The sequence below is a fragment of the Amblyraja radiata genome, chromosome 3 (assembly GCF_010909765.2).
Source record: "Amblyraja radiata isolate CabotCenter1 chromosome 3, sAmbRad1.1.pri, whole genome shotgun sequence".
In the NCBI taxonomy this organism is placed as follows: Eukaryota; Metazoa; Chordata; class Chondrichthyes; order Rajiformes; family Rajidae; genus Amblyraja; species Amblyraja radiata.
Window position 1 is genome coordinate 118,657,582 of NC_045958.1, and position 122,483 is coordinate 118,780,064.

The window sequence follows — 122,483 nt, forward strand, 5'->3', positions numbered from 1 at the left end:
TCTGCCATGCATCTGCCCACTCACCCAACCTATCCAAGTCACCCTGCAGCCCCATTAGCATCCTCTTCGCAGCTGACTCTGCCACCCAGCTTTGTGTCATCCACAAACTTGGAGATGTCACGTTTAATTCCCTCGTCTAAATTGTTAACATATATTGTAAATAACTGGAGTCCCAGCACCGAGTCTTGCAACACCCCACTAGTCATCATAATTATAATTAGAATGCACCACCCACACTAAATAATAGAAAATAGTGATGAGTTGCAATATGTCTGGTTACTGGTAAGTATTACTCACAGTGATACTTGTCAAAGGATTTACGCAAGACCAAGTAAAGGATTCTGTAAATCAAGTTGTCTATTGTAGCAATGTTACAAAATGTTGAGATTTAAAAAATCAAGTCTGCAATTTATCCCATCAGATAAAGCATAAAAAGAAGTTTAATTTGACACCTAATTCACTTTCATATCTTCAGTATTAAAAAGGTTATGACCATTTTCATACTCGGAAATTAGCATCTTGTTCCCTATTGCTTTTCCATTGACTTAACACAAAAGTTGTGATCAAGGACAGTCAAAAGCCCATAACTTTATTAAAAATTAAGAGAACTGAATGAAATTTTCAGTTATTCTAGATTGAAGCATTCTGAAACAAATATGAAACACTCTTACTTTGATGACCTGAAATTAAAGCATATAATTAGTTAGTTACCTAATTGTAGCTAATTACAAAATTCAATGACTAGATCTAAACATCTATGCAGTTCTTAAGGAAAGGCTAACATTTTTAAATAGCCTAAGTGTCCAAATAACATTCACACAAGAATTCACAATATAACATGGTTTTTAAATCTGATTGTCATGAATTTATAGGCCAAATGGAAGGAATTTAGTGTTTAATTCCTGTAAATTAATGGGCATTTAAATCATCTTGCGGGTTGGTTTGGAACGTTGCGGTTGCAGTGAATTTAAACCCCATATTGGCAAGAAAAATACTGCCGGTTCGTATATTTACATAATTACATTTTCGCAAATTGAAATTTTGATTAAAGGCATGCTAAGAAGCAAGTTTATTTGAAAAAATAAACGGCATACCTTGCCTTGTCCCCTACGTGAGATCCATCCCGTTGTCGGCGTTGACGGCATTTGAAGATGATTTTAATTTTACTCCAACAATTAAATGATCCAGCACTAATTTTAATAAATTTGATAAAACTTAATAAAACGGCAGTAGAAGCGATTTTTCTTTAGCAACTAAACAGCCTGACAGAGATCGTTTTGAATAGGCTGCATAAAAATCGCATTTTAAACCCGCCCCCCTCTCAAAGGCGCCAAAGTCGCGCACACGGGCAATGGCAGAACTGCAGCGCCGCTGAAGGTAAGTTTTGTAACATACCTATCTATTGTATAAGAAGTAACTGTTGGTTGCCGAAGATAGACACAAAATGCTGGAGTAACTCAGCGGGTCAGGCGGCATCTCTGGAGAAAAGGGTCGAGACCCTTCTTCAGACTTGCTGCCACCATCTGGCAGGAGATAAAGAAGTCTGAAGTCCCACATCACTAGGTTCATAAACAGTTACTTTCCTACAACCAATGGACTATTTGGTGGCATACCAAACTTTTAAGAAATAAACTCTTGTAGTGGAGTCAGGGGATATGATAGCGGAGTCGGGGGATATGGGGAGAAGGCAGGAACGGGGTACTGATTGGGGATGATCAGCCATGATCACATTGAATGGTGGTGCTGGCTCGAAGGGCCGAATGGCCTACTGCTGCACCTATTGTCTATTGTGATTACAGCTATGTGCTGTGCCCAGGAAAGATTATCTGAGATGTTAAAGCCCAGGAATGGGAAGAAAAAAATTGTTTTCTCACACCCTGAGGGTTAATAAGTTGAGCAGAGTTTAGGTCAAGGAAGGAACTGCAGATAGACAAAATTGCTGGAGAAACTCAGCGGGTGCGGCAGCATCTATGGAGCGAAGGAAATAGGCAAAGTTTCGGCCCGAAACGTTACCTATTTCCTTCGCTCCATAGATGCTGCCGCACCCGCTGAGTTTCTCCAGCAATTTTGTCTACCTTCGATTTTCCAGCATCTGCAGTTCCTTCTTGAACAAGGAACTGCAGATGCTGGTTAAAACCGAAGATAGACACAAAATGCTGGAGTAACTCAGTGGAACAGGCAGCACCTCTGGAGAGAAGGAATGGGTGACGTTTCGGATCGAGACCCTTCTTCGGACTGTCTCGACCTGAAACATCACCCATTCCTTCCCTCCTGAGATGCCGCCTGTCCCACTGAGTTACTGCAGCATTTTGTGTCTATCTAGAGTTTTGGTCAATATGGTATAAAACATATTCCAGAACCTCATTGCAACTCATTTAAAATAATTGACACTGATTTCTGGTAAAAATAGGAATTTAACAACTAAAATTGTTTTAATATACTGAATTCTGAATGGAATGTTTCAAACAATATCTCTTATGGCCTCCGATGATGACAGAATAGGTTTTTTTTTAAACTTATAACTCTATCCTAATTCCTTCCAACATCTATATATATTACTAAATCTCTGTTCTTGACCGCTTTTGGCCTTCTGTGCCTCAATCAGTCTCTCATCAAGATGGAGCTCTGTCAATTAGTCTCTGTCACTCTGAGCTCTGAATGACACTGAACAAATTTCTTCACACCTGTGAGTAAGTACCCTTAGGTACACAAAATTGCTGGAGGAACTCAGCGGGTGCAGCAGCATCTATGGAGCGAAGGAAATAGGCGACGTTTCGGGCCGAAACCCTTCTGAAGAAGGGTTTCGGCCCGAAACGTCGCCTATTTCCTTCGCTCCATAGATGCTGCTGCACCCGCTGAGTTCCTCCAGCAATTTTGTGTACCTTCGATATTCCAGCATCTGCAGTTCCCTTTTGAACAGTAAGTACCCTTAATGTGGTTTGAAAATGAAAATATGGTTAGTTTGAAATAAAAAAGCACTGCCTGCAAATGGTTGTTTGGGGGGTTTGGGTTGAAGTAAAAAGACACTCTCTCTCTCCCCTCCGCTCTCTCCCCACATCTCTCTCTCTCCCTATCTCTCTCCCCCCCTGTCTCTCTCCCTTTCTCTCTCCCCACATCTCTCCCCATCCCCACATCTCTCCCCATCCCCCTTCTCCTCTCCCCCCTCCTCTCCTCTCCCCCCCTCTCCTCTCCTCCCCCCCTCTCCTCTCCTCCCCCCCCTCTCCTCTCCTCCCCCCCATTTGCTCTCCCCCCCCTCCTCTCCTCCCCCCCCTCTCTTCCCCACCCTCTCCTCCCCCCCTCTCCTCCCCTCCCCCTCCCCCACCCTCTCCTCCCCCCCTCTCCCCCCCCCCTCCCCCCCTCTCTTCCCCACCCTCTCCTCCCCCCTCTCCTCCCCTCCCCCTACTCCCCCCTCTCCTCTCCCCCCCTCCCCCCTCCATCCCCTCCCCCACCCTCCCTCCCCTAAACCCCCCTCCCTCCCTCCCCCTCCCTGCTCCCCCCTCTCCCCTCACCACTCCCCCCTCTCCCTGCCCCCTCTCATCTCTCCCCCTCCCCTCCTCCCCTCCATCCTCTCCCCCACCTTCCCTCCCTAAATCCCCTCCCCTCCACACCACCTACCCTCTTCCCTACACCCTCCCCCCTCCCTGCTCCCCACCTCTCCCCCTCACCCTCTCTCAGCGCCCCCTCTCTCCCCCTCACTCTCACCCTCTCTCTCCTCCCCACCTTTCCCCCGTCACCCACCCTTCCTCTTCTCCACCCCCTCTCCCTCTTGCCCCTCTCTCTGTGTTTCTGTCTCTCTCTCTGTCTCTGCCCCTTTTCTCTCTGCCCTCACTCTCTACCCCTGCCCCCCCCTCTCTAGATGTGACTGCAAGTTGGGGGCTATGCGTCAGTAGATAGGGTGGTTATGGGGTAAAAGGAGCAAATTAATAATATTAATATAATATCAAGGGGGGTAATTAGCGGGGGGGGGGGTGATAGTTAGTGTGTGTGATGCTGCATGCCGCCTCCCCCCCCCCCACAACCGCACGTTGGGGGAACAGACCCAACGGGTCTGCACTTGGTCTAGTTATTAATATAAATATACAAAAGAAAACTGTGCAAAGCACAATACATGATTAATCTTGGTCTATGCATTTAGTGTTGTTGATTTAGTCATGGTAGTGTTAGCCTGTCTGCTTAGCACCTAGCACCGTGGCCACTTATCTGGCTTGTTGGGGGTGTTTTCTCACACCCTGTTGCATGAAGATTTTCCCCTCTGGTTCAGCCCCTCAATGTTCAGTAGCAGAATGACCATAAATTGTGTTCCTCCCCCCACAGACCCTTTGCATTGGCAATAAGCTTCAGTGTGACCCTCAGCACGTACTCCAGCAGCCAGTCAGCAGAATTCCTTCATGGGCATCTGACAAGACTGGAAGACCACTAGGTTTTGGTGCAGACCAAAAGGGCGGATTTCACTAAGTTGAACATTTTTCCAGCAGCATTTGATGCTCATCTCTGAGAGTGTCCTTAGGAACAGACAGTAAATCTGAGAGGCCTCTGTTAGGCAGCTGCGCAGAATTAACCACGAGGAAGACCTTTCTAAGGAAGGGCCTCGAACCGAAACGTCACCCATTCCTTCTCTCCAGGGATGCTGCCTGTCCCGCTGAGTTACTCCAGCTTTTTGTGTCTATCTTTGGTTTAAACCAGCATCTGCAGTTCCCACCTGCACCTTTCCACCCTTCTCCTGAACCTCTTTGAAAATCGTAGAAACAAAGAACTGCAGCTGATGGTTAAAAATAAAGACACAAAGTGCTGAAATAACTCAGTCTGTTAGGCAGCATCCCTCCCTATAGAACACGGATAGGTGACACCCCTCCCCACTGCCCACCTAGACTCACACCTATTTCTCTCATCCCCTCCACCAATAAACCATCAGTTTAGTTTAGAGATACAGGCGGGAAACTGCCTTCATAATTCACAACTCCTCAATCCTATTTTCTTCTCTGGCCTTTGTCCAACCATCTGTCTATCAACCCGCCCACCCCCCCCTCGTCTGTATTCACTTCTTACCTGCCATAATTTGTCCTGCCCCTCCTCTCTTCTACCTTCCCCCTCCCTCCCACCCACAATCAGTCTGAAGAAGGGTCCCGACCCAAAATGTCACCACTCCATGCACTCACGGGACGCTGCCTGACCCGCTGAGTTACTCCAGCAAGTATGTGTCCTCTTTGCACACCCAGTCTGCAATGGGATGGGGTTCTCTCCACTGCCCCGACGTCAATGTACATCAGGAGTGCATTCTGACCACACAATGGAAGGGTCTGACCAGGAGGGCTCCTCTCATGCGTAGGAAGGAACTGTAGATGCTGGTTTCAAAGTCAAAGGCAATTATATTCGTCACATGCACCTGAAGGCGCAGTGAAATGAAATGGTTTACAGCGAAGATAGACACAAAATATCTGAAGAAGTGATTTGACCCAAACAAATCACCCATTCCTTCTCTCCAGAGGCTCCTCTGATTGCCAGCCAAGCATGGCCTTGGAGCTTGCTGGTCCTTCCAACTATTCCATTCTTTATATGCTTCCTTCACTTATGTAAAACATTATGAAAATCTCCTCATTGGAAATTGTATTTAGATTTCCAGCATTTACAGAAAGAAAAGGCCCTGCTGATGATTGACATGTTACAGAACCTGTTCTGCTGCTCTCAGCAAACAGTTCAAACCAAAGATCTTTAGATCTTTGGTTCAAACAAAGAAAGTTGTAAGGGGGGGGAGGGGAATTCAATTCTGTGATCTCACCTGGAAATCTGTCATAATTAAACATATCACACAATTCTCAGATGTTTTTTTTTGTAATGACTTGTGGTCCGAACTAAATGACTGCATCAAAAAATTTAAAATACAAATTCTGAAAACAACAAACTGCAGCGAAATCCCAGAAATCTCTAAGCAATCCCGGGAGGTTGAGAATCTGTTGCCACAAGTGGAGCTGGATGGGGGAGGGCAAGTCGGTTCATTTAATTACAAAAACACTAAGTGCTGGAATAATTTGGCAAGTAAGGCTGCATCTCTGGGGAACGTGGATAGACTTCTTCTTGCGTATGGCGTGCACAGCCTAAAGTTGTAGGACAACTTATTCTATTTGATCTTATTTGATTGTGCACACCAAAGATCATAGAGCGGAGCAAGATAGACCACTCCTGCAAAATCCATTTCAGTAAAACCAACCCGACTTCAGTCATGCCTCTCTCAGTGTAATCAGCGTCGCGGGGGAACAGTTTGTGTGTTTTTAAATGTTTTTTAAATTTTCCTTTTAATGGCTCATGTCCTGAGTTTGAATTGATTTTTGTATTAAACTTGCTGTAATCAGCGTTGCAGCGGAACCGTTTGTGTGTTTTTAAATGTTTTTAATATAATATACTAGACTAAGTGGGACCCGTTGGGTCCCAGCATCACACAGGAGGGCTGGTCATCCAACGCAATATTCCACCTCCCCACCAATTCTAATATTGGTGGCCAGTTGGGGGGGGGAGGGGCTTTCTGGAGCGCTAGTATGGGTGTTGTGGGCTGAAGGGACTGGTTTCCAGAGGGCTAATATGCAAATTGTGCGCCAAATGGATTCTTGGGCTGGCGTCTCAGTCAATCAAGCCTGTTGTGCTGGCAACTCACTCACTCACGGCTGGTGGGCTGGTAGTTGACTCACGGCTAATCCTTGAAATTCTATTTCAAGCAGGGTATAAGGCCACCAAATTCAAGTGCAGTTTCTTACCAATTCTAGCGGGGTGCAAGGCCACCAAATTCAAGTGCAGTTTCATACCATTTGAAGTACGGTGCAAAGCCACTAAAGACAGCGAGTCGTGACCTCTCCCTCCTCCATCTTGCAGAGACTGAGCCACATCCACATTTCCGGGTTCTATAACCCCTCCCTCCCTCCCCCCCCCCCCCCACCGGAAAAGGTGTGGCTTTCATGGAGTGATTGACAGTGGAGAGATTCTCAACATTTAAAAAAAAACTAATAACACTTTTATTTTTCATTGATGGGAAGAATTCTCTGCATCTGCTCAGCGGAGGGGGACTGAGTAAGATGGCCAAAAATCACAGCCGTAAGTGGTAGCGTTTTATCTAAAATCAATATACAGTGCAAACAGGAAGTAAGTGCATTTACAGTAGTGCCTTTTAACTTCAAGCCACACCCAAGCCACCATTTTCAGTAAGTAGTGCCTTTCAACTTCAAGTCAAAGCTCCCAAGCCACCATTTGCAGTAATTAGTGCCTTTCAACTTCAAGCCAAAGCAACCAAGCCACCATTCGCAGTAATAGTGCCTTTCAACTTCAAGCCAAAGCTCCCAAGCCTCCATTTGCAGTAAGTAGTGCCTTTCAACCTCATGCCACCATTTGCAGTAAGTAATGCCTTTCAACTTCAAGCCATTGCACCCAAGCCACCATTTGCAGTAAGTACTGCCTTTCAACTGCAAGCCAAAGCACCCAAACCACCATTTGCAGTAAGTAGTGCCTTTCAACTTCATGCTACCATTTGCAGTAAGTAGTGCCTTTCAACTTCAAGCCAATGCACCCACGCTCCCCATTTGCAGTAAGTAGTGACTTTCAACTTCAAGTCAAAGCTCCCAAGCCATCATTTGCAGTAAGTAGTGCCTTTCAACTTCAAGTCAAAGCTCCCAAGCCACCATTTGCAGTAAGTAGTGCCTTTCAACTTCAAGCCAAAGCTCCCAAGCCACCATTTGCAGTAAGTAGTGCCTTTCAACTTCATGCCACCATTTGCAGTAAGTAGTGCCTTTCAATTTCAAGACACACCCAAGCCAAGCCAACCAGGGGAGGGGAGGGGGGGCGCTTTCTAGAGTGCTAGTATGAACCATTTTAGAACCAAAATACATTTTGTTTGCAAGCTTTAGAACCAATAGACACTTTTTGCAAGCTTTAGAACCAATAGACATTTTTTGCAAGCTTTAGAACCAATAGACATTTTTTTGCAAGCTTTAGAACCAATAGACATTTTTTGCAAGCTTGTGAACCAATAGACATTTTTTTGCAAGCTTTAGAACCAATAGACATTTTTTTGCAAGCTTTAGAACCAATAGACATTTTTTTTGCAAGCTTTAGAACCAATGGACATTTTTTTTGCAAGCTTTAGAACCAATGGACATTTTTTTGCAAGCTTTAGAACCAATAGACATTTTTTTGCAAGCTTTAGAACCAATAGACATTTTTTTGCAAGCTTTAGAACCAATAGACATTTTTTTGCAAGCTTTAGAACCAATAGATATTTTTTGCAAGCTTTAGAACCAATAGAGACACCTTTTGCAAGCTTTAGAACCAATAGACAGTTTTCTGCAAGCTTTAGAACCAATAGACATTTTTTTGCAAACTTTAGAACCAATAGACATTTTTTGCAAGCATTAGAACCAATAGAGACACCTTTTGCAAGCTTTAGAACCAATAGACACATTCTGCAAGCATTTTAGAACCACTAAGGGCACTTACATTTGAGTACACATGTGTTCAGTGTTATTCACAGCTCAGAGAAACGTGACCCTCTGCCTTCCTCCATCCTGAAGAGACTGTGTGGCACACCACTTCCTGGTTTTATAGTCCCTCCCCCCTGCCGCCAGCGGGGGCAGCAGAGAGAATGGGGAATTTTGTAAAAACATTAATATCTCTGTCATTTTAAATCGACGGGAAAAATCCTCGGCACACATGCAGCAGAGGGGGGCTCTGAGCAAGGTGGCCAGAAATGACGGCCGTAGGTGGTGGCGTTCTCGCGGAAATCGCAGCACAGATGGCCAAAACCGGTCAAGAACAGACTTTTAGTAATATAGATAGATATAAACACATATATATTCGTTATATATATATATGTGAAACATTGGTCAGAAGTGAAGAACGTTAACAGCACAGTCGGTTAGCTTTCTGACTGAAGCAAAGACCAAGACGTCGTAGCAATCCCGATAAAACGAATTATACGCTCACGAAGATATACGCTCTTTGTTTTATTCGCTAAACTATACCACTCGCTTTGACGAATGCTATGAATGTATCCATCCAGCACGATCTTTCAGTTCATTAGTTTATGCATTTAATTTAGGTCTCGGCTCCAATACAATACTTACTGCCTATTATGCCTCCTGGCATGTAGGGCAGCAACGAAGGTCCTCCACTTCTGTTCCATCACGCCCAGTAGTGTTGAATCCTTCAGTTGCTGTTTCCGTAACAAATTTGTTTTACAAGACAGGGTTGTTAGCCCTGTGCTCAACCTCCAATCTGGAGGAACACTGGATCGCTCTTCGTCTTGCCTCTACCATTCGACCTGTCCAGCATGGGAGACCCTAACAGGAGACGAATCTCCCACTGGCATAGCTCTAGGGGTCACTGAGACACACAAGCTCCCCGACCACGACAAGGTTGCAATCCAAAAAAATCTAGAAAACGTTACACATAATAAAAGGGTCGCTCAGAATTGTCACAAATTATCAGCATCGCCTCGCCTGTCGAGCACAATAGTAGCAATTCCAAGGAAGATTAGGTAAAATCATATCGTCTGCAATTACAGTAAAAAGAATGACAATTATTGGTAACTTTATTATGTTTACTCGGCATTGGGCCCCCTCTTTCCGCAGGCATACATTATCAGAAGTATAAAGTGGTTCAATAAATGCAACAAGCGTTTTATTTTACAGGATGCAAGATGCTTAACATTCTTGCGCGATTAAATAATATATTTTCAATTGCATTTAGCATTTATCTTGTCAACGTTGCGTTAAAACAATCATACGTTGACGTTTCTTTTATGGCTAATCCCAATTCCTGAAATTAACATATTTATCTCTCCAACCCAACACGCGTTATTGATTGGAAATATAATATTGATATATTTCTGAATGATTGTATACATTTGTTTCTGGGTCAAAACTAAACTATGTACCCTCCTGCCCGTTTGCAGATTGTATTAACGGTACTGATTTGTCGTAAAATTAGTTGCATAATAAAACGCATGGATGTGGCGTTTGGATTGGATCCTCGTTCTAATGAATAGTTCGATGCGAACAAGTGTATGATGGATATTACCGAACATTCACCCACATAAACAACTAATGGATAATTTCACTTGCACCACGAAATCCGAGGAATTAACCTATTTTATCTTGTACATCGCAGGTGAATTATGGAATATTTCCCGTTTTCTAAGGGATTATGGGCAGGTGACAACACGTTTCTGCATCACCACTTCACTGACATATTAACAAGTGCGCACATTACACGGGAGGTCACGATCAAATATGCCTGCAGGTCAAAGCAAAGAACCTGAAGAAAGACTGGTTGGGTCGCCTACATTGGTGATTCGAGCAGTACGCTCCGCTAGGAGATGTGGACGCCGCCATGACAGAAGCCGGTTACGGAAATGGCGCTGAAGCTTATCCATCAGCTACTACGGCTTTCTCGCGGAGCGGACCATCTTGTTCCGCTCCATGATCTTTGGTGCACACCAGGTTGATTGCATTCGTCGAAACAGGGCAGACCGCGTGAAGGTTGCAATCTCCCACCCCTGTGGATAGACAACGTTTCGGGATGGGACTCTTCTCTCTGAAGAATATGAATAGGTAACATTTTGGGACAAGACAATAGACACAAAAAGCTGGAGTAACTCAGTGGGACAGGCAGCATCTATAGAGAGAAGGAGTGGGTGACCCTTTAGTCCAGTTAGAGATCTAGACAATGATGTTGAGAGATAAAGAACAATGTGTAGTGGCCTGGACAAGGTCAGGAAAAGGTTAGACGCCAGGCAGGTTCAGAAGTCCTTTAATGAAGCAAAGCAAAAATCCAGAACACCCCCGAGCAGGAACCGGGAAACCCCGTGGGCAGACAACCGTCCCTGTCGCTCAAGAGCCGAGGGGGATAATCCAAGGAGTGGCCTAATCTCCAGGAAATGCCACAGGACCCCCCCCCCCCCCCAAGAACCGGAGGCACGAAACGGACAGGAGGGTGCACTCGGCGGCCAGCCCAGGTGCGCACCATGCCCGGCAACTGACCAACAGGTGCAGGGAACGAACTAGCCACTGGAGGAGGTACCCACAACGGAGGGCGCCCGCGTGTGCGAGGCCGCACTACCAGCACCTGCCGATCAATGTCAACCCGAAACGTCACCCATTCGTTCTGAATAGAGATGCTGCTTATCCCGCTGAGTTACTCCAGCATTTTCTGTCTATCTTCGATGTAAACCTGCATCTGCAGTTCCTTCCACACCAAGTAATCATAGTTTTGTGTGCAAATCATGAATATCTGGTACAACGAGTCAATCTGAAGCCAACGGTTCTTTTCCAGAAACCTTACACTTGTACACTGGTTAAAGTTCTATTACATCTGCACCGACCAGTGATCTCCATACACTAATACGATCCTAACACTAACACCAAGGACAACTTCACATTTATACCAAGCCAACTAGCCTTCAAACCTGTACATCTTTGGAAGGTGGGAGGATACCGGAGCTTCCCGGAGAAAACCTACGGGGAAAATGTACAAACTCCGCACAGGCAGCACCCACAGTCAGGACCGAACGTGGGTCTCTGCATTTATCAATTTAGTGCTGGGGATGAGGGCATCAAGTATTGGAGAATCCTGGTTAGTTCAGCACATGACAGAGAGGTTTAAGACGATGCCAGTGTTCAAATTCATTAAAGGAACTGGTGGAACAGATAGGGACCATGTGTTCCCAGTGGCGAAGGGTGACAAACAGGTGATTGGCAGCTGAATTTGTAGTCACAGGAAGATCCGACTGAGGAGTTAACAAACTGCTGTATGAGAAAGACGATAGAGTGCTGAGTGATGCTCTACCTAGAGTTTTTCAGCGTACTAGGTCCAGCTCCAGACAATTTCTGCTTGGTTCAATATCCTTAACAAGTTGAACCGAACAGTTAATTAACATGACTTAAAACTGTTTTCAGTACAGTAGAAGGCAGGTTTTTGATATTGAAAGGTGCAATACGTACAGTTGTTAAAGCCCTGTCCCACGGTACGAGTTCATTCCAAGAGCTCTCCCGAGTTTAAAAAAAAAATCAAACTCGTGGTAAGCACGGAGAATGAATGTAGCGGGTACGTCGGAGCTTGGGGACGTCACTTAGCGCTAATGGCAGATACTCGGGAAGACTCGCTAACGGCAGGTAAGCGCAGGAAGACTCGTAAAGATTTTTCAACATGATGAAAAATGTCAACAAGAGCCCCGAGTACCGACGAGTGGCCATTACCGTAAATCTCCGAGTTCGAATCAGGGCAAACTCGGGAGAACTCTTAGAATGAACTCGTACCGTGGGACAGGGCTTTTACCTGGATATAGGCAAATGGAAACTATCACAACAGGGCACAAATTTCCATTAACCTCTTTTAAAATGAATGAATGAATAAATAAGTTTATTGTCCAAGTATTCACATACAAGGAATTTGCCTTGGTGCTCCGCCCGCGTGACATCATGACAGCGAGTTAGGAATGACATAAAACATTAATGATTAAACATGTGAATTAAATAAAATACCAGAGCAAAAGGGTGCTACAGATTTTTGGTTATTGAGTAGAGCTGCTACTCGTGGATAAATGCTGATTTTATGTCAGGGTGAGAGGGGTCAGAGATGATCTTGCCCGCTCGCTTCCTGGCCCTTGCAGTGTACAGCTCATCAATGGAGGGAAGGTTGCAGCCAATAACCTTCTAAGCTGATTGGATGATTAGCTGCAGCCTCCAGATGTCGTGCTTGGTAGCTGAGCCAAACCAGACCATGATGGAGAAGGTGAGGACAGACCCTACGATGGCCGTGTAGAATTGGACTGTGGCAGATTGTGCTTCCTCAGCTGCCGCAGGAAGTACATCCTCTGTTGTGCCTTTTCGACTGTGGAGTCGGTGGTGGCAAATATACAATGTACAAGCTGATAGTTGGCTTAAGTCAATATGATTTATTTCACCAAATCTGGTATTAAAACTGAGCATCTGATAAAGCAAGTAAATAAAAGAAAACATTTGGAATAAACAATATGTTTAATATGAAATTCAGAGCACAGCATCCATAGCACCTGCCCAAGGTTCAATCCCAGGCCGACCAGGAAGTTGATTCCAGTCTCTCACTTGTCCTCCACTTCCCCTTCAGCAATTTCACTCTCTCCCATCCTCTCCTGTACCTCATCCACTTTTTTTTTTTAAAGCACTTGCCATAAAACATTCTGCATACTTCTGCAGATTGTTTAAGTATCCTATCTTTACTCAAGACTATCTACTATGGCTCAATTTTGAATATTATTGGCGATAGAGCACAAAGGTGGATATGCAAAACAGATTAATTAAATACAACAGGATGCAGTTAGTGAAATACAGGATCTTTGGTTTCAACATTCAATTCTTGGTGATAAAATGGACTTATGACTGTTCGTTATAATGATTTCAGATTTTGAACATTATTTCAGTTCTTCCAGCTACCTATGTATGCCCTTCAGGTAGCCCTGGCATTCCCTCTCTCTTTATCCCTCCCCACCCAAGGCGCACTAGCTTCTCGTTTTCAATGGCCTGTTTCCTTTATCATTGTTGCTTTTTTGTATATCTTTCATTCATTGTGCTTTATCTCTTGTTTCCCTTATCCCTAACCAGTTTGAAGAAGGGTCTCAACCCGAAACGTCGCCCATCTCCAGAGATGCTGCCTGTCCCGTTGAGTAACTCCAGCTTTTTGTGTCTATCTTCGGTTTAAACCAGCATCTGCACTTTCTTCCTACACAGAATTATAGGTGTGGGTTTCAGAATTTCCAGAACCAACCCATGTTTAAACAAACACTGCAAACGTAAATGGTTGAGACCACTCAATCAAAGCCATGATAAAGAATTCTTTGTTACTTTATTCGTGCACATTATATACAAGCAAGAGATTCATAAAAAGTGTTCACTAAAACCTGTTACAAATATAAAAAAGTATACATACATATACAAATAGAATACACGGGAGCTAAAAACTAAATTAAGTTTAAAAATGCTTATTACTTTTTGTTCTCGTAGGGAGCACAATAAGGATGAGAATTTGTAATTATGAAAAATAAAACAGATGTCAGATTATACAGTAAAAACAACAAATATGCTAGATATATTCAGTATGTCAGGCAGCATCTGTGGAGAGGGAAGATATCAGGTTTTCAAACAAGTAGTCTTTTCTATCAGCAGCCAAAACCTATGCTGGAGTTCTGGAGATAGTTAACTTTTCACAAATGCTCTTTCCCTCCACAGATGCTGCTGAGGAATTCCAGTGTACAATGCTAGTTTTGCAGATTTCCAGCATCTGTGGATTTTTGCTTTGCAACTTGATCATCTTGAAGCAATAGAAAAAGATCATATAAGACTTGTTCTGCATGTTCCTTAGAAGTTATCATTCCAGTTCATGACTTTATCATATTCTTGAATTCTCTGTTTGATATGGGAGAGTTTGTTTTTCAAATATTCACAACGTTCTTTTTTCTCCAGGAATGTGGGATCCTGCACAGAACAATAATAGTAGCAATGTTACAAAATTTTGAGATTTTTAAAATCAAGTCTGCAATTTATCCCACCAGATAAAGCAAAAAAATAAGTTTAATTTGACACCTAATTCACTTTCATATCTCAAGTATTTAAAAAGTTATGGCCATTTTCATTATCGGAAATGAGCATCTTGTTCCCTATTGATTTTCTATGGACATAACAAAAAAGCTGTGATCGTGAACAGTCAAAAGCCCATAACTTTCTTAAAAATTAAGAGAACTGAATGAAATTTTCAGTTATCATAGATTGAAGCATTCTGAAACAAATATAAAATAATCTTACTTGGATGACCTGAAATTAAAGCATATAATTAGTTAGTTACCTAATTGTAGCTAATTTCAGACTTCAATTACTAGATCTAAACATCTATCCATTTCTTAATAAATGATTAACATTTTAAATAGCCTAAATGTCCAAATAATATTCACAAATAATTCACAATAAAACATGATTTTTAAATCTCATTTACATTAATTTATAGACCAAATGGAAGGAATTTAGTGTTCAATTGCTGTAAATTAAAGTCCATTTAAATCAGCTTTCCAGTGGGTCCCTGTGGAACGCGCTGGTTTAGAACGTTCACATTGCGGTAGATTTGTGCCCCCAAATGCCGAGAAAAATACTGCGGGATATAATGGGCCCAAAATGAGCTACTCGCAATATTAAACTTTGTATAAAGGGATCTTTAGAAGCCCTTTTTAATGTAAAAATATACAGCTTACCTTCAGTTGTCTGCTTTATGAGACCCTGCGGTTGCTGGTGGTCGCGGGTTTAGAGATTGATTTTTAAACTACTATAACTATTATTCAAGGCCTTTAAAACTAATAATAGCTTTTGCGACGGGGTCTTTCAGCGATTTTTCGTTAATATTTTACAAGGCTGAACATCTTCGATTGGAACAGCCTAGAGAAAATCGCGTTTTAAACCCGCCCCCTCTAAACGGCACCAAAATCGCGCACACCCGCAGCGACAGATTTTCAGCGACGCTTCAGGTAGGCTTTGCAACATACCTAATAATAGTCATATCATCCGGTGTCTTAAGGTTAATATTTACACCTGTCTAGCTGTGAAAGATTTTCCACCAAAAAACCTCCCGTTAGCTGCCACCCCCATAGTTAGGCATGGTCCTTTACCCGAGTTAGCCTTCTTGTCATCATTATTCCAGTTTCTCAGCCTCCAAGTTCACAATTATAAGCATACATAATGGACGGGTAGGAAAAGCTCACCTGGCCCAGGTATCAAAACCTTATTCAAATCCAAGTGTTAATAATCTAAGAGAGGCATAAAGATCAAAATGCACACCTCATTACCTCTGTAATTGGTGGACCACAATGACCATGTTAGCGGGTCCTGCATCTTTTGACATTTCTACCAGGTTGAGCCTGATCCTATCGACAGTGTAACGTGTTGCAGTCAAAATAATGAGAATATTCACTTCTGACGGAGACTGATGTATGGTGATAATACTCATCTGTAGCATTAGTTACTTTCTTGCAGTTAAACATGCAGTAGTGTAGAACTAGCAGAAATTTGCTAAAATTCTCGCAATACCTATTTTTGTGGAATCAAAACCATTATCCAGGACATAAAGCATAGTGCAGATCCCACCATCATCATGGATGCATCTCAACATGGCCTGATCAATTTATATTTCAATTTACCACCTTAGCAACAGATAATTTATTTTTAAAATGTTAACAGTTTTACTCACATTTTTCTTCTTCTGATACTCATGGAAAACTTTTGTGATCCTGTCATACTCCTAATGGTTAGAAAAGAGAGATGTTTCATTAGATTGTAATTAATAATGTCTGGTTGTCTGAATATCAAACAGAAGTTGGTAATGGAACGAATAAGTTATTTTCTTACCCCACTCACAAAATTATTTAATAAAAAGATAAAACCCAGTGAATGTTGCCTGTTATTAACTTTGAAGAACCTATATAGATGCAAGCTGTGTTTTACAATTGGGGCAGAGGGATAAAGGCAAGCAACGCCAAAGCACCCTCATATCTTGGATGGAATCAGATCTCTCCAGGTGTCCTCTCAATCAGAGACACAAGATGGAGGAAACAACACAGCAAGGGTTCACCAAGATTTGCATTGGTTCCGCTAGCAGGAAAGCTTATAATGGGACTCTTCTGCTTAGACTGGGACATCTGTCTGCTGAATTGATACCAGACTAATATCTAATGCAGACTAGTGCAAACCCATTTAAATGTTACAAAAAAAAAGTTAACAAATCATTAAAAGGCAAAGACAAACAAAGTATGATGAGTTGGTTGATGGAGAATAACATGGAAAATGTACAATTATCTTCTTTGAAAGAGAGGACAAAAGCAAAACCATTAGATTGTAAAACAAGGAAATCTTGTGGTTCTCGTATAGGAAAAAAGCTAACGTAGAGTGCAATAAGTGATTGGGAAGGCGAATGCAATGTTGTTTTTTATTGTAGTACAAAGTACGGAGGCAATTATTTAACTTCACAGGGCACTGGTGAGATATTCAAGGAAGGATGGGCTTGCACTGCAAATAGTTCACTTGCTTGATTTCTGGGTTGAAGGGACTTGCGTATGAAGAAACGATTGAGCAGGCAGTGCCGACAGACAGCAGTTTAGAAGAATGAAAGGTGATCATGTTGAAAGATAAGATTCTGAGGCTGACCAGCAGGCTAGATGCCAACAGGATGCTTTTCCCAGTGGAGGTATCTAGAACAAGGAGCCACCCACAATGGAGTTCATCATGAGTTTATTCATCTCTCCTCCAGCAAGTTGTGAAGATGGAGTCAAGGTGTTCAGGGTGTGAGTGGGAAGGAGGCTGAGGCAAAGGTGAATGGGCCATGATACTTCTGAATGGAGGCACAGCCATGTAGAGCCATCTGGTTGTGTTTCTTATCTTATTTTCTTTTAGCTGCTTAACATCCTAGGTAGCTGGTTTCCCTGCCTACACGTAGCGCCTCTCTGCCTTGCGTCTTGCTGATCATGCTGGGAGGTGGGTTCCAAGTAGAAGACTGCACCTTGGGCTCCAAGACTGCAACAGACTCCAAGGAAAGGAATTCCAGCTGCCCGTACCTTGCTCACCACACCCCACTGGTCAAAACCTCCTAAACTGAAAAGTAATCCATTTATTCCCTCCCCCTTTCTGTCAATTAACCAATCTTCCATCCATGGAAGTATGTTACGCTAATTAATGTGGTCTCACTTTCATACCTTCATACGGAGATACGAATTGAGAAGAAAAATAGGAAAAAGGAGAGTACACAGATCGTTGAAGAACATCTAAACTAATCTTGGATTCCATGCATATTTATGAAGATCTCACGCAGTGTATAAGTTGTTAAAGTGGAGAATTATGCACAGCAGAATTAATACCTTTAATCTAGATGACACCACCACTGTTAGTCAAAACTTAGCGAGTTTTTTTTAATGTTTGGGAAGGAATTGCAGATGCTGATTTATACTGAAGATAAACACTAAAAGCTGGAGTAACTCGGTGGATCAGGCAGCAACTCTGAACAAAAGGAATAGGTGCCGTTTCAGGTCGGAACCCTTCTTCTGAAATTAAACATGCAGGTTCAGCAGGCAGTGAAGAAAGCTAATGGCATCTTGGCCTTCATAACGAGAGGATTTGAGTATAGGAGTAAAGAGGTCCTTCTGCAATTGTACAGGACCTTGGCGAGACCACATCTGGATTGAGTATTGTGTGCATTTTTGGTATCCTAATTTGAGGAAGGACATCTTGCTATTGAGGCAGTGCAGCTGAGGTTCACGAGGTTAATCCCCGGGAATGTCATACGAGGAAAGATTGGAAAGACTGGGCTTGTATTCACTGGAATTTAGGATGAGTGGGAATCTGATAGAAACATATAAAATTATAAAAGGACTGGACAAGCTAGATGCAGGAAAAATGTTCCCAATGATGGGGGAGTCCAGAACCAGGGGTCACAGTCTAAGAATAACGGGGAGGCCATTTAAAACTGAGATGAGAACAAACCTTTTCACCCAGAGAGATGTGAATTTGTGGAATTCTCTGCCACAGAAGGCAGTAGAGGCCACTTCACTGGATGACTTTAAAAGGGACTTAGATAGAGCTCTAGCGGAATCAAGGGATAAGGGGAGAAGGCAGGCACGGTTTACTGATTGTGGATGATCAGCCATGATCACAATGAATGGCGGGGCTGGCTCAAAGGGCCAAATGGCCTCCTCCTGCACCTATTTTCTATGTTTCAGACTGAAAGAGATTTGCCTGACCTGCAGAGTATTTTTTTAAGGTACACAAAAATGCTGGAGAAACTCAGCGGGTGCAGCAGCATCTATGGAGCGAAGGAAATAGGCTTGTATTATTTTTTTAAGTTGATTTTTAAGAAAGGTTAGGAACAAACACAAACTTTGCTGTTGGATAAACTGGTACAATCCTATAATGAAAGGAATATCAAATGATAGTGGCAAAAAAAAAAAAAAAAGCTTTTTAATGGTTGAAGTTCACACAATGTGTTAAAAAAGGATAAATGATCAATTCATTCCTCTAGGTCTTCCAAAAAAGTGCCGGCAACTTCTAGACCATGTGTGATCCTCATGGGTGAATCAGTCAGAAAACGTGTTTATGCATATGTGACAGAGACAGAGAGGGCAGGGGGCAGAGAATCACAGTTCAATTTTCCACAAAGGCTGGAGACATAGAAGCCAATTATAACATTCCATTAGCAACTTAACTGCAAATATAAGTTAATGTCTCAAAAATCTGAAAGTAATTGAAAAATGAGTATGTTGGGAAAATGAGGCTTTTTCCCCCCCAATACATACAAGCATTGTACAAAGACTTACCGTGAGCATAAGTATGTAAGCTAGCAACAAGAAAAAAAAAACATGAATCATAATCCCAAGAAAACACAGCCCCACCAAGGATAGTGAGGCCACTAAAGGTCTATTTTCCGCTTGGTGCCATAAATAAAATGCTGTAGATGTTAAATGTAGGTTCAGGAACAAAAGCTGACCAAAGCAGCAAAAGGGATGCTTCTATACTCATGTGAGCAAGCAAACTGGCCTTATCTGAAAGTGGCGCTGCAAAACATCGTGTGGATTGTCACAGTGTTGCCTTCCTGAACCAATCAGCATCACACTTGAATACTACTTTTTCTTGAAAACAAATCACTTTTTTGGTATATTACTTTTTTTCTACAACCATACGTGTATGTGGAACAATCAATTCCCTTGCATTTTAATTTGCTGTCATTAAGCTCGTAGTTAAATGCTAGATAGTAAACTGGGATCCATATAGATTTAACGAGATGCACCAACCTGTTGGGACCCTGCATGCTGAGGAAGTCTGCTCATCATGGCATCCATCTCATTGAACTTTTTCAGAACCATTTGCACTTCTCCATGAAGTTCTTTGTATTCTGCATGTTGATCGTTAAATACAGCTTTGTAACGTTCTCGTTCTTCAGGTGTTCTGATAGAAGGATACTTACTAAAACAAAAAGTTTTTTCTTTATTTAAATTCATGCAACTCAGTGCCCCGTCTAGTTTATTTTAAAAATGATGCCAATGTTTGAGTATATAGCTCATACATATCGGCAATCAAGTAAGTACACCATTTGTATTTGCACATGCATCGGCTATCAGCATGCTATCAGCCTGCTAATATTTATAGTCTAATCCATCTGTCAACAGATTTATACGTTGGTTAGACCATATGAGGAATACTGCTTTGTGTTACTATACGAGGGAAGGATAGTCCAGGATTATATGCAGAAATGTACCCCAGGTTGCTGGGATGGAGCATATCAATTATGAGGAGAGACGGGATAGATAATAGGTGCAGGAGTAGGCCATTCGACCCTTCAAGCCAGCACCACCATTCAATGTGATCATGGCTGATCGTCCACAATCAGTACCCCGTTCCTGCCTTCTCCCCATATCCCCCGACTCTGCTATCTTTAAGAGCCCTATCTAGCTCTCTCTTGAATGTATCCAGAGAACCGGCCTCCACCGCCCTCTGAGGCAGAGAATTCCACAGACTCACAACTCTGTGTGGAAAAAGTGTTTCCTCATCTTTGTTCTAAATGGCTTACCCCTTATTCTTAAACTGTGGTCCCTGGTTCTGGGCTCCCCCTGTAGCTGGTGTTTGTTTTCGTTGGGACAAAGGAGGCTGGGGGGGGGCAGGGAACTGACATGGGTTTGCAAAATTAAGGGATATAGATGGGAGAAATGTCTTCCCTGTAGCAGGTTTATCCAAATCAGATGACATAAATTCAGGATAAGGGGAAAGAGGTTTAGGGGAGATTGAAGGAAGATGATTTTTTTTACCCAAAGGATGGGTGAAATCTGGAACACACAGCTGGAATGCGAGTAGGTACTCACACAATATTTATGTCTAAAAGAGAAAGCTAAATTGCTGTGGATCGTGGTCATAAATTGAATGATTATAGTTGGGTACTTCATGTAGTAGAGACAAGTGATCAAAGAGCCCATTTCTGCACTGGGCGACACTAACATAAACACCAAGGTACACTGCCTCTATCTGACTATAAAACACTCTTCTTAATTGAACACTTCTATGCCCAATGCAACAGTGCGTCAAGAAAGAAAGTCTGCAAGAACTGGGGAAATTACCTTTAGAAAGGAGATGAGGAGAAATATCTTTTAGTTAGAGGGAGTTGAATCTGTGGAATTCATTGCAACAGAAGGCTGTGGAGGAAAAGTCAATGGATATCTTATAAGGCGAAGATTGACCAATTCTTGATTAGTATAGGTGTCGGAGGTTATGGGGAGTATGGTTATGGTTAAGAATGGGGTTGACGAAATATACGAAATAAAAAATACGAAAGAAAAATACGAAATAAAAAAATATCAAGTTGGTATATCCCTTTCTGCTCGGTCTTCATAATGGAGCTTTTGTTTCCTTTTCTCTCTTTTCTTTTCTATGGCCTATTTCTTACCTTTTTTCCCTAACTCTTTGCTTAACAGGTCTTTCTTTTTGATCACATTTTTACAATATCACAACTCTCTCACTTTCTTTACTTTTCTCTCTTTTTAAAGCTTAAAAAATGAAGTGGTACAATAAATGTAATAAGATATATTTGGCTTGTATTATTGTAATGCACAGTACTTCTAATAAATAAAATTATATCAAAAAAAAGAATCGGGTTGAGAGGGAAAGATAGATCAGCCATGATTGAATGTTGGGAGTAGACTTGATGGGCTGAATGGTCTAATTTTGTTCCTATCACTTATGAATTACTGGAAAACAATTTATGAACTTCATCAAGGCAAATCATGGCAAATTATCAAGCTGAATATTAGGAAGAAATGACCTAAAGAGTAAGATAACAGTGTCCATGTATTGATGGATGTTATCTAACAGACTTCAGAAGAGTCTCAGGTAGATTTCACACAAAAGATTGTAAAGAAAATGTGAATATGTGGAGCTTGATAGTCAGGTAATTGAATTGTTGACAAGACTATTAGAAGCTAGGATATTCAATGAGTATAGTCTTTTTGGTCATAGAAACATAGAAAATAGGTGCAGGAGGCCATTCGGCCCTTCGAGCCAGCACCGCCATTCATTGTGATCATGGCTGATCATCCCCTATCAATAACCCGTGCCTGCCTTTTCCCCATATCCTTTGACTCCACTAGCCCCTAGAGCTCTATCTAACTCTCTCTTAAATCCATCCAGTGACTTGGCCTCCACTGCCCTCTGTGGCAGGGAATTCCATAAATTCACAACTGTCTGGTTGAAAAAGTTTCTCACCTCAGTCTTAAAAGACCTCCCCTTTATTCTAAGACTGTGGCCACTGGTTCTGGACTCAACCAACATTGGGAACATTTTTCCTGCATCTAGCTTGTCCAGTCCTTTTATAATTTTATATGTTTCTATAAGATCCCCCCTCACTCTTCTAAACTCCAGTGAATACAAGCCAAAAACAAGCGAATACAAGCCTCCAGTGAAAACAAGCCAGTGGTCACCTGCACTAATGAAATCAAATGGATTCTGTTTGCCTATATTAACATGGAATGATTGGCCTTTGTTCAATCTATGCTCGTGCTAGAAAGACTGGCTTAAGGATCACATGCGAAGACATGAAGCAAAAAAATCAGACCAGAGACATAGGTTTTATGGACAAGCTCTATGTAATTCACCAGAATGAGGTGGGAAGAAAGAAGAAAAACTAGGAATCAAACATATGGGCTGGAGATCAAGGACCAATACTCAGCTAATCAACTGGTACCAGTCTTGTGCATCAGGGCAAGGGAACATACACATTTTAAAATCACCAGGTGTTTTACAATTTAATCGCTAGGCTATGTAAAAAACTCCCTTTACACAGCATTAAAAATGACAGAAAAAAATAAATGTATTAATAAGCTTGATCAATTCATCAGTTGGAAGAACTCAGCGGGACAGGCAGCATCTCCGGAGAGAAGGAATGGGTGATGTTTCAGGTCGATATCCTTCTTCAGACTGGTTAGGGATAAGGGAAACAAGACGGTGAAATAGAGGGTTAAAGAACAATGAATGAAAGATATGCAAAAATGTAACGATGGTAAAGGAAACAAGTTGTTGTAGGGTGAAAATGAGAAGCTAGTGCAACTTGGTTGGGGGAGGGATAGAGAGAATTCTCATTTTCACTGTACAAACATCTTACAATGGCCTGTTTTCGTTATCATAGTTACTTTTTTGCATATCTTTCATTCATTGTTCTTTATCTCTCCACATCACCGTCTATATCTCTCGTTTCCCTTATCCCTAACCAGTCTGAAGGGTCTCGACCTGAGATGTCACCCATTCCTTCTCTCCACAGATGCTGCCTGTTACTACAGGTTTTTGTGTCTATCTTCGGTTTAAACCAGCATCTGCAGTTCTTTCTTACACATCAGTTGGAAGAACTATTTCAGATCATTGTAAGCAAGGGAAACTAATGTTTCAGCGAACTGCAAATAAACAATGACAACATTTTGGTAACATGCGGCGACACAGCGGTAAAGTTGTTGCCTTACAACGCTTGCAGCACCGGACACCCCGGGTTCGATCCAGTCTAGGGGTGCTGTCTGTATGGAGTGTATGTGTAAATTGGTGTGTGTAGGATAGCGTTAATGTGCGGGGATCACTGGTCGGTGTGGACTCAGTGGGTCGAAGGGCCTGTTTCCGCGCTGTATCTCTAAACTAAACTAATGCACTTCCCAGACATGGAAATGCAGATGCTGGTTTACAAAAAAAAGACAAAGTCTGAAGAACGGTTCTGCCCCAAAATGCCACCTATCCATGTTCTGCAGGTATTCTGCCAGACCCAATGAGTTACTCGTCTTTGTCTTTTTTTATACTCAACTGTATTAGTTAGGCAAATCTTTATCAACGAAATCTGATATAACATAACGGATCTTACAAGAATTGGAAACAAGCATGCTATTGAAATTATACAGCTTTTAATGTAATGTTGTGCAAAAGCTCCTGATCAATTCCAAATGATCTTCAGTATTAAGTCAGATTCTGTTTTGTACAATTTTCATGGACAACCTAATAATGAACATTTTGGAATTCACACTAGAATAATCACACCAAAGTACTCAAAAAAGAAACAACCCCACGGAATATCTCCTGATAGGAGACAACTCCTTCAAAAGGGGAGTGATGGACAACAGTTGAAAATAATGAGCAATTTTAGCAGGAGGAGAAAGGGTAGAAATAAGAAAAGCTTTGTTGACAATTAACATGGGGCAACAACGGTTATTTGATATAACCATTTAAAAATCACTGCATTTCCTTGATCTGTCTGGCAAAATGGTTAAGAAACTGTGTGAAGCAATAGCTATCAACACAAATTGTGGTATCCCTACACAAACTCCTGGAATAAAAACCCAATCTCTGTGAAATTGGGAAACACAACCCTATTGACTCACACACTCCTCAGAGACAGTATGTAATCCCTGTTGGCAGGCAGGCAGCCTTGCTTAGACATGTACTACGGACTGAAAGTTGAATCTTACAAAACCTGTACTCACGCTAAGTAGTCAGCCATAACAAGTGGTTTTGGAATGTGACCCGCAGGAATGTATCCACTACGTACCGCTGGTTTCATTTCAACTGGCTGCAATTCTTTGCGGCTTGCGTCAGTTACTACAGACCTCGCATTAGATCGCAACGCCTGCTAAAATTAAAACATAATACAATTCGTAAGAACACAGGAATTTAATGAATTGAATAAATCATTGCCCACTGAATGTTCCTCAAGTTTCAGAAATACATCTTCCTCTAAGATTTATAAAGGATACAAACGATACAAAGGACATTTATTATCACATACACCAATTGGTGTAGTGACTTGCCATTGCAGCACACAAATAAAGATAAGACACAACATTAAAGAATTTAACAATAAACATAAAAACATCCCCCCACAATGGTTCCCACTGTGGGGGAAGGCAGCAAAAGTCCAGTCCTGTCCCCTGTTCACCCATAGTCAGGCCTATTGGGGCCTCCGCAGTCGCCGCTACAGCAGCCCGATGCTTCAGGCCCTCTCGCCGGATGATGGAGCTCTGGCGTCGGGTGAACACTCTTAGCGGCTCGGAATGTCTGGAGCGGCCGCTTCCTCCCCGGAGACCGCGGCTCCCGAAGTCCACGGGTCGCGCTGGTCGGAGCTCCGACACTGGTGACCTCGGCTTGAGATCCCAGGCTCCGCGGTGTTTAAAGCTCAGCGCCGCCCGCGGCCACAGCTCTTCGTATGTTGGAGTCGGCGGTCTCAGCACTCCGGAGCCCATCGCACGGCGACCCGGGTAAGGCATCGCCAGGCGACCCGGGTAAGGCATCGCCCGCTCCGTGATGGTGCTTCAGCGCTCCGCTGCCGCTGAAGCTGAAGTCCTGGCCGGTCCCGGCAGGAAAACACCGCTCCAGTCTGTTGGTAGGCCGCAAGGAAGGGGCGAAAACACGGTTCGGAGAAAAGCCGCATCTCCGACCAGGTAGGGACTGAGAAATATAGTTTCCCCCTTCCCCCCCCCACATAAAAGACTAGAAGACCTCCAAAACAAACACTTTTAAATACCTTAAATTTTAAAAAAGGGTGAAAGGACTAACAGCTGCTGGCAGGGCAGCCATACTCGACGGCACCCCCTTGGCGTTGAGTAAACTGCAGAGTGAGTTAACTGAGCTACTTTTGATGTCATATTTGATCACATGCAACATCAACAAGCCTGAGAAAAATGGATGATATTGAAGGGGAAACCTTCCCAATGGCTTGTATCACGCTACCATGGAAAGGGATGACCAAATCTAAGTCCAACATTTATTCCCTCCACAACTACTTTGCCAAGATGTAACAAAATAAAGACACAAGAATAAGACACAACGTATGGAAGGTTGGCAGGTTGTTCTGGAAGACTGGGATCCAGGGAGAGCTAGCTAATTGGATATAGTATTGGCTTGATGGTAGGAAGCAGGGGGTAATGGTGAAACTTTGTCTTTTCCACTGGAGGCCCATATTTAGAGGTCTGTTCTATGTCTATTGCTGTTTGTCACCCATACTCATCATGTGGATGAGAATGTACAAGGCATGGTCGGAACATTTACAGATGGCATTAAAATCCAGTGCCCTCCATAATGTTTGTGACAAAGACCCATCATAGAAACATAGAAAATAGGTGCAGGAGTAGGCCATTCGGCCCTTCGAGCCTGCACCGCCATTCAATATGATCATGGCTGATCATCCAACTCAGTATCCTGTACCTGCACTCTCTCCATACCCCCTGATCCCTTTAGCCACAAGGGCCACATCTAACTCCCTCTTAAATATAGCCAATGAACTGGCCTCAACTACCTTCTGTGGCAGGGAGTTCCAGAGATTCACCACTCTCTGTGTGAAAAATGTTTTTCTCATCTCGGTCCTAAAGGATTTCCCCTTTATCCTTAAACTGTGACCCCTTGTCCTGGACTTCCCCAACATCGGGAACAATCTTCCTGCATCTAGCCTGTCCAACCCCTTAAGAATTTTGTAGGTTTCTATAAGATCATTTATTTATTTGCCTCTGTACTCCACAATTTGAGATTGGGTTCAGATCTGGTGAAAAAAATCACATGTGGTTAAAGTGCACATTGTCAGATTTTAATAAAGGCCATTTTTATACATTTTGGTTTCACCATGTAGAAATTACAGCAGTGCTTATACATAGTCCCCCCATTTCAGGGTACCATAATGTTTGAAACAGCAATATCATGTAAATGAAAGTAGTCACGTTCAGTATTTTGCTGCATATCCTTTGCATGCAATGACTGCTTGAAGTCTGCGATTCATGGACATCACCAGTTGCTGAGTGTCTTCTCTGGTGATGCTCTGCCAGGCCTGTATTGCTGCCATCTTCAGCTTATGCTTGTTTTGGGGGCTAGTCCCCTTCAGTTTTCTCTTCAGCATATAAAAGACATGCTCAATTGGGTTCAGATCAGGTGATTGACTTGGCCACTCAAGAATGGACCATTTTTTAGCTTTGAAAAACTCCTTTGTTGCTTTAGCAGTGTGTTTGGGATCATTGTCTTGCTGTGGAATTAGCCACCAGCCAATAGGTTTTGAGGCATTTGTTTGAACTTAAGATAGAATGTGTCCATACACTTCAGAATTCATTATGCTACTACCATCAGCAGTTACATCATCAATGAAGATAAGTGAGCCAGTACCTTCAGCAGCCATACATGCCCAGGCCATAACACCCCCAATACGGTGTTTCACAGATGAGGTGGTTATGCTTTGGATCTTGGGCAGTTCCTTCTCTCCTCCATACTTTGCTCTTGCCATCACTCTGATACAAGTTAATCTTCGTCTCATCTGTCCATAAGGCCTTTTTCCAGAACTGTGATTGTTCTTTTAAGTACTTCTTGGCAAACTGTAACCTGCCGCTATTTTTGCAGCTAGCCAATGGTTTGCATCTTGCAGTGTAGCCTCTGTATTTCTGTTCATGAAGTCTTCTGCAGACAGTGGTCATTGACAAATCCACACCTGAAGAGTGTTTCTGATCTGTCGGACAGGTATTTGGGGATTTTTCTTTATTATAGAGAGAATTCTTCTGTCGTCAGCTGTGGAGGTCTTCCTTGGCCTGCCAGTCCCTTTGTGATTAGTAAGCTCCCAAGTGCTCTCTTTCTTAATGACGTTCCAAACAGTTGATTTTGGTAAGCCTAAGGTTTGGCTGATGTCTCTAACAGTTTTATTCTTGTTTCTCAGTCTCACAATAGCTTATTTGACTTTCCTGACACAACGTTTGGTCCTCATGCTGATAAAAAGCAATAAAAGTTTCCAAATGTGATGCAAAGACTGGGGGAAAGTAGGTGCTGAGAGCTCTCTTATATACCTGCATTAAAGAGGCATTTAAACACACCTGAGCAATTGCAAACACCTGTGAAACCATGTGTCCCAAGCATTATGGTGCTCTGAAATGTGGGGACTATGTATAAACACAGCTGTAATTTCTACATGGCGAAACCAAAATGTCTAAAAATACCCTTTAATAAAATCTGACAAGTGCACTTTAACCATTTTTTTTCTATTACAAATATCAAATTGTGGAGTACAGAGGCAAATAAATAAATGATGGGTCTTTGTCCCAAACATTATGGAGGGCACTGAAGGTGGTATCATAGACAGTGGAAATGGGTATCAAGAATTACAGTGGGATCATGATCAGCTGGGCAAGTGGGCTGCAGAAGGGTAAATGGAATTTAATTCAGATAAGTGCTCGGTGTGGCATTTTGGGAAGAGTGTACATCAAGGCATACAGGTATAAAGACCGCCAGGTAGCGTGGCACAAGGTTTGCCGGGCAGGTACAATATTATCATAATTGGACAGATACATGGACAGGAAAGGTTCAGACGGATATGGATCAAACGCAGGCACATAAAACTAACTTAGATGGTGAAATCTTGATCCGGACGGACAAGTATGTCAAATAACATGTTTCCATGTTGTACGACTCTACGCTTTCATCAACAATACCCGGTATGATACTTTATTTATCAAAATGTACCTTGGTACAGTTAAATTCATTTTTGTATACTGTTCAGTACAAGTATCAGTATACAGAAGCATTTGGGTACATATTAGATAAGCATCCCAGATACAGTACAAGTGTACAGCAGTAGTACACTGAGACAGTATACAGTCGCCAGTTTGGTGCCATTTTCAAGTCCCATTTGTTGTAAGTGCAGGGTTCTTGATCTGACAATGAAAACGCCGTTGCAGGGTTGGCCTGGCTAAGCGTAGCTGTGGTGTCCTCCGCATCCGCTCCACCGCTGTTGGCCGCATCCAGTCCACGTGCTCAGCCTCTTGGAGCGGTTCCTGGTCTAGCCGAGCCCCAGGCTGCTGCAGGGCCTCCAGCGGTCTACTCCCCCATCGAGGCCGTGCTCTCCCTCCCGCAGCCAGTCTGCTTACCAGCCCTCCAGGTGGGTTTCCGTGGGTCCTCGATCTGCAGCAGGTGAACCGGTCCTTCCGGGATGGGTTGCAGTCCACAGCACGGGTCCTCCATCCATGGCGGGCAAGCTGGACCTTCTATGCCCGCTAACACCTCCATCATGGTCTGGTTTGGCTCAGCCACCAAGCATGACACTTGGAGGCTGCAGCGAATCATCCGATCAGCAGAGAAGGTTATTGGCTGCAACCTTCCCTCCATTGATGAACTGTACACTGCAAGGGCCAGGAAGCGAGCGGGCAAGATCATCTCTGACCCCTCTCAAAACCGGCCACAAACTCTTTGAATCACTTCCCTCTGGAAGGCGACTCCGGGCTGTCAAAGCTGCCACAGCCAGATATAAAAACAGTTTTTATCCCCGAGTAGTTGCTCTACTCAACAGCCAAAAATCTGTAGCCTCCCTTTGATCTGGTATTTAGTTGGTTCACATGCTTGATCAATGGTGTTTTATCATTAATGTCTTATTATTATTAATGTTTAGTGTTTTCTGAGTCATTCATAACTGTCACTGTATGTCATGCGTTACTTGTGGGCGGAGCACCAAGGCAAATTCCTTGTATGTGAATACTTGGTCAATAAACTTACTTACTTAATACCTCCAAACCCACTAACCTCCTCCCAATATACCGTTTACATGGAATTTGCACCTCCACCTGTGATCATGTGGGATTTTCAAGGGTTACATAGATGCATAGACAATAGGTGCAGGAATAGCCCATTCGGCCCTTCCAGCCAGCACCACCATTCAATGTGATCATGACTGATCATCCCCAATCAGTACACCGTTCCTGCCTTCTCACCATATCCCTTGATTCCACTAGCCCTAAGAGCTCTATCTAACTCTCTTTTGAATGCATCCAGTGAATCGGCCTCCACTGCCTTCTGAGGCAGAGAATTCCACAAATTCACAACTCTTTGTGTGAAAAGGTTTTTCCTCAGCTCAGTTCTAAATGGCCTACCCCTTATTCTTAAACTGTAACCCCTGGTTCTGGACTCACCCAATATCAGGAACATGTTTCCTACATCTAGCGTGCCCAATCCTCTTAATAATTTTATGTTCCTATACGATTCCCTATCATCCATCTAAATTCCAGCGAATACAAGCCGAGCCGCTCCATTCTTTCACTGATTTCTTCCCACATTCGGAAAATAAAATATTAGTTTCCTACATATTACCTCTCCATGTAAGCAAATTACTCAAATTAATAAGCATGTGAACCTGAAGGGACTAATACGATTGATCTCCTAGGAGCCGACATGGATCCAAATGGTGTCCTTCTGTGACAAGGAAGCAATTTACCCCTCATATTAACCATATTGCACAGAACTTTGAAGATACATTTCCAAATCACCACTTTTGCATGAAATCATGAAATGCTAAATCCAGAAACAAATAAAAATCTTCATCACTGAGGCTGCAGTGGTTCAATTAACAATTGTTCACCACTTTTTGAACAATTAAAGAAAAACTTTAAATGATCTTTCTAATTGTGATCGTACCCCTAGAATGATTGTAAAAAAAAATGCTTTAGTTTGACATATTTGCACCACAGATTTAAGTTGTGTCTGTTTCACTAGCTAACAAAACACTGTGGGTATTCAGAAATAAAAGAGACATTTAAAATGAAATCGATGACTTTAAAAACATCATTCCTACCGTTTCTGTTGATGTGCCAGCTACTGTACTTCTCAGCTGGAAAAAAATGTAAAAGAAAATGAACACCAACTGGATACAAGCTGAAACATTTACATAGTCTGCCTGACTCGCTGAGTATTTCCATTATTTTGTGGGTTTTTTTTAATCCACGTGATTCAAACATTAGGGACACAGACTGAAACCAAAATAGAGCATTGCATGGAATTTAATAAATTCTCAGAATTCTCTACCACAGAAAGGTGTTGAAGCCAAATTATTAAATTACTCTATAAGGCATTAAATCTATCACACGAGGCCAAAGGAATCAAGGGATCTGGAGAGAAAGCAAGAATGGGGGACTTTATTTGGCTGGTGGCCATGCTGAATGGTGGACCAGGCTCCATGCACTAAATAGTCTACCTCTATATTATTTTACATGGTAGGGAAAAAAAAATATATACATATATATATATATATATAAAATAATAGCAAAGCAAAGCGCCACAATTAGTTGATTTTGGCCAAGTCAACTGAAGAAGAAAATATGCACAATTTTCCCACGCTGTCTAATCACTCCTACCCCCTCTGGATATGCTGACCCAAGTTTTAGAATTATTTTGGTTCCTCATAATTCACAATAGATCACTCCTCTGTTGAATGAAATAGCAAATATTAAACTAAACAGGAAGAGTAATGGATTATTTTGTGTGCATGGCTCAACTAAATTTTTTGTGGTTGAAACCAACATGCATGAACAGGCTCGCCAGGATATTAGTCAAGTGGGCGCTAATTTAAACCTTCAAACTAGAATCGCTCTCAATACTTGTTCCAATTTTGATTCTAGAAGGGGAGAGTGGTGGGGATGGTTAGGTCTACGCCAATTCCAGTGTGCGTAAAGGCATATTGAATAATTTTATTCCCCCCCCCCAATATCAACTTTATCTACACCTCTCAATTTTCCACACCTCCTTCACATTGCCCTTCAACCTCCTTTGCTCAAAAGGAAAACAAACCCAGTCTCTTCATTACTGAAATGTCTCATCCCAGGCAACTTTCTGGTGAATATTCTTTGCGCCTCCTCCTGTGCAATCATGCTTGACCAGAACTGCAGATACGTGGACATTCAAACCAAATGATTAATAATATTATTCTGTTCCTTCCCCAAAATATGTCATATGAGGAAAGATTGAAAAGACTGGGCTTGTATTCACTGGAGTTTAGAAGGATGAGGGGGATTCTTATAAAAACATATAAAATCATAAAAGGACTGGACAAGCTAGATGCAGGAAAAATGTTCCCAATGTTGGGCGAGTCCAAAACCAGGGGCCACAGTCTAAGAATAAAGGGGAGGTCATTTAAGACTGAGGTGAGAAAAAAACTTTTTCACCCAGAGAGTTGTGAATTTATGTAATTCCCTGCCACAGAGGGCAGTGGAGGCCAAGTCACTGGATGGATTTAAGGGAGTTAGATAGAGCTCTAGGGGCTAGTGGAGTCAAGGGATATGGGGAGAAGGCAGGCACGGGTTATTGATAGGGGACGATCAGCCATGATCACAATGAATGGCGGTGCTGGCTCGAAGGGCCGAATGGCCTCCTCCTGCACCTATTTTCTATGTTTCTATGTTCCTAAAATAACAACATTTTCTATGAAGAACAAAGAAAGACACACACATTCATTATAAAGATGCATCAGTTTAACAGAAAGATTATTACCTCAAATTCTGCATAGTTATCTCTTTTCCTTTTTGACTCGTGCCTCCAAAGCTTTAGACATACAATGGCACTGATAAGATAGAGGAACATGGTAGCAAATAGAAAGATGACTGCAGCTATTTGTCCGCCTTCTACACGGCAAAATGTAGAATTCAGTGGGGTGTTGAAGAGAGGATAATAGCACAGACCACCACGGTTCATGTCATTCAAATACACTATTGCAGCGGCCAGATAGAGGATAAAAAGAACAATATTCATGGCAAATTCAGTCAATGGCCACCAGTTGGAATCAAGTAAGATGGTGCGATAGTACATGGACATGCCCAGTACAAGTAATATAATGGTGATGACCCACGCCAAGCCAGCAACAACAATAACAAAAGGAGTTTTTGGTCCATCATAGTAGTATCCTCCCTGTAAACTGTTGGCAGCATGACTGTATGGACGAGAGTAACCAAACATATTGTACCATTCATTGTCTTTATGTATGTAGGCACAAACACAAGCAAATACACCTGCTCCAAACAGCAATTGTATTGCCCCCAAGATCCTCAGTAAGCCAGCCCATGATTTCATGTAGGAGTATTTCAAATTGTACACCTCTACCCGCTCGTTGTAGCTTTGCACAGTGCGGGTATGACGATCTAATGAATCATAGGGATCTCGAGGAAGCATAGATTCAACTTCTTTCCGAGAGTTGTAGCTACCCCCAGAGCCTCCATATGGATCCTTGTAAGAACTCTCACCCGATTTCGGCCCTTCTTCTTTGAATTCTTCTTGAGCAGAAGGTGTAGGGGAGGCAGGCGGTGAGCACTCCACTCCATTATTGTCATTGTAAGGATCCATATTCAACTGCTGATTGTCATTTTTACCTTTGAACAAGTTTTTCACAGAATCTGGGACAAAACGTCTAACTGGTTTCAACTCCAGAGCAGTCACCGGTTCATCACCTTCATCCAAATAAAATTCAGAACCCACAGGTGGATGCAGAGGTAGAGGTGGAGGTGGCAGTGGGTCTGCACTCACTGCTAAATTGCAGTCTTTCAGACTTTTGCTGCCAGATGAGGTAAGAGATGGTTGCAACAGCTGATTTTCTATAGGGACCTCATCATATTGCGACACTCTTTCTTGATTCCTCCGAGTTTCATGGGAAGGTCTGGATTTCGGCCCTGAAGACATCAGTACGATTTTCCTCTGCGACTTAAAAATACAGTACATTTTAATTTACAAATCCATTAGTTTAACAACCACACTCTGAGCTCTGAGTTGTGAGTGTCCCATTCTGTTCCAAACCAGTGGCTGCTGCATTTTGATATTCACAAGTCTTATGCCTCTTTCTCCCCCCGACACTGTTCTGTGTGGTCACTCATTCTCCCCACACTTAATTTCAGCTTATGCGAAAAGTCTATTGATCGATCCAATCTGCTGCACGTGTTGCCTGCCCGCCACTCATGTCTCCACTGACCGATATCAGCTCCTCCAGCCCAGCCAACGACAAATTTTCAACCTCAATATAATCCCATTATGGTCTCACCATTCGAAACATAGAAAATAGGTGCAGGAGTAGGCCTTTCTGCCCTTCGAGCCAGAACCACCATTCAATATGATCATGGCTGATCATCCAAAATCAGCACCCCTTTCTGGCCTTTCCCCCCCCCCCCCCCTATCCCGTAACACTGAGAGCTATTATCCATGAGAGTAACTTCCTTCAGTTCAACAACCACATTCTGATCTATATTTTTGAATCTCCCATTCAAACAAACAACAGTAGCTGCATGTTCAAATTCACAAGCCTCGTGCCTATTTCTCCCCCAATCACTTCCACTTCACCGTCCCACTCTCTCCTCCGAGCTATAACAAGCATAGTAGTTCAACCAGTGGTTCAAAACAGAGACGGGAAGTTTCTTTACGTCTTCAACTTTTGTGTTAGTTGTGTAAACAGTCATTTCAATTTTTGGTTCAGTATTTTAACACTTGGAACATGTTCGTGCAAGTGAGATTGGAAAAAATATAAAAAACTTCATACAGCAGACGAAATGCTAATTAGCTATAAATAAGCAGTGCTTGAGATTTTTGTTCTAAACCATGTTTCAAAAAGTAAGGACTTTTAACTAGCATCCCTTTGAGGTGGAGTAAACAATTTACTGATCCAGTGACATCGCAGGAATGAAATCTGGCATTTGAATGGAGAATAACATTATTTATTTCTTTTGCACTTTGTGTTAAGACACAAGACTGAAGAAGGGTCTCAACCCGAAACGCCACCCATTCCTTCTATCCAGAGATACTGCCTTTTCCGCTGAGTTACACCAGCTTTTTGTGTGTGTCTTCGGTTTAAACCAGCATCTGCAGTTCCTTCCTCCGCACTTCGTATTAATATAGGTTATAAACAACAATGAAGATGACAACAACAGGATTGGTTAAACATTAGGCTATAACGTTCAGAAACTTGTGGAATGTCCCAGATTTCCAAATGTGCAGGGAGTATCTCTGCCCGAGTCACTTCTGCTCAGATTTGTGGAGCTGAAATCAAGTTGTATGATATCCTAGAAAACCGTTACACAAAGGAAATCATGTTGTTATGAATGAAGAACACAAGAGCAGGATGAGATCAAATGGCTGTCATTCCCTTTCTGCCATTCAATAAGATCCTGGCTGATTAAAACAAAAATAAACCACTTTCCTGCAATAACTTCACCCCTCTTCATTCACTTAATAGGTAAAACGACTAAACTATTTAATAACTAGTCCTCTGCGTACAAGATTTGAAAATTTCATTCTGGAAGAAGAAAATTCCTCTGAAGGATCTCGACCTGAAATGTCACCTATTCCCTTTCTCCAAAGATGACAGGCAGTGATGAAAGCTAATGGCACTTTGGCCTTCATAACGCGAGGATTTGAGTTTAGGAATAAAGAGGTCCTTCTGCAGTTGTACAGGGCCCTGGTGAGACCACATCTGGAGTATTGTTGTGTAATAGGACCCATACACAGGAGTAATAACTCAGAGTCTTTATTGTAACACAAGCGGAGGAAACATTACATGCTATCGTCTTCATGGTCAGCATCTAGTCTGACAGTGAGAAAGTGACATGCTATATTAATAGTCCAGGGTAGGGTTGAAGATCTGGATTGGACTACATATGGAATGTGCAGCATGCATAATATGTGTGGTGATAGATATAGGCAAAAGATATAAAGGCAGACTAATATGGTTAATGTACAAGTATTGTGTGCAGTTTTGGTCTCCTAATTTGAGGAAGGACAGCTTCCTTCCTCAAATTAGCTTCCTAATTTGAGGCAGTGCAGCGTAGGTTGACAAGGTTAATCCCCGGGATGGCGGGAATGTCAAATTAGGAAAGATTGGAAAGACTGGGCTTGTATTCACTGGAATTTAGGATGAGAGGGGATCTTACAGAAACGTATAAAATTATAAAGGGACTGGACAAGCTAGATGCAGGAAAAATGTTCCCAATGATGGAGGAGTCCAGAACCAGGGGCCACTGTCTAAGAATAAAGGAGAGGTCATTTAAAACTGAGATGAGAAAAAACTTTTTCATCCAGTGAGTTGTGAGTTTGTGGAATTCTCTGCCACAGAAGGCAGTAGAGGCCAATTAACTGAATACATTTAAAAGAGAGTTAGATAGTTCAAGGGGCTAGCGGAATCAAGGGGTGTGGGGAGAAGGCAGGAACGGGTTACTGATTGTGGATGATCATCCATGATCACAATGAATGGCGGTGCAGGCTAGAAGGGCCAAATGGCCTCCCCCTGCACCTATTTTCTTTGTTTCTATGACGCCTGACCCTCTGAGTGACGCCAGCTTTTTGTGTCTGTCTAAGGTTTAGACCAGCATCTGCAGTTCCTCCCTAAATAATAATAATACATTTTATTTATGGGTGCCTTTCAAGAGTCTCAAGGACACCTTACAAAAATTTAGCACTCCTTACATCTCTTCATTGACCAGCATTGACCGGTGGTTAAAACACACCACATTGATCCTGTCAAGCCCAGTAAGAATTTTGATCTAATTTTCAATGAGATCATTCAAAATTCTTACAAGACTTGTTTAGGATTGATGTGGAACTGTTTGCCTTGGCTGTGAGTCAAAGTCTCAAAATAATGTTCACTTTCAACGTTATCACATTCAATCAATGCAATCAGAGCATAGACCCAAAATGAAAATCAAAAGAATTACACAGGTGTTAGAAATGCAAAATGTGAACATAAAAAAGTCACTTGATATTTTAGATAACTTGGTCTGCATTGAAAGCAGCTGGAATCCCACAACATCCGTACATGTGAAACCCCAGAGTAGCAGGATTATAAGTTAACAAAGTTGTGGAAGTAAAAGGCGCTGCCTGAGGCCGGTGGAGCAACTCCATAGAGGTGCGGCTCTGTCTACAGGCAATGCTGTGTCGGCCCTGGCCCCCCAACCCCACATACCCTCCCGCCCGGTACAAACAACACTCACTGCCCTCACCTTCACGGGGTTTGACCGCCGAGAAGACCCTTCTGTTGCAGCGACGGCTCCTCACCTGCCCGCTCGCTCGCTCCCTCCCTCCCTCCTTCCTTCCCTGCCCACAAAGATGGCGGACACTCCCACCCCGTCCCCCTCCCCCTCGCCGTCACATGACGCCCTGACGTCACACCAATACCTGTCCAGGTGTGCAGCCGCTCACCTGTGTGCAGCACATAGAAACATAGAAACATAGAAACTAGGTGCAGGAGTAGGCCATTCGGCCCTTCGAGCCTGCACCGCCATTCAATATGATCATGGCTGATCATCCTAAAGCACCTTTAGGGTTGACTAAGCCACAGGAACACACACACACACACACACACACTAAATTCCAACAGAAAATGCTGGGGAAGCAAAATGTAATTCCAAGAAATGCCGCCAAATTCTTTTAAATTCTTTTAAATTCTTTTAAAATACCTATTTATTTTTTACTAATAAGTGTACATATGTGTTAATGGTTGTCGTGTTTGTATTTTTTTTAACCGGAGATGTAATGGAATTTCGTTGCACTGTATTGTGCAATGACAATAAACGTATTCATTCATTCATTCATTCATTCACAGTCCTCCAGTGCATGACAAAACTTCTAACTGGACATGATCCATCCTTTGTAAACGTTTTTCTAATTCCGTGCATCGCCTAAATTTGTAAACTCACTCTTTAGCCAGATTCTACTATAACTTCATTTATAAATGTTGTGTAGATGACAACACTGTGGTGGAGAGGATCCTACTCTTGGGTTGTAAGCTACCCAAGCAGAATATGAGGTTCTGTTCCTCCAGTTTGTGTGTGGCCTCACTCTGACAAGCCTTTGGTTGTTCTCGCCCATGTAAAGGAGGTCAGTCAAGGACTTTCTTTACCCTCTCTTCTCCCATTGAGCAGAAGATACAATATTATCAAAGCACCTACCACCAGATTCAGGAACAGCTTCGTTCTAACTGTCTTCAGACTATTCAACAGTCTACGCATAAGCTAGGGTGTAGTTCCGATCTTCCGACCAACCTCATTGCAGATCTTGGATTTTCCCTCTGTAACTATAATGCTGTAACACTATAATCTAAAACTAAAAACATTTCACACATAGTAACAATAAAAACAATCCAGTATACTGTTTCATCAGGGACTGGATTGTTTTTATTGTTATTATGTGTGAAATGTTTTAAGTTTCCTGTGCGATGCTCCGGTATTCCCTGGGAAACGTCTTCTCATTTTGCACTGTTGCTTTGCAAGATGACAATAAAGGTTGATTGATTGATTGATTGATCTGCACTCTTGAAATGTTGCTCTTTATACTGCCTGTTGTACTTGTGTATGACTCGATTGTACTTTGGAAGAGCGTGATTTGACTGCCTAGTATGCAAACAAAGCTTTTCACTAAATCTCATAGTATGTGACAATAAAACAATACCAATACCATTCAACATGGAAGCTGGTGGGATGTAAGGTTTGGAACAGGGCAAGACTATTCTTGCTCTGCCCAAGCAGAAAGGGGACGAGAGCAATACATCAAGGATGAAGGAGTAGACCCAAGTCAACTAAAGTAAATACTGTTTCACATATCACACGAGACGAATGACATAGCTTGGGCCCATGTGAATGCCCACGGCAAACTCTGATCTGGACAAATTGAGTGGATTGAATTGTTGATGTGCTGGGTCCATTGCAGGTCATCAGAGGTGTTAAAAGCTAGGAATTTGAAGCTGCAAACACTCTCCACTGCTGACCCACTAATGAAAACTGCTGAATGGTTTCCCTGCATCCTCTTTCAGAAGTCAACAATCAGTTTATTTGTCTCATGACGTTATGAGTGAGGCTGTTGTGGTATCAATCAACCAGGTGCTCTATCCCTTTCCTGTAAGTTGACTCATCACCACCCAAGATTTGGCAAACCAGTGGTGTTGTCCACGAATTTGCGGATGGCTGGAGTTCTGCGTAGCCACATTGTCATGTGTGTAAAGAGAGTGGAGCAGGGGGCTAAGCACGTAGCTTTGAGGTGCACCTGTGTTGGCAGTTAGAGGAGAAGACATTCGTACCAATCCACATTGTTTGAGGTCTGCCATTGAGGAAGTCAAAGACCCAGTCACAAAGAGAGTTGTAGAGGCGCAAGTCTTGGACTTTAGTGATGAGTTTGGAGGTAACAATAGTGTTGAACGTCGAGCTGTAGTCAATCAACATATGAAGTTTTAATTTCATTGTGTGGTGTGGATTTCTCCTTTTCAACATCAGTTACTATTTGGTGCCATCTACAGTGGTTCTCTAATACAAATACAATATTGATCTCAGCGAGCAGGCTGAGCGGGCAATCACTTTGTATAATTCTATGGGTCAACAAGCCATTTAATTAAAAGGCAGAGATTTTTTTTTAAACAAATTTTATAAATATTTTACACAGTATGATTTCAGATCAGAAGCATATGTACAAGATTAGGGTAGAAGAGGAAACATAAATAATTTCTGAAAATAATAAAATGAGGCTAATAAAAACTAAGTTGTACTTGCACTTACTTCTTTCTCGATAGGAATGGTTCATAAATTATTCGTTCTCATTGTCGATTTCTTCCATTTCTTCTGTAACGTGCTCCTTCAAGCAGACCAAGGCATCACTGATTTGTGGGTAGCATTTCGTTGTGTATTTGCTGTCAGAGTTTCTCCACGATAACACGTAACACTGATAATTTCACCATTACTTAGTGCAAATTCTGAGCCATTGTAGCGGGGCTCAAGGCGAATACATATTTAAACCCTCAAAGCTTATTTTTGCATCAGGTCTGCACAAATTAGTATCTGTTATCATCATTAAAAATATATTCTTGAGACAAAAAGTCTAAAAAGTGCATTGTTGTGAGACACTGAATATTGCTGCAAGTTCTGCAACAGCTGTGCGTTGAGTACTGAGGGATACAATTCACTGTACTTTCAAAAGGTTGCTGGATGATTCCAGGAAAAACATTTATCCTGCACTTGCAGTGGCATTTATTTTGTTTTTCCAAGGCATTTGTTTCCTTCAAATTCAAAAATATTGTTAGAATGAAGACTCTCATATGGGAAGCTTCATTTCATAATTATGATTTTAATGGTGATAATTTTGTATGAAGCATGCATATCAAATTAAAGTCCTGATATTTGAATTGAATTGAATTGAATCCTTTATTTGTCATTCAGACCTTTCGGTCTGAACGAAATGCTGTTCAATAGAGTCTCATCCGGAAAAACAATGACCATCCCTTTGTCTCCACTGATGCTGCATGACACTCTGGTTTCTTCTCGCAGCTATTATTTGTTGCTCCAGAATACAGTAGTTGTAGTCTCTTTGTTTCTCCATATCAACTCACATGCTGCTTCACTCATCAAACACAGAATTATTATAAATTGTCACAGCTGGTGCAGCCACTGCCTCACCATTCCAGCAACACAGGTTCAATCCTAACATCTGGTGTTCAATGTGTAGAGTTTGCACATTATCCCAGAGTCCAAAAAAACAAACAATCTGCTGGAGGAACTCAGTAGATCAGGCAGTATCTGTGGAGGGAAATGGACAGATGACTTTTAGGGACATGACCCTTCTTCAAAATGATTTTCTTAGACCTCCAGTTTCATCCTGCACACTGGTTAGCAGGTGAATTAACCACTGTAAATTTTACATAGGTGAATGGAACCTGATGGGAGTTGCTGGGAATGTAGAGAGAATAAGTTGCAGGGAGATATGGGGAAGGGTAAATCTGCATTTTTAATTGGTCAACATTGAAACTAAAACTTAAATATAGGTGCTTGAGATAGTCAGCACAAAGACATTTCACAGGCCAATTTCACTTATTAACATTTTTTGAAATGAACTTCATCAAAGCCTTGCACCTTCCCACTAAATCAATTTCAAATATATTTTGTAATTTAAATCGAAGAAACCAGCACAATATATTTTTGTAAAAATCCTGCAACAAATCTCTCTCTCAAAGGATCTCTCAAATAAGAAATGTAAAATACCATACCATTTTCTCTCCCGTTACATTTTGCTGAGGAAAAGGGAAATGCTGCATATCCTTGGCAGGTTAAGCAACATCTATGAAGAGAAAAATGGCTTTACTGTTTCAAGTCTTTAATCATCAAGGACATTTTAAAAATGAAAAGAAATTTCAGATTGTAGAGGAAATGGGGAGCCTTTCGAAGGTCAAGTACAAAATGGTAAACACACAGATTTACAGTTGAAAATGAATACAGCCAAATATGTTGTGGTACATTTTGTTAGGAAGAATGTTGAAAGACAACACAAATAGGTGGTCGAAGTTTGAAGGGGTGCAGAAACAGCAACAGGGAGATAGCAAGAGAGTTGCATGCAGAAGGTAGCAGAGAGGGTTGAAGAGGGTTATTAAACCTTTCTAAATCACTTGTTAGGGCTATAATGGAATATCATGTCAGAATCAATAAACAATTAAGGAAGGATGTGAAGGTGAAGAGATTTGGTCCAGGGTCGAGATCTGGTCCATGGTTTCAGGGGTGTGGGGTTTCAACTGATTATAGTAACGGCAATTCTTCTTTGAGCAGAGAAGATTAAACGGACATTTAGCAGAGCTATTGAAAATCGTGAATAAATGAAACACAATTTCTGCTGGTAGATCCGCTGATTCAAGTTTGAAACTCAACACTCAAGATGTACTGTCAATTATCATATGTACCAAAAACAGAACAACAAAATTCTTTCTTGCAGCAGCATATCAGGCCTCTAAACACAGTAAATTGGCAAAATCAACATAAACAATAAAATTGGCAAAATAAACAAAAACGTTCCATAAATTGAAACACCCAATATTAGTGCAAAGAAAGCCCAGTCCCTAGTTTGTAGGGTTTATGTGCCTGATGTTTGTTGGGAAAAAGCTGTTCCTGAACCTGGAGGTCAGTTTTCAGACTGTTATACCTTCTCCCCAATGGCAGGAGGGAAATGAGAGCATGACCAGGATGGGGTGGGTCCTTGCCTGCCTTTTTGAGACATCACCTCCTATAGATCCCTTCCATGGTAGGGAGGTCAGTGCCCAGGCAGTGTCCACCACTTTTTGCGATATTTTTTATTCCTGGGCATTTGAGTTGCTGAACCAGTTTGTGATGCTACCAGTTACCATGCTCTCTACTGTACACCCGCAGAAGTTCAAGAGAGTAATTGTTGACATACCGAATCTCCTCAGGAAGTAAAGGCACTGATGGGCTTTCTGCACCACTGACCCGCTGATGAAGACCGGTTCATGGATCCTCTTCAAAAGTCAACAATCAATTGGTTTACTGACGTTGAGAGCAAGGTTGTGGTTCTGGCACCATTAAATTAGATGATCAATCTCCCTCCTATAATCATACTCATCATTACCAATTATGCATCCCTCAATGCTGGTGTAGTTGGCGACTTTAAAGATGGAGTACGAACTGCGTCTGTATACATTCATGGGTATAGAAATGTTGGAAAGAGAACAGCCAGGTGAACTGACTTCCCAAGGTGAGGGTGAGGGATTGAGCGATAATGGTGGAACAGCAGAGGTCGAGGGTGATTATCCTTTGGAGCTGCAGAACACATGGTGGTGGTTTGAAAGTGTCTTCTTCAAACGAGCTTCAAAATTCCAGATTTGCAAATGTCTTAAACATGTGTGGGGAGTTGTGAATAAACAGCAAAAGCAGTTCAAGTCCAACAACTCATCAACGAGCAACTAACTGTCCTCACCATGTCTGCAAATCCAGTAGTTTATTGGCTAACTTCCAATTTCATCCTCAATCCTTTCTATCCAGAATTATGTTGAATGATGTTGACTTACCTTCCAGCTCAGAATTTACTGGCTTGTTTTAAACGAACACTTCGTGATGTTTTAAACTCTTCGCTGAAGTAAACTTTCAGGAACATCTTTGTCTATCATTTTCTGAATCATTTATTCTTGTGCAATACATACAGAACAAGATTCGATGTAATCAACAACTTAGTTCTCTTTTATCACTACTTACATTGGGAAGAGATCCTAGATTGGTATTTGAAGATATTTACAATATGTAATATTACTAAATATAGTACTCTGTTAAAAAGTAGATGCAGTTGATCAAAATATCATTTGTAACAACTATATTCCAGTGAAATATTGGACTATTTAGATATTGAGTGTTTTCTTTGGCATCCTTTTATGAAGATGTTGCCAGGACTCGAGGGTGTGAGCTATAGGGAGAGGTTGAATAGGCTGGGTCTCTATTCCATGGAGCGTAGGAGCATGAGGGGAGATCTTACAGAGGTGTACAAAATCATGAGAGGAATAGATCGGGTAGATGCACAGTCTTTTACCCAGAGTAGGGAAATCAAGGACCAAATTTGGTTCAAGGTGAAGGGGAAAAGATTTAATAGGAATCCGAGGGGTAACTTTTTCCACACAGTGGGTGTATGGAACAAGCTGCCAGAGGAGGTAGTTGAGGCTGGCACTATCGCAACGTTTACGAAACAGTTGGACAGGTAGATGGATAGGACAGATTTGGAGGGTTAAGGACCAAGCGCAGGCAAGTGGGACTAGTGTAGCTGGGACTTTGTTGGCTGGTGTGGTCAAAGGGCCTGTTTCCACACTGTATCACTCCATGACTCTATTAGAAGTATTATAAATAATCTTACAAATTGAAAAACAATAAATCAAGCATTACTGTGATCATTAAAAGATGTAACATAATTTTAATATGGAATAACCTACCGTGTCCTGCATGTCTCAGTGAATTCTACAACTAAATAATGTCGATCTATTCATCTGTCACATGAATAATTCATTTATTAGGCTCAGATTGCTGTACAAGGACTTTATGACTCATTTTTTTAACCAAAGGCAATGTCAAATATAAATATAAATATAAATTTATAATTTGCTCCAATAACTTCATTTTCGTCTCTAAACTCTCGGAAAAAAATGATTACATTTTCAACCCAGGGCACTTTTTATATAAACAAGCTCAATAAAAGCAACAAAAAATACTCATGACATTGACAAAAAGAATTATGGCATAAATGTACAACAGATCGATTCCTTTGGTACAATCAGTGAAGTTAACTTGTTCTAATAGATCTACCAAGAGACTGTAAAGTTTCAGTTAAAGTTAGTGAGCTAAGGGGAAATTAAATCACTTTTGATGGTTCCAGAGTTTTAGATGTTTCGTGTAAACATTATTTTATGCTTAAATAATTTCAAATACTCCTTTTAGCTGCTCTGGTTCCAGCTAAACCTAAATTTGCAAAAAAATGCATTAGATCCATTATTTAACAGCATTTCAATAATCAAAAATAAATATCAATCTACCCGTAAGTTAGAACAGAAAAGCATTTCCGCATTAGTCACTATCATATTCCTCAATTATGAATTCCTCTTCTTCTAGAAAGACTTGTGTTATAGTAGGTTGAGGTTGGCTGCTTGGCAAGTCTCCTCCAGCAGACTGGCCGACTGTACTGGCCGAAGATGATGTCCGAGTCCCTGTTACCGACTCATCAGATGTCGTTAATAGCCGAGGCCGGGAACAGTCTTCTTCCTCAATGTCATGTTCAATAACACCAGGTTCCCTATCAGTTAAAGCTTCCAATGTTAGCCTGAAAAAGTCAAACAGTTGACAACATTATAGAGGATGTCCAAAACCAAATTAGAGCACCATTTATCAGCTGTGAAACTTATCATTTATCAGCAACTAACTGGAAGATTTGAACCAACCCAACTACATTAATGCTCCTATTCCTTTCTTTCTTGCCAAACATTACAATGAATGTCCGTTGCCGGACCAGCAGGTCCAGGAACAGCTTCTTCCCTGCGGCTGTTACATTACTTAACTCTGTACCTCGGTGATTGCCAGTCACCCCCCCCCCCCGGACACTCCTTCCCCCAGAAAAATTGCACTACTACGACTGTATGTACGTATATATATTTATTGCTCATATTCTATGTTCGCTCTTCTAGGGAGATGCTAACTGCATTTCGTTGTCTCTGTACTGTACACTGCACAATGACAATAAAGTTTGAATCTGAATCTGAATGCAATAATCACTACTTTTTCTGCACCTCACTTTAGGTTTGAGTTATCCACTATGAATCATTCATATGGGTTGAAGGTGTTCAACTCCAAGATATAATCTTACAAACAGATTTGATCATGGAGAGCAACTCCTGAGTCTTACTCACAAATCTCCTTTGCAGCAAGATGTTTGAAACATCCTTCATATAAATAGAACAGACACATTATGAAAGGCATTACTATGGTGTAAAGATTAGAGTGTATCTTTCGGCCAAATTTAATTATTGCTAAACAAACCGATATCAGTAAGAGCTCCACTAATTTCCTATAGAGGGATATAGATCATGTACAGGCAGATGAGATCAGTTTAACTTGGCATCATGTTCGGCATAAGCATTGTGGGCCGAAGGGCCTGTTCCTATGATGTACAATAGACAATAGGTGCAGGTGAGAATATCCTAGTTAATAATAAATTCTAGTGTAAAATATTTTATTAAGTAAATAATTAGCTTGACTTTTTTGGGTTCTGAATAAGCTGAAGTTGCAAAGCTGTGGGAATCAAGAAGTTGGAGGCCAGCATTCAAGCTGCTCTGATAGTGCTTCCTGTTATGCCCAAGCAAAAGACAATTGACAATAGTGAGAGAGGAGGCGTTTCCTGGGGACTCGGTAGTTTCTGTAAACAGAAACCTTCTGGCCGTTCTGATATTGATGATTACATTGTTAAGACGGAATTGCAAATGTTGGGCTTTTGACTAAGTTCCTGTTGCTTTGAAGTTTGTGATCAGCAGTTTGTGATCGATATAACCACAAGATGACAAGTATTGTATTTGTGACAAGTATACTTTGAATGGGTACAGCCTGTGATTGATTTGTATTAAACGTTATTGCTGCAACTCTGTATAAACATATGACTAAGTTTCCAAAATACTATAAAAGATGCTGTATGTCTTCGTTCATTAGAGTGTTAGCTCAGGGAGAGTTAAGTGTCTATTGCATACATGACTCTGTATCCCTGACACTCACGCTGGCTGATGATCAGTAAAGCTTGTGTTGGTTTACCTGACCTATTGTGAGTTGGTTGTTATAAGAAATGAACCTTAACACAGGAGTAGGCCAATCGGCCCTTCAAGCCAGCACCGCCATTCAATGTGATCATGGCTGATCATCCGCACTCAGTACCCCATTCCTGCCTTCTGCCCATATCCCCTGACTCCGCTATATTTAAGAGCCCTATCTTGCTCTCTCTTGAAAGTATCCAGAGAACCGGCCTCCACCGCCCTCTGAGGCAGAGAATTCCACAGACTCACAACCATCTGTGAGAAAAAGTGTTTCCTCGTCTCCGTTCAAAATGGCTTACCCCTTATTCTTAAACTGTGGCCCCTGGTTCTGGACTCCCCCACCATCGGAACACGTTTCCTGCCTCTAGCGTGTCCAAACCCCTAATAATCTTATATGTTTCAATGAGATTCCCTCTCATCCTTCTAAACTCCAGAGTATACAAGCCCAGCCGCTCCATTCTTTCAGCAAATGACAGTCCCGCCTTCCCGGGAATTAACCTTGTAAACCTACGCTGCACTCCCTCAATAGCAAGAATGTCCTTCCTCAAATTAGGGGACCAAAACTGCACACAATACTCCAGGTGTGGTCTCACTAGGGCCCTGTACAACTGTGGTAAGAAAGATCGAAGGGCATCAGTGATAAGTGGAGAAACCAAAGTTGCCTTGGAAGAGTCCCAATGAGATTCACCAAGCTAATTCCCGGGATGAGAGTAATTGTCCTGCCAAGCGAGGGTCTGTATTATTTTAAGTTGAGAAAATTGAGGGGGTAATCATATTGAAACAAATAGGATTTTAAGGATGGGGGGGTGGGGAAGGAGGGAAGAGAGAGAGAGAGAGAAATGACAGGGTACATGTTTACACTGATGGGTGCAGGGAGCGTGAGAAAGTGGGCCTCCACGTCAATGCCAAGAAGACGGAGTTCAACGTTGGTGACCATGAGCTTCTCAAGACCAGTGGCAGTGCATCTCTCAAGAAAGTGGAGGATCTCAAGTACAAGTGGGAGCTCGGATAGATAGATAGATAAACTTTATTAATCCCCTTATTCAGGGGAAATTCTGATGTCCTTGCAGCACACTAATAAAAATACAACACAGCATTCATAAAGAAATTCAACACCAAAACATCCCCCCACAGTGATTCCCACTGTGGGGGAAGGCACAAAATCCAGTCCCCATCCTCTTGTCCACCCATAGTCGGGCCTATTGAGGCCTCCACAGTCGCCGCCACGGCGCCCGATGTTCTCGCCGGGTGATGGTACTCCGGCGTCGGGAGAACCCCCAGCGGCTTGGGGTGCCAGGAACGGCCGCCTTCCCACCGGAGCCTGCGGCTTCCAAGCCAACAGACCACGCCAGACGGAGCTCCGCACACTGGTGATCTCGGCGAGATGTAAGTTCAACGTCGCAGCTGGCCGCTCCGCAGAACCGCGGCTCCACGATGTTTTCCTCGGCAGTACCAAGCATACTGGAGTCCCAGCGCGGCGACCCAGGAAAGGCATCGCCCGCTCCACGACAGCGCTCCAGCGCTGCACTGCCGCCAAAGCCGATGTTCTGCTCCGCCACCAAAGCCGATGTTCTGGCCAGGTCCCCTCAGGGAAACGTCGCTCCAGGACCCGCTGGTAGGCCGCGAGGACAGGTCGAAGATGCTGCTCGGAGGAAGGCAACCCCTCCGACCAGGTAGGGACTTAGAAAAGCAGTTTCCCCCTTCCCCCCCACCACCCCCCACACACAAAAGATTTAGACCCCCTGACTGTACACTTAACAAACTAAAAATAATAAAAAAGAAGGGGAAAAAACGGGCAGCTGCAGGACAGGCAGCCGTTCAGGACAGCGCCTCCTCCGAAGTATGTGACGAAGGATGCAGAGCTTGGAGAATGACATCAAGCCCTCAATAGCATGGGGAAAATCTGGACATCTTGTATGTCTAAGGATCTCAAACTGAGATTCTTCCATAGCAACTGTAGAGACCATATTATTGTGCGGGTGTGAGGCATGGACTCTCACTCAAGCACTGTCCAAGTCTCTCGATGGTACCGACAACCGAATGCTCAGAAAATATCAAAATGTCAGTTGGAGGAACCACATCACCAACGCCCAGCTCTACGGGGAGATTCCACCTCTGACCAAGAAGATGAGGTGGAGAAGGATGAGGCTCGCTGGTCACTGCCAGCGTCACACAGAAATGTCAGCAAACAAGGTCGTGCTGTAGGAACCCTCCCATGGAAGACGTGACCCAGGACAGCCAAGCTAGACGATGCTGAAGACGTTGATGGAAGACGCATGCCTAGAGACAAAAGAGGAGCTTGCCAGCTGCATGGAGGCAGAGATGTGTGGTGCGTCCGTCACCGTGCCCGTTGGAAACCAGCACCACTGCGTCGCTAATGTTTTCACCGATTTAATAATAATAAATAACTGATGGGTGAATCTTGAGCAAGGGGACAATTACGACTTTGAAATTCAGGGAACTGAAAGTTATGGGATTCCGGCACAGACAAGAACTTGAGGCCTGTGAAAGCTATGATCATATTGAACAGTGGAGCAGACACAAAGAGTCAGACGGACTACTCATGATTTTCTTCGGTTCTTCTCTAATTTTATATTGTTAACACAACTTAAAGAAAAGTTCACATTAAACCAGCAATTGTAAAGAATAAAAAGAACATAATTTCCAGGTTGGCTCAAGGATTCCTCCCATTGTCAAGAATGAAAACTAAGTTGGTATAATTTAAAATCTGAATTTTCAAATTTGTAATGCATGCTTAATAACTCTCTCCCTCATGCACAAACACACAGTTGATGCCAATCAAAGATTTCTTACGGAAGTAGAATATGAATTAGCAACAACAGCAGCAGCTTTTATGTGCAAAACAAAATCACACATTGACATTGGGGGAAAACCATATGTACATGGAAGGGGGAAGATGCTGTGCCAGAGACTAGAGACTAGGAGAATGGAGCCAATGATGTCCAGGCAAGGAACAAGGCTGGTAGGAGAGGGAACTGTGGTCTGGCCCTCATTGTCGGCTGCGGGATGCACCCTGGGAACAAAGGGCAGGTGAGCAGAGCGACGTATTTTTCAAGGAGATGGCTGGAGTCCATAAACAGCCTGTGACTTGCCTGGTACACGAGTGTGGAATTTGAACATTGCGCCAAAACATGGTGCCCCCTGCATGCGGTTTAGTAGATTATTCCTGTACACTTGCTAATCGGGGATCGGGGTTATGGCGATACTCTACTGCACTGTTTGTAAGGAAAATAATTTCACTGTGTTAACAATTAACATATGTGACAATAAAAAGCACTATTGACATACCTGGTAGTGCACCGCTTGAAAGGAAACCTTCCCACATCTTGGATAAAATTGATTTGTGCTGTACATAAACATAAATTAGAATATATTGTAGATGTAGCTCAGATGAAAATGCAACTTTAAGAACTTTGTTACGCTTGGAATGATTTTGATTTCTTTTCACGACATATAAATCTTGTATTTTTCTAGCATTCTGTATATATTCTATAGGTCACTGTGTAGGAATTGGACAGCAATGTCCTGCTGTTGGATGCCGAAACAACAACCATGCAAGCTTGAGCAATTCATTTAGAGAGAGGCAAGGATGTTTCTGCAGGCAGCTTGCCAACACAATGCAAGTCAGGTTTCGCTCACCACAATGCAAGTCTAATTGCTGCAACTCCCTGTCTTGCTCAATCTTTGTGACACCTGTGAAGTTGAGATGAACACATACAGAGGGGCTAAAATTAAAGGTTTCCAAACTTAACAATCCAATACCTAGTAAGGTATTCACAGTGAACTGGTTTGTTTTGTCAAGTTTGTGAAAGCGGGAGGGTTAATTTTACTCTTGAGTGTCAACGTGCACGAGACATAATCAATACTTGCAACATGCAGCAGTTAATACTTAAACCATTACACACAATAGGTTTTCTATTGGGGAACATTCATCACAATGTTATTTGACCCATTCCATACCTTTAGAGATGGCAGAGACACAAGGCAGTAAATTGTGCAGTTTTACGCTTCTATTTTTGCAAACTCAATGCACAGCTAATTAACTGCAGGATCTACTAAATGTACTTAAAATATTCTGAAGTGCATGCAAGTTTCAACTTGATTATCCCTCTCAATATAATCTTGGGGAGAGCAATACCATCCAAAATATACACATGCTCCTGCTTCTGAACTTTTGCTTAGCAAATCGCTGGTTCGGATGAAAAACACACATATACACTAATTGTTTTGCAATTTGTCTAGGTACTACAGATTGTTCCACTGATCTCCTACTGTCACATGATATGATAACGCTGGAACTAAAACCCACTCCTTCCATAATATTCTCCATCTTACCTTGATTTCTCATGGGGTTTGTCAGCAGAGCAAGGTATGGCAATAACTCAGTCTGAAGGCATAGTGGGCCTAAACAAAAATTTGAAAAAAAACCTCTGGCTGCGAGACAATTTTCCCTATACTGAAACAACAAAGAAAAGAATTTTGGGTTTTAATTATCATTACCGTTTGTATATGATTATATGTAACATAACCAAGAATCCATTAAAGGGACTTTTCAGTAATGTTATTTGCAACATCCAAGGCTCTCAATTACATTAACATCCTATACAATTAATCTACGGCCTCCGTCAAAGGATAAAACAAATATAAAGGAGAGACAAATATGACAACATTTTTTGTTCACAAAGAATAGTGAAAGACCTGGATAATGGATGTGGAGAGGATGTTTTCACTACTGGGAAAGCCGAGGAGCAGAGGTTAGAGCCACAGAATTAAAGGACGTTCCTTTAGGAGATGAAGAGGATTTTCTTTAGTGAGAGGGTGGTGAATCCATGGAATTCATTGCCACGAGAGACTGTGAAGGCCAATTGAATGAATATTTTTGCAGAGATAGAAAGATTCTTGATTAGTACGGGTGTCAGGGGTGATGTGGAGAAGGCAGGAGAATGAGGTTAAGAGGGAGGGAGGGATAGATCAGCCACGATTGAATGGCGGAGTAGACCTGATGGCCTGATTCTGCTCCATGATATGAACAAATGCAAATGTTGTGGCCCAAGGAAAGATGTGGGAAACATGTTACTTCGTATAGGAGCATAACATCGCAACCTAAACCGGCAGCATTATTGACTCAATCCATTTTAGCAGTTATACTTTCTTTAATCTATTGCTAGTCTGTACTGGTGTTATTCCCATGCGAAATAACCCGGCTGATCATAATTTGGTTAAATTGCAACCAGAATGCTAGCTGAATTTGTCAGCAAAACAAATGTTGCCCATACCTTTTTACTTATTGACAGCCACTGTGGTTTGTGTAAAGGCTTGAAACCAGCTCCTCCTTTACAATTAGCCCGAGCTCGAGCTGTGTTAGCATGAATCAGCCCTCGTGTAGCCACAGATCCACTATATTTCCACATAGTCGAACGATGCTAAGAATGGATACACAAGTTGTTTATTAAAGCTTACAAAAGGATTCACATTGAACAAGCCTAATTATCACAACATTTGTGTACAGATGTGAATGCCATAGGCTGTCCAGCCCAAAGAGTTTGAATTCCAAAGTAATCACATCTTTCCAAATGTGCGGGCTTCGGAAAAGGACAAAATACTTAGTTGAAACGTTTAAGAAGGAACTGCAGATGCTGGAAAATCGAAGGTAGACAAAGATGCTGGAGAAACTCAGCGGGTGTAGGCAGCATCTATGGAGCGAAGGAAATAGGCGATGTTTCGGGTAGAGACGCTTCCTCAGACTGATGTGGGGGGGGGGGGGGAAGAAGAAAGGAAGAGGCAGAGACAGTGGGCTGTGGGAGAGCTGGGAAGGGGAGAGGAAAGAAGGAGAAAGCAGAGACTACCAAAAATTGGAGAAGGTTTGTTGGGTTTAGGATAATTTTCTGATTTTTTAAAATCCGATACCAAAATTTCAGGATCACAATCCTGTAGACATAATCAGCCATATGATAGTCATAGAGCTGTACAGCAAAGAAACAATCCCTTCAGCCCACCTCTTCCATATCAACCCAGTTGACACAGGGCAAGTCCCAATTGCCTGCATTTGGACCATTGCTTTCTCAGTCCTTCCTATTCATATATTTGTCTTTTGAAAGTCATAATTATATCTTCTTCCATAATTTCTTCTGGCAGTTCATTCTACATAGGGACTCAGAGGCAACATCGTTACTATGAGTAACAAAGTTGCCTCTGAGAACCTCTTAAATATCTCACCACTTACCCGAGTCCTACGCCCAACCCTGGGGAAAAAAAAAACTGAAAGTTTATTTTGTCCGTGCCCCTCATGATCTTGTACATCTCAATCAGGTCAATATTCAGCCTCCTACATCCAAAGAAAAAGTCCCAGCCTACCTTACCGTTCCTTACATCTCAAGCCCGCAAACTCAGGTAACATCCTAGTGAATCTCTTCCATAGCCTTTTCAATCTAATTATCCTTTCTATAGCTGTGTGAGCAGAGCCTCATACAGTACTCTAAGTGTGGTCCCACCAATCAATGACTTGTACAGTTGTATCACGATGGCCTGACTTTTGTTCTCAATATCCTTCCCAATGAAGACAAGAACTTCAAATGACTTCTTGACAACATGGTTCACCTGACTCGCCACTTTATGGAACCATGCACTTGTACTCCCAGATCTCTCTGTTCTGCAACATTCTCTCGGTGTTTACCATTTACTGTGCAAGTCCTGGCATGGCTTGACATACCAAAGCACCCAAACTTGTCAGAGATGTTTTCAAACAGCAGAACAGGCCTGAAGAGCCATCATTGATTAGATTGTAATCTCAATTCGACATTCCTGCCGACATGTGATATCCTTTCATCTTCTTGTTTATCAGGAACGTTTCTATGTTATCCATTAAAATATTCAAAGACTGTTTCCATTGTCCTTCGAGGAAGTGAGCTCCAAAAAGTTAAGTCTCAGAAAAAAAAATTCTGCATCACTACATTAAATTTAAACAGTGACCCATGGAACTAAATTCTCCCAAAAGAGGAAATATCATCCCAAAGTCCATACTGTCAAGTTCCTACTGAAAATGGAAAGCAAACTACAAATACTGGAAAACAGAAACAGAAGGAGAAAATGCTGGCATTACTCTACAGATCGAGTTCCATCTGTTGAAAGAGAAACAGAGGCAATGTTTCAGGTCCAAAAGAGATGCTGCCTGTCCCGCTGAGTTACTTCAGCATTTTGTGTCTATCTTTGTTCCTCTTTCCCCATATAGTTTTTTTGTTTAGTTCAGAGATACGGTTCGGAAAGCGGCCCTTCGGTTCACCGGGTCCGCAACAACCAGTGATCCTCGCACATTAACACTATCCTACACCCACTAGGGACAATTTTTACATTTACCAAGTCAATTAACCTACAAACCTGTACATCTTTGGAATGTGGGAGGAAACCGAACTCGGAGAAAACCCACGGGGAGAATGTACAAACTCTGTACACACAGCATACGTAATCAGGATGGAACCCGGGTCTCCGGCGCTGCATTGGCTGTGAGGCAGCAACTCTACCGCTGTGCCACCGTGGCCTTGAGTGTTTTCAGTCTTTTTTGCTTTTTTCAGAATCTTGAGTTTCTCTTAACTTGCCCCTCTCTCTCTCTCTCTCTCTCTCTCTCTCTCTCCTTTCACAAATAGTGAATTAAGATCCTATGCAATTAAGTTAAGGTCTCCGGTAAAGGATAAAACAGATACAAAGGTTAGACAAATATGACAACACAGAAACATAGAAAATATAGAAACATAGAAAATAGGTACAGGAGTAGGCCATTCAGCCCTTCGAGCCAGCACTGTCATTCAATATATTCATGGCCGATCATCCAAAATCAGTACCCCGTTCCAGCTTTTTCCCCATATCCCTTGATCCCCTTAGCCCTAAGAGCTAATTTCCTGCTTATCCATTATAATATCCAAGAGCCTCTTAAGTGCTCCTATTATATCTGCCTCCATCACTCCCTGGAAATGTGTTCCAGGAACCCATCACTTTGTGTAAAACACGTGCCCCGAACATCTACATTAAACTTTGCCCTGTCAGCTTAAAAAAATGCCCTTTGGCCTTTGACATTTCAGAAAGGGGCTGACTGTCCACCCTATCTATGCCCATAATAATTTTATATACTTCTATCAGGTTTCCCCTTAGTCTCTGATGCACCAGAGAAAATAATCCTTGTCCATTTCCCTTTTAAATGTGACTAGACTAAGTGGGACCCGTTGAGTCCCAGTCACACGGGAGACCTGGTCCCCCAACGCAACCCATTTTCCAATGCAATATTCTACCATGGTGTGGTGTGGGGGTGTGGTGTGGGGGCAGGAGGAGTGGTATGAGGGAGGGGGGTACAACGTTTGTAGATCACAAAGAATAGTGAATGGCTTGGATAGAGTGGATGTGGAGAGGATGTTTCCACTAGTGGGAGAGTCTACGACTAGAGGTCATAGCCTCAGAATTAAAGGACGTTCCTTCAGGAAGGTGGCAAATCTGTGGAATTCTTTGCCACAGTAGGTTGTGGAGGCCAAGTCAATGGATATTTTTAAAGCAGAGATAGATAAGATTCTTGATTAGTACAGGTGTCATAGGTTATGAGAAGAAGGCAGGAGAATGGGGTTAGGAGGGAGAGATAGATCAGCCATGATTGAATAACGGAGTAGACTTGATGGGGCGAATGGCCTCATTCCGCTCCTATTACTTATGACCTTCGTCTCTCTGCTAAATTCCAGTGGATACAAGCCTTGACTGCCCACTCATAACTCTTAAGAATACCTGTCCATTTTTATTCTAGCTGATATATTATGACTGAAATATTCACCATGCAAATATGGAGTAGATTATGAATTTCAATTAGTCAAAATCCCAAAATAAATAAACAAGCCCGAATTGTAGTTTTCAATGGAACCTGTAAGGAAACCCATTTGAAGTTAAGGTACTAAATGAGATAAGTACCTTAGAATTGTTTCCACTTGTCTGCATTCCAGGGACTATCTTTAAAGTGTCAATGTATGTGAAGGGAATGACTTCAGAGGTACATTATTTGTGAAAGTCATGTGACAAACTATATTTGTTTCGTGAAGGAGAATAGGCAAGCAAAAATTCTGTAATACGTACATTGCGCAAATGATAAAATTATGCGATTTAAAAAAATTCTACTATTATAATATAATGCTCTAGGATTGATATTGTCTCAAAAGTAGGATTTGGAAAAGTACATTTTAAGTATTGGAACTTTAGAGCAAAGTGTATTCAAAAACAGATTGGTTAAGAAAAAAAAATATTTGAGAAATGGCCATGATAACAAATCCCTTCAAGTCTACTCCGTTCAGGCTTCCCCAAAGACTGAAATCAGTGGGAAGGAACTGCAGATGCTGGTTTACACCAAAGATAGACACAAAATGCTGGAGTAACTCAGCGGGATTGGCAGCATCTCTGGATAGTAGGAATGGATGGACATCCTGGTCGAGACCCTTTTTCAGACTGAGTCAGGGCAGAGGGAGACACAGAGAGGAAGTGTAAGGCAATAAAGGCATTCAATTCAATTCAAAAGTGTAAGGTGTGAAAAATGAGACATCAAAGGGGATGAGGCTTAAGGAAAATGTAGAATAGATCATTGTTAGCTAGGAGAAGCTGACAACAAAGCACAAACAATTTAATCAGGGGGACAGTCAGACTGCTTGGCGAACTAGGAAGGGGGAGGGATGGATAGAGAGAGGGGGGTAAAAGCAAGGGTTACTTGAAGTTAGAGAAGTCAATATTCATACTGCTAGGGTGTGTTCTAATTCTAATTCTGAAATCAGTAAGCAATGAATTAACCTGGAAAATAACATGCGGCCGAAGATCATATGAATCTTTGTTCAGACTTTTGATAATCTGGAAGCACATTTCTTTCATTATAAAGGGCAAGAAATGAATGAGCAAACCAACTCCCCCACCCATCACAGTCAAGGAAGCAATTCAAAGTGATTCACAGCCAATAAAAGTATCTTTGAGGTGAGTCACAGTAGCAATGAAAGCAGCACAATGTCCATCAGTTACACAAGGAATCACAATGGCCTAGCTCATGAATGTTTGTTACTTACATTCCAATCTACTGTTAAGAAGTCTGCATCACTTAGGTAATCACTAGCTCGCACAATGTCGTCTATGTCACCAAAGAAATCAAGATAATTTTGGTGAAGATATAGATTGAACATCTCCACAGACATGTGTGAATTTTCAATCACCTCCTGAAATACAAATAAGACATAAAAATGTTACTCTTCCTAATATCTTGTTCACTTATGCTTAATCATGTCCGTGTAGCAATATTGCTCTGACATGGCCAGCAATCATAAACTTCCTTACGGGTACACAAAAATGCTGGAGAAACTCAACTTCCTTACACTGTCCCTTGTTCTGAATGTCACCACGAAGATTATTCTTACCTCAGGATTGACTAGAAGTGGATCCCTCTCATGCTCAGCTAAATGGATCGGTAATGGATTCAACTGCAAGTCATTGGGCGGCTCTCCTTAAAAAACAAAATGGCCATTATTTAAGGCTGGTCAATTTAAATTTACACATTAGACTGAAAAATCAATGTCATCGCCAAGCACTGAATAAGTTACAAATCTACAATAACTTAATTTGTGTGGTGGCATTAAATATGTTTAATCATTCTTAAGTCAGTTTAATTTCATGCGATTGTCACGGTTTCTTTCTGCCAGAGAAGGGAAAATGAGGGTGGGGCAGATCGGCCATGACCATGATAAGTGGTGAGACAGCCTCGAGGAGTTTATGGGTCTATTCCTGATCCTATTTTCTTATATTGTTATATTACTTCTTTAGTTCAATATCAAATCGTAATTATTATTTGTTATCAATTCAGACACCTTCCTGCAATAAAATGCAAGCTTAATTGAAAATGTTTAGGGGAAATAATCTCTGATATTCTCCAACACCACCATCTGGTGGTAAAAATGAAGTAATGTAAATCAAAGTCAAAGGCTTCAAAGGTCTGTTTATTGTCACGTATACCAATTAAGGTTCAATGAAACCCGATTACCATACAGCCATACTAAAAAAAGCAACACGTCACACATCTGCATAAAAGTTAACATAAACATCCACCACAGCAGATTTCCCACATTCCTCACTCTGATGGAAGGCAATAAAGTTGAATCTTCTTCTCTTTATTCTCCCGCAGTCGGGGCAGTCGAACCATCCACATTGTTAATACATTTAACAGGTTAATACGAAGTTAATAAAAAATAAAGTTGTGGATAATAGATAGGTCTTCAATGCATGTCTGCAAGACATGTTGGGAAGTGTTAACATGGGGGGGGGGGTAAGAATACAGATGGTTCGCTCGAAAAATCAATGCCTTGCATCAGCATTCTTAAAAGCAACTTGCAGATTCTGCGACTTCCTCAACAGATTATGGTTTGGGAATATAACATTTGCATTTATGTTGAAAAGGATTTCAAATACAGTTGTTCAAAACTTGAACTTACTTTTGCAATACATAATTCTACCCAGAGCTCGAAACAGAAAGAGAGATTGGTCTTTGCCGCCAATGGCAGGTAGCCCACTTCCCTTTTCATGTGTCTTTGAAGAATTTCCTTTACATTTTCCTCTCGAAGATGTGCCTGTTCTTATTGAAGACTTTCCTTTACTGTTTAACAAATGAATCTCATCCGACGTGCTGCCTGAGTTGTCAAAAAGAAATGTTTTGTGCATGTGGGCATTTATATAATTACAGATTATACCACAGAGTAAATCAGAAAATAATTTTGTGCACCAAAACTAATAACAGCAGGGGATTATCTCAATAAAAAAATATTTTATCTGTAGTATGTTTCACATTTTAGGAAAATTTTCAATGAGAAAGACTAAGTCATCACTGGAATTCTATACAGTATCAATCATATTATTCTGAAATCCTATTATAAATTCAATCTTTCGCCATTCCTCTCAAAATCAGTCATCCACTTTTGGTATGTTGCATAGATACCATGTGTAGTTTGGTGTCTCAATCAAGACGACAATCTTCAAAGGTGAATTTTAATCATGAATATTGGTATGACTCTTGTCTGTAGTGAGTTATAGCTCATAATGATCCTGTTTTCATCCAATTGTAGAGTTATCATCTAATTGTAGTTACATTTTCAGCTGGTGCCACTGTGAAGAACAGACTACCTCCCATATTACTTAGCTCATACAGGTTAGGGAGATTGTGACACCAAACCCTCAGAGAAAACGGAGACATTCCTAACATTTACAAATGCTAACCCTTGATTTATCATCAAACCAAAATACATATCAATCTATTTATTTATATAACTTTTGTGGACAAATTTCTTTGCTGATATTTACAATGGAAATTCCCCAATAAAGGTGTAATTACAATCCCTGCCTTGGTGTAGAAATAAATTACCCTTCTCTTGCAGGTTTTAGTTGCCTGCGTCCCACTATTTTCCAACCAATTCTACTTTGCTTTTCAAATCGCATTATATGTTGGCATTTAACTATATGCAAGATTAAATAAAATGTCACATATAAATAAAGATATAATGTGCGAAATAATCCAATGATCCTTACTTTCGACCCAAAAGGTTGCCTATTTCCTTCATTTCGACCCAAAAGGTTGCCTATTTCCTTCATTTCGATCCGAAACGTTGTCTATTTCCTTCGTTTCGACCCGAAACGTTGCCTATTTCCTTCGTTTCGACCCGAAACTTTGATAATTTCCTACGTTTCGACCCGAACCATTGCCTATTTCCTTCGCATGATAGATGCTGCCGCACCCGCTGTGTTTCTCCAGCATTTTTGCCTACCTTCGATTTTCCAGCATCTGCAGTTCCTTCTTAAACATCCTTACTTTCTCTCTCAGTTTCACCCCAAGACTACTTTTAGTCTTACCTTCCCATGGGAAAATGACAATGATATATTTTCATATTTCACATGTAATTAAAAGGTTTAGGTTCATTATATATTTAATTGTTTACAATGTGCCGGGTTCCAACGACACAGCAAAAATGACCATTGTCACACATTTAGTTACCAAACGCAAAATATTAATTGGTGTGAAAATAACTTTATAATCAAGAAGTATTAACAATTTAAATTTTCCTTCCACTTTTTAATTACCTTTCACTGAAGTAAATTGAAGACTGTTTATTGCACTTCTGATGTCTCCTGCGCTGCCCGTACAGAGCATCTCCAATACACTCTTGTCAGGAACAATAGACTTGCCAGCATTCTGCACATCAAGATAATTTAAAATAACAATTTTTTCTGAACGTAAAGAGTAACCCTCCCCCTCTGTCCATCCCTCCAAAGAGCTGGCTGATTAATATCACTGATCATGTAACAGATGCATATTAGCATTTTGAAAAAAAAAAAAAGATTTTGTAAGCATGTTCAAATATTAATGGGTGATGTTAATCTACATATAGATTGGGCAAACCAAATTGGTAGCAGCACTGAGGAGGAGCATTTCCTCGAATGTATACGGGATGGTTTTTTAAACCAATATGTAGAAGAACCGACTAGAGGACAGGCCATCCTAGACTAGGTATTGTAACGAGGAAGGATTAGTTAGCGATCTTGTTATGCAAAGCCCCTTGGGCAACAGTGACCATAATATGGTGGAATTCTGCATTAGGATGGAGAGTGACATGGTTAATTCAGAGTCCAGGGTCCTGAACTTAAAGAAAGGAGACGTTGAAGGTATGAGACAGGAATTGGCTAGGATACCCGGGCAAATTATACTTAAAGCGTTGACAGTGGAGATGCATTGGTAAAGATTTAAAGACCGCATGGATGAACTCCAAAAATTGTTCATCCCTTTCTGGCGAAAAAATAAAACAGGGGAAGGCGGCTCAACCATGGCTAATGAGGGAAATCAAGGATAGTGTGAAATCCAAGGAAAAGGCAGATAAATTGGCCAGAGGAAGCAGCAAACCGGAGGACTGGGAGAAAGTTAGAACTCAACAGAGGAGGATAAAGGGGTTAATTAAGAGGGGGGGGGGGGGGGGGAAAAGAGCATGAACGAATTCTTGTGGGGAATATAAAAACAGACTCTAAAAGCTTCTTGAGATATGTAAAAAAGAAAAGATTAGTGAAGACAATCTTTAATTAGAGACAGGTGAATTTATAATGGGAAACAAAGAAATGGCAGAACAGTTAAAGGTAGACAAAAGTGCTGGAGAAACACAGCGGGTGCAGCAGCATCTAGCAAATGGGCAACGTTTCGGGCCGAAACCCTTCTTCAGACTGACCTACCTTTGATTTATCTACCTTCGATTTTCCAGCATCTGTAGTTCCTTCTTAAACACTTTGGCAGAACAGTTAAAGAAGTACTTTGAAACATATAAGATTGTTAAAGGCTTGGACACGCTAGAGGCAGGAAACATGTTCCCGATGTTGGGGGAGTCCAGAACCAGGGGCCACAGTTTAAGAATAAGGAGTAAACCATTTAGAACGGAGACGAAGAAACACTTTTTCTCACTGAGAGTTGTGAGTCTGTGGAATTCTCTGCCTCAGAGGGCGGTGGAGGCAGGTTCTCTGGATGCTTTCAAGAGAGAGCTAGATAGGGCTCTTAAGGATAGCGGAGTCAGGGGATATGGGGAGAAGGCAGGAACGGGGTACTGTTTGGAGATGATCAGCCATGATCTAATTGAATGGCGGTGCTGGCTCGAAGGGCCGAATGGCCTACTTCTGCACCTATTGTCTATTGTCCTCACTAAGGAAGCCACAAATAATCTCCCAGAAATACTAAGGGACTGAGGATCTAGTGGGAGGGAGGAACTGAAGGGAATCCACATTAGTCAGGAAATTGCATTAGGTAAACTGTTGGGACTGAAGGCAGATAAATCCCCAGGGCCTGATGGTCTGCATCCCAGAGTACTCAAGGTTTCTAGGTTTCAAAGTCAGCTTATTGTCACATGTACCAATTAAGGTACAGTGAAATTTGAGCAGCCCTAGAAATCATGGATGAATTGGTGATCATTTTCCAATGTTCTCTCAACTCTGGATCAGTTCCTGTGCACTGCAGGGTAGCCAATGTAACTCCACTTTTTAAGAAAGGAGAGAAGAAAGAAAACGGGGAATTATAGACTAGTTAGCCTTACATCGGTAGTGGGGAAAATGCTTGAGTTGATTGTTAAAGATGTTATAGCAGCGCATTTGGAAAGCAGTGAAAGGATCGGTCAAATTCAGCATGAATTTATGAAGGGGAAATCATAGAAACATAGAAAATAGGTGCAGGAGTAGGCCATTCGGCCCTTCGAGCCTGCACCACCATTCAATATGATCATGGCTGATCATCCAACTCAGTATCCTGTACCTTCTCTCCATACCCCCTGATCCCTTTAGCCACAAGGGCCACATCTAACTCTCTCTTAAGTATAGCCAATGAACTGGCCTCAACTACTTTCCGTGGCAGAGAATTCCACAGATTCACCACTCCCTGTGTGAATTTTTTTTCCCCCATCTTGGTCCTAAAAGACTACCTTATCCTTATCCTTAAACTGTGACCCCTTGTTCTGGACTTCCTCAACATCGGGAACAATCTTCCTGCATCTAGCCTGTCCAACCCCTTAAGAATTTTGTACGTTTCTATAAGATCCCCCCTCAATCTTCTAAATTCTAACGAGTACAAGCCGAGTCTATCCAGTCTTTCTTCATATGAAAGTCCTGACATCTCAGGAATCAGTCTGGTGAACCTTCTCTGTACTCCCTCTATGGCAAGAATGTATTTCCTCAGATTAGAAGACCAAAACTGTATGCAATACTCCAGGTGTGGTCTCACCAAGGCCCTGTACAACTGCAGTAGAACCTCCCTGCTCCTATACTCAAATCCTTTTGCTATGAATGCTAGCATACCATTCGCTTTCTTCACTGCCTGCTGCACCTGCATGCCTACTTTCAATGACTGGTGTACCATGACACCCAGGTCTCGTTGCATCTCCCCTTTTCCTAATCGGCCACCATTCGGATAATAGTCTGCTTTCCTGTTCTTGCCACCAAAGTGGATAACCTCACATTTATCCACATTATACTGTATCTGCCATGCATTTGCCCACTCACCCAACCTATCCAAGTCACCTTGCAGCCTCCTAGTATCCTCCTCACAGCTAACACTGCCCCCCAGCTTCGTGTCATCCGCAAACTTGGAGATGTTGCATTCAATTCCCTCGTCCAAATCATTAATATATAGTTTAAATAGCTGGGGTCCCAGCACTGAGCCTTGCGGTACCCCACTAGTCACTGCCTGCCATTCTGAAAAGGACCCGTTTACCCCTACTCTTTGCTTCCTGTCTGCCAGCCAGTTCTCTATCCACATCAATACTGAACCCCCAATACCGTGTGCTTTAAGTTTGCATACTAATCTCTTATGTGGGACCTTGTCGAAAGCCTTCTGAAAGTCCAGATATAACACATCAACTGGTTCTCCCTTATCCACTCTACTAGTTACATCGTCAAAAAATTCTATAAGATTATAGGATGCTTTCACAAAAAATTTGAGTCTTCAGTCGTTTCAACCAATTTTGTTTGTGTGTTTCAATTTGATTGTACAATTCATAATGTTTCTCCACAGTTCATCTGCTTACCATTTATGGTCAAATCCAGCGCATCAAGTATGGCCTCAATTTTGCACTGCAAATTGTAAGCATGATTTCTATTCTGGCCATATATTTAAACTCAAATTACTAAGTGAATAACAAAGAGCTTGAATTTTTTAAGAACTTCATTCTTAAAGGGAGGTAACTGGACAAACATCCAATAAAAAGACGAAAAATATTGGAACATCTTGGACATAGTTAACCCAAATCTCTCCTGCAAGGAATTGTGGAATGATATCTCCATGGAAAGAATAATCAGCAGTGAACTGGTCATCTCAGTGGGCAAAATCCTAGAAACAAGGAACTGCAGTGACTGGTTTACACAAAAGGGCACAAAGTGCTGGAGTAACTCATCAGGTCAGGAGACATTTCTGGAGAACAAGGATAAGTGACGTTTCAGGTTGAGACCCTTCTTCAGAATGGGGAAGGCCTGGACCCTTGCAGTATGAAGAAGAGTCCCGACCCATGAATGTCACCTCTCTATGTTCTCCAGATATGCTGTCTGACCCGCTGAGTTACTCCAGCACTTTGTTTTTTGGGCAAAAACTTAGCTGCATTCAAATTCCACCTCATCATGCCAAATGATTCCTATTTTGTTGATGAGTTAGAGAATACAAAGGAGATTTAATGATATTTTCAAAAGAAATTATTATTTCCAATAATAATGATCCTTTATTCTATTTGGTCAAGTTATTTTAGAACCACACTTGTTCCTAAGTGACAGCAGCCTATACATAGGGCACCTGTCCTCTGCTCCTGATGTTTACCCAATGAAGTGTACATTAGATGTTGTGTGAAGTCTGCGATGCTGCCTCTGGTCTGCTGACAACTGCTCCCGTATTTAACATAAACAAGTGACATTTTGGCAATTGCCAGAATACTTCTGATAGTCAACAACATATTCGAAAACTCTGGCAAAAACAAAAGCTGAAAAAACATAACCATTTGTATTAAACAAGGATTTACCTTGCTAGCCTCTTGAGCAGATACTCTACTTAGAACTTTCAACATACTCGTGGGAGCCACCGGATTAAAACTGTCAAATAAGAAAAAATAATTAATATAAAATACAGGTTAAAGCAAAATAATTTGGAAATCAATTTACTATTAGCTTTCATGAAGGAAAGTGATTAAAATGTATTAAATAAAATAAAATCAGAGTTTGCTTATCAGATGCCAGTAATTTATAAGGATGTACAACCTTCATAATAAATCCCTGCTGGAGATAAGTTACCTCAACTCCATCAAGTGAGGTGATCTTATTTTGTAAAGTATTGCTTTTTCATGGGGGAGGAATAATAGATAATTTAAGATGTGTTGCCTGTGATCTCTAATCAGTATCCCATGCGTTAAGCGCATCTATTTTGACATGGTTGAAGACAGAATCAGAGCAGGTTGTATGTTCTTTGTTGATGATACCCATTGGCAATACCGGCTGTCAAGACCGCACATGAATAATTGTCTTTCTGGATAAATTCTTGAAGGATTACCGACAGAGATAAACATTAGAAATTTTCATTGACTTCGTAATATGATTTATCCTCAATCAATATAAAAATGATAACTCTTCTATGGCTATGGAGGAGCCAATGGACTAAGTCCAATGATTTGAGAATTAAGGGACAGAAGTTTAGGGGTAACATGAGGGGGAACTTCTTTACTCAGAGAGTGGTAGCTGTGTGGAATGAGCTTCCAGTGGAAGTGGTGGAGGCAGGTTCGATTTTATCATTTAAAAATATATTGGATAGGTATATGGACGGGAAAGGAATGGAGGGTTATGGTCTCAGTGCTGGTAGATGGGACTAGGGGAGAATAAATGTTCGGCACGGATTAGAAGGGCCGAGATGGCCTGTTTCCGTGCTGTAAATTGTTATATGGTTATATGTTATATGGTTAAGTCATCAAGCAAATTCAAGGCCAAAACTGTTCTGCTCAGTCAGTTCATTTTAACCAATGGTATAGTTGGGACAATTAATTCCTGTCACTATTGAACAGAATGTAAATAATTCTAGTTTTAAAACTGTCAGCATTTTGCAGGGTCATAGGAAATTGAAAATGAAAAGATTAGACGTGTTTATAAATCCAGACATCTTTTAAACTCCAAAATACAATATTTATATAAGCCAAAATCAAAAACAACAAACACATTTACGATGACCAACTCTCAAGAATTAGTACTTGCCTAATATTAAAGATACCCAATTCCTTTTGGATGTCATTTGGGAAGAGCAAGCGTTGATTGCTGTCTCCACAAACGTTATTAGATATTATGAACACCAATGGACATCTTGCTGTCTGAATAAAATTCCTGATAAAAAAAAGTGCTTAAGTTTGCTTGATATAATTTAATCCAATTCCTCAGTGTTAAAAATATACTCCAAATAGTTGTAAAGCAGGATCAGTTCTGCTATACTGACACAGACATAAAGAGTTGCACAGCCACTCCTGTGCTATAATTAAATAGTTATTTCAAACACAACTCAAATCTTTAAGCCTATTGTCATCCATTTAAATCGATGCAAACTGTACGCACGGTTGTTGGTTAAGCCTATAAAATGTATGTTGAGATTCACTACGGTTAAGGCTACATAAACCAAGCATTGGCTTTTCAGCTTTATTTTAACCATTTACACTTCAGCTGGAAGGCTTTCTTTTGATCGGGATAGCAACTGATTCAGAGAAGTTGTAAATGATAATCAGATTGTTAGCAATAATGTGGTCTACCAACTTAATACATTGTACTGTGTGAATAGCCTTAGCTTGCCCAATTCTTTATAACATTTTCTCAAAATAAGCAGTTGGTCACTCAATGACATGCGATGAAAGTCCTTTATGCACTGGGTAATGTAGCTTTGGGATTCTTTACTATGGAGGATCAGTCACTGAGTCTAGTCATGACAGGGAATCAATGGATATTGAGGTCTTGCTGGAAAGAAACACAAAAGGAAAAGATCAGCCATTATCCAACAGAATGGCGAAGCAACCACCTTCTGCTTCTATTTCTTATTTCCCAGTGACTCCAATATCTGTTCACAGAAAATACAAATAATGTCTAATGTATGCTGTTGAGCTACAAGGTCCAGTGGTACCCACTTGGATAGCTTGTGGTGCCAAATTAAGCAACAGTCCTTACACCACTAGTGCAGCGGTAATGGAACAGAGGATCAAAAGGTTCCCTCTAACTCTGCATTAAGTCTGTACATACCTCTTTATAAAGTTTTCATTCATATTTTGGCACCCACCTTTCTCCGTATCCTCTTCTACAGTCTTAATAATAATTTAAAGGCAGAACCAACAGTAATTTTTGTTCCGCCTTATGGCTATTTATATTTAAATAGCCTCATCTATCATTTTTTTAAATTTAAATGTGATTTTGCCATTTCAGCTCTACCCATTCCTAGATTAGCTAATTCCTTGCACAAGGTAAAGCTATGCAAATAGCTATGAATAAGCATGCAAATCAGTGACTTTGTGGCCTGTACATTTGGCTGGTTTTGCTCCAGTAGCTAAGGATATCCATCTAAATTGGTTGGCAGCATGCCGTTTAATTCCATTTAGCTTGCTCTGTTCCAACTTGCACCTTTTCACTGTCATTTATGATCTGTTACCTGCTAGGAAATGGGTATTGTTAACTTAATTGTCCTCTTTTAAATTGTCATGCCACCAAGTTCAGATCATCAAAGAGAGCAGTTTACATACAGTCCGCAGGTTCAAACATGCCACAAGCCTAATGAAACTAAAGGCCAAATCTCAAAGTGTTATATGCCTTGAGTAAAATTAGTGAGGCATTGTTGAATGTCAGCACTGAACAATAGATGCAGCTGAATGCTGAGAGTCATCAAGAGATCAAGATTTTGAGAGTTAATAAAGGGGAACTACAAAGAGTGAATGGATTGTGGAACGGGTACAGAGAATACATTTACAGAAAGGCTTGAACACAAGAGACTGATTGTTCCGCAGAAGTCTTCAAAGAGCCTAGTGAAAACTGTTGTACTTTCTTATGATAGCTTCACAGCCACTGTTTATGTGTGATTAAGCCACCAACGCAAATTGGCCATTGCTATGAAACATCGCCTATCCGTGATCTCCAGAGATCCTGCCTGACTCACTGTTATTCCAGCACTTTGTGTCCTACATGGTAAACCAGCATCTGTAGTTCCTTGTGTAGGAAGGACATTCAGATGCTGGTTTAAAGCAAAGGCAGACACAAAATGCTGGAGAAACTCAGCGGAACAGGCAGCATCTCTGGAGAGAAGAAATAGGTGACGTTTCAGGTCGAGACCCTTCTTCAGACTGATATATAAATGGCTACCTGGTAATCAAAAAACAATGATAGTTTTTCTGTGATTCATAATTATTTGAGTAATCTTACCGTAAAATGTCATGCAAACAGGAGGGTTCTCTATAAAACTGATTAGGGATATCCTATGGGGCAAGAACAAGAGTTATTAATGACACTACATATAATGTTTTATCTAAAAGTACAGAAAGTTATCATGCACATTATAAAGCTTGAATAACCTCAGTAATATTTTAAAATTCATCAATATTTGAAAGAATATTCTTTGTAACTTTGAAGAAACCTTTTATTTTGTACGATTCCAAAAGCTGAGCAACAAACAATTAATAGACCATCTGAGACATCTGAACGTTTCTGCAGATGTACATCAGGTACAAACTATCTCAAAGATTTTACATCAGTTGTGTGAATTGCTCTAACAGTTATTTTTTTTCTTGCAAGGAAACAATTAAGAAGTTTTTTGAAATTCTACTCACTTCTACAAGAATCAGTTTCTTGTCTGTCTCCATAGTATCTCCCACCATCTGGAGTTTTTTATACTTGTTGGCTCGCAGTAAAAATTCTTGAAATAGAACAGACTGCGGCTTGCTCACATACGCCTGAAAGCTTGAGTCTGAAGTCAATCAAACAATATATTTACATAGATTGGGGAAAACTGAATTCATGTTCTCTTCAAAGATAAAATTGAGATTATGTAAAGGATGCCAATCAGTGGAGAGCCTTATAGAAAATAGACAATAGGTGCAGGAGTAGGCCATTCGGCCCTTCTAGCCAGTACCGCCATTCAATGTGATCATGCCTGATCATCCCCAATCAGTACCCCTTTCCTGCCTTCTCCCTATATCCCTTGACTCCGCTATTTTTAAGAGCCCTATCTTGCTCTCTCTTGAAAGCATCCAGAGAACCTGCCTCCACCGCCCTCTGAGGCAGAGAATTCCACAGACTCACCACTCTCTGTGAGGAAAAAGTGATTCCTCGTCTCCGTTCTAAATGGCTTACTCCTTATTCACAAACTGTGGCCCCTGGTTCAGGACTCCCCCAACATCGGGAACATGTTTCCTGCCTCTAGTGTGTCCATACCCTTAACAATCTTATATGTTTCATTGAGATCCCCTCTCATCCTTCTAAACTCCAGAGTGCACAATCTGCTCCTTGTCTGAACTCCAGAGTGCACAAGCTGCTCCATGTCTGAAATCTTTATGCTGGGTGAGTGATAAAGTGATACTATGCTACATATTACTGATTCTTTTCCAACTCCAAGAACTGAATAAGGAAGTCTTTTGGAGGAAGGCTAAACAAAAAGGTTGAAGTGGTTGAGAAGCAAATGGTAATATTGGATGAACTGGTTAGCAATTATAATCATCTTTATCATTTCCGAGGAGTTCAAAAGCACAACCTCAGTAAATCCTTATTTTTGTTTTGAAAAAGGGGGCAAATAAACGTTTTTTTGGGGGGGGGGGGGGGATTTGATATCAAACATTTATGATTTCCTTGTGGGTCACAGGAGCCCAATAAGTCCCTATTAAAAATGATTACTGTTTCACAAATATCCAAGCGCATACGCACATATATCAAGTGTGGAGCTACATGCCAAGAGAAAATGTTTTTTAAACAAGCTGTAATTTGGAGATGGAGATGAACAATGCACTGACAGAATATGTTCTTTTTTGCAATTACACACTTGATTATAGATAGATCTTTTTTTTTTTAGATTCTCTAAACGACAATGTACATCAAAATCTTCCACCAATCTCATTGTTAGCTTAAATCTATTGTGGCTACCAGCTGCCATGAGAACAGGTCTTGATGTGATAATACTATTTGCACAGTAGTGGCAAGGTCTACAATATAGTTTAAATAACTTCACAATCCACTAAAATCTGCTCTTACCAGTATTATAGGAGTCGTCAAATTCATCACGATTTTTAAATTTATTCTGTGATAATGGATTTACCCATTCGTGTAGTTGAATTCCCAGTTCCTTTACAAGAACCTGTATTGTAGCAGTCTTGCCGGTGCCTGCAGCACCCGTTAGCAGCAGGATGGAGCCATCCTTTTAGATAAAATGTAAACATATTCAATTAAGATTCATTTAGAAAACCACAAATGCTACTAAAGTTTAAAACACTCTGCTACTATAAGGAGAATTGCTTTATGTTTGATGTTTCAATGCTGATTGGAGGATGGCACAGCGGCAAAGCAGTCAGCGCTGCTGCCGCATAATTCTGCAAGATAGATTCAATCCTATCCTCAGGTAATGTCTATGTAGAGTTTAAACATTTCCACTGTGTCTGCATTAGTTTTCCCCGGTGATCCTGTTTCTTTGCAGCAGATTAATTGGCTACTGTAAATTGCTCTTGATATAAGAGAGTGGCAGGAGAATGGATAGGAGGGAAGTTGAAAAAAGAGAAGGGGAGAGGGGGGGAGGGGAGGGAGAAAAGGATAAAATAAATAAGCAACGAAAATGGGGCTGGTGGGAATTCTCTGAAAGCCAGCATGGACTTGACGAACCTAATGGCCCACTTCTATGTCGTAATAAAATATGACAGAGGACACTAATTGGTTGGAAGATAAGAGTTGGAACAGAGGCCTTGCTTTCTAATTGGCGGATGGTGCAATGTGCTGATCACATGGACGTACACAGGGTCCTCAACTTTTCGTATATTAATTAATTAGATGAGGGAAATCCCTTTGATATCCATTTTTACAGATGATGTGTAATTAAGAGGCATGGAACAGTGTATGGATAGGAGAAGCAAATAATAAAGGGATGTGCAGGTAATTCTGCTATAACATGTTTCCATAACGCTAATTGAATATGTTAACTGAGTGGGCAGTAACTGAGTGGGTCAAGAAGCATCTCTGAAAAACATGGATAGGTGATTGTTCGGGATCAGAATCTGAAGAAGGTTCCCAACCCGAAACTGTCCGTATTCTCCAGAGATGCTGGCTAACCCACTGAGTCACTCCAGCATTCAGTGTCCTCTTTTGTAAACCAGCATCTGCATTTCCTTATTTCTACTATTTTTATTAAGCAGGATGAATTGGTTATAACACAATTTTGATCGGGAACAATGAGAATCACTTCAGTTAGTATAGAAATTAACAAGCAAACAAAAAGCTGTCATGGGTAAAAAAAATGTGGGAAAAAAGAGACTGGTTTCATGTAACGATTTTATCTTAAAAATATGCATCTGTTACTTTTACCATGGGTGGCCATTTGAAATTGACAAGCAATCGTTACCAGTTTAGTTTGAAATATAGCATGGAAACAGGCATAATCGTCTCACTGAGTCCATGCCAACCATCGATCACACATTCGCTTTAGCTCTATAATATCCCATTTTCATATCCTTTCCCTACACGCCGAGGGCTATTTACTTACAGGCCAATTAACTTACAAACCTGCACATCTTTGGGGCGAGTCGGTCACCCAGTGTCACAGGGAAAATATGCAAACTCCACATATGACAGCACCCGAGGTCAGGATCAAACCTGCGTCGCTGATGCTGTGAAGCAGCAGCTCGACCAGATGCACCACTGAGCCACCCACAATGCACATTTGCACAAAGATACTCTATTAAACAATAAACATGCACCCTTTGCATTTTTAGCTTGAATAACAAAAATAAACTAATGGCAATTTAAAAGAGCTTTGTTTATGAAAATCCTGCAGGAAAAATAACTTTGCTATGGCAAAACTTTCTAGTCCGACCTCCCTTTTCCCCCATTGACAATTGTTTTCCATAATGTGATTTAATATAACACAAAATTTCTGCAGAACACAACTATCATGTTACAGACGAACTACCTGGAATTGATTAGTCAAAATGATGTCATATGGCAATCAACATCCAGATAAAGGCGGGAGACCAGGTCTGCAAAAGCAAAGGGGTTTAGATATACACTGAAGACAGTGAAGAGAGAAATAAATAATCAGAAATGGATATTGGCTTTTATTTCAACAACTTGAGATTAAAAAAAAAAAGAAGCAATGCAACAGCACAAATTCATGGATACTAGATTTCACTTTAGAAATTGAATCTCAGGAAGAAGTTGGAAAGGTGACTTCTGAGTTCACCAGGTATTCAGCCGACTTGATTTGTATTCCCCGAGTTTAGAAGGTTGATAGGTAACATAATCAATGTAGTTGAAATTATAGTATGGTTTACAAAAATGGGTACTAAGAAACAAGAATCAGCTGCAATGTTTCCAATTGTCAAGCAGCTTGTTATCTCACTGCTAAAACACATTCAACAAAGATAGCCAGCCAGGGAAACACAGGGGGATTACATCTCCTACAGAGCACCATAATTATACCTACTGACTACATTTAAAAACATGTTATTTTGTGTAAGTTCAGAAGTAAAAGAACAGTTGAAATTGATTGGTTGGAATCTGGTTGGCGAAAATATAGATCTGTATAGGGTGGTTGTCAAACGGGGAACTTAACCATGTGAAATTGTAAAGTCGTGGGGAATTGAAGTACAGATAATATTTTTGGACAATAAATAGGAGTCAATTTTTACTTGGCAAGGTTTCACAAACATCGAAAGCAATAATAGTGGAGATAAATTGGATAATCCTACATTCAATCATGCCAGATAATTGCACTTCTGAAAATGATACAAGACATATTAGGCACATAACTGGTGAGTAATTTTTTCCACCCATTGTATTGTACTGGGGAAATTACAGTTATTGGGAAAAATTGCAGCAATTCCTGTCATTAATTCTGTTTACTATGCTCTTTAAATAAGATTCTGAGTAAATTCACTTTGTTTGATATGCAATAGACCAGTGGCCTCCAAACCTTTCAGCATGAGGGCCATGTTATATAGTGGGAACATTTTTGCATGCCGTAGGAAAAAATAAAGAAATGTCAGTTTTGCTGTACGGACTCGATCTTGGAGGAAATATTCCAATTCCGATGCACAAACGGGGGTAGTGGATAGACAAGGTAGCCGATGGCGTCCGCGAGCTTGGAATGGACTTTTGGTCTCTCGTGTTCTCTCTGAATCTGAGATAGAGATGGCGAGAAAGCGAAGGGAAGAGTCGGGGCTCAAGCATAAGAAAGTGGGAACTGGTTGGAAACTGGCAGTGAGGGAGATGAAGCATTAAAGCGGTGAACAGAGCAGGAAGCAGCACCAAAACAGACATGATGTACCTGAGAGAGAGGTGAGGGAAGGGTCAGGCGGCGACTGAAACAAGTAATTATCTATGTATTCTACTGGGAGAGTGACAGAGCCTGAACACAACGGGCTCCCACCTGGCACCGGGAATCCGGTTTGAAGCCATTCTTCCAAAAATCCGTTCCGAAGAAAACAAATCTGTTGTGTGGAGAGCAAACGCTGCAAACATGCTACAAATTCTCTGAGTCGCTAGACTTTAGGACCCGGGGTAGCTCAGAGCTTGCTGTGGGCCGGATAAAATCTCGTGGCGGGCTGGATGTGTCCAGCGGGCCACAGTTTGGAGACCCCTCCACAGACTATAAAGGTTCAAAGGTATTTTATTGTCACGTGTACCAATTAAGGTACAGTGAAATTCGAATAAGCCTGCTATACACCTCCATTGCCTCCAAATCACCAGCTGATCATGTTGTCACCAGACACTGAAATGATTGAAAGAGAAATACTGAATTCAATGCTGGGGAAATCACCTCGTTCTTTTCTGAACAGTAATGAGAAATTCCACAACTCAAGATAGAAATTCAGCGCAGATGATTTCCTCAAGATTTACATGACATGACTTCTAGCTCAGAGGAAAGTTGTTATTGTTGTGTCAGAAAACTGAGACATGATAATGAAAAGACAAAGGGTAATGAGATAAGGAGAGAAGAGGCATGAAATGTAAAGGTAGAGGAAGGAATATCCTGAACCTATTCTAGCATTAACATCATGATAAAATGAAACCAAAATGAAAGTAGTGACTCACTTGCTGATGACATCTCCTTGTTGTATGGGCCTTAAGCCAATTATCAACCTCTTCAATTTTCTTTTTGTGAACTGCAAGTTCACTCTGAAGAAGGAAGAATCAGAAAAACATAGAAAACCATCATGCTTCATTTTCATGGTTAGACCTGTAGTTTTTTTCAGTAACGTATATGATATAAAGTTTGAATTAGAAATAATTAAGCAAATCCCTTTTGAACATTTGAAATTTTATGGCAAATGTAATTAACATGAGAAAGAAACAATACTGTAGTGGTGCGTAGTGGTTAGGCCACTCTTGCTATGCGAACCATCGGCAGCCGGGGATAGGGTCACGGGGTATGGGGGTGTGCCCTATTATATAAGAACCGATCTTCCCTCTCTCTTCCTTTCTTTTCATGAGAGTGTCCTGCCACTTCAGCAGGAGCTCAGCTCGAGCCCACGAGGCAACAGCCTCTCAGCAGCAACAATGACTATTATGTTAGAGTGCTAAACGTGCATGTATAATCTTACGTACAACGCCTGAATAAAGAAATAATTTATTCACGACGTTTGTGCCTCTACAATACCTGTATTTCAAAATCGTTTGTGGTGGATAAAATTAAAGTTAATACTAACTAAATTTTAATAAATAAAATCGAGTTAGTCAATACTGTGAATTACTACCATATTTGGTGAAAATATATGTATTGACGGCACATTATGTGTTTATCTCTCACTTTCTCATTTAAAGTCATAGTGATACAGTGTGGAAACAGGCCCTTCGGCCCTACTTGCCCAACAATGTCCAAGCTACACTAGTCCCACTTGATGCGCTTGGTCCATATCCCTCCAAACCCATCCTATCCATTAACCTGTCTAACCGTTTCTTAAACAATGGGGTAGTCCCAGCCTAAACTACCTCTTCAGGCAGCTTGTTCCATACACCTACCACCCTTTGCATGAAAAAGTTACCCTCGGATTCCTATGGAATCTTTTCCCCTTCACCTTGAACCCATGTCCTCTGGTCCTCGATTCCCCTACTCTGTGCATCTAGCCGATCTATTCCTCTTATGATTTGGCATTAATTCACTTGCCTTGTTACAATACATTCAGAGAAACAGTCTTCAATTTTCAGTTTACTATTGTTCTACGCACTATATTTAATAGTAGGTATAGTCTTGTTTGTATCTACTGCTTTTTCCTCACAGATTATAGCTATCATTACTCATTTTGCAAATCTCCCCTGTCACTTTGTCCTTAATCCCAAATTCTCAAAATTTCTTCAGAACCTTCCCCTCAACTATTAGATTAAAGCTTTATGCAATGGACAAGATCAATTTGCTTTATTCCTTATGATGATGTGATAACATGATGAGATTTTCAAATGTATTATCTAGAACAGTGCCTGACTGTCTACCATTGAAATGTCAATCAGGTACCTTTCAGAAATTAGGCAGTTACATAAAATGTAAATGACAGATAAGGATCATAATTCTCAAGAAATTAGGATCTCAATGTTACAATGCATGTCTTCTTGGGTTACATAACTATCTTTAGACTTAAATAGTGAAAACAAAGAGCTAATCTTGCAGATATTTGTTTGGTAAATGAAAAATCTGGTACCATTTACCCAAGAGAACATCAAGAGCGTATTTAATGAAGGAAAGCCTTCACAGGGGTCATAATACAAAGTTTGAATCAGAGCAACATAAGGACATATCACATCAAATGACTAAGACTGTCGATCAGATGTTAAGCTTTGATAAAAGAGAAAGAACAGCAGACAAATAGAGCATTTTAGGTAAGGTGTTCTAAATATATCAGTCTTGATAGCTGAAGGCAAGACAGATAAATGTTTGCATCCAGGGATGCTCAAGGATACAAAATTAGGAAAACCAGACTTTTCCGTGTATTGCAGAACTGGAAGAGGTTACACAAATTAGAACCAATGAAGCCTTAAATGGATCTGAAAGTAAAATGCTACATAGCTGGAACTAGTGTGTCTCTGCATTACAGCATTTTGGGAAACGGAAATTCACCCTTAAAGAATCCACAAATCACCACCAAAAAATCTGAGATGTGGAATAAAAATTCACTTTTATGGAATTCATGTGGGAAAATATAAATAAATAAGCACCAAATGTATTTAGAGAATTGACCTAATTTATCAAGGACAACACTTGCAGGGTTTGCTTTGGAGACTGACGAGGCAACTTCTTCCGATGATACCGGTAGAATTATTGCAGGCTGCCGGTTTGCAGAGGGAACCACTTGTGAGATTTGCTTTGGAAACTGATAAGGCAATCTCATCTATTGATAATCTATTCAACGATATTTTATCGAATTAATTAAAACAACAAATTCCCTTGTCTGTACACTGCGCACTCATGGGGACGAGAAAAAGTTTCCGTAGGAATGTATTTCAACTTAAAATATGGGATTCAATGCGGGGAAAAAAAATGGTTTACATTAAGAGAAACTGCCATATGGGTGGCTTTCTAAGAAACTAACCTAACCATAATACAGGTTACACTCTAATGAAAGTCATAAAAGTGCAGGAATGATGAGACCAAGACTAGAGGTATGTGAGGACATGTTTTTAAAATATCTTAAATTTATGTTGGGTGAAAGGAGGGAGGACAGTAAAGTAAGGAGCATACTGCAATAGTAAATAAAGCTTAGACCCATATGTATAGCCACAGAACGACTTTTTTCTAAGTAGGAATCATAGACAGAAAGAATGGAAATTTGTTTTCAAATCTATGGATGTGGACCACAACAGATGATGAAATGTATTACATATTATGCTCTTACCTGTGACTGAGGTCTATATTCATCCACCCAGGAATCACTATGATTTGAAGGCGAGTTTTGCCGATGGCGACCCAAAATCTGGTCTGTATAAGCTCCCCGAATTCTTTTATGACTCCTTGTGCTGTTCAAGTTCTTGGGCTGAAAAGTCTTTTCTCGTTTTGTACAAAGTATTTTCTGGTTCTCACCACTTGACTTTGAATAACCAGACAGTTCACTGTCTAAAACTATTGGTAAAGTAGATTTGCTGATACAATCAAAAGATGGATTCACCCACTCCGTCACCTGAAAAATCAATTTAACACAATGTTTTTTATCACATGCCAACCTGAAGGAATTCTCCAATAAGACTTTTGTCATCATTCCATTATTTTGTATAAATCTTAAATATATCATGCAAAAGTATCCAGCTTGTAATAAATTAGATACAGCAGTCTTATACCCTTAAATTGGAAGCACTTGCAAGCTGAGTGACTTATTTCTACTTGATGTTGCACCCTGGCATCCCTCTTCTCTCCTCTCTTATCAGGCAAAAGGCATAGAAGTGTGAAAACGGACACCTCCAGATTCAGGGACAGTTTTGTCCCAGCTGGTATCAGGCAACTGAATCATCCTACCACAACCAGAGAGCAGTGCTGAACTACTATCTACCTTATTGATGACCATCGGACTATCCTTGCTCAGACTTTGCTAGCTTTACCTTGCACTAAACGTCATTTCCTTGTCATGTATCTATACACTGTAAATGGCTCGATTGTAATCATGTTTTGTCTTTGTGCTCACTGGTTAGCATGCAACAAAAGCTTTTCACTGTACCTTGGTACACGTGACAATAAACTAAACTAAAGTACAACCTTAGCACGAGATTTATTTTCTGCATACCAAAATCTTTCTGATAACGTAAAACAGCAAGTTGTGTGACCGCACAAATGAGAGACAAAATAATATCTTGTATTGTGAATCAGGTACTGTATCTAAGACACGATGCAAAAAACGTAGTCTCAAAATATTGGTGCAAAATACTTTTACCTTAGCAGAAACAACCTTTCTGCTGAGAGAAGATTTTGACATCATCAACTCTGCCGGTAGTCATAAGTGGGTTATGGTCTGCACCTTCAACAATAAAGTCACTTTGAAAGTTCTGCTTTAAGAAAGAAAGAAGATGCCAATTTAGTTTCATATGCAGCTTTAAAATTCATCATTAAGTTCAACAAATACAGGTCATGATTCTGTTTCAGTACTCTCATTTACATTTCTTCTGAAACCCAGTTTTTGGATTCATCCTAACACCATGAACTGACAAAGTCCCTCATGGTAGTCTGATCCAAAAGATTAAGATACAGTCTTTGTTGGTTGGATTCAAAATTGGCATGGCTATATTAAAGAAAGGGCAGTGGTGGACAGGCGTTCTTCTGACTGGACTTTGGTGACCTGAAAAGTAGTGCTGGGACCTCCATTGTTTGTGATGTTTGACTTAGATAAAAATGTCGAAGAGCTGATATGTACATTTGCAGACAACACAAAATTGGCGGAAATTTGGATAGTGAGGAAGGTTGTTAAAGGATACAGCAGAAGATAGAACTGTTGAAGATATGGGTAGAGAAATAACAGATACAATTTAATTCAAACAAGAATGACGATTGCACTTTGTGAGGTCAAGTGCAAGGGGAAAATATACAATGTCAGGACCTTACGAGCATTGATGTACAGAGAGACCTTGTGGTGTAAGACAATGGCGCCCTGAAAGTGGCACCAGGTGCCGATCAGATAGTAAAGGTGTACGATATAGCCTTAATAGATTGGGACAATGAGTAGAAATGTAGGGAAGTTGTGCAGTTGTACAAAACTTCAGTAAAACCATATTTGAAGTGTACAGCTCTGGAAGGTTGTGGAAGTTGAGAGAAGGTGTAGAAGAGCTACACCAGCATGTTGCCTGGAGTAAAACATGTGTTGCATCTGGAGAGGTTGACAAACTTGGATTGTCTTCTCTGCAGTGTCAAAAGCTGAGTGGGTGACCAGATAGAAGTATAATATTATGGAATGCATGCTTAGGATATGCAAGTCTTTTTACAAAGGTGCAAATTTAAATATTAGAGGGCATCGCTTTAAAGTGAGACAGGAAAGGTTTAATGGTGATGCACAAGACAATTGTTTATCTCCCACAGAAAGTTGTACGTGCCAGGCAGCTGGGATTAGTTTAGTTTAGCATCATGGTTGGCGCAGACCTTGTGGAATGAAGGGCCGGTGGTTCCTGTGCTATTCTACTCTCAATTAAAACCCATTTTTACTTTGCACAATTATTCTTATTATATTCTAATTTCTTTGACAATAGGACAATCATTCTCAGAGTCAGCAATTGTTTTCTTTTCACATCATTTATTTCCATTGAAGTGACTAATTTTATTAATTTGCAGAACTAACACGCTCTAAAAAGTAGCTTTATGGACATGTTGCAAAAAATGCATTCTCAAAATATTGCTGTAAAACCGTTACCACAGCAGAAACAACCTTTCTACTTAGAAAAGATCTTGACATTATGAACTGTCAACAGAAGAAATTAGAAAAAAAGCATTAGAAATCAAACATGTTTTAAATTGCAGAGATGGGCAAGAACAAAGGGAGTGTCAGTGAGGGAGCCCAGGTGAAGAGAGAATGAATGACACAAATCAGTAAGAGTGCTGGCTGGGAGCCGGTTGGGATGAATGAATGCTCATTGCAGATGATTTATATGGAGGAATGTAGATAGAGGAAGATGTATGAAAACTGAGGGAAGATGGAAAAATAAATCAAAGGCAATGATGACACTCTAAAATTCAAACCCCAGGAGATGCAGGACATCTGAAATAAGAAAAGTAAAGTGCTAGAAATGACAGATCAGGCCTCATCATCAGAAAACAAAACGGAGTTGGTGTTTGAAGTCAATGGGCCTTCATCAGAACTGCCCAATTCGGAAGGGCCAGTTGGATGAAACTATCGATTCAATAACAGGTTGTCATATACGAGATAGACACAAAATGCTGGAGTAACTCAGCGGTACAGACAAGCAGCATCACTGGAGAGAAGGAATGAGTAACGTTTCTAATCGAGACCTTCTTCACACTGAGAGTCAGGGGAAAGGAGATGCTGATTCTCGGGTTTCTTGGAACAAGTTAGAGGACCAAAGACAGAGAAAAGTCGAAGATAAGAAAAAAAGCTGGAGTAACTCTACGGGACCGCCAGCATTCTTCAACCCGAAACGTCACCCATTCCTTCTCTCCACAGATGCTGTACGTCTGTCCCGCTGAGTTACTCCAGCATTTCGTGACTAGCTGAAGAAGGGTTTCGGCCCGAAACGTCGCCTATTTCCTTCGCTCCATAGATGCTGCTGCATCCGCTGAGTTTCTCCAGCATTTTTGTGTATTTCGTGACTATCTTCGGTTTAAACCAGCATCTGTAGTTTCTTCCTGCACAGAGAAAACTCTCTGGTTTTATTTGAGATTTCCAACGGCTGCAATTAGGCGGGGTTTTTTTTGCTTTTCGATTGCTGCGGATAATTTAACATCACAGGTGTGGGTGCAAATAAACTGCAGGGAGACGGTGAGAGGGCGGAGCTGGGTCTAGACTTGGCGCTGGTGGTGGCGGAGAGGGCACAGAGTCCTGCAACGACTCGAGCAACATCCATACACACCTGAGCATCCGCCAGACGCCGCCCCCAGAGACACAACCCCGGCTCCAGTCCCGGCTCCAACCCCGGCTCCAGTCCCGGCTCCAACCCCGGCTCCAGTCCCGGCTCCAGTCCCGGCTCCGGCTCCAGTCCCGGCCCCGGTTTAACACAAAACAACACACCCCCCTCGACAGGGTCCTCCCTTACCCCCGGCGCCTGCTCACAATCCGTCTTTTAGCTGCCCAGGAGTTAGCCTCCGAGTTTTGCCCGTGGTTATTCAGCGACCATATCAGCGGGAGCGAGGCCGTTGTTTCCCGATAGAACGAAGGTCAAGTGGATGGGAGTGAAGATTGTCGGGGGGTAGGATGTTTTGATGAGTTGGAGTGGTCAGGCGGGCCGGGCCGGGCCGTGACGTAGAGGGAGTGGAGACCGGGAGTGAGTGAGGGCCCCGGGACCTGCAGCTCGTGTCGACGACATGGAGAATCGTCCGAATGTTCTGCTGACAGGTGGGAGCGCCGCCCCCCCCATTATAATCATCCCCCCCATATCACCCCCATCATCCCCCCCATCATAATCATCCCCATCATCCCCCCCATCTCCACCCCATCACCCCCCCCATCTCCACCCCATCACCAACCCCCCATCATCCCTCCCCCCTCACCCCCCCATCATCCCCCCCCATTATAATCATCCCCCCATATCATTCCCCACCATCATAATCATCCCCACCATCATCCCCCCTATCACCCCCCCATCTCCCCCCCACCAACCCCCCATCATGCCTCCCCCCTCACCCTCCCCAATCATCCCCCCCATTATAATCATCCCCCATCATAATCATTCCCCATCGCCCCCCCCATCATCCCCCCTATATAATCATGCCCCCATATCACCCCCCCCCCCCACATCTCAACCCCATCAACCCCCCCCCTCATCACACCCCCCATCAGCCTCCCCCTCACCTCCCCATCATCCTCCTCCCCACCCCCCCCATAATTCGCACCCCCCATCATCCCCGCCCATCATCCCCTCCCATCATCCCCCTCCCCATCATCCCTATCGCCCCCATCACCCCCCCCCCCCCCCCCCCCCCCCAATCATCCCCCCCGTACTTTAGTCATGGAGTGTGGGAACAGGCCCTTCGGCCCAACGTGCCCACACCGGACAACATTTCCCAGCTACACTAGTCCCACTTGCCTGCGCTTGGTCCATATCCCTCCAAATGATGGGATAGTCCCAGCCTCAACTACCTCCTCTGGCAGCTTGTTCCACACACCCACTACCCTCTGTGTGAAAAAAGTTACCCCTCAGATTCCTGTTAACAGGGCTGCCAACATTAGGTGAGGGTTGGGAGTGAGAAATTGCGAGAGACCAAGCCGGTGGGAGCGTAGCAACGAGGGGGGGGGGAGGGGGGTGGGCAGAAGGTGTGAGGGAGAGGGTGTGGGGGAGAGGGTGTGGGGGGGAGGGGAGTGTCCTCCCTCCCATTGGTACGGAGCTTTTGCATTTTTCAGCTTGAAATTGTGCAATCTTGTGCATTCTGTAGCGAGTCTTTTAACCTACACTTGAATGCAATATTTATGCTTTATATTGGATTAGCTATGAATAAGGTTAGGCTAAATTACATTCCTAATTACATTCCAGAGTAGAGCCAGGCTCTGATCAACAGGTGCAGCACATGAATGATCTTAGTATATTCATGTATGCAAATCAGATTATAATCAAACACTTGGCCCATGTTGACCAACCTGGGTCTCACTGCACACCTGGTACTACGCATGACCCTGACTCCAGTTGCATACCTTCTCATTCCTGACACTGAGTCCAGCCTTATACCTGGCCCCCTATTCTACCCTGATCATAGCTGCTTAGGTTCCCAGTGCTGAACACTCCCATTGTCCCAGCTTTGACTGCACACCTTGATTCTGGATGCACACTTGACCTTGCTCCTAGCCCCTCTGCACTGACAATATATCTGGCCCACACATAAAGCCCCACATCTGACTCTCTGGATTTAACCTATTACGTTCAAGTCCACAGGTGCTTATCTAATGTGGTAATCTTTTATGGGGCACTTCACAGACCAAATTTTGCATAACAAAATTTGTTACATCCATTGGCTTCCTTGTTATCTAACATGCTAGTTACTTTGAGAAAGAAGTCGTCAATTGGTTGAACACAATTTCTCATCCATAAAATTACACCCACTCAGCTGTATGAGTATTTTACCATTTCCTTTATTTTCCTAAGAAACTTATACATACATACAAGTTATTTTCACCCCCCAATACTTTTAGTATTTTGCTGTCTTCCTCTCAGCTGGAACTTTTCCGAAATGTAAAGTCCAATATTTAAGCAATATTATTCTATTAAATGTGATCTTGAGAGCACATAATCTTTTCTGTGGTATTCATAACACACCACAACTTTGTTTTGATTGTACCTAGCAACATGCATACATTATTATATTACAGTTAATATGTACAGAGGGCAAATTTTTGTTCCAATGCTCCCCATTCCCAATTACATATAGATTGAAGTGATTGAAATCCAAATGATGTTTCAATGGCATCAGAAAAATAAAACTTCCGGAATGGATGATATTCATTACATGGTTGGTTGGAGTCAGTATCAGCAAAATTACTGTATTAAACTTTGAATCTTCAGTTGTCCTGGTTCAATAATAATAATAATAACCTCCTCACACATTCCCCTGCAAGTATCTCTGTCACTCCTTTAAAGTATATCCCTTCTTTGAACAAGCTCTTAAACATTGCATCGGAATCAGTTTCCATCTGATTACACTCCTTGAGGATGTTCATCTACGTGTTCAATTAATAAAACAACGAGATTGGGGACATTTCTATTCAACCTGTCAAAGGAATTTGTGGATGTGGGGGGGGGTTAGAAATAGTCAGTGAGGTAAACAAACATAATAGTTGAGTGGCAAATGACAATAGTGTTACCTTCCCAATATTTAACTGAAGGAAATAATGGGTTATCGGGGCTGTATGTTGTGACAGACACACCTTGCATGTCATTTTAATATTACACATATTCCATCCCCCTGGATATTCCAAATTAATAGGTTTTGGCAACAAATTACAAATCAGGCTAATTACAAATCAATAACATTAGCCAACTCCGAAACGAAGCGCTGAGCATTGGGGTCCAGACATCATGGACAACTGGCCTCAGTTCGCGCTCAAATCTGGCAGTGCTCTCTGTCTGAATCAGGGACCACGGAGTGTTTTTGAAAGTGGGGAGGCTGAGCGATCACTGATCACTGGCCTTGGGGGTACCTGGCGAGCTGTGGGGTTGGGACTTTTCAAATTTGATGTATTAAAATCATGTTTTAGTGCATTGTAGAAGTATGATTTCAATGTTTTTGTTTAAAGTATTTTTAAGAGGTAACTTTTTAAGGGGTAACTTTTTCCACACAAAGGGTGGTGGGTGTATGGAACAAGGTGCCAGAGGCGGTAGTTGAGGCAGAGACTATCCCAACATTTAAGAAACAGTTATACTGATACATGGATAGGACAGGTTTGGAAGTATATGGACCAAAAGCAGTTAGTGTAGCTGGGACATGTTGGCGGGTGTGGACAAGTTGCGCCGAAGGGCCTGTTTTCACACTGTATCACTCTTGACTACATTATACCTCCACCATGCATGAATGCTTCAAAATCAAGTGGTCTAGTTTTATTGCCATATACTCAAGCATAGAAACATAGAAAATAGGTGCAGGAATATGCCATTCGGCTCTTCGAGCCAGCACTGCCATTCAATATGATCATGGCTGTTCATCTAAAATCAGTACCTCTTTCCTGTTTTTTCCCCATATCCCTTGATTTCGCTAGCCCCGAAAGTTAAATGTAACTCTCTGTTGAAAAGATCCAGTGAATTGTCCTCCACTGCCTTCTGTGGCAGAGAATTCCACAGATTCACAACTTTCTGGGTGAAGAAAGTTTGTCCTCATCTCAGTCTTAATTGGCCTACCCCTTATTCTTAAACTGTGTGACCCTGATTCTGAACTCCCCCAACATCGGAAACATTTTTCATGCAGTTACAGTAAGTGAGAATCTAGCAGGAAAGCAGGATGCTTTCTCCTACCACCCCCATTTGAAGGCCACTATCTTCCACCATTTCTACCCAGTGCTTGGTACTTACTTCCAGTAGCCACTGGTTGTCCTCCAGGATGCACCGAGCTGCAGTCTGATCCATGCCGGTCACCTTGGCAAATTCGGCACAGAGACTCTCACGGCAGCAGCGCAACGCCTCCGACGGCCAGGGACTCTTGCACCGAGGCTGCTCCATGGCCGGAGCTGCAGCAAGCGACTCGCCAGCCCCGCAGACACTCGCCAGCCCGGCAAACACTCGCCAGCCTGGCAAACACTGGCCAGAACCTGCTCCCCGTCTGCATCTGTCCCCGCCACTGCTTCTGCTTCCATCCCTCCTTCAGCCCCAGCTTTCCAACACCCACAGCCCATGCAGTTGATATGAGTTTTGAAATTTTCATTGATCACAGAATTTCTCATGGCAGAGCGTGAGAAATTTGTGATCAGTGTGACAGCGAGAGAATTTGGCTAAATGCGTGATTCTCACACTCAATGTGTGAGAGTTGGCAGCCCTGTGTTAAATCGTTTCCCCCTTCACCTTGAACCTATGTCCTCTGTTCCTCGATTCCCCCACACTGGGCAAGAGACTCTGTGAATCAACCCAATCTATGCCTCTCATGATACTCATGAAGCAAAAAATAACATGTTTTTCTCAAGTTTATTGACAATGCAAAAAAAAAACTGAAATCAAACTGCTTGTTCAAAACTGAAGCAAATAAAGGCAAACAGAAGAACTAACCTTGGAGGTGTGAGAGAGAGAGAGAGAGAGAGAGAGAGAGAGAGAGAGAGAAAGAGGGAGAGAGAGAAAACTAAACACAAACTTTTCATAAACTAACAAAATCATACATAAATAAACTTTTGATAAACGAACAAAAATAAACAAAAACATAGTTAATTTTTTTAAATTCATATAACATCCCTAAATGATGGGTAAAAATTACTAAATAACGTGGGTGAATGAGGGACTGTACCTGCACGGCAGGAAGCACAGACAGGACTGATGGAGACCGTGCATGTGTCTGTACTCGAGTGAGTCACTTAATGATACACAAATCCATCACGTACAGCTCCTGTCCACTGACCACTTTTGCACTGGCGCCGTATAGACATCGCTAAATATGACGTTGTAGTGGGACGCGAAGCGGTCCGGCGAAGAATGAGGCGGGACACGGAGTTTGGCCAAACCAATGATTCTTTATTACTATTCTAACAACTCCCTACTAACCACCCCGGTGCGCCAGCAGTCCCAACTTTATATACTCCCCAGGGGAGCCCGTGACCAGCCCATGACCTCCACCTCCCGTCACCGAGACATGTGACCCCCTTCAGAGCCGAAGGTTTGCACCGCACGTGGCTCACCAACAGGGGCCGCCACAATGTCGTTAAATATGCTAAATTGACATCGCTAAATATGCTGTACCTGTATAATAAAATTACAGATATGAAATTAAACACAAAAAATGACCCAAAAATGCATTTACATATATGATTAGCCTATTTCTCACTATTTCTCCCAGAACCTCTAGTGCTCTCTCGCGGAACCCTAGTGTTCCGGGGAACCCCGGTTGAGAAACGCTGGTCTACTCTATCTATATCTCTCATAATGTTATATATTTCTATCAGGTCTCCCCTCAACTTCCACACTCCATCTGCTTCCACCACCACAACTGGCAGTGTGTTCCAGGCACTCACCTGGTATGGTACCTTAACAACATGGTTAACATTCTGAAAATTGACACCATGCTGAAGGAAACATTAGCACATATGAGACAATGATTTTGGTGATAGTCTTCAGATAGATAAGTCATGGGAACATTTAAGTGGAAGGATGTTTCTGAGACTCAGGGAGAACAGAAACCATGGAGATGGTAGTTAAGAGGGAGACACAAGAAACTGCAGATGTTGGAATCTTGAGCAAAACAAAGATGAAGTCAACGGGCCAGACAACGTCTTGTTCAGATTGAAGAAGGGTCCTGTCTTGAAATGCCGTCTGTCTGTTGCCTCCACAGATGTTGATTGATCCATTGAGTTCCTCTAGTGCTCTGAGATGAAAATTTAAATGTCCAGGACCCAAAGTGACTTAAAAAAACACTGATTTATGTTAAACACATTACTGCGTAGCGCTATTAATATATTAATGTTAACAGAGTTGCTGCCTCACGGTGCCAAAGGTCTGAGTTTGTTCCTGACCTCGGGTGCTGTGTGTTTGGAGTTTGCATGTTCTCTCAGCACCACGCGTGTTTCCTCTGTGTACTGCGGTTTCCTCCCACATCCCAAAGATGAGTGAGCTTGTTGGTTAGTTGGCCGCTGTAAATTGTCCCTAGTATGTTGGGAGTGGATGAGAAAGTGGGATAATATAGAACTATTGTGAACGGTTGAATATTGGTCAATGTAGACTCAGTGGGCTGAAGGGCCTGTTTCCATGCTGTCTCTCTAAACTAACCTAAGCGAAACTGAGAGATTTTTCTGTGCAATTGTCATATAATTTCAGGCATGCAGAATTTGCAACACCACAAAGTGCTTTAATCTGCAGACATGTTGCAGTGTTTCACCAGTATGCATTTGTAATTGTCATACTAGGAATGTCGTTTTTGGATGCGTTGTCTTTTTTGTTCAAAGCAGGTTTGATGGTGACTCATTCGTATTAGAACCAAGGTTGGAGTTGACAGGACATTGGTGTGCGATTAATTAGCATAAGGTGGAGCCATGGTGTGAAGTTTGCAGGCAAAACATTGGGTTAGAAGATAAATTTCCAATTTTGGTTCAGTGCCTTTGTTTTACAGCTGTTAAATTGGTCCTTCTGGTCCTTTCCAAATGTGCTTCTGCCGGCTTTTTGTGGAGTAAATTCAGTATCTGCACACTGCACGGTACTTGTCTTTTCTCAGTGTATCTATAATTCTTCCATCAATAACATCAATGTATATTGCCTGTCCTCTACCTCTTTGGTAAGCAAAAATCGGGCCCTTCTTAAGACATCACTGTGGTGGACCAAATCATGAACAATGACAAGATGGAGTAAAGGAAGGAGATGGAGAACTTAGTGACATGGTGCCAGGACAATAACCTCCCCCTTAATATCAGCAATATGAAGGAGCTAGTTATTAACTTCAGGAAGCATGCCCCAATCACCATCAATGGTGCAGAAATGAAAATGGTTGAGGGTTTGAAGTTCCTTGGCATTAATATTACCAATGATATGTCATGGACTAACCACATTAATGTGACAACCAAGAGCAGAATGAGGAAATTCTGCATGTCTCCAGTGATTCTTACAGATTTCTACAGATGCCCCCATAGAAAGCATACTGGATGGTTGTATTACACTTCAGATGTTTCAGAACAGATTTGCCCAAGACCGTCAAGAAATTGCAGTGAATAATTTAACCTATTAACATTCCTTTTGACCTTACAGCTGATAACCCAGTCTAATTTTGTACCATCTGCAAACGTAGAAGTATTGCACTGAATTTTCATTTAAGGCTTTAATATAAATAGTGTTGAGCTGAAAGCACAGTACTGAACCTTGTGGCATATTGTCATGAACGGACTTACAGTTAGATGAAGACCAAGTTATTCCTACTCAGACATTCAATCATTCCTTTATAGATGCTAATATGTTATTGCCAAACCATGCAAGCCCTTGTTTATTGTGACAGCCTTTCTGCAGATCGAGAGATAAACTACATCCACTGGTTCCTCCTTAACTACTTTGCTAGTTACATCATTAAAAACCTTGCTTTCCATTACACTATCTCGATTCGTTAATCATACTATCTAATGGTTCAGCATTTTGTCAATAACTGACATCAAGCTAATTGATATTTGTTTTTCGATTTTCTCCCATATTCATATTATGTTTGGTACTTTCCAAGTTGCAGGAAATATTTCAGAATCTACTGAATTTTGATAGACCAACACAAAAACATTAACTAGATCAGTTAACATTAGTATCTTGGGGAACATGATATTAGTTCAAGTGCAAATGTAACATATTAAAATATATTTAATTTCAATTCTTTATCTTTTAGTGAAAGTAATTATTTTGAGATTCTCAAGTTATTGAAACTTTCTGCATTATTTCTGCTTCATTAATTGTGCCTTCATCATGAAGACATTTAATATTTGGCTATTGCTTCAACCATTTATTCTTCATTATAATTCTTATGTCTTTATAGCATTTACTGTTGGTAATCTTTATTTAAGTAAGTTGTGGAAACTCATAAGGTTTTTTTCCCTGCTAACATTCTGAAATTCTATCTTCTATCCTTTTTTTGATCACCCGTTACTTCCTTTGAAAAAAAAAATCTTTTGCAGTGGTTTAGTGGTTTTGGAAGAGATAGTGGCAGGATCTGAGAAGTAACCACAAATAAAATGTCAAGCAGCATAAGATGATGAAGAAATAGATAAAGGGAAAATAAATGAATGAATTAATAATTTTATTGGTCAAGTATTCACATACAAGTACTTTGCCTTGGTTGTGAAAATGAGTGTAGTCTTAATAAGGAGCACAATTGCCATGTTTATTTTTGATAAATCGTGTTTGACAAATTTGCCACATTTGTTGAGTATGTAACATGGAAAGTTGATGGAGGGGCAACTGTATTTAGATTTCAGTAAAGCAGATGACAAACTGCTCCATATTAAGCTGGTGCATAAATTATACGTGCATGGTGTCGGAGTAAGTGTGTAATGGCAAATTTCCGACTCTTCCAGTGTCCAACTTTCCGTTGCCATTACTACACAGGTATGTAGGAGTGATCTTATGCAGACCAAATAGAACAGATTTTCCAGTCGTTATTTCCAGTTTAATTGGTTCTTTATTGAAGTAGTTGTACAAACAAACAGATGAATGTACCAGCCTTTCCTTATTCTGCATACAAGTTGTAGCTAGCCATTCTTCCCGGTCTGGTGAACTGTATGATCTCCCTCCCTGTGCCTGGTCTGCCACTCCCTGTCCACTATGCCCATATATATACACGCCCCTCTGTGCATCTAATGACCGCCCCCCAAGTGTCCAAAATAATATTGCAAGATATATCTAGACAAAATGATATAATATGCCAACAGTAGCTAGCCTAAACATAAATGGCTCCTACAAAGTGTGTTAAAATGGATTGGAAACTGCCTGCATTATAGGAAAACGTTTGAATAAATGGGCTCATTTCAGATTGTAACAAGGTACCTAGTGGAGTTAATTCTTGGTCTGTTGTTGGCCAATATATATAATGACCCAGAGAGTGGTGGTGTTATTCTGGCAGGATTCTTATACCAGTGGTATTATGCAGGGACGTGTGGAAAGACCTCTGTTGTTTGTAATATATATATATATACTAGACCAAGTGCAGACCCGTTGGGTCTGTTCCCCCAACGTGCGGTTGTGGGGGGGGGGGGGGAGGCGGCATGCAGCGTCACACACTAACTACCCCTCCCCCACACTCACGCTAATGGAGGGGAGGAGGGGGAGAGAGAGAGAGAGAGAGAGAGGGGGGGGGGAGAGAGGGGGGGGGGGGAGAGGAGGGGAGGAGAGAGGGAGTGCTGAGAGGGGGGTAAGATGAGGGGCGGGGGAGGGAGGATGGGGGGTAGGGGTGTGTGGAGAGGAGGGTGGTTTAGGGGAGGGATGGTGGGGGAGGGGAGGAGGGGAGAAAATGAGGGGAGAGAGAGAGAGAAAGGGAGAGCAGAGGGGGAGAGGAGAGGGGGGAGTGGAGAGGGGGGAGGGGAGAGGAGAGGGGGAGGGGAGAGGAGGGGGGGAGGAGAGGGAGGGGGAGAGGGAGGGGGGAGGGGAGGAGAGGGGGGAGGAGAGGAGAGGGGGGGGGAGAGGAGAGGGAGGGGGGGGGGAGAGGAGAGGGAGGGGGGGGGGGGGGGAGGAGAGGGGTGGGGGGGAGAGAGAGTGCCTTTTTACTTCAACCCAAACCCAAACAACCATTTGCAGGCAGTGCTTTTTTACCTATAACCATATTTTCAAACCAAATTAAGGGTACTCACAGTGCTGTAGACATTTGTCAGTGTCATTCAGAGCTCAGATTGAGGCACACCACTTGCAGAGACTGATTGAGGCACACCACTTCCTGGTTTTATAGTCCCTCCCCCTCCCTCCAACGGGGGCAGCAGAGAGAATGGGGAATTTTGTAAAAACATTAATATCTCTGTCAATTTTCATCGACGGGAAAAATCCTCGGCACACATGCGGCGGAGGGGGGCTCTGAGCGAGGTGGCCAAAAATGACGGCCGTAGGTGGCGGCGTACTCTTGGAAATCACAGCACAGAAAGCCAAAACCGGTCAAGAACAGACTTTTAGTAATATATAGATAGATAAATGATTTGGACACAAATGTAGATGGGCTGGTTAGTAAGTTTGCAGACAACACCAACATTGGTGGAGTTGCGGACAGTGAGGAAGGCTGTCAAAGGATACAGCGGGAATTAGATATGGGCAGAGAAATGGCAGAGGGAGTTTAACCCGAGCAAGTGTGACATGTTGCGCTTTGGGAGGTCGAATGTAAGGATACGGTATACAGTTGATGTGCAGAGGGATCTTAGGGTCCAGGTCCATAGTTCCCTGAAAGTTGCACACATCAATAGAGTTGTAAAGAAAATGTACGGAATGCCTGTCTTCATTGGTCAAGGCATTGAATACAAGAGTGAGGAAGAAGTTACAGTTAAATAAAGCTTTGGTTAGGCCGCATTTGGAGTATTGTGTGCAGTGTTGATCGCCCCATTACAGGAAGGATGTGGAGATTTTAGAGAAGAGGCATTTAAAATTGAGGTGTGTTGAAATTTCTTTTTGGAGAGGATAGGGAATCTCTGGAATTCCCTGCCCAGGCAGGTGGTGGAAACTGACAATGAAATACTGTCAATATTTTTCAAAGACAGAAGAGTGTGTGACTTGGAGGAAAACCTGCAGGTGATGGTGTCCCCAAGTGCCTGCTATATATGTCAGTAGAGAAAGCAGGGTTGGGAAAAGCCCCTCAAGTAATTGGTGTCCATTTTATATATGGTGTACATTGTAACCGTTTTATATCAGTGTTGAAAGGAATGAACATTTGGGGTGGTTGATGTGATATCAGTTAATTTGACAGCTTTGCTCTGGTTAGTGTTGAATTTCTTGAAAGTTGTGATGCAGCACCCGTTCAGGTAGCTGGGGAGTATTTCATCATGCTCCTAACATGCCATTAGTCAGGAGTGAAGTCACATGCAACATGATAAACAGCCTCTGCTTTGCTCTTGTAGCCACGTTATTTACAAAGCTGGTCCTGTTGTGTTTCAGATCATTGAATGTTGAGGGTACATAGTTAACATTTCTCATGTTGGTGATGGTCATGGCCCAGTACTTTCAGGTGTAAACATTACCTGTTGCTTATCAACCCATGCCTGTATATTGACTCAGTCTTGCTTGCAGCAAGGGCTGTTTCATTCGGTGAGGATTTTTAATGGCTAAAGCATTCTGGTTCCACTCAAAGGTGCATCTGTAGCATTTGGGAGATCAAGATGGGTAACAATTTGGAAAGTGACACACTGGTCAACCTGAGGAGCACCTTCAGCAACAGACTGGTTCCACCAAGATGCAGCACAGAACGCCACCGGAGATCCTTTTTCCCTGTGGCTATCAAACTGTACAACTCCTCCCCTTTCTGTCTTGTGGTAGACTGACAACCCCCCTCCCACCCACCCCCAATCTTTGCACATTCTCAATCCTGGACTTTCCATTCATCACTTTAATTTCATGTATCTTGTTGTGCTTTATGACTTTTGGCGGACCAATTTCACTCCTGGGATAAATAAAGTTCTAACGTATCGTAAGTGACCACCGCAGGTAAAAGTGAGTGGGGTAAATGCATTAGGTGGTGAGACTGAGTAAACAGAAATATGATTGAATCTATTTTTAAAAATCAACACTTTCATGTAGATTAATCTTTGCTTTTGTGGAAACTCCATTTATTTAGTTACATAAACACAGTAAATAGTATTTCTTAAGGAATATATTTGCTAATGCTCAATTTACGCAGGCACGTTTTAACAAAAGTTCACAACAGTGTTTATCTTTGCCGTGTTGGCAGGTACTCCAGGTGTTGGCAAAACTACCCTTGGTAAAGAGTTAGCTGGAAGAACTGGACTGACATATGTGAATGTGGGAGAACTGGCAAAAGAAGGTGAACATAGCTTTATATACTGTGTGAAAATATTAACCTGCAAATTACTGGAACAGATTTTTTAATGACCAGAGCATTTTATAACTAAGTTATCTGAATTTGGTATGCTTCATTTATTATGACATCTGATGGTAAACAGTTCTAAAAATCTAAACCTCTGATGAGGATTGGTAATCCTTAAAAACTGATTTTTTTAAAAAGGGATTGATATTGCAGAATATATACTTCCAATCTTGTTAAGCAAAATTTTGTATTTCATCTTTCAACTCATTTTTAGGAAATAAAGCTGTGTTCGAGAATATTGTTTATCATAAATGAATTTAGCTCTTTTAAAATGTTTGCTCTGCACTTAATTTTCAAACGTTGCAGAAAAGACTAAGAGCATCTGGACAGATTGCTTTTGATGTTTGTGTTTTAAAAAGTGACATGTTTTTAAAAATATATAGAAAAGCCTATTTACTTACAGTAAGATGTCTGAAATCTGTAATTTCAGGATGCTGAATGGTAATTTAAGCACACAGTGATGAAATGTTGGTTCTGAAAAACGCAATTAATGCTGCAAGTGGATGGCTAATTTATTTCAGTTTATCTGATTGAATTCCTTATTTAAACTTAGTGGTTGTTGTGTTCAAGTCAATGGATAAATGTATTACATTTTGATTAAAAGGTTTGTGGAAAGTGATAATCGTTGCTTCAGATGAATGTGTAGCATTTTTCCTGATTTTAGGTATTGTATCATATATCAGTGCATGAATAATATTTGTGAATTTTTCTATAGTTTCTCTCAGAATTTATGTTTCTGATCAATATATTTCTAATATTTTTTGCAAAGGTCAGCTATATGACGGTTATGATGAAGAATACTCATGTCCTATTCTGGATGAAGATGGGGTCAGTATTGTAGTACAACCATGCTATAACCCAAAATGAATTGATTTATTTTTAATGCATTGAATTCTTTCACTTCCATTTTTTTTGAAATTCCAAAGTCTAATCCAGGACCCAAGACAGTTGAAATTCTTTCCACATGGATATGGATAGGGGACATGGATATGGATAGGTGACATTTCGGGTTGGGACCCATCTTCAGATGATTGTAGTAGGGAGGAGAAAGCTGAAAAAGAATTGAGGTTGTGACAAAGCCTGGAAAATAACAGGTTGACTGACAGATTGTTGTACCAGTTTGCCTCCTTTTCATCTCCAGCTTTTGTCCCCTCATCTGCCAATCACCCCTCCCCCCCTTCAGTTGTATCCACCTGTTATTCACCAGGCGTTGTCCTGCTTTCATCTCTCTTCTAGTTTTTCCCACGCTACTACAGTTCAAAGAAGGGACTCAACCTGAATCGTCTCGTACCCATGTCCTCCCGAGATACTATCTGACTGCTGAGTTACTCTAGCACTTTGTTTTCATTTTGTAAAACAGCATTTGCAATTCATAATCATAATCATATTTTATTAGCCGAGTATGTTTTGCAACATACGAGGAATTTGATTTGCCATACAGTCATACCAATAAAAAGCAACAAGACATACAAAATACATTTTAACATAAACATCCACCACAGTAACTCCTTCACATTCCTCACTGTGATGGAAGGTGAAAAAAAAGTTCAATCTCTTTGCTTCTTTGTGCTCCCGGGGGCCTTGAGTCTTCCATTGACGGGACGATCTTGGCTCCCGTAGCTGGCCGTCGGTCCCTCCGCATCGGGGCGATCAAGCTCCCGCATCGGGGGGGATCTCAACTCCCTGCGCCGGGCTATTGGACCCCGGGTTGGGGCTGGCCGAACCTCTTGCGACTCTGGAGCTTCCCGACATCAGTCTCTACCCGAGACGGCGAGTTCTTCGATGGTGAAATCCGCAGGCCGCGGTTGGAGCGTCGATCCCAGGCAAGAGATTGCAGGCTCCAATGGTAATGCACCGTCCCACTTAGGAAACCTGAACGGAAACCTCTGGAGACTTTGCGCCCCACCCAAGGTTTCCGTGCGGTTCCCGGAGGTTTTTGTCAGTCTCCCTACCTGCTTCCACTACCTACAACCTCTGGCAACCTCCGGGAACCGCACGGAAACTTTGGGTGGGGCGCAAAGTCTCCAGAGGTTTCCGTTCAGGTTTCCTAAGTGGGTCAGGGGCATAAGTCCACGAACGACCCTGCGGTGCGGCTCAAAGTCAGTCTCGAGCAAGGCCGCCAACTCCATGATGTTAGGCTGCGGAGCGACAGGTGATATGATCCGGAAAACAATCGCACCTCCGACAAGATAAGAGACTGAAAAAAAGTTTCCCCCACATAAAACAAAGCAGAGAACATTAACACGTACTTTTTAAAACTCACTAAAAATAATATAAAAGACAATAAGACACACAGACTTGGCGAGGCTGCATCGCTGATAGCGCCACCCGGTGCAATTCCTTGTGAATCCACACGTCAACTGCCCTTCGCTTTTCATTCTGCTCCATCGCTTCTACCTGCCTTAAAATGTAAAGTCTTCATAAAAATAACAGCTAATGTCTCTAGTTTGAAGCTGAATTGAGGTTGTGACAATTCTGCTCTGCTTGGACTAGACTCGGGCTAATGCATTTATTCATTAATCCATTGAACTTTTTTTCAATGAACCAGTGTATAGACTGGGTTTCATTAGAACGCGATCGCAAATAGTGGTGAACTGGTGATGATCTTCTTGTTTGTATTTTGAGAGATTTTGTGCATGTAATCCACCATAATCCACATTCCGGGAAAAAATGGCGGCGGCGGGAAATTTAAATTAACAACGGTCCCTTACCGCGAATCGGCTCCATCTGCTTCAATTGCCGACTGTGGTTTATTTCCATCCTGGACGAGGTCTTGACCTACCACCTGACGTGGGACCACTGGAGGGTCGCTCCGGTTGCGGTGGTCTGTGGTGTTTTTTCGGCCGTTGAACGATCGTCCCCCTGCGGCCTATACTGCTAGCTTCTAGCTGCTAGCCGCCAGAACCGCTAGAATCCCTGCACGCTGCCCGGAGAGGACGCTGGCGTTGACTGTTCGCCGCTTCTCCGCCCGCTGTTCCCCCCCCCCCCCTGTCTGTTACCTACCTGTTACCTATTACCTACCTGCCTGTCTGTTCCCTGCCTGTACCTGTGCCTGTGCACCATCGACGCTGGACACCTCCTGTGCCTGTGCACCATTGACGCTGGACACCTCCCTGCACCAGTGAGGGAGCTGGACAACCTCTCTACACCTGCACTGCTGGACAACCTCTCTGCACCTGCACTGCTGGATACTCTCTGCACCCTCATCACTGGACTACCTCTATACCTGCTCTACTGGACAACCTATCTGCTCCCTCAATGCTGGACACCTCGCTGCATCTGCACTGCTGGTCAACCTCTTTGCTCCCTCACTGCTCGACACCTCGCTGCACCCGCTCTGCTGGACAACCTCTCTGCTCCCTCACCGCTGGATACTCTCTCCACCTGCACCTGCACCGCTGGACACCTCTCTGCACCCTCACCATCATGCTCAAATACTCAACTCTGCAGATGACTGGTTTCTTCAACAACCACATCCCATCCTGCATCCAGGTCGTTAAACAGCTTGGACTTCTGCGTCGACCCCGTTTCATCCACAGAGGCTCTCGGCGCAGGCTTGTTTGCTTCAACCACGGACATTCCATTCCATCCATTTGCTCACTACCACGCTCTGCCCCCCCTCACCCGCGTCACCCCTCATCCCAGCTGACCGCACGCACTGTCAACCGGGACAACCTCAGATCTCTCCAGCCTGCCCCCATCCCTCCACCCTCTCATAATGCCAACTTTGCCCTCCTCAACACCAGGTCGCTCAACAACAAAGCCCTTGCCCTCCATGAACTAATCCTTGACAACACTCTGGACTTCCTTCTGCTCACTGAGACCTGGCAACAACCCAATGTCTTCTTCTCCCTCAATCAAACATCCCCACCTGGATTTAATTACATTTCCAATCCCCGCCCCTCCCGCCATGGAGGTGGCCTCGCTGTTATTTTCAACCAGAATTTTCGTATCACTGAACTCACCTTCCCCCCAGTAGCATCATTTGAATTCCTCGCCTTCCTTATTTTATATGTCCCTAGTGGCGGCGCGGCTCTGGCTGCAGCGGCTCTCCGGCAGTCCTGTTTGTTTTGTGTTTTTTGGGTTGTTTATTTTCGTTTTGGTTAGTCTAGTTTTGGTTTTTAGTTTGTGTTTTGGGGGGGGGGGGTTGAAACAGGGCTTGCTGTCTCTCCCTGCGGGGGAATGCGACTTTTTTGTCGTATTCCCCTTCTCTGCCTCCGTCTGTGCTGAGGCCTAATGGCGGAGCTGGCGACCTCGAGGCTCAGGAGGCAGAGCCCGCCAGGACTCGCACTGAGCTCGCTCCCGTGAGGACGGCCCGGCTCGGGGCTGGAACAGGGCTTTCGTGAGGGGCTGTGACGGCCGGCCCGAGGAAGGAACGGTGCTCCCGTCGGAGTAGCCGAGCTCGGGGAGGTACGGCGTTCCCAGCCCGAGGGAGGAGCGGCGCCCGGTCGGGGCGGCCCAGCCCGAGGGAGGAGCGGTGCCCGGTCGGGGCGGCCCAGCCCGAGGGAGGAGCGGCGCCCAGTCGGGGCGGCCCAGCCCGAGGGAGAAGCGGTGCCCGGTCGGGGCGGCCCAGCCCGAGGGAGGAGCGGTGCCCGGTCGGGGCGGCCCAGCCCGAGGGAGGAGCGGCGCCCAGTCGGGGCGGCCCAGCCCGAGGGAGGAGCGGCGCCCAGTCGGGGCGGCCTGGCGCGAGGCTGAGACAGTGGCAGTACTCACGTGAGGGCGATCCGGCTCGGGGCTGGAACGATGCTCCGGGGGCTGGGACGGCAGTTCTGGTGGCGGTGGCCTGAGACCGGGGGTTCGGCCGCGGGCCAGCGGCTGCGTCAGCAGGTCTGGTGAGCGGCAGCTTCGACTACCCCGGGCCGCGGTGTTTGACCCGCAGGACAGGTTTTAACATCGCCCGGGGGGTATCGCCTCAGCGCAGAAGGAGAAGAGGAGGGAAGAGACTGCAGCCCTAAGACTTTTGCCTCCATCACAGTGAGGAGATGTTGGGTGGACTCACTGTGGTGGATGTTAATATGTGTTTATTGTTGTTTTTTATTGTATTGTATTATATGTATGACTGCTTAAATTTCGTTCAGACTTCGGTCTGGATGACAATAAAAGGCTATTCTATTCTATTCTATTCAAAGCCCTTTCCTCCACGACAGTCATCCTCATTTACCGGCCACCTAAACCAAACCCCTCCTTCCTATCTGACTTCACTGAACTCCTCACACTTGCCTCATCCCTCTCCCCACGTCTGCTGCTACTTGGTGACTTAAATATTCACATGGACTCCCCCACCTGCAAGCTCGCATCTGAATTCGCCTTTTTACTTGACAACTTCTCTCTCACTCAGCATGTCACCTTTCCTTGACCTGGTCTGCTCCACAAATCAACCGGTACTCGACCTCCATCCTTGCCTCTTCCCCCTCTCTGATCATAAGCTTATACGGTTCACCATCCCTTCTCCGACACCTCGCCCCCGCTTCCTCCGAGAAATCACCATCCGTAATCTAAAATCCATTGATCCCCATCATCTCTCTGACCTGCTCTCCACCACTCTCCCCCTGGACTCAACCCCCATCTCACCTGATGATCTCACAAACCATCTCAACTCCACCTTGTCTACCTCCCTTAACACTATGGCCCCCCTCAAAACAAGAACCGTAACTTTCAACACATCTTCACCCTGGTACACACCTGCACTTCGTAAACTGAAACAGACTGGTCGCCGACTTGAACGACTCACAAAGAAATCATCTCTCACAGTCCACCTTGAAGCTTACAAACTCCACCTCACTGACTACAAAGATGCCCTCATTGCTGCAAAATCTGCCTACCTCTCCTCCATATTCACCGATCCCTGCCTAAACCACAGAACCCTCTTCTCCACAGTGGGCAACCTCCTCAAGCCTCGAGCCAACACTCTCCCTACCTCTACTCCGGATCTCTGCAACTCATTCCTCCACTTTTTCGCTGATAAAATCAGCACCATCTATCAATCTTTATCCCCTGTACCCGACTCCCCAGCATCTACTCCAACACCTACCAAGGCCCCTCCTTTCAACATCTCCACTGACCTCCTTACCCCTCCTCCACACTGCTTCCTCTCCCAGTTTGACCTGGTCACCCCTATTGAAATCTCCAAACTCATCAGCTCTTCCAAACCCACTACCTGCTCCCTCGACCCTCTCCCCACTCCCCTGCTGAAGTCCTGCCTCCCCGTTCTCTGCCCCTACCTCACTAATCTCTTCAACTCCTCATTGTCCCAAGGAATTGTCCCCTCCGCTTTCAAAACTGCTGCTGTTACACCAATCTTAAAGAAACCTGGTCTTGATCCCTCCTCTCTCATTAACTACCGCCCAATCTCAAATCTCCCCTTTCTTTCAAAAACCCAGGAGCGTATCGTTGCGTCGCAACTTCATTCCCACCTCCTTGCGTATAACCTACTTGAACCCCTCCAATCTGGCTTTCGCCCCCTCCATAGCACAGAAACTGCTCTCCTCTAAGTCCTCAACGACCTCCTCATCTCTGCTGACACCGGTTCCCTCAACATCCTCATCCTCCTCGACCTGAGCGCAGCCTTCGATACAGTGAACCATAACATCCTGCTCACCAGACTCAAAGACCTCGGCATTGAAGGCTCTGCACTCAGCTGACTCCGTTCCTACCTTTCCAACAGATCCCACTTCATCTCTCTCCACAACCACACCTCTGCTACAGCCACAGTCACTCAAGGCGTTCTCCAAGGCACCGTACTCGGCCCCCTCCTCTTCATCATTTACATCCTACCCTTGGTCAGATACTCCGCCACTTCAACCTGGACTTCCACTGTTACGCTGACGACACCCAGATCTACCTCGGCACCAAATCCCCCCACAACCCCCCCCCTCTCCCATATCAACTCCTGTTTGTCAGCTATAAAAACCTGGATGCAACATAATTTCCTCAAACTCAACAGCGATAAGACAGAATTCCTCCTCATAGGCTCCAAAGCCACACTCAGCAAAATCAATAACCCCACTCTCACCATCGACGGCACCACTGTCTCCCCATCTCCCCAGGCCCGCAACCTTGGCGTGATCTTTGATTCCACCCTCTCCCTTGAGCCTCACATCCGCCATGTCATTAAAACCTCCTTCTTTCATCTCCGCAACATCGCCAAACTCAGACCCTCTCTCACACCTCCCGCTGTTGAAAGACTCATCCATGCCTTCATCTCCTCCCGACTGGACTACTGCAACTCACTTCTCCTTGGCATCAGCTCCACCTACATCAACCGACTCCAACTGGTCCAGAACGCAGCCGCCCGACTCATCACCCACACCAAATCCTGGCATCACATCACTCCAGTCCTCAAACAACTTCACTGGCTTCCCATCTCCCACCGGATCAACTACAAAATCCTGATCCTCACCTACAAAGCCCTCCACCATCTGGCCCCCCCATATCTCACTGACCTCCTCTCCCCCTACCAACCCTCACGGTCCCTCAGATCCACATCAGCCGGTCTCCTCTCCATCCACAAGTCCAACCTCCGCAGTTTTGGGGACAGAGCCTTCTCCAGGGCAGCTCCCAGGCTCTGGAACTCCCTCCCCCAACTGCTCCGCAATTCCGTGTCCCTCACCATCTTCCAGTCCCGCCTCAAGACCCATCTCTTCACCTCTGCCTATCCTTAGCCCCACGTCCCCCTCCCTTTTCATCTGTGCATTAATTGCCTCATATTGTGTTTTGTATTGAATTCTGTCTTTACTTTGTGTACTAGTCATGTCTCTACTATTTATTTCATTCCCCTTACATGTTTTTCCTCTACCTGCAAAATTTTTGTAAGGTGTCCTTGAGACTCTTGAAAGGCGCCCATAAATAAAATTTATTATTATTATTTTATTCTGACAAATTTTTCTCCAAATGGAATTTGCTCTGCAGGTGATTGATGAACTTGAGGAGAAGATGAGTGATGGTGGAGCAATTGTCGATTACCATGGGTGTGACTTCTTTCCAGAGCGCTGGTTCCACATTGTCTTTGTCCTTCGAACAGATAATTCAATTTTGTATGACCGATTAGAAAGCAGGTAATTGTTATGTTCATTCATCTAAAATAAAGTATTCCTAAAATTGCTTGGCGTTCATGTACTATTTCCCCTAGTTACTCATTTGTTGAGTTGTTCTTCGGGAGGTGGCAGAGAAAGGTGAGGCAAGTGCCTTGGTAATGAGTATTGTTTTCAAGGCTATAGTTTCTTGTTTATACTCTAATAATTGACTAGTACAGTGCATACGACAACAGAGTTCACCCCAGTTTTGCTTTGACTTCATACCGTCAGAAACACCTTCGTGGGTATTAATTAGAAGAAAGTATCCAACTTCACTTGTCCTATTTCTATTGCAAGATCCCTGTCAATTAAACCATTTATCAAATTAAGATTAGTTTTACTTGGCATAGATATGGACATAATTCTAGATTGTGAACCAATATCTCCACAATTACTACTCATGTTGTTCCAATTAGGCAAGTAGAATATTTACTTCACATGTTTCTACTGTCCCACTGGATTATGAATCTTGAACACACCATATCCAAGTGGTTCAGTTGAGTGATTCTATGTTAAATATACAGCCCATCAATTTGCCTTCGTTTTAGTCAAGCAAAAATGTAGTATTCCAGGATTTTTTGTGTGATCTTTACCTTCGCAAGATAGAAACATAGAACAATGCAGCACAGGAACAGGCTCTTCGACCCACAACGTTCATGCCGACATGATGGACATAAACTAATCTCCTTTCCACGATTCATACCCCTCCTTTCCATACATATACATGTGCCCATCTAAAAACCTCTTAATGCCACAATTGTATATTTGCCTCCATCATTCACCCCTGGCAATGAGTTCCAAGCACCCACCACTCGCTGTGTTTATGTAAAAAAAAATTAACCTCACACATCTATGTTAAACTTTGCCGCTTTCACCTTAAAACTGTGTGCTCTAATCTTTGATATTTCTACCCTGGAGAAAAAGATGCAGACTGTCCACCCTAGCTCAGCCCCTCATAATTTGGGGGAGAACAAAGAAGCCGGCGTACTTTGTAACATTGTCAGCGCTGTAGATGACCGCTATTTGTATACCTTGGGTATGCGAGCAAAGTATTTCACTGTGCCTTGTCACAATAGACAAAAGACAATAGGCGCAGTAGTAGGCAATTCGGCCCTTCGAGCCAGCATCACCATTCAATGTGATCATGGCTGATCATCCACAATCAGTACCCTGTTCCTGCCTTCTCCCCGTATCCCTTGACTCAGCTATCTTTAAGAGCTCTATCTAACTCTCTCTTGAAAGCATCCAGAGAATCGGCCTCCACTGCCTTCTAAGGCAGAGAATTCCACAGACTCACAACTCTCTGGGTGAAAACGTTTATCCTCATCTCCATTCTAAATGGCCCACCCCTTATTCTTAAACTGTGGCCCCTGGTTCTGCACTCCCCCAACATTGGGAACATGTTTCCTGCCTCAAATATGTACAATCCCTTAATAATCTTATATGTTTCAATAAGATTCCCTCTCATCCTAAATTCCAGTGTATACAAGCCCAGTCGCTCCATTCTTTCAACATGTGACAGTCCAGCCATCCTGGGAATTAACCTCGTGAACCTACGCTGCACTCCCTCATCAGCAAGAATGTCCTTCCTCAAATTTAGAGACCAAAACTGCACACACATGTGACAATAAAGTATTCCATTCCATAATTTTATATAGTTGAATCGGATAAGATCCTTTTCTCCTCTCCGCTCGCCTTACAATCCATTTCCAGTCCTCCCCCTACCCTTTCCTCTCCCCCTCGTCCTTCTTACCCACACATGTTATCCACCAGACTCCCTCTCCTCAAATTCATTTATCCCTCACCTCTCTCCGAAGATTCCCAACATCATTCATAGCCTATCTGATTCCAGCACTGGTATCTTTTGTTTTCCCACTTATCAACTTCCTAACTCTCCACTCTCTCCTCCCCCCCCCCCCCCCCCCCCCCAATCACCGACTGGCCCCCCTCTCACCACTGCCCCATACCTCTGTACTGGCTATCTTCCCTCTACACTCTCAGCCATAGTGCAGCTATTCAACACGAAGCATCAACAACTTCTCACACTCCCCCACCCCCTGCACGCCCAGATACTAGTCAATCGTCCAGCATATTGTCTGTTGCTCCAGATTCCAGCATCTGCAGTCTCTTGTGTTTCAAGCCCATTATCATTTCAAAAACATAACGGTTAAATTCCTTAATTTAGGGATTAAAAAAACATCTGATAATGGAATTAATTTGTTTAACTTTATTGTTTTTAATTTTCCCATAAAAGTATATTGTTGTGAACTATCCCATTATTGAAACAATGTATATAGAGCATTCTAGAAGTCATTTTTTCAAAACTCTCAAATGTTTTCTTTTTTCATGTTGCTTATAACTTTTTATAACTTCTATAACATCAAAGTAACAAATCAAGCTACATAGCTCAAAACTTCTTTTTTTGATTGTAGTCATCACTTAATTTGTGTTCATTATTCAGGGGATACAGTGGAAAGAAACTTCAGGACAACATACAGTGTGAGATTTTCCAGACCATATATGAGGAGGCTATGGAATCTTATCGAAAGGAGATTGTGTATCAGTTGCCCAGCAACACGCCTGAGGACCTGGAAGGAAACTTAGACCAAATTGTACAGTGGGTCGAACAGTGGATAAAAGATAACAATTAAACGCTGCCAATTATGGAAGGTTTTGCGCTGAGAAGCTGGGTTGCTGGCACAAATTGAAATTTATATGCTGAGATAGCTTTTTGTATTGGGCTGTCTGTTTATAAAATTGTGAAAAGGCACTGGTAATTTAAGCAGTGGAAAACACAAAGAACATGCAGGCTATATGAAAATTAATTATTTGTTAAATATTTGGGGACGGAATTGTATGATAATCACGGCAGATATTTTGCTCTTAAACCAAGATGTGTACGTCTACCAATATGAGAACGTGACCGTTCATTTAAATTTAATTTTTTTTCGTTTAAGACGTTTAAGCCAAAATATCTTACTTGTTCTTTGGAAAAGAAAGTTAAAATTATAACTCAAATCATAGTGTGTATTATATATTTTTTTGTAATTTAACCTTTGAAATGTAATTGGGTTATTTCTTAATGAATAAAATAAAAAGGGGTGTCACTTTGGGCATTCTTCACTGAAACTGTTGTTAAATGAACTTTAAATATTCTTATGCATTATGCAAATTGTGCTTCAGTTTATTCCATTTATTCAACTGGCAACTATAAATATTTACAACTAAGCAACAGAAGTGTGAACATTTTAATCTGAAATTCGAATTATCATGACAAATTGAATCTTTTTTGACATAAAGATGCAGAGAATACAATTAATAGGCTTAAATCTGCACCTTTCTCTACAATGTCTGATCCCTCCCCCACACCCTCCTCCAAATTCCTGGCTCCCTATATCAGACATAATTCTCAACCATAAAATGTGTTGGAAGAAAACAGAAGGGACCAATGCTTGACAAATTAAATTTTAATTTCTTCCTGTATTAAGGGCTTTATATTCTAGCAGCTAGATAGGGAATTTCCTGATATGAAACTGACAACAATGAAGCAACAGGGAGATGTGTAGAGTTTGCCTTTGTCAAGATTATCAGTTAGTTACTGCATGCCTCCACTCTTTCCATCTATTGTTCAGGATATGTTTTTTATTGATCCTTCAGGTGTCCGTGGAGCTATGTTTTGCATGAGATGTATAAAAGTTTCCAATCCAAGAACGCTTTGCATTTTCGTTTAGCAATTACAGGTACTTCTGGTTATTTTCGTCAAACCAGACCTGGTGTACTGTATTGTCATTAGTGGTGCTTTTAATTATATGAATTTTGGAATGGTCTGGGATCATTGAACACTATGACTCCTGTTCGAGTCATAGGGTGATACAGTGTGGAAACAAACTCTTCGACCCAACTTGGCCACACTGGCCAACATGTCAAGTCAAGTCAAGTGAGTTTATTGTCATGTGCCCCTGATAGGATAATGAAAGTCTTCCTTTGCTTCAGCACACAAGATGTCCCAGCTACACTAGTTCCACCTGCCCGCGTTTGGTCCATATCCCTCCAAATCTGTCCTATCCAAGTACCTGTATAACTGTTTCTTAAATGTTAGGATAGCCCTGCCTCATCTATCTGGCAGCTTATTCCATACACCCACCACCCTTTGTGTGACAGAGTTACCCTTCAGATATCTATTAAATCTTTTCCCCTTCACCTTAAACCTATATCTTCTGGTCCTCGATTCACCTACTCTGGGCAAAAGACTGTGCTTCTACCTGATCTATTCCTCTCATGATTTTATACACCTCAATAAGAGGTCACCCCTCATCCTCGTACGCTCTGAGGAATAGAGTCCCAGCCTACTCAACCTCTCCCTATAGCCCAGACCCTCTAGCCCTGGCACATCCTTGTAAATCTTCTTTGTGCCCTTTCCAGTTTGACACCATCTTTTCTGTAACATGGTGCCCAGAACTGAACACAGTACTCTAAATGCGGCCTCATCAATGTCTTATACTACTGCAACATAACCTCCCAGCTTCTATACTCAATACTCTGACTGATAAAGGCCAATGTGCGAAACACCTTTTTAACCACCCTATCTACCTGCGACTCCACCTTCAAGGATCTATGCACCTGCACTTCTCGATCCCTCTGCTTTTCAACACTCCCCAGAGCCCTACCATTCAGTGTGTAGGTCCTGCCCATGTTAGACTTACCAAAATGCAACACCTCACATTTCTCTATTAAATTCCATCAACCATTCCTCAGCCCACCTGGCCAATCGATCAAGATCCTGCTGCAATTTTTCACAACCATCTTCACTATCTGTAAGGATGAAAGGGGAAAGGTTTAAATGTATACTAGACCAAGTGCAGACCCGTTGGGTCTGTTTCCCCAACGGCGTTTTGCAGGGGGGGGGGGGGGGAGGGGGGGCTGCGGCATCAAACTCATATTAACCAACCCCCAAACACACAGGTGGGGGGAGGGAGGGGGGATGTGTAGAGGGGGGGGAGGGGAGAGGAGGTGGAGGAAATGGGACCGATTTGGGAGGGAAAGGAGAGCGGGGTAGGGGGTGAGAGAGGGGGATGGGGAGATAGATGTGGTGGAGGGGGAGGATGGGGAGGTAGGGAAGGAGGGAGGGAGGGGGAGAGGGGTGGGGGAGAGAGGGGAAAGAGTGGAGAGGGAGGTGGAGAGGGGTAGGGGGAGTGATGGAAGAGGGACAGAGGGGTAGGAGGAAGGGGGTGGCGTAGAGAGGGAAGGGGGGTGGGGGAGAGAGGGATGGGTGGGAGAGGGGTTTCGGAGAGGGAAACATAGAACCATTGAAATTAAGTGCAGGAGTAGGCCATTCGGCCCTTCGAGCCTGCACCACCATTCAATATGATCGTGGCTGATCATCCAACTCAGTATCCTGTACCTGCCTTCTCTCCATACCCCCTGATCCCTTTAGCCACAAGGACCACATCTAACTCCCTCTTAAATACAGCCAATGAACAGGCCTCAACTACCTTCTGTGCCAGTGAATTCCAGAGATTCACCACTCTCTGTGTTAAAAATGTTTTTCTCATCTTGGTCCTAAAAGATTTACCCCTTATCCTTAAACTGTGACCCCTTGTTCTGGACTTCCCCAACATCTGGAACAATCTTCCTGCATCTAGCCTGTCCAACCCCTTAAGAATTTTGTAAGTTTCTATAAGATACCCCCTCAATCTTTTAAATTCTAGCATGTACAAGCCGAGTCTATCCAGTCTTTCGTCATATGAAAGTCCTGACATCCCAGGAATCAGTCTGGTGAACCTTCTCTGTACTCCCTCTATGGCAACGATGTATTTGAACATTGGGCATTGTGACATCACACGATGGAACGTTCACCAGGGGCTGGGGCTGGTGCTGCTTCTATGGGTGAGAAGCCAGTTAGTTGTGAAATATTGGGGGGGGGGGGGGTGGGTTAGGATTTGATTAAAAACGTGCACTTAAACACGACGACCAATGGCAAACCCGGTGGGTCTGATCCCCCAACGCAGCCGTTCCCTACCCGTAGCCCCCACTGGGGGGGGGGGGGGGGGGGGGGCGGGCGCCTCACACACACTAACCACCCCCACACACAGAGTTGGAAAAGTGCATAAAGACCGTTCCCTACCTGTAGCCCCCAGGGGAGATTTGGTCGTCGAAGTCGGGTCCCTGCCGTCTTAAAATATCGTATCTTGAAGTCGTCGAAGTCGGGTCCGTCTCGGCAACGCGTGGGGGGGGGTGGTGGGGGGGTTAGCGGTGCGGCATCACACACACGAAGCTTCGACACACACAGAGCCTTAAAAGTGTAAATGCCCGACCTCTTTTCCGTTTTTCTCTAATTTAATTAAGATGTGCAGGTGGTGTTCTTATCGAGGTTCAGGGGTGAATGACGTAAATATTTTCACACAATATGGGAACATCTCATGTTGTCTTGAAGGCTCCTCGGCCCACATCTGACTCTCTGTACTGTCACTATGGCAACGATGTCTATGAGCACTGGGCATTGTGACATCACACGATGGAATGTTCACCATTGGCTGGGGCTCCTGCATAGGCATATGTAAATGAATCCATTCCGATTGGACATATGTGAAGATTGGGCATTGTGACATCACACGATGGAACGTTCAGCAGGGGCTGGTGCTGGTGAAGGTTCTGTGGGTGTGAAGCCAGTTTAGGTTTGAAATATTGGGGGGGGGGGGGGGGGGTTAGGATTTGTTTAAAAACGTACACTTAAACACGTCGAAATGTAATGAGGAGCGGATACTTAGAAAGAAAAGAGAAATCTCTACCAAAATGGAAAAGATGTCGGCGATTCAGCGTTCCCCCTTATCCTTAAACTTTGACCCCTTGTTCTGGTCTTCCCCAACATCCGGAACAATCTTCCTGCATCTAGCCTGTCCAACCCCTTAAGAATTTTAAACGTCTCTATAAGATACCCCCTCAATCTTCTAAAATCTAGCGATTACAAGGCGAGTCTATCCAGTCTTTCTTCATATGAAAGTTCTGACATAACAGGAATCAGCCTGGTGAACCTTCTCTGTACTCCCTCTCTATGGCAACGATGTCTTTGAGCATTGGGCATTGTGACATCACACGATGGAACGTTCACCATTGGCTTGGGCTCCTGCATAGGCATATGTAAATGGATCCATTCCGATTGGACATATGTGAAGATTGGGCATTGTGACATCACACGATGGAACGTTCAGCAGGGGCTGGGGCTGGTGAAGGTTCTGTGGGTGTGAAGCCAGTTTAGTTTTGAAATATTGGGGGGGGGGGGGGAAGGATTTGATTAAAAACGTGTACTTAAACACGACGGAATGTAATGAGGAGCGGATACTTAGAAAGAAAAGTGAAATCTCTACCTGAAATGGAAAAGATGTCGGCGATTCTGCGTCCAGTTTCGGAGTTGCAGGGAATCAATGGAAGAAATGTGACAGCCGGACGGAGTTCCGTTTCGGAATTTTGGGCGAGAGTTTTATATATTAACTAGACCAAGTGCAGACCCGTTGGGTCTGTTTCCCCAACGGCGTTTTGCAGGGGGGGGGGGGGGAGGGGGGGCTGCGGCATCAAACTCATATTAACCAACCCCCAAACACACAGGTGGGGGGAGGGAGGGGGGATGTGAAGAGGGGAGGGAGGGGAGAGGAGGTGGAGGAAATGGGACAGATTTGGGAGGGAAAGGAGAGCGGGGTAGGGGGTGAGGAGAGGGGGATGGGGAGATAGATGTGGTGGAGGGGGAGGATGGGGAGGTAGGGAAGGAGGGAGGGAGGGGAGAGGGGTGGGGGAGAGAGGGGAAAGAGTGGAGAGGGAGGTGGAGAGGGGTAGGGGGAGTGATGGAAGAGGGACAGAGGGGTAGGAGGAAGGGGGTGGCGTAGAGAGGGACGGGGGGTGGGGGAGAGAGGGATGGGTGGGAGAGGGGTTTCGGAGAGGGAAACATAGAACCATTGAAATTAAGTGCAGGAGTAGGCCATTCGGCCCTTCGAGCCTGCACCACCATTCAATATGATCGTGGCTGATCATCCAACTCAGTATCCTGTACCTGCCTTCTCTCCATACCCCCTGATCCCTTTAGCCACAAGGACCACATCTAACTCCCTCTTAAATACAGCCAATGAACAGGCCTCAACTACCTTCTGTGCCAGTGAATTCCAGAGATTCACCACTCTCTGTGTTAAAAATGTTTTTCTCATCTCGGTCCTAAAAGATTTACCCCTTATCCTTAAACTGTGACCCCTTGTTCTGTACTTCCCCAACATCTGGAACAATCTTCCTGCATCTAGCCTGTCCAACCCCTTAAGAATTTTGTAAGTTTCTATAAGATACCCCCTCAATCTTTTAAATTCTAGCATGTACAAGCCGAGTCTATCCAGTCTTTCGTCATATGAAAGTCCTGACATCCCAGGAATCAGTCTGGTGAACCTTCTCTGTACTCCCTCTATGGCAACGATGTATTTGAACATTGGGCATTGTGACATCACACGATGGAACGTTCACCAGGGGCTGGGGCTGGTGCTGCTTCTATGGGTGAGAAGCCAGTTTAGTTGTGAAATATTGGGGGGGGGGGGGTGGGTTAGGATTTGATTAAAAACGTGCACTTAAACACGACGACCAATGGCAAACCCGTTGGGTCTGATCCCCCAACGCAGCCGTTCCCTACCCGTAGCCCCCACTGGGGGGGGGGGGTGGGGGGCGGGCGCCTCACACACACTAACCACCCCCACACACAGAGTTGGAAAAGTGCATAAAGACCGTTCCCTACCTGTAGCCCCCAGGGGTGATTTGGTCGTCGAAGTCAGGTACCTGCCGTCTTAAAATATCGTATCTTGAAGTCGTCGAAGTCGGGTCCGTCTCGGCAACGCGTGGGGGGGGTGGTGGGGGGGTTAGCGGTGCGGCATCACACACACGAAGCTTCGACACACACAGAGCCTTAAAAGTGTAAATGCCCGACCTCTTTTCCGTTTTTCTCTAATTTAATTAAGATGTGCAGGTGGTGTTCTTATCGAGGTTCAGGGGTGAATGACGTAAATATTTTCACACAATATGGGAACATCTCATGTTGTCTTGAAGGCTCCTCGGCCCACATCTGACTCTCTGTACTGTCACTATGGCAACGATGTCTATGAGCACTGGGCATTGTGACATCACACGATGGAACGTTCACCATTGGCTTGGGCTCCTGCATAGGCATATGTAAATGAATCCATTCCGATTGGACATATGTGAAGATTGGGCATTGTGACATCACACGATGGAACGCTCAGCAGGGGCTGGGGCTGGTGAAGGTTCTGTGGGTGTGAAGCCAGTTTAGTTTTGAAATATTGGGGGGGGGGGGGGTAAGGATTTGATTAAAAACGTGTACTTAAACACGACGGAATGTAATGAGGAGCGGATACTTAGAAAGAAAAGAGAAATCTCTACCGAAATGGAAAAGATGTCGGCGATTCAGCGTTCCCCCTTATCCTTAAACTTTGACCCCTTGTTCTGGTCTTCCCCAACATCCGGAACAATCTTCCTGCATCTAGCCTGTCCAACCCCTTAAGAATTTTAAACGTCTCTATAAGATACCCCCTCAATCTTCTAAAATCTAGCGATTACAAGGCGAGTCTATCCAGTCTTTCTTCATATGAAAGTTCTGACATAACAGGAATCAGCCTGGTGAACCTTCTCTGTACTCCCTCTCTATGGCAACGATGTCTTTGAACATTGGGCATTGTGACATCACACGATGGAACGTTCACCATTGGCTTGGGCTCCTGCATAGGCATATGTAAATGAATCCATTCCGATTGGACATATGTGAAGATTGGGCATTGTGACATCACACGATGGAACGCTCAGCAGGGGCTGGTGCTGGTGAAGGTTCTGTGGGTGTGAAGCCAGTTCAGTTTTGAAATATTGGGGGGGGGGGGGGAAGGATTTGATTAAAAACGTGTACCTAAACACGACGGAATGTAATGAGGAGCGGATACTTAGAAAGAAAAGCGAAATCTCTACCGAAATGGAAAAGATGTCGGCGATTCTGCGTCCAGTTTCGGAGTTGCAGGGAATCAATGGAAGAAATGTGACAGCCGGACGGAGTTCCGTTTCGGAATTTTGGGCGAGAGTTTTATATATTAACTAGACCAAGTGCAGACCCGTTGGGTCTGTTTCCCCAACGGCGTTTTGCAGGGGGGGGGGGGGGGAGGGGGGGCTGCGGCATCAAACTCATATTAACCAACCCCCAAACACACAGGTGGGTGGAGGGAGGGGGGATGTGAAGAGGGGAGGGAGGGGAGAGGAGGTGGAGGAAATGGGACAGATTTGGGAGGGAAAGGAGAGCGGGGTAGGGGGTGAGAGAGGGGGATGGGGAGATAGATGTGGTGGAGGGGGAGGATGGGGAGGTAGGGAAGGAGGGAGGGAGGGGGAGAGGGGTGGGGGAGAGAGGGGAAAGAGTGGAGAGGGAGGTGGAGAGGGGTAGGGGGAGTGATGGAAGAGGGACAGAGGGGTAGGAGGAAGGGGGTGGCGTAGAGAGGGAAGGGGGGTGGGGGAGAGAGGGATGGGTGGGAGAGGGGTTTCGGAGAGGGAAACATAGAACCATTGAAATTAAGTGCAGGAGTAGGCCATTCGGCCCTTCGAGCCTGCACCACCATTCAATATGATCGTGGCTGATCATCCAACTCAGTATCCTGTACCTGCCTTCTCTCCATACCCCCTGATCCCTTTAGCCACAAGGACCACATCTAACTCCCTCTTAAATACAGCCAATGAACAGGCCTCAACTACCTTCTGTGCCAGTGAATTCCAGAGATTCACCACTCTCTGTGTTAAAAATGTTTTTCTCATCTCGGTCCTAAAAGATTTACCCCTTATCCTTAAACTGTGACCCCTTGTTCTGGACTTCCCCAACATCTGGAACAATCTTCCTGCATCTAGCCTGTCCAACCCCTTAAGAATTTTGTAAGTTTCTATAAGATACCCCCTCAATCTTTTAAATTCTAGCATGTACAAGCCGAGTCTATCCAGTCTTTCGTCATATGAAAGTCCTGACATCCCAGGAATCAGTCTGGTGAACCTTCTCTGTACTCCCTCTATGGCAACGATGTATTTGAACATTGGGCATTGTGACATCACACGATGGAACGTTCACCAGGGGCTGGGGCTGGTGCTGCTTCTATGGGTGAGAAGCCAGTTTAGTTGTGAAATATTGGGGGGGGGGGGTGGGTTAGGATTTGATTAAAAACGTGCACTTAAACACGACGACCAATGGCAAACCCGTTGGGTCTGATCCCCCAACGCAGCCGTTCCCTACCCGTAGCCCCCCCTGGGGGGGGGGGGTGGGGGGCGGGCGCCTCACACACACTAACCACCCCCACACACAGAGTTGGAAAAGTGCATAAAGACCGTTCCCTACCTGTAGCCCCCAGGGGAGATTTGGTCGTCGAAGTCGGGTCCCTGCCGTCTTAAAATATCGTATCTTGAAGTCGTCGAAGTCGGGTCCGTCTCGGCAACGCGTGGGGGGGGTGGTGGGGGGGTTAGCGGTGCGGCATCACACACACGAAGCTTCGACACACACAGAGCCTTAAAAGTGTAAATGCCCGACCTCTTTTCCGTTTTTCTCTAATTTAATTAAGATGTGCAGGTGGTGTTCTTATCGAGGTTCAGGGGTGAATGACGTAAATATTTTCACACAATATGGGAACATCTCATGTTGTCTTGAAGGCTCCTCGGCCCACATCTGACTCTCTGTACTGTCACTATGGCAACGATGTCTATGAGCACTGGGCATTGTGACATCACACGATGGAACGTTCACCATTGGCTTGGGCTCCTGCATAGGCATATGTAAATGGATCCATTCCGATTGGACATATGTGAAGATTGGGCATTGTGACATCACACGATGGAACGCTCAGCAGGGGCTGGTGCTGGTGAAGGTTCTGTGGGTGTGAAGCCAGTTTAGTTTTGAAATATTGGGGGGGGGGGGGGGTTAGGATTTGATTAAAAACGTACACTTAAACACGTCGAAATGTAATGAGGAACGGATACTTAGAAAGAAAAGAGAAATCTCTACCAAAATGGAAAAGATGTCGGCGATTCAGCGTTCCCCCTTATCCTTAAACTTTGACCCCTTGTTCTGGTCTTCCCCAACATCCGGAACAATCTTCCTGCATCTAGCCTGTCCAACCCCTTAAGAATTTTAAACGTCTCTATAAGATACCCCCTCAATCTTCTAAAATCTAGCGATTACAAGGCGAGTCTATCCAGTCTTTCTTCATATGAAAGTTCTGACATAACAGGAATCAGCCTGGTGAACCTTCTCTGTACTCCCTCTCTATGGCAACGATGTCTTTGAGCATTGGGCATTGTGACATCACACGATGGAACGTTCACCATTGGCTTGGGCTCCTGCATAGGCATATGTAAATGGATCCATTCCGATTGGACATATGTGAAGATTGGGCATTGTGACATCACACGATGGAACGTTCAGCAGGGGCTGGGGCTGGTGAAGGTTCTGTGGGTGTGAAGCCAGTTTAGTTTTGAAATATTGGGGGGGGGGGGGGGAAGGATTTGATTAAAAACGTGTACTTAAACACGACGGAATGTAATGAGGAGCGGATACTTAGAAAGAAAAGTGAAATCTCTACCGAAATGGAAAAGATGTCGGCGATTCTGCGTCCAGTTTCGGAGTTGCAGGGAATCAATGGAAGAAATGTGACAGCCGGACGGAGTTCCGTTTCGGAATTTTGGGCGAGAGTTTTATATATTAACTAGACCAAGTGCAGACCCGTTGGGTCTGTTTCCCCAACGGCGTTTTGCAGGGGGGGGGAGGGGGGGCTGCGGCATCAAACTCATATTAACCAACCCCCAAACACACAGGTGGGGGGGGGGGGGGGGGGGGGATGTGAAGAGGGGAGGGAGGGGAGAGGAGGTGGAGGAAATGGGACAGATTTGGGAGGGAAAGGAGAGCGGGGGTAGGGGGTGAGAGAGGGGGATGGGAAGAGATATGTGGGGGAGGGGGAGGATGTGGAGGTAGGGGAGGAGGGAGGGAGGGGGAGAGGGGTGGGGGAGAGAGGGGAAAGAGTGGGGAGGGAGAGTGGAGGGGGAAGGGGGAGAGGTGGAAGAGTGGGGAGGGAGGTGGAGAGGGGTAGGGGGAGTGATGGAAGAGGGACAGAGGGGTAGGAGGAAGGGGGTGGCGTAGAGAGGGAAGGGGGGTGGGGGAGAGAGGGATGGGTGGGAGAGGGGTGCGGAGAGGGAAACATAGAACCATTGAAATTAAGTGCAGGAGTAGGCCATTCGGCCCTTCGAGCCTGCACCACCATTCAATATGATCGTGGCTGATCATCCAACTCAGTATCCTGTACCTGCCTTCTCTCCATACCCCCTGATCCCTTTAGTCACAAGGACCACATCTAACTCCCTCTTAAATACAGCCAATGAACAGGCCTCAACTACCTTCTGTGCCAGTGAATTCCAGAGATTCACCACTCTCTGTGTGAAAAATGTTTTTCTCATCTCGGGCCTAAAAGATTTACCCCTTATCCTTAAACTGTGACCCCTTGTTCTGGACTTCCCCAACATCTGGAACAATCTTCCTGCATCTAGCCTGTTGAACCCCTTAAGAATTTTGTAAGTTTCTATAAGATACCCCCTCAATCTTCTAAATTCTTGCATGTACAAGCCGAGTCTATCCAGTCTTTCGTCATATGAAAGTCCTGACATCCCAGAAATCAGTCTGGTGAACCTTCTCTGTACTCCCTCTATGGCAACAATGTATTTGAACATTGGGCATTGTGACATCACACAATGGAACGTTCACCAAGTGCTTGTGCTCCTGCAAAGGCATATGTAAATGAATCCATTCCGATTGGACATCTGTGAGCATCGGGCATTGTGACATCACACGATGGAACGTTCACCAGGGGCTGGGGCTGGTGATGCTTCTATGGGTGAGAAGCCAGTTTATTATTGAAATATTGGGGGGGGGGGTGAAGGATTTGATTAAAAACGTGTACTTAAACACGACGACCAATGGCAAACCCGTTGGGTCTGATCCCCCAACGCAGCCGTACCCTACCCGTAGCCCCCACTGGGGGGGGGGGGGCGGCATCACACACACTAACCACCCCCACACACAGATTTATAATGAACAGTTAAATTAGTAAATTCAAATTGATAAAAATAAAGAAAATTACAATGAAATGCAATAAAATGTTATTCTTTAAAAAATAAGCTTGTAAATTAAATGGAATTTTTAAGATTTATATAATGAGCAGGTTGATGTGATACAAATAAATTCAATCCAATAAAAATAAAGCTGATTTTTATCGTCAGACAAATGCAATCCACGACTCCTGTCTTCACAAGCAAAGTAAGAATGACGGTTAGTGAAGAATTCAAACAATCGCTGAGCGTTCAAGATGATGTGTGCGCGCCTCCTGCACCAAAGGGGGGGGGGGGGGGTGGTGCGTTTGTCGTCACACACAAAGATGAGGAGGGAGAGGGGGAAAAGTGTGGAGGGAGGGGTGGTGTGGGATCGGAGGGGGAGAGGGGTGAGGGGGAGGGAGCGGTGTTGAAATTATTAGTCTTTAAAAGTAATGTTAAGTGAGAAATAAATCAATTCAATGAAATACAAATATTGAATTTAACAATAAAATGTTAATGTTAAAAATGAAATGCACTCCTGAAGATTTATAATGAACAGTTAAATTAGTAAATTCAAATTGATAAAAATAAAGAAAATAACAATGAAATGCAATAAAATCTTTTTTTTTTAAAAATAAGCTTGTAAATTAAATTGACTTTTTAAGATTTATATAATGATCAGGTTGATGTGAAACAAATAAATTCTATCCAATAAAATAAAGCTGATTATTATTGTCAGACAAATGCAATCCACGACTCCTGTCTTCACAAGCAAAGTCAGAATGACGGTTAGTGAAGAATTCCAAACATTTGCTGAGCGTTCAAGATGCTGTGCGCGCGCCTCCTGCACCAAAGGGGGGGGGGGGGGGTGGTGCGTTTGTCGTCACACACAAAGATGAGGAGGGAGTGGGGGAAGAGTGTGGAGGGAGGGGGGGTGTTGGATCGGAGGTGGAGAGGGGTGTGGGGGTCTAAGCTATTGCAGTAAAGTAAACAGTGTCACTAATGCCAGCGTGTTGTAGAGTAATTAGTCGTTAAGAAATAAGCTCGGTCCTTCCTGTGAAAACCTACCGGTACTCGCGGTAAAGTGAAGAAGCGGGTCTCAATTAATAAGCGGCCGATTGGCGATCGTGGAGGCGAGGATCATATCTGTGGCCGGGCAGGGGGGGGGGGGGGGGGGGGGGGGGGGTGGTCGTCAGTATTTTTAGTTTGCTCGTTTTCGGACCATGATAACGGGAGAAAAAGGGAGTGAAATTGATTGCTATTTGCCGCGAGTTCGTAAGTTACGCGATCGGAGCATTTTGTCCCTGCATGTTTTCGCATGAAGCTCCGAGATTATCTGTTATAGACTAATAACTGTACAACAGGCTGGCATTAGTGACAATGTTCAATTCACCGCGTTATAGTTCAGGCCCTCAATTTCATGAATGAACGTCTGAGTAAGTGAGTGAGTGAGTGAATGAATAAGGAATGAATGAATGAATGAATGAATCTATTAACGTTATAAAGGGTGCAATTAGATTAATTAAAGTCCATACAGTTAGATGTTCATAAATTCCGGCCTTTAGTCTTTCCTTTCAGGTAGGTGATCATGGGTTCATTTGTGTTCCAGCACATCAGCATGGACCTTGTTCTCTTGCATTTTTATCCACTTCGCAGCACTTTCTTCTGTCTTTTTTAATGTTTTTTGCACTAAATACAATGAAGCTGCTGCAAGTTTCCATTACATTTATTCCACAGAACAACACATTTGAATCTCCAGTAAAACAGGCATCTGTGAAGCCCTCTCAGCCATTTTGTGTGCTGGCCTGAAACAAAGCGCGTGATTGGCCAACTGGCAGACAACTCAATGTCAAACGTGCATTGATTGGAATATTAAAATCTCGACATATTGTTCGTTCTTCTCTAATTTAATTAAGTTGTGCATGTGTTGTTCATATCGAGTTTTAGGGGTTTGAAACACGTTAATATTTTTACACAATATGTGAACATCTCATGTTGTTTTGAAAGCTCCTCGGCTCACAGGCTATTCTCTGTACGGTAACTATGGCAACGATGTCTTTGAGCATCGGGGCTTGTGTGGGTGATAAGCCAGTTTAGTTTTGAAGTATTGGGGGGGGGGGGGGGGTATGTTATCCATTAAAAACGTGCGCTTAAACACGACGGAATGAAATGAGAAGCGCATACTTAGAAAGAAAAGCGAAATCTCTGACGAAGTGGAAAAGACGTGGGCGGTCCTGCGGCCCCCAATAGCCCCCAATGGGGGGGGGCCTCACACACACTAACCACCCCCACACACAGAGTTGGAAAAGTGCATAAAGACCGTTCCCTACCTGTAGCCCCCAGGGGAGATTTGGTCGTCGAAGTCGGGTCCCTGCCGTCTTAAAATAGCGTATCTTGAAGTCGTCGACGTCGGGTCCGTCTCGGCAACGCGTGGGGGGGGTGGTGGGGGGGTTTGCGGTGCGGCATCACACACACGAAGCTTCGACACACACAGAGCCTTAAAAGTGTAAATGCCCGACCTCTTTTCCGTTTTTCTCTAATTTAATTAAGATGTGCAGGTGGTGTTCTTATCGAGGTTCAGGGGTGAATGACGTAAATATTTTCACACAATATGGGAACATCTCATGTTGTTTTGAAGGCTCCTCGGCCCTCATCTGACTCTCTGTACTGTCACTATGGCAACGATGTCTATGAGCACTGGGCATTGTGACATCACACGATGGAACGTTCACCATTGGCTGGGGCTCCTGCTTGGCATGTGTAAATGGCTCCATTCCGATTGGGCATCTGTGAGCATTGGGCATTGTGACATCACACGATGGAATGTTCAGCAGGGGCTGGTGCTGGTGAGGCTTGTGTGGGTGAGAAGCCAGTTTAGTTTTGAGATTTTTGGGGGGGGGGGGGGGGGGTGGGTAAGGTTTTGATTTAAAACGTGCGCTTAAACACGACGGAATGGAATGAGAAGCGCCATACTTAGAAAGAAAAGCGAAATCTCTTCCGAAGTCGAAAAGACGCGGGCGGTCCTGCGTCCGGTTTCGGAGTTGCGGAGAATCACAGGGATGCGCGCCAGCAAAGGGAGTGGGCCAGGGTGCCGGACGGACGGAGTTCCGTTTTGGAATCTGGGGCGAGAGTTTTATATATAACTAGACCAAGTGCAGACCCGTTGGGTCTGTTTCCCCAACGGCGTTTTGCAGGGGGGGGGGGGGGAGGTGAGAAACTTCTATAAACATTGTACTACCGTTTGTACCGATCTGGCTGTATTTTGGCAACTTCCTCTCGTCTCTTGTGCTGTTCTGCTCATTACTGCTTCTCAACGTTGCTTTGTGTTGTTCCTTGAACATCCAGCAACTCGATTGCTCCCATCTCTTTGCATGATGAAAAAAAAGAGAAAGATATTTATCACGATGTAGATATTCATAAATTTGTAAAGGTAATTTCATCTATTGTAGACATTTATAAACTTCTTAAGACACTTATGTATATAAATGCATTTACATATAATTAAAAAAAAAACATTACACACTTATGTACCATTTTGTATTAATTTGGAAGCTTATTGTTGTGTCTCTTGTTCCATGCAAACTTCCAATAATTTTTGAAGCTCCTCAAGAGGTTCAGTCCTTTCTTGTTCTGTCTCTTGTTCACTTCTGCTCCATGCTGCTTCTCAACATCTCTTTACAGTTGTCCATTCACCATCATGCAACTTGTTTGCTCCTGCTTCTGGGCATGACTTTAAAAAAGGAGATATTTATTTCAATGTAGATATTTATAAAATTCTATCTGTCAATCCATCAACATACAAATAAAAAAGAGTTTTTGTATCATATACCAAATTTCGGTTGTTTCTATCAATTTCTTGTTGTGTGCTTGTTCCCTACTGTCCTTCATTTATTTCTCGCAGATCCCAAAGCCGTTCAGTCTAATATCTCGGATCCAGAAATGAGGGCGACAGTGACAGCTCTAGACAAAAGGCAGCATTTGAATGGTATTAGGGCATTCTGATAAACTGAAGTAAATTTGTATCATGGATAAAAAAAACCAATGCACGGGTCTGAAATAATCTCAAATACTGACCTTTCATCCATCTTAAGATCTGAAGTTGATTTTCACTGATGGTTACAGAATTTTCAATTTCCACTGCAACTCCTGGGAAAATGCAGTCAATCCTTACAAACAAAATAACTCGACAATAGGACCCAAAGTGGAAAGTAACACTCATGTCAAACACAGAAAAGGTAACGATAATTTCCTACAAGGCAGAAATTAACCACATAACCTTGATACGCAATGCCATTACCAACACCAAATCCTCAAACATCAATATCTCGTCAATCATCATTTACTCAATAATTGACTCAACAATTGAACTGTACCTGATACATATACCCTAGATGTGCAAGCCTGTAGTTTTATATCCTGCAGCAAATAATCCATCTGCAAGCTTTATCGTGAAGCATGAGAACAGCTCCAGCAACTTTCGATCCAAAAATCAAATACAACTGTTAAGATTTTACATGTCACTTAATGTGTCCTTGAAGCTTTTTCTGAGGCAGCATTTTAAACTTTTGTGTGCAGAAATGCGATTCCTGTGTTAAACATCCCTTGTTGAACTGAGGAGCAATAATCAAAAGTGTCGAAACTCTGGACATTCAGTTCCTTCCTGCATCGCTTTTTGCCTTCAGTTTTGCCTACTTTCATTGACTTTAGGAAAATTTGAGCACTTAATGCAGCAGTCATTTCTCAACAAAGCATTTGTTTAATCACAACATTCCTGGTTGATGTCCCATCTTTCAGGAACACTTTTACTTGTTCCTTCACCTTTCCTCTGCTAAGAGCTACATATAGTTGGCCATGTTGAAATACTGGTTTCTCAAGGTATATCAAGACCTTCTCCATGGTTTGTCCTTGTGCCTTATGAATTGTCATTGCAAAACTCGACAGAATAGGGAATTGGCTCCGCCTAATGGGAATGTTTTCATCTTCTGTCAAATTGATCTTCATCCTAGGAATTAGAACAATATCTTCTTTGTAGGCCCCCATGTTGATTCTAGCAACTATGAGATTATTGTGTAGCTGTTCTACAATCAACCTCGTTCCATTGCATAGCTTTGGGGGTTGCAAGTTTCTGATTAAAACAATTGGAGATCCTTTCTTCAACTCCAATTTGTGTGGTGGTAAACCACAAATCTCGACTGAATCGAGGAATCCGTTGGGAAGTGAGTTGAATTTGTTCCGTCAGTGACAGAATTGAAAGAATAGTACTCCCTCATGGTTCCAGGGAAGCGGTCTGACACACGCAGAATTGATTCTTCTCATCGTATCATTGTGAGGAACCAAGATACAATTGTTAGAGAATAATGTTGCAGGGTGGTCAAATGCTGGATAGATATAATCAATGCAGTCATCCAGTGTTCTTGCTGAGAGAACCATGTCTTCTGGAATGTTAATTTCATTGTCTTCATTCTTTGCAATCTTGTCCTCCTACATCCAACAAAAATTTAGAATACTCACCCTTTCCTTCGCTCAATCGCATATTTCTCTTCAATTCAAACTTTGTGAAAGTCCGCCACAAGTACGATGTCTTGATGCAGGCGTTTTGAACATCAATATCACTTCCCATCTTCACTACAGGAAGGAGTTGTCTAAAATCACCACAACAAATGGTAAGAATTCCGCCAAAATGATCCTTTTTGCGGCATACATCTTGAAGAGTTCTGTCCACCGCTTCAAAGCACTCCCTCCTAATCATTGGACATCATCCCAAACAATGAGCTTCACTCTCCTGAAGAAATCTCCCGTTTTAGAGTTGCTGTTGATGTTGCATGTTGAATCCTCCGTCACATGGATAGGTATCTTGAATCGTGAATGTGCAGTTTCTTCCACCAGGCATTAATGTGGCTGCGGATACCAGACGATGCTACAGCAATGGCAATTTGACCCTTGAGCTCTAACCGTGGAGAGGATCAAATTTATGATAAATGTTTTTCCTGTTCTCCTGGTGAGTCAATGAAAATCATTGAAGATAGATCCCTCTGCAAGTAGGCGAACATGGTCATAAACTTATCTAGCTCAGCATTCAGCAGAGAGGTCATGCTTCGCAACAAATCGTGTGTTGTTGATCTATTGTAATTCAATTACTTAAGTAATCAACATTTTCACCATCAATGTCCATCCTTTCATTTCGGGTCGGGGGCAAGGTAAAATTTTCCAGGTGGTGTTGCAATTCTCAAGCGTGTCCTGAATATAAAAGAGAGCTGATCATGATGTCTGTCATCAATTGTGATATTGGAACACTTTTCTTATTCGTCGCTGTCAAGGTAATCCTTCAGACATGCAATCTTGAGCGATCCCATTATTGTAGAGGATCATTGATGTCAGTATGTGTCAGCAGAACAACAAACAATCCATGAGTGCCCTGGGGAGTCTTGTCATTTCAGACATCTCATGTTTGTTGCCAATGGTCGTCAGCTTCCAACAAACCTCTTTTTCTGCAGAAGTCTTTGAAGGAAGGAAGAATTAATCCATTATGTGTCTTCAAGGAATCGAAAGACACTGGTCCTTCACGTGATGCAGAAGCAGTCTCATGTAGAAGAGGTCACCGGTTTGGAGAGACTGACAGTATCGTCAAGAAACGTGACCTTCAAAAATACCTGGGGAAGTTATACACACTCTTCTCAACCTTCCTTCTTTCCATTCTTGCTGCTCATGTATAAAATCAGGTACATCAACGTACAATAGTGTTTTGCAAACGGATCTTCAGACTCAATGAACAAATTCAGTCAAGTGGTTCTCGCAATTCCATCATTAATCCTTGCTGAGCAGCATCAAAAAATACTTTTGTTGGTCTGGTAGATGTTCATCAGTCGACCTGATACAGGGGGGGTGTCTCTCATGAGTAAGAATCCAAGGACTATTTGCCCTGCATCAAGGACATGTATTCTTCCATCAGTACGGTAATATCGTCATTTACGTTATTAAAAGACTGCCTGATGCAAATCCCTTCAAGGGGGTACTTGATGAGGATTTGATTGACTGTACAGAGCAGCATATTTCGACGTGGAGGGTGACCTTTGGAAAGCCTCAATAAGTTCTGCATTATGGGCACAAACCCAATTAGAAGTAATAGTCTCTAACGAAGTCTTCTTGATGTACCTGAAATCCCCATTGCGGGAGATTCTTCTGTACCAGAGGATACGAATCAATGCACATACATTGTCTTTCGACAAATGGCTTGGCGAAATCTCTTGGTGATTTCGTCATTCCTTCAACATCCGAGATGTGGCCTTGCAGAACGGTCCATGGATCAGGGATTGAGTACCACATATGCAGCTCAGGATCGGCTTGTGGGTCGGAATTTCAGCTGGCACAGAATTTTTAATATTGTTGAGGTCTTGGCTTACTCGCTTCATCAAGCCAAAGCAGACCACTGGAATGGGGGGCAGAGGCAGGCCTCTCTTGATATTACAATAGTCAAGATGAAAGCAAATACAGGTTCCAAAGAAGCCATCTGGTACAGGGACGGTCCTTCATGCTATTTTTCTTTTCAGCTCGAATATCTCTGATAAATTAATGGTCTAAAGACGGCTGCTGATTTGGAAAGAGGCACTGCTGGATCTCGCTCCAATTTGGAGTGCAGGTCATTGTACATGAAGAATGCAGCAGTACCATACTTTCGATACATACATAACTGGCGTACCTGCTTAGTCCCACATATATCTGGGACCACGACACATGTTGAAGAGAGGATGATGCGCTTCCAATGTTTTCAAAGTTATCATCATCATGTAAGGCATCCGTCAGTCATTTGTACGTCGTTGACCCAACGATTACTGATTCATGCGAATTAATTAAGTCTATCACTTCAATTTTAGGGGCCGCCATATCTACAATGATATTGTTGGAAGAGTCGTCCTCCTCTCAAAGCTGGTTGAATTCATTGTCACGATCATGATCCTATATGCATAATATAGCTTAGTGTCATTTCTGCCACGGTATCATTTGGATTGTGAATGCCATCCGCCATCACCAAGTGGAAAGAAAAGATGCTATGAAAAACCTGTATAAGGGACCTATGGGACTCGGAAAGATTTGCAGACCTCTCTTGCTCCTCTCTTCCGCTACTTCTCAAGGCAATGTGGCGTGAGTTGACACAGGTCATTACTGTTTGCTATGAGGACGGCAAACTTAATCTGCAGTTTTGAGTGTTAAACCTCGTTCATGTTGGAAAGGGGGCCGATAATTGTGGATCAATAACGATGATGCTCGGTAAATCTCTAATCTCTCCCATTCGCCAAACAATGCAGAACATGAATGAAGGGTGTTAGTATTATCATGTTTTCAAGCGTTTCAACAAGTGTCCCTTTGATACCAGCATCTGGAGTATACCCATTCGCAACCCAATGCTATCTGCGGGTCCATGAATAGATTGTAAGCATTATTTGGGATCTTGGTCAGGAATCAAAGTAACAATGAATGGTGAATCTGGCCTGAATGATCATGACGGATTCCATCCATGTGACATCATTCCTTGGCACAAAGCACGTGAAGAAAGACGACAATTGTATGGTCTCATATTCTTTGGAACTCATGTGCTTGTGGCGTGTCACCATGTATACAAATTAATGAGTGCATTCGGGAGTGTTTCAGAGGTGCAATCTGACCTTACCCTTCATGCAGCAAAAGTTGGTCGTTTCGGCTGTGAGAAGTGTTGAGCTCGACAATGAAGGCAAACAGGGGTCATTGCCCAACATCAGCATTAATATTTCTCCTTTTAGTCGTGCATTTCG

The 122,483-nt window shown here is 42.9% G+C and overlaps 3 protein-coding genes across 9 annotated transcripts; 1 reads left to right on the forward strand and 2 right to left on the reverse strand.

The window, feature by feature from the left end:
• Positions 1-13,840: 13,840 nt before the first annotated feature.
• Positions 13,841-36,916, reverse strand: marveld2 (MARVEL domain containing 2). Of its 5 annotated transcripts, none has more exons than XM_033018714.1 (7): positions 36,803-36,916; positions 32,325-33,524; positions 30,634-30,669; positions 24,536-24,681; positions 19,829-20,000; positions 16,243-16,293; positions 13,841-14,486 (listed from the first exon to the last, which is right to left on the reverse strand). In XM_033018714.1, exons 2-7 carry the CDS (start codon positions 33,501-33,503, stop codon positions 14,370-14,372), a joined length of 1,701 nt encoding a protein of 566 aa, XP_032874605.1. In that variant the 5' UTR covers positions 33,504-33,524; positions 36,803-36,916; the 3' UTR covers positions 13,841-14,369. The 5 variants fall into 5 exon arrangements, with proteins under 5 accessions (XP_032874605.1, XP_032874608.1, XP_032874604.1 ...); XM_033018717.1 differs by having other exon boundaries at positions 24,536-24,678; positions 36,797-36,916; XM_033018713.1 differs by having other exon boundaries at positions 36,797-36,916.
• A 6,677-nt stretch (positions 36,917-43,593) lies between these two features.
• Positions 43,594-79,545, reverse strand: rad17 (RAD17 checkpoint clamp loader component). Of its 3 annotated transcripts, XM_033018720.1 has the most exons (18): positions 79,201-79,290; positions 76,563-76,674; positions 75,537-75,818; positions 72,745-72,828; positions 68,701-68,863; positions 67,287-67,423; positions 66,883-66,935; positions 64,693-64,818; positions 63,477-63,546; positions 59,032-59,143; positions 57,396-57,590; positions 56,328-56,413; positions 55,983-56,129; positions 51,189-51,335; positions 50,248-50,368; positions 49,201-49,258; positions 44,355-44,417; positions 43,594-44,303 (listed from the first exon to the last, which is right to left on the reverse strand). In XM_033018720.1, the coding sequence occupies exons 2-18, from the start codon at positions 76,605-76,607 to the stop codon at positions 44,165-44,167; spliced, it is 2,028 nt and encodes a 675-aa protein (XP_032874611.1). In that variant the 5' UTR covers positions 76,608-76,674; positions 79,201-79,290; the 3' UTR covers positions 43,594-44,164. The 3 variants fall into 3 exon arrangements, with proteins under 3 accessions (XP_032874611.1, XP_032874610.1, XP_032874609.1); XM_033018719.1 differs by having other exon boundaries at positions 43,594-44,417; positions 79,201-79,545; XM_033018718.1 differs by having other exon boundaries at positions 44,165-44,417; positions 76,563-76,677; positions 79,201-79,280.
• Positions 79,546-79,565: 20 nt separating this feature from the next.
• ak6 (adenylate kinase 6) lies at positions 79,566-102,799 on the forward strand. The gene is made up of 5 exons (XM_033018721.1): positions 79,566-79,682; positions 91,343-91,435; positions 92,268-92,326; positions 99,407-99,552; positions 102,032-102,799. The coding sequence occupies exons 1-5, from the start codon at positions 79,652-79,654 to the stop codon at positions 102,219-102,221; spliced, it is 519 nt and encodes a 172-aa protein (XP_032874612.1). The 5' UTR covers positions 79,566-79,651; the 3' UTR covers positions 102,222-102,799.
• The last annotated feature ends 19,684 nt before the right edge of the window (positions 102,800-122,483 follow it).

Excerpts from the sequence above, each read along its gene's own strand:
- marveld2 (XM_033018714.1), bottom strand. The coding sequence starts at position 33,503 with ATGTCTTCAGGGCCGAAATCCAGACCTTCCCATGAAACTCGGAGGAAT. Across the intron at positions 24,682-30,633 it reads CTGGCACATCAACAGAAACG|CAGGCGTTGCGATCTAATGC; the intron begins GTAGGAATGATG and ends TTTTAATTTTAG. Across the intron at positions 16,294-19,828 it reads AGCATGCAGGGTCCCAACAG|GAGTATGACAGGATCACAAA; the intron begins GTTGGTGCATCT and ends TCTAACCATTAG.
- rad17 (XM_033018719.1), bottom strand. The coding sequence starts at position 76,607 with ATGATGTCAAAATCTTCTCTCAGCAGAAAGGTTGTTTCTGCTAAG. Across the intron at positions 63,547-64,692 it reads TTGGGTATCTTTAATATTAG|TTTTAATCCGGTGGCTCCCA; the intron begins GCAAGTACTAAT and ends CTTATTTGACAG. Across the intron at positions 50,369-51,188 it reads GGCTGTCAATAAGTAAAAAG|TATAGGGAAAATTGTCTCGC; the intron begins GTATGGGCAACA and ends TTGTTGTTTCAG.
- ak6 (XM_033018721.1), top strand. The coding sequence starts at position 79,652 with ATGGAGAATCGTCCGAATGTTCTGCTGACAG. Across the intron at positions 91,436-92,267 it reads GGGAGAACTGGCAAAAGAAG|GTCAGCTATATGACGGTTAT; the intron begins GTGAACATAGCT and ends TTTTTTGCAAAG. Across the intron at positions 92,327-99,406 it reads CTATTCTGGATGAAGATGGG|GTGATTGATGAACTTGAGGA; the intron begins GTCAGTATTGTA and ends TTTGCTCTGCAG.